Genomic DNA, 144,179 nt, shown 5'->3' with positions numbered 1-144,179 from the left:
AGTTCTTAGCCTCGCCCCTATCTCCTTTCTTATATATTGGAATGATTATAGACTCGCCCCAGGACCGGGGGATGGTGACCATGGCTACTGCATTAAAGACCTTGGTCAAAAAAGGGCTCCATAGCTGTACATCAGCTTTGTAAAGGTTAATTGGAACCCCGTCAGGGCCGGGTGCCTTACCTCCCTTACTACACCGGATGGCATTATCCACCTCAGCGATGGTAATACTAAGGAAAGTATTAGGACTAGAATCAGTAGGCACGGCACTCCCCAGAGCTGACCCCCTGGATTAAAAATACTGGAAAAATAAGAGACCCAGTTTTCCTCGCTAACCTGGGCAGATAATACTGGGTAAACCTCATTCTGGAGAAAGGGACTATTTACAGTATTCCAAAATAACCTAGTATCCTTGAGCACAGCTGCCTTAGACAAGTTTTCCCATGCTTCTTCCCTTAACTCCTGCTTTCTTCGGATCAAGTGCATTTCATTATGGTTTTAATTGTTTGGTATGTTTAAAAAAAACCAGTATGTTACTATTATTTGTTACAAATATTATTCTAATATACATTTGTTCAAGCTGGTGAATTATTGGGGATTTGCTGGTTTTTATTGTTTTTTTGTTACTTATTTAAGTGTTTATATAATTTTATTGATTAATTACATTTTAATTTTAGATAGTTTTTTAAATTACTTACTGTTAATTGATTAATGCATTGATTATGTTATCTATTTTAATTATTAATTGTTTTTTTATTTGTTTAATCCATTTTTAAATTATATATTATCTTAAATTCGGGGTGTGGGGTTTATTGGGGCTTTGGATGGATAGTGTTTTTTCTAAACTACATATTGACAAATATTAATTAATGTATATATAATTTTATTTATATTTTGCTTTTTCAAAGTTTAAATGTAAAATATTTTTTAAATCAAGTTTTTCATTTTAAAATTGGCTTGGAGATTTCATTAGGGGAATGGGTAGGTAGTTTTGGAAGTAAAATATGAATAAATGTAGATTAACTGATTGATATGCAAATTCTGCTAATTTTTAAATTGGTAAATAATTTGTTGCATATTTAATTTTAAATGTTAGCTTTGAATTAATATTTGAATGAAAACCTTGAAAAAGCGTTTGACACGGTGGACTGGGTTACCTTTTGGAAATTCTCAGAAGGGTAGGGATTGGGCCACACTTTTGCAGGTGGGTTAAAATATCATATACAAACCCAGCGGTTAGGGTGCAGCTGGGTTAAACCAGGTCAGTGCAGCGGTTGCCGTGGCGAGGTACACGGTAAGGTTCCCCCCTGTCGCTGCTGCTGTTTGGTCTGGCTACTGAGCCTATGGCGATATGGGCTAGACAAGACATAGGTCGTTGGGGCATACAAATAGGGAATGCTACACACCTCATCTCGTTTAATGCGGATGACGCACTGTTTTACTTTATGTCCCCGTGAGAGGCAATTCCGAAATTGCTGCTGTCGCTGGATCAATTCGCAGCATACTCTGGATTGTGCATTAATATGCGCAAGTCCTTGGCGTTCCCCCTGGCAAGACTCAGAAAGTGTAGGGTTTAGGAGCTGCTTAGTCTTGGTGTGAGATGGTAGACAGACCACTTCAGATACCCAGAGGAGCAGGTGGAGCATGGGGACGCAAAGTTACTTCAGCTGAACATAATCAGGGTAGTTGGGTCCCTGAGGCATTCTATGGACTTCTGGAACCCGCTGCTACTGTCCGTAATGGGTAGAATATCTGTGGCAAAGATGGTGATGCTACCGAGATGTTTGTACGTCTTGCAGAATGCGTTGAGCGCGATCCCTGCAAAGGTGTTTCGACAACTGAACTCGCTATTAATATCCCTGCTCTGGGTGGGGAGATGCTGCAGAGTAGCGCTGCCGGTTCCATTGAAGGGGGGGTTAGGGGTACCTAGGTTCAACATTTATTATTATACGGCGCACCTTCAGCATGCTGTGCAATGGTTGGATGAGGGTGATAATTGGAAAAAGCATTTACTCAGCGACCGGGTGCAACTAGAGAACCTACCTGTCATCTTGATGGAGGGTGCAGGGGTGAGTGTAGAACTACCATATGTGGTTTGGCAAACGGCCCTCTTGTGGCAGAAAGTTGTGGAACGAGTGTTGGGACGGGCTCCGTTTCACCCGGAGTTGCCCATCTGGCAGTTAGTTCCAGTGCAAAGGATGGCAGAGAGCATGTCCTTCCATGCTTGGAGGGAGGGTGGCTGCATGGTTTTGGAAGACTTGTACGTGAATGACACCTTCCTTACCTTTGAGAAGGCGTGCAAAGGATTTTACTTGGGGCAGGGTCAAATCATCAATATGCAGGCTTGGCGGAACTGGCCAAAGTCACATGACCCACTTACCCGAATATGCCCCAGACCACTGAGACCCTAGATATATTGCTAATGTGTGGCGCTGGGCGTAGACAGGTGTCATTGTTGTATAGGGCCATTAGGGTGGACTCGGGTCCCTAACCCTTAAGGCTTGGGATGCTTGGAATGAGGACCTGCAGGTGCCATTGCCGAAGAAGGACTGGGTGGGAGTATGCACACTAACGCGTAAGGTGTCTTGTAATGCTCGGCTGAAGCTACTGCATTATAATTGTTTACAGTGGGTGTATATGATCCCTGCGAGGCTCCACTGCATAGATGCCACCAGGTAGCATAAATGGCCTAGATGTCGCAGGGCCCATTCAGGGTTCCTACAACTGGTGTGGGATTGTCCAGAATTGTAGTATTGGGTTACTGTGGTAGCAAGAATCCGTGAAGGGGTGGGAGTCTTGTTAGAAGCTACACCAGAACAGTGTCTTCAGGGGCCGGTCCCACAACGCAAGAAACGGAAAATGGCCAATAAGTTATTACAGTTAATTTTGGTACTGGCCAAAGGGAGGGTGGTAATATGCTGGATGGGTGAAGGGGCTCAAACGTTCGCAAGTTGGATAAGGAATGTGGGAGAGTGGTCTTTGCTGGAAGAACCACATATGAAGGAATGTCGCAGGGATGAGAAGTTCGAGGAGGACATTGAAATCTGGAGAGAGTTATGTAGGGAATTGGTAAATCCAACGGGGACTGGAAGTGAGCAGGATAATGGGTCTGATAATAGTAGTAGCATGTAAATGTTGGTGCTTGAGTGACCCTAAAAATGTATAACACTGGGTTTACTGCTGTGACATGAATGTATAAAGGTATAACAAATTGTGATGTGTTCAGGACTCAAATGTATATAAAGGAAATAAGTCGAAGGGTATTATCTTGAAGGATTCTATGTATGACCGCTCAGTTATGGGGTGAAAATTTCATAAATAAAGTTCTTTAAAAAAAATATTTGAATTAAAAAATATTTTCAAACTATTTTTAAAGCCCACAAGTTTGTTTTAAATAATATTATTATGTAATAAGTAAATGTTATATATGCAAAAATAAGATTTAACAAATATATGAATGTTCAGTCAATAGTTCTATGCTAAAGAGATTTGTTGTATGTGTGTGTGTGTGTGTTTTATGGGGGAATTTTAGGTATACTGTTTATTTAAAATGTTTTAGCACTATTCTAGTTACATTTAAAATAATTTTGAAATATTGTATTAAAATTGTTTATTATTTTTATGTTTTCATAAGATTTTTGGGTTGTTGTCATTGTTAATTTCATTATATGGGTGTAGTGAATGTTTCCTCCCCCACAAATATGTGTACTTCTCTCAGTGTGTGTTGTGGTGGTATTAGAATAGTACAAATAAACCCCTTCCTAAGGTATGTAAAACTGTAGGTAGAATATTAAATTTGACCCTCTAAAATGCACTTTTGCAAAACATTGTTGGACTGCAGCTACTTTAGACAATTTGAGCCCTCCCCTAATGTATATGCTTTCTTCAATGTTTGTTAGACTCAAGTGAGAATGGAAAATATGAACCCCCCTGCCCTCAACCTTTCAATGTATTCAGTTTCCTCAATGTTTGTTGGGCTGGAGTTTAAATAGTAAATATGACTCCCTCAATACGTACTTTTTTACTATCCTGAATGACTTTTACACTGAAGTTAAAATAGTATCTCTCACACTGCCTTATATACACTTTCCCCACTGTTTGTTACACTGAAGTTAGAATAATATTTCTGAACCCTTGACGTATAAATGTCTTCCAATATTTGTTGGACTTGGGTTCGAATAGTATATTTCACCCTCTGACGCATGCACTTACCCAATATTTGTTAATCAGGAGTTAAATTATTAAATATGACCTCCCACAATGTATGCATTTTCTCCAACTTTTTGTGACTGTATTTAGAGTTGTAAATCAGATCTCTCATGTTTACACTTTTCCTAACGTTTGTTGGACTGGGGCTAGAGTAGTATATTTTACCCCCCCCCCATTGAAGTGTGTACCCTAAAATGTGTTATATTGGACTTAGAATATAAATAATTTCTCCCCCCAACACTAAGGCGGTCATTAGTATAGCGGGCGGTTCGCCACCGCCCGTATGGCAGTGGCGATCCGCCCGCCCGCTAAAAATCACCGCCCGGAAGCAAACACGTACATTAATAGGGCCCACGAAACACACAGTCATCATATGGCATGCAGCACAGGCAATGCTGGGCTGGCAAGGGGTCATAACCCAACTCGCTCCATTATGGGACACTGGGAGACTGGGACGATTCAGGAATAGTAAGGGCTTTGATCAATGGGATGCCATTGGCATATCCACAGTAGGGGACATGTGGCATAAAGGGGGGGTGGCCACCTTCGAGCGCCTCCAGCAACAGTACGATTTAGCGCCCACTGAAATATATCGGTATACACAGATAAAGCATGCCCTCACAGCGGCACTACCGTCCGGTGTTATAGTCCCGGAAGCCTCCCCTCTGGAGGACAGGTTACTGACAGATCATATGCATAAGCGAGCTACGTCATTTACTTACCGCAAGATAGTTAACAACCTACCGGACCCTACGACATCTCTTAGGGACCAATGGATCAAAGACGTGGGTGAGCTAGATGACACAGAATGGCAGGAGGCATTGTCCTCACCAAAGGAAGTGGGTATACCCTCAAGACTCAGATTAGTACAGCTCAAAATTCTGCACCGCACATACTACACCAGATGCACTGTGTTTAGGATGGGCAGAGCCTCACACCCGTATTGTCTTAGGCAGTGTGGGGAGGAGGGTACCTTTTATCATACGATATGGCAATGCCCGAAGATTAGGGTCTATTGGGTGAAAGTGATGAGAACGATTTCACAGGCAGGTGGGGTGTCACTCCTGCCGGAGCCCAAGAGTTGTCTACTAAATGTATGGGACCCAAACGACTTAACAAAGTTGGCGCAAGAGTGGGCAACGCTAGGGATTATGACGGCCAAGCGTAACATAGCACAGAAATGGGGAGCAGGGGAGGTGCCATCGCTTAGCGCATGGTGTGTAGATATGGACAAGGCCATGGTAGCGGAAAAAACAGTATTTATTAACCGCGGCTGCCCCCAAAAATGGAGCAAGATCTGGGGGGCGTGGAATAAATACAGAGGCAACATCTGTGATCCACCCACAGAGCAGGCGGAAGAGAGCATGGATGGGGACTGATAGGGAAGAAGGAGGATGGTTAATATGTGCTGCGGGGTATGTAGTTGACATATTATGATTGAACGCAATGATGAGCCAAAACTGTGATTTACTGCTTAATGCTATGTATGTTTCACAAATGGGAAAATCTCTGCCTTGATGCTGTTATGATTTGTAAACTAAAATAAAAAACAAAGTTTCAAAAGATTAAAAAAGAAAAAAAAAAAAATCACCGCCTGCTCTCAAATTCCCTTCCGCCACATTACCATGGCGGGGGGACCCTGGCGGACGGGAAGACCATCCGCCCGATTGCCTACGGGCGGAAAAGCATTTTATATGGTGGCGGTGTCTGGTAGACACCGCCATCCATATTACAATGCAGGCGGGGACCTGCCTTTCCGTGGCGGCTACGCCGCCACAGAAAGGCAGGTGGTTTTTGACATTGGGGGCCCGTAGCGGGCCCCCGGGGATTCTGGGGGGTGCACCTGCAGTTCCATGCACAACATGGCAGGCACCATGCGGTGCCTGCCATGTTGTGCATGGAAGTGCATGACATGCCTTCTTGGCATTGCGGCAGGCGGTGCTGAGAGCACCACCCGCCGCAATGTCAGGAATGCAGGATCCTAATTTCACCTATGGGACCCCCACACCAATGGCAGGCGGTCCCATTCCACGACAGGATGGCGGGCGGACAAAGTCCGCCTGCAATCCTAATGACCCTCTAAGTATTTTTCCTGATGCTTGTAGGAATATAGTTACAGTAGTGTATTTTACTTGTTTCTGATTTTTGTATATTTTTAGAGTCGAGCGAATTATTATATCTTATTTAATTCTATATTTTTATGTAAATATTTTAAGGGTATTTCATTTCAAGAATATATTTGTAAAATTGTTACATTTCTTTCATTTTTTAATTGTGCCTCGTTTTTCTAAACTGTTTTATATGATTTGTTGTGTTTTGTACTATTTGATAGATAATAGCTCTAGCAACATAAATATATTTTTTGTTAACAGTTAGTTAAATACTATCTATACTAAAAATTTAATTATTATCCATGTTGATTGTGGTGGCTTAGTAGGACGCTCTTGAGGCCTTTGTTCGTTACATGCTTTGAATCTAATCGCATTAGGGATTGCATCCCTCTTTAAAACCAAATAAATTGGATTAATGCCATAATGAATAAGTTGTTTGTCTTGCTACTATGAATTTCTCAACCAAATAAGTTTGCTACCAAGACCAACTCCTTTTTTTGTACTGTATCTATTGACCCAGGTCGAGTAGTATTTATGGGTTGCCCCTTAATACTCAACGATCTTAGCAAGTTAGCAGATAAAATAGATACTCTAAACAAAACTCTAAGTGAAGCACTAACTAAGTTATCAGCCGGGGTGGAAGTAATTGAAGACATACTAAAGAGCCAACATCCTCCCGTAAAGGTTAATGCTGATATTTTCCCAAGTAAGGAATTATGACTCAGCCTGTGGGTCAAAAACATGGAGGACCATTATGCGCTGAGCCCCATGAAAAGACATGTCCAATGTTACCATTGAATTCTGTCTATCCTGATTACCCGGTCATCAGCTCAATTCCCCCTACTATAAATGTCAATACAGTTAATGGCTTCACAGATAACACTTTGAGGGTACCCGCTAAACCAAATGTAAGAGTGAACCAGCAGCCCTTTCCCATACTCCCATTAAATACACAAATAGAAAGTTGCATGCTGGACTTACCACCGGCAGCAACCCGTTACACAATAGTTCTGGCTAATGTCCCAGTCCTTTTGAGTCAGACAAAAAAATCAAGGGACGCCTTGAGAATTAAATCCCTTTTTTTGGTACAAAAACAGGACTAACAGAGGCTTTATTTGCAGAATTTAAAATGGCCAGAAGGGTTAGCTGGATTGGCAGAGACCACAAAACGCTATCTGGCACCTGCGTAGTACTGACAATTACATCCCCACAATTAACACAAGTGACTTTCTCCAGAGCTGGAAATCCATATATAACGGCCATCGGCATTAACATCCTACCTCTGGGGTATTTTTACCAGCCACACCATGTGACTTACACAAGAACACAGAGTAGGGGTGCCCAGGTTATTTCCCCAAATTTTTATAATGTCCCTGTATTAAACCGCTTTGACATTCTACCGACTTTAGAGGATATAAATTGACCTAATGCCTTTGATGAACGCCGTGTCCAAATAAGGAGACTTGAACTCCTGCAAAATCTGTATCTTCTGTAAACAAGACAGTTTCTACGGTCAAAGACTCTAACCTTTCCCGCCTGGCTACTACTTCTGCCTGTGTCCAGGACTCACCAGCACAGACAGAACAACATCATAAAACTGTATGTCACGATAATGATACAGAACACTGTGGAGGTTGTAATAGTAGGTTATCTATTTGCAATATATTATTTTGGAATATGGCGGGCCTGTGAACTAAAGCCAGCGATTCCCTATGGTTAAACTTTGTAGAAGATTTTAACATTTTATGCTTGCAAGAAACCTGGTTGGAGACCCCTTTGCACGTTAATGGCTATAAAAAATTTCATTCACCAGCATTAACATCCGCACATGAGTGAAACAAGGGAGGCCTGTGCACTTATGTGTCCAATAGAGTTAATGTCAAAAAGATCAAACTTGGGGGGGGCGTGGCTTGGACGCCGAGGGAAGATGGCGGATCTCCGTTAGCTCCGCTCGGACGCGGTGCTTTCTAGCTGTGTGGAAGGCTTCCCAGCGAGCTGCGGGTGCTGTCTCCAGAAGAATTCACCAGCGGAACATGGCGTGATTCAGAATTGTCCTTCGCCGGTTGTTTATATCACTCCTATTCCTCGGAGACGTGGCGGTTTGATTTCCTGAGGTAATGCCCGACGGCGGCCATTTTATATCAAGGCGCCTGTATCCCACTCCTGAGGCACCGCGCACGCATTTCCTGGATCATGCTTTGATGCTTTACTGCTTCATTTTTCTCCGAGAGGGAGTCTGTTCCAAGTTCAACAGTTTCCATTAGCCCCCGGCCATGCTTGTTCTATACCGTTTTTCTCTCAGGAGAAGATCTCATAATTTTGTCTTTTCTTCAGAAGAGCCGTGATTAACCCCTATTTCCTGAGCAACAGGTTGGATGCAATACAGCTTCGTGTATCTTTTTCTTTTTGTTTTTTTGTCCTAAGGTGATGCTGTAACGGCTTTATGAGTATTTTTGCCAAACTTTTCAGCGTATGAGAGAACTCCGTATACTTTTTCCCGCCAAGAAAGCGTCTAGTCGAATTGCCAAGATGTCTAATGACTCCCATCCTCCGAGTAAACCATCTTCTTCTGGCGCAAAGCCTAAAAGGCTGAAGAATGACCCGCCCTCGCCGATTCTTTCTTCGCAAAGCCCAGTTCTAGATAATATACTAGAGGAAGTGCGTGGCCTTCAACCATTTATGGCCGCCACAAACGAAAAATTGCAACAAATAGAGGACCGATGGATTGTCATGGAAGGTAGGGTGACTGAGTTAGAACAGCGTGTCAGTGACGTTCAAGATGTCGCCACAAAAATACCGTTATTGGAACAAGAGATTCGCAAACTACAGCTCCATACTGAGGACTTGGAGAATCGTAATCGAAGGAATAACCTCCGTCTTTTTGGCCTGCCAGAGAATATTGAGGGTCCTGATATGTTGCTCTTCCTTCGAAAATTCCTTCATGACCTCCTGGGCCTTCAGTCATCTACACCTTTGAATATACAGAGAGCTCACCGCCTAGGTCGCCTTCAACCGAATTCCACTAAACCTCGTGGCATTATCATGCTTTTTCTGGAGTTCACTGAACTTATGACTGTACTCAAAGCAGCTAAACTTAAGCGTCACCTATCGTGGTCTGGTCACAATATCTTTATCTCACAAGATGTCTCCAATGCGACCAATGCCCGTCGCAAAGAATTCCTTGCGCTGCGTCCACAAATGAGGCATTTGAACGTCCAGTATGGCATACTTCACCCCTCCATTTGCAAGATCACCCACGACGGCCAGACAAGATCCTTTGATGACCCGGGAAAACTGAAACTGTTTCTCAATAACATCTCCTCTCGCAATATGGACACAAATCATTGAGCGTCTCTTCTTTTTTACCGCTTTAGTTTGGTGCTCTTAACAGCTTTTAACAGCTTTTTTCTGGTTACCTTAGATACCTCTTATACATAGTTTTCTATATGCTTTATTGCTTATTGCTTATTGTATGTTTGTTAATCACGTTTCTTCTTCTTTGTTATTGGTTATTCCTGTTCAAACTCTCTTTTCTCCCTCATCTCTTTGCTCCTTTCTTATAACTACCTAGGTTATGTCCTGCTTCCAATTTTATCCTTGTGATTTACACCGCTGTCTTCTCTCTGGTCTCATCACGCTCCAACTTTACTTTTCTATTGCTGTCTTTCAGGTCTGGACTCTTTTCCTTGACCTGTTTTCCTTCTCTACTTTCCTATGCTTTTTACGTCTGCTCACCTCCTTTTCTTCTCCTGCTCTTTCCCGCACTTTCTTTTTTCAGTCTTCTTCCGGTCGGTGCGTCACTCTCTTCCTTTTTCGAGATTTTCCATGTTTTCTCTTCGCTCTTTTCCCTTCATTTTCTCATGATTATGGTGCTTGCGGACCTCCCTTCATTTATTACATTGTCAAAGGTTTGTTGATTCTTCTTAGTAATGTGATTTTTTGTTTTGTTGTTCCCGTTTGTAACCCTTATGCGCATTTTGTCTTCCAGTGTCGTTTTGTCTCTGAAGTATTCCCACACCGTGTGTATCACATTCCCTTGAACCTCGCGTATGTGTAATTTTGTTACGTGGAACGTACGTGGTCTTGGAAATCCTGTTAAAAGACAAAAGGTAATTTCTCATTTATCTAAACTCAATTCCCAAATTTCCTTTCTTCAAGAAACTCATTGTAATGATGTTGAGTCGCTGAAATTAAAAAGGCAATGGGTAGGCCAAGTTGTTTTTTCCCCTGCTGTTGACAAGAAGGGGGGGGTTGCCATATTGTTTCACAAATCTTTATCTGTGCAAATTATTTCCTCTCAAAATGATGACGCAGGTCGATGGGTAATGGCCAAGATTGTTGTTTATAATAAAACGCTAATCTTGTTAAACATTTATGGCCCTGTGAAACCGGATCCAAAATTCTGGAATGATATTAAAATTCTCCTTTCCACCGCTGATTGTCCCAATATTATTGTAGCAGGCGACTTCAATCAATGGTTGGATCCTTTCTCGGATCGCTTATCAAAGTATAAATTTCAGCCGGATAAGACCCATAAATCCTTTCAATCGGCCATTGCCTCTCGCCCACTGTATGATGTTTGAAAAACCTGTAACCCTGATTTGTTGGAATATACGTTCTTTTCTAATGTTCACCAAACCCAATCCAGAATAGATTATATCTTGGCTAGCAAATCCCTTCTTCCATGTATCCAAAAATCTGAAATTGGTTCTATCTTTATTTCAGATCATGCCCCTGTCCATGCTGTTTTTGACCTTTCACTCACCTCCACCAAATATAATCGCTGGAAGTTTAACACTCACCTACTTTCTGATACAGCTTATCTTAAAGAAGCCACTTCCTTCATTAATGAATTTTTCACCTTTAACAACCCATTAGACACTTCCACTTCTAATAACTGGGATGCTTTTAAGGCGGCGCTCCGTGCTTTTACTATTTCCTTTGTGTCCCGGAAGAAAAAGGCCAATGTGAAAAAGTATAAGGACCAATTACAACAGTTGAAAAAATTAGAGCACGACTACTTTTCCTCCAAAAATACTGACTCACTTAGGAATTTAATTACAGCCAAAACCAACCTTAACAAAATTGCTACTGTTGATGCCTGCAATGTTTTACTTAGAATTAAGTCTAAATTTCACGGAGGGCAAAATAAAGCAGGTAAAATGCTAGCGAACTATTTAAAAATTCGCTCTGAACGTAAGACCATTGGTCCTATCATGGATGAATCCACCAATAATCTGGTGTCCTCTGATGAAGAAATTGCAGCGGTCTTTCATGACTATTATCGATCTCTTTATTCAGACGATACATTCCCCTCCTCTCATAATCTTGATAAGTTTTTTTCTGGACTCCCTGCTCCCCCATCTCTGAGTGCTGAGTTTTCCGCTTTAGAGGCGGATATTACCCTTCAAGAGATTCTTACTGCCCTACAAGCTTTAAAGAAATCAAAAGCCCCCGGCCCGGACGGATTACCGGTGGAGTTTTATTGCACTTTCAAATCTTTGTTTGCCCCTAAATTATTGCAGCTGTTTAATTCCTTCATTACTGATGCGAAAGCATCTGGCTCCTTTATGGATGCCTTGATCGTCATCATCCCTAAGCCTGATAAGGACCACTCTTTTTGTAAAAATTTTCGCCCAATCTCCCTAATCAATTACGACTGCAAGATCTTCGCTAAGATTATTGCTTCTCGACTTGATTCTGTCATTCCCCTTCTGATCAAGACGGACCAGGTGGGCTTTGTCAAAGGTAGATTGGCTTCCGATAATGCTAGAATGTTCATGAATATCCTGTCCCATGGTAAAAATTATAAAGATCCCCTGGCTGCTTTGTCTCTGGATGCGGAAAAAGCATTTGATCGTATAAATTGGCAGTTTATGTTTCATACATTACAATGGTTTGGTTTTGGCCCTAATTTTATTTCTTTTATCAAATTGTTATACTCATGTCCGAGGGCTAGTATTTTTGTTAATAACCAATTCTCTCAATTTTTTCCCCTATCTAGAGGCACCAGGCAAGGTTGTCCTCTCTCCCCATTACTTTTTATCCTGTGTTTGGAACCCTTCCTTGAGCGTATTCGAACCAATCCCAAAATTAAAGGTTTTGCCTCTGCTTCTGTTGAAACTAAAATATCTGCCTACGCGGACGATATATTGGTATACATGTCCAATCCCAGTGAATCCCTTCCCCCCTTTTTAGAAGAAGTCCGCCTTTACTCTTCCATTTCTGGGTACAAACTCAACCTATCCAAAACGGAGGTTCTCCCTTTAAATTCGATATGTTATCAATTTATGTTTGCTGATACTGCCTTTGCATGGTGTCCTTCCAAAATTAAATACCTTGGCATTTGGTTTGCCTCCAATATTGCGGACACTATTAAATTCACTTTTAACGCACTAATGAATAAATTGAAATCCCTTCTCCTCGTGTGGTCCCCCTTATTTTTATCATGGTGGGGTAGACTTGACACTATTAAGATGATGGTCTCTCCCCATATCCTTTACACGGTTTCTATGCTCCCTGTCAAAATCCCTAACAGGTTTTTTTCCCAATTAAACTCTTTATGTCTTAAATTTTTGTGGAACAATAAACGCTCCCGCATTGCCTTAAACAAACTTATTCGCCCCAAGGAAGAGGGGGGAGTGCGCTTCCCTAATTTTAAAATATACCACTCGGCTTTTCTGATTAAACAATCTTTCTCATTGGCCTTCGACTTTGAGGATACGCCTATACCTCGTTGGATTATCTTTGAGCGGTCGCTCCTAAAAGAGTTTCAGTTTCAGCATGTCACATTTATGTCTAACTGCACCTTTTTGTCCAAAAGCCCTGTATTAAAATATTCCCGTGAATTGCTGTGCAATACATTTCTTAAGGACCTATCTCCCATCCAATGTTTTTTAATTTCTACCCTATGGTATAACAAATTTCTCAAATACAAAGGTAGATCTTTCTATTACAAATACTGGAAGGAAAAGGAGATCTTTTTTGTCCATCAGTTTTTGAATGGGTTTTCTATCATCCCCTTCCAAGAATTACAAACACGATATCAGCTACCTGACTCCTTTCACAAGGAATATATTATTATCTCTAATGCTATACAAACCCAATTAGCTACCTACTCTCTCCCATCAACTTCACCTTCTTTAACACCCTCTTCACCATTGTATCCTCTATTTCCGGCGCATAAACTTAAAGCTGCCACTGTTTACAAGTTATTGTTATCTAATGCCAATGTTCGTTCTAAAACCACCATTGAAAGTGCATGGGAAATGGACCTATCCACCTCTCTGCCTATTGAATGTTGGGACAAATTATGGTCGAAATTATTTAAAGTTTCGGCTGCAGCCAGGATAACCCAATCTCTGTTTTGTCTGTATCATAGAGCCATTATTACTCCTGTTACTATTTGTAAGTTTTCCCCCACATCCTCTCCCCTTTGCTGGTCCTGCTCTATCGAAACTGGTACATTAATCCATCAGTTATATGAATGTGCATCTGTTCTATCTTTTTGGAATTCAATTTGGAATGTTTGCATGTCAGTTTTCAACTTTAATGTAACCTTATCTTTTGTAAATATCTTTTTAGGTTCTTTAGCTCCTGATATGGAAACTGTTTTACCTAGTGCTAGGTTATTTGATCTTTTTATTGCATTAGCTTTTAAAGTGATCCTGTCTGCATGGAAAGATAATTCTAAACTGTCGTCAATTACTTGGTGGAATTTTATTTGTGACGAACATAGGATTGCTTCCGTTTCCTCCTCTTCTGTCTCCCAAAAAATCAAAGCTGATCTTCTCTGGCTCCCTTTTACTACTTATCTCTCCTCGCACCCTCCCATGTGATAACTCATTTTCTTTTTATTCTCTTCTCTCTTTGGCTTTCTCTCTTATCTTTCCCTCTCACCTCTTTGGTCTTTCCTCTTTTCTTCCCTCCTCCCCCTCCTATCCCATCCACCAGTGCCTTATTCCTCAATTTATCCTATTATTGATTCTTTTTTCTTTTTGTCGACCTAGTCATTGTAAACCAACTTCGTTTATATAATATCTCTTTATGGCGCTATATTGTAATAATTGTTTTATTGTATCACTTGCTTTTTCTTTTTCTTTTACTCTGAAAATTCAATAAAAACTTCTTAAAAAAAAAAAAAAAAAAAAAAAGATCAAACTTGCGATATCGGACATTTACCATCAGATTGTTTTGTTCCATGTGGACAAAAAGCACTGTATTGCCCTGTTAAACTTTATTCCTATAGAACAGGTTGCGGGAGTGCTGAATAAATAACAGAACGTCCTGTTTATCATACAGAATAACTCTAAAGAACAGGTTAACATGGCGAAGGACATGTGTATCATTTGGGGAGGGGACTTCAATTCCGCTTTGTGTCCTTATGACAAGCGGGGTACTTGTGGCTTAGTCTATGAAAAGGGTGCCGAGCCAGCTCATGTTCCACACTCAATACTTGGGGACCACCTAAACTCAATCATGTTTCTACTTGACCTCGGTTTCGCAAATTAATTGTGTTCCCCTATAGTTCCATTAACATGTTCTTTCAATGGTAGAGGGCCTGGTTCCATCATTGACTATATTCTGATTTCAAAACCGACACTCAAGTAGGCTGACTCATTTTGTGACACATACCATCCCAATGAGTTAACACTTCCCTATAAGTATTATTTTCAATTTCCAAACAACGTGCTAAATAAAAAGGGAACTTCAGAGCACCATGTGCAAAACATCTCTCTTAGTAGAAATAATGGATACTCACTGCGTTGGCCTAAAGTGGAGCCAATTGAGTTTACAAAGTCTGTTTTAATTAAACGTAAATCGGATTTTTCGGTCTGTCTTAACGAGTCTGCTTCCCATGTGGAGGTCTTGAATTCCTTTGGTTTAATCTCCTTAGAGATCAAAAGGAGCTTGTTTGTGGAAAAGAAAAATTGCCACACCAAGAAGCAGGGATGGTTCGACTCTAAATGCACACTAGCTCACACAGTATTGAAAAAATCCCTGCACAAACCTGATAGAAACCAGTCGGAAATTAGGATGGCTAGAAGGGCATATAGATGTGCGTTGAAAGAGCATAAGGATGCCCTGAGAGCTGAAACCTGGAGGACCCTGCACGAGACCTCTTCACTTAGAGATAATACAAGTTTTTGGAAGGCTGTCAATGCGCCTTTCTTAGTGACTTACCATCAATTGAGATAACTATCAGTGAGGATCAGTGTGTGGATCATTTTACTACACTGTACAAAGATGAAGAACAGGTAGTATTACTGGCTGTAACTAGCCCCCTCCCAGAGCCAGAACCATCTAATCTCTTCCCACTTGATATCCACTTTACATTAGATGAAGTGATCTGCGCTATAAATGCTAGCGCGGGAGGTAAAGCCTCTGGCCCGGATAGAGTCCCTTTTGACTTGCACAAATCGAACCCTCCTCTCTGGGGCCCATTGTTAACTTTGGTCTTGACAGCATGTTGTCACCATGGCTTTATTCCATCTTGGACTGAATCGATCCTGGTCCCAATTTTTAAAAAGGGTGACCGCAATATCCCTACATGGTATCGACCAATTTCTTTATTAGAGTCCTTCCTCAAAGTGATGAGCCATATTTTATTAAATAGACTGAAGTCATGGGCAGAAGATGCTGGGGTTATCTCAGAGATACAATACGGCTTCCGCCAGGGTTTAGGCACAAAAAAACAGGGTTTAAACCTAAATCTATTGTTAGGTAAATACACTTGAGCTGAGCTGGGGAAGCTATTTATGGCATTTGTGGATCTCAGCTCCGTGTTTGATTGTGTTAGGCACGACAAACTCTGGACTATCCTTGAGGAAATGGGAGTGGAAATGACACTTACAAACTTCATGAGGCAGCTGTACCATGGTGCTTGTGCTGGGGTCCGTTATGGAAATATGGGAGAGTGCACTGCTAAATTCCCAATAAGAAAAGGGGTGAGATAAGGTTGTGTCCTTTATTTTTACCTTATATATTAATGGCCTCGCCAAGATTTAGTTAGTCAATGCCAGGATCTCCCACTCATAGATAAACGTCCAATCCCTGCATTATTGTACGCAGATGACTCTGTCCTAATGTCGCATACCCAATTAGGGTTACAAAGATTAGTGACTAGCTTTTCCACATACATGCAAAATCTGGGTTTGCAAGTGAACACTTCAAAAACATTTATAATGAAATGTGGAATGAATAGTGCTAAATGCAATGACATTTTTATTAATAATACCAAGGTTGAGCGCACTAACAGATTTCCATACCTTAGTATTCACTTTGATTATAGAGGGACATGGCCACATGCGGTTTTAGCTTTTCTAAAGCCACAGCTGCCCTAGCCCACTAGCCTAGTAAATTGGGCAGAAGGCCGGTCGTGGAATTAATGCAAATTTACAAAGCTAAGTGTGTCACAACTGCAATGTACAGCGCGGGCATCTGGGGCTATGCTGACTCTCAGCCCCTGCAATTAGTTGAGAATGCCTTTGTCAGATATTTATTGGCAGTCCCCAACAGCACGGCCACCTACATTTGTCACGCAGAGCTTGGGATCCCATTTATATCTGACCTAAATAAGATTCAACAGATTTTATTATGGCACAAAATATGGGCAACAACACACATCAGTCTCAATCGGGATATTATAACTGATTTTTTAAAGCTTTACAGGAGGTCATGCATTCCTTGGCTAAATTATATCAAAAACTTTATGGCACATATCGGCAACCCTGAATATTTCACCAACACAGGTAGTATTATATTAATCCCAAGAAAAACACTGAAAGCTGAATGCCTAATGCATCTAGAGACAATTAGACTTTCAAAACAAATTGTCAAGCCTACGGTTTTGGAAAATCAGCTGTTAATGTCACGTTATGGCATTCAGCCATATCTTGTGTATGTAACAGGGGGTTGTGATAGGATGTTGCTGACTCATTTTCGCCTGGGGATCTTTCATAGATCTACTAGTTTTCCTGTCATGAATGACTGGTCTAAAACCCTGGGTACATGCCCATGCGACGATTCGTCTTAACAGTCTACAATGCACACTCTTCTATTTTGTACATTTTACTCTGTTCCCAGAAAAAGATGGTTCGTTCCCATTCTCAAGATCCTGGGACTGAGACAATGTCGCCTAGCATTTTTAACCTTACAACTCTTACAATATGATATGTTTACTAGCCCTTTACCAATGTATTTGAAATGTGTGATCAAATCTAGGAAAACAATATGGAATATGAACCTGGCTTTCAATATATGATTTTATATCATTTTTAAACTATGTAATACCAATGTGATTTGTTATTTATAATCATATGTGAAAAAAGAACTGTGCTTTTATGATTTTTATATGCTAAATCGAATAAAGCTTATTTTGATTTGATTTGAGTAAGGAAAACATTGCAATGTGATTGATGTATTGTATTTATTGTTGATGTCTTTTATGGTTTTAGTTTGCTGAAGCCGAATAAAGAATCTGAATTGAATTAATTAATGTTTACATTTCTTATTTATATATTTAAAAACGTATTATGCGTTTTAAACAATTAATCAGACTTTTTAATGAATACAATAATATTAATTACATTTAAATACAGGTACTGATCTTCATACACAATATTCAATAGGGTTAATTTACAACTGTGGTACACATTAGCTGGTCTCAGAGACTGGTTTTGGCTGGTGGGCCACGTGCAGGCTTTGTCACGCTTCTTGTTTTCGGTAAGCTCTTGGTAGGCTAATGGAGCATTTTCCCATGGTCAAGTAAATGTGTTTGGTGTGGGAGTATGCTAGTAGACTCAGAGACACTTCTTGTGTTGTCTGGTTGATTGATTAAATATGCACAATCACAATAGGGCAATGTCAAAGTGTGTTCATGGCTCCATTAAGCCTCAAGCAGTTACAAAGTTTTGCAAGACCTTCGGAACAGGAATGGGCCTTTAACATTAGGATTTAACAAACTTAAACAATTACAGTATTTCTTTGCAATCTCACATCAAAAGATGTGAGATTAAAAACTAGGCAAAATGTCAACGTAGCAGCAAGGGAATATTCTGACAGACTAAAATAGTTTCAATAACTAAAGAATAGAGTCACAGAAAAGCCCTAATATGCATTATGTGGAAAACACCAGTGGAAGCTTAGGGTAAAAGGTTGAATTGTGTGTAAAGAGAGGTCTGAGGGAAGCACCCCTCACAAGCCATAGGCTGATACTCTGGTAAACCAGATGTAGCTCTTGTTGGTCTCTGATGGGTTTAGGGTTGGTGTTAACCTGAAACGGTGGGCCATTTGGTGAGACCTTGATAGTTTTCTTCTCTGTTCTGCTAAATCAGAGAAAGGCGTACCAAGGCTTGCTGGTTATATCTGATGGGTGGTAGTCAAGGCCTGGGAAGGCGTGGATGTGCAGTAATATAGTGCACCATGAGTTGGATTTCGGTCTTGGTGTGATTGACAACACAGAGGAAGTGTTCAATGAGGCTTGCTGCTCTGGTCTAATAGTTATTATGTAGGCTCATTTATAACTTTGCTTTCAAAATGGCGGGGTATTGATGGACTATACAATTTGGTTTTGTAGATTGAAGACAGACGTATTGAAGTGTGTGGCCCAGGTGGATGGTGGGTCTTTTTAGGAATGTGTGTGTTGTAACCTGTTTTGTATTTATCTGGTTACTTACTCCCTAGCTGCTCAGCCAGTGTGAATGCGATGCATGAAATGTTGGTGTGAGAGTCTTGAATGGAATGTTTGGGTGCCTGTATGCTTGACTGTGACAGTTAGAGTATGGGCTGAGCAGCAGGCAGACTGCTCCTGGTGGAGCTGCATCTCTACAACTCAACTACTTGTAACTGTAACTAATAAATCTACATGAAACTACATCCTGGTCACAGACTTCATCACTACAGTGTGTTGCTCTGGTGTGTCTTAGGACCGGACAGCCATCCATGTAAGTTAGTTTAGTGCCCTTGAAGATCCAGTGGTCAGGTGGTATTCCAAGTGTGATTTCATCCCTGTCTTTTAAACCGTGGTTGGGTTCACTTTTGATTGCGACTTTGCTGTGGTCGGTCATGCGTTGGCTTTGATTGATGTGATTCAGTAGAACCAAAATCACATCTTGCAAGGTAGTTGCTGTTTATAAGTTTTATTTTCTGAAAATGGCAGGAGGACTGGACCAAGGTAGTTCTTCAACATGTTTTCAGAATAAGTGGTAAACAACTGTATGAATAGGTGATTAGTATATTGAGCCGATTAACAACATTTGTTTTTTTTCATTATCCACATTGTTATGTATTCAAGCGGAAAACGTCAACAGGATTATTTGAAAGGAGATAGCGATTCACAAGACAAATGGGAGAGTTTACCAAGATAATTATAACCTTCAAAGGAACTCTAAACTAAGGTACGTGAACCTCACGGAGTACATCTAAGTACTTAACAACATATAGAATTACAAGGTAGTTCATGACTACATGTTCTACACAAACACCTGCACTGTACAGTCCTGGTAACTAGTCAATGTGAGCCTTGCAACTTATCAACATCAAAGAAGTAACTCAACCTGGGCATCTCTGTCTACTCTCCTAAGATGTGATTTTATTTTACTTAATTTACTTCCTTTTAGGTAGTACCTTTTTGCTGCATCTTTCTGGGACCCTAACCTACAATCACTTGGGTAGCAAGGATGCAATGGACCCTAATGCAAGCAAGAAAAACAAGCATTACCAAAGCCAATAGTTCTGGCCTATAAGTGACACTCTTCCTATAAGTGACATGGATTGCCTCTGTGTTTGTATGGATCCAGGCTCAATGCTTTGAAAAAGAGATGGTGATATGAATGCATGCCTGGATCAATTAAAGAGTGAAAGAGTGAAAAATGTCTGAGAGAGTAATTGCAAACATGGATGGAAGGATGTGTATTGTTCAAAATATTTTGGTAACATGTGAGCATGGCATGCAAAAGAATATCAAAAAAGGAAGGAGTCTCTGTTCCTCAGCTGCTCAAACATTAATATAAACTCACAGTCACTGCTTTGGTTGCATACTATAACATGACAGGAATTTAATACATAATACCTGGGCAGCCATCATTATGAGATAAGTAAGTGCTTATCATCATACCATTGATAACAGAGTCAGCAGTGTGCCTGAAGTGCCAATGATGCCCACTATATGCCAAGAATTATTGCCATGATTCCAGGACAGGTATCAACCACAATTGAGCGCCATCATGATTTGGATGACCATGGTATGCCAGGATCTACTACCATTACGGCAGATGTGGGCATTATCATGCCATGGTAGATGTTCAACATATGGCACACATTACTACCACTGTGCCAGGGACAGCTTCTTCTAGGGGTTGACACCATCAAGCAAGGCCACATTATGCTTAGAAGGGCCATCATCATTTTAAAGATTACATTATAAAGCACAGGACAACATTATGCCAAAAGTGACTGTCATGCCAATGGAGTTCACAATGTGCAAATAAAAATTATGCCAGCCTGTGAACCATCACGGCATTGTGGCACACATTACACCAGGAGTGAGCTCAGTTATAATCAGGATTTGTCAAGCATACATGCTGCTATCCCTTGAGGATGAAACTCTGGTCTCCAATGTGGCTGTGTGGCTCTATGTTGTGGGGAGCACAGTACTGAACCTCTGAACTGTGTCTCTGCTGTTCAGGCAGCAAAGCACTCTCCTGTTTCAGCCATTTCCACACACAGGGTGAATACATTATGATAAAGGGTTGAGCCCTTGAGCCAACGATGCCTGATTGAGCAAACCCCTTCAACCAGAGTACATAACCCGAATGTACTGGTGGATCTACTGTCTGTGCTAAAAGGGCACATGAGTGAGGGCCTGATTATGAGTATTTGGCGGTGCGGGATTGGGTGGCATGCCACCACCACGCTCCCCAGGGCCTAATCTCACTGCCGCCCACCCGACAGATTATGACCGAAAAGTGGTCTGCTGTGTGGGCGGTGTGATGGTCCCGTGGCAGTGCCTTTAAAAATGGGACCGCCAAACAAGCTTCCTGCATGGCATGGACTCTAACGTCCATAGCTTGCAGGAACAGGGGCGCATGCACAAAGGGGGGGCACAACATGTGGTGGCAGTCCAGCCAAGCATATTGCGCCCTCAAGACCACCGTGCCACCGCCAGAGACCCCTGATACCTGGAAGTTGCAGCGGTGCAATGGCAGTCCGACTGCCCCACTCGTAATGAAGAGGTGAGACCACTGATACGGCACTGGCTGGACCGCCACTGCCACGCCACAGTGAGATACAGACTCATAATCAGGCCCTAAGTCTCCTTCCTGTACCAACTCCATGTTAGTGACTTGAGCACATCCAGTTGGCTGCCTATAGGCAGTAAAAATAAAAATAATATGTAGCCCCTGAGACTCCAAGTGTGTATGGAAAATCTGAGGGTACTGTTTTGCTGCTTAAAGCATGCTCTCAAGTGTGGACATTTCTCAAGTGTACATCACTGGATGCGGAAAACCTGAAAAAGACATTCTGTTACTTAAAATCACACTTTCCTCATCAAAGAGAGAAAAGGTTCAGATTTTCTTTGTCAATATTTAGTTCAAGTCTTTTTGTTCTTCGTTTTCAGAGCAATGAAGCAGGCGCGATCCGTTATTGCATCTGCTGCTATGTGACTTTCAGCCCGGCTAACTCAGCCTTTTATCCTTGCAAGGATAATTAAATAAGGGCCATTGAGTTTGGTATGAGATGCATTTGTTGTGCATATCCAAAGTAGCTACGAGCATATGGCAGTAAACTCTATAAAGAATGAACAGGTTATTAATGAACTGAAAATATAAAAACGACATAAACAACCCTCATCCACAATGCCCATCCTAGTATATACTGCACAAGCCAATGTACACAGCTTTGAATCTAAAGACTGGCTCAGCCTTTTATCCATCTGAGATTATTGTACTGAGAAAGAACGACTTGTTGTAACACATATCATTTACAGTGCTATGAAGTAACATTGGGGCATATTTACATGGGCATTGTGCCACCGGAGCGCCACTTTTTACGATGCTCTGGTGGCGCAATACCCTGCTCCATAGCTACAATGCAGCGTTAAGCCACTTTTGATGGATTAATATCGCCTTGTAAATATGGCCCTCCTTGCTGCAGTTTTCTGCATCAAAGGGGCATGCAATGGGTGTTAGTGTCGGAGTTCCACTGCAACACCCCTTGCTTTTTTACGCTGCCCCAGATTTACAAGGATCTGTAAATCTGAGGCAGTGCCAAAAACTAATGCCATTAAAAAGCAGGTGTTAGAGTGGCACAACGAGGAGAAATACTTTTATTTCGAAGGAGCAAATTGTCTTTAATGATTGTTTATGTGCATTAATGTGTCCCTTCATGCACATAAATAATCATCCCTGCAACATGGGCACTCTTGCACCATGGCGCAAGGGTGTCTACTAGACAGCTTTCTTTAGTGCCAACGCAAGGGAAGACACAGGGGTGTACCATATTCTTGTGAATACGGCGCCTCCCTGCGTTTATGAAATGACACAGACCTGCAAAAATGCTGGCAGCCCGCCATCAATTCTTTGTAAATATGCCCAATAGTTTATTCAAAAAGTTGTGAGGCACTCACTGGTGATACGAGTCAGGATGTATGTCGTTACAACGCACACTTTTACAACGCATGCACTTACAACGCATTTTTTACAACGCAACATCCACTACAACGCATTCCATTACAACGCAGGACACTACAACGCATTTTTAAAAACTAACTTTACAACGCATTCCATTACAACGCATACTACCTTTACAATGCATACTATTACAACGCATAATATTACATTGCATTTAAGGTAAGTATTGGATAGTATAGGGGTAAAAATTACTATTCTAACTCCAGGGGGTGCTACAGTAGGGCAAGTGTTGGATAGTATAGGGGTAAAAATTACTATTCTAACTCCAGGGGGTGCTACAGTAGGGCAAGTGTTGGATAGTATAGGGGTAAAAATTACTATTCTAACTCCAGGGGGTGCAACAGTAGGGCAAGTGTTGGATAGTATAGGGGTAAAAATTACTATTCTAACTCCAGGGGGTGCAACAGTAGGGCAAGTGTTGGATAGTATAGGGGTAAAAATTACTATTCTAACTCCAGGGGGTGCAACAGTAGGGCAAGTGTTGGATAGTATAGGGGTAAAAATTACTATTCTAACTCCAGGGGGTGCAACAGTAGGGCAAGTGTTGGATAGTATAGGGGTAAAAATTACTATTCTAACTCCAGGGGGTGCAACAGTAGGGTAAGTGTTGGATAGTGTAGGGGTTTTAATGTAATATTATGCGTTGTAATGGTATGCGTTGTAAAGGTAGTATGCGTTGTAATGGAATGCGTTGTAAAGGTAGTTTTTAAAAATGCGTTGTAGTGTCCTGCGTTGTAATGGAATGCGTTGTAGTGGATGTTGCGTTGTAAAAAATGCGTTGTAAGTGTAGTGCGTTGTAAAAGTTGCGTTGTAAAGGTTGTATACCTACGAGTCACTCACAGAGCCAGATGCAGCAGGTTGTTATTTTTACATTGATATAAACGAGCGGGAAACAGCCTTTACCACAAATGCTTTTCTACGCGTTACGTTTACAACGGTACACTTACCTCGTAAACGTCTTCACAAAGCGTATTGCTTCCACGACCGTCTTTACCACGCAAGCAACGTCATCACGGAACGTCTTCTTCCTCATCCGAAAAAATGCGTCAGTCCTTTTTTAGTGTCGGCAAAGACGTGAGAAAAAGGCAAAAAAAAGAAGAAAGGGGGGTTGGGGGGGTCTCCCCCCCCCAAAAAGAAAAAGCGGGGTAAAGGAAAAATCGAGGTAAAGGCAATGCGTAGAAAAAACATTCCGTTGTAACGCATGCGTGGTAAAGGCATGCGTTGCAACGGAATGCGTAGTAACGACATATATTCAAACGAGCTCTCAGAAGATAAGGGTCACTCATTTTATTCTTAATACTGTGGTACATTGTTTACAGACAGTGTTTCTCCATGGTTAGATATATGTACAGTGATTGTGGCAGTCTTCAACATTATTGCAGGAACTGTCGATTGTTGCGTTAAGAGTCCTGTGAAACACCAGCACGTATTGCACGTGGACCTGTGTCAGACACACATAATATTATGATCCATCAAATTCATTCACTAAAGTTTTTATCAGTAGTGGAAGCTGTACTAGAGGAGTACTCTTTGATATACTTCAACATGCCTTTGAGACCTAGCAGTGAAAAGTCCTACCTCCACATAGTTCCATGAATATTTCCTTTTTATTTCTCATTTTCAATGTTTTTCGTCCAATTCACAAGGACATCTTGGAGTAAATAAAAGCGTGCAAGAGGACTCCTACTTTATGCAAAGGCACCATGTGTGGTTTTTCATGGCCTTGTAAACATGCCTTACTCTGTGTGGCAGGGGCGTTCCATAGGTGTTGCTGTGGGCGTGCCCATGTAACACCCATACGACACCCATGGTTTTTGATAGTGCCCCTGATTTACAACATAGCATAAATCTGGGGCAGCGCCAACACTAACGCCTTCCCAAAGCAGGCGTAATAAGGAGAAATGTTTACATTGTGTTTTCCTCTTTCCAGTTGTGCTGCATTCTGCAGCACACATAGAATGAGGAATACGCCTCCTTTGATTGTTTTTGTGCAGGAAGGTTACCTTCCTGCACAAAAACAATCATGGCAACAACACAGGCACCCTTGCACCATAGTGCAAGGGTGCCTGCATTGGTGCTTGGCTGCAGTTTGTGCACCGGCGCGGGCAGAAAGGACAGGAATTCACTGCATCTTAAAAATACGGCAAATTTCAGCCCTTTTCTTTTGACATAGGACAGCGCAGCAAGAAGGCTTGAGGTTCTGCCCTATGCCAAAATATTGTAAATATGCCCCTACGCTTCACAATATTTTGTCCACACAAATTAACAGTAAGCATTGAGCGAGTTACTAAAATAATGCATAAAAACACCACACAATGGTTGTACATGTAGAGTATGTCTTCTGCACATGTTTAACATAGCAGTTCTATAATGAATATATTCCAACTTTCATACATTGTGTGCAGCAATTGCTTCAGAGTGGGTCCCAGCATTATGAGTATAGTATCCCTATATAAATAGGTGTAGAATTCGACAGTAATATCCATTATGTGTGAATGTTATTGCCCATTGTGCTCTAGGCTAGAAAGATTAATGTGTAAAGGCCCTAGATAGCCCACAGTCATGATGTGGCATTCTGGAGTGTGGTGTTTTTATGTGTGTATATGTGCAGCAGCTTGTAACTATGGGTGGGCGTAAATGGACCCAAGGAGGAATTTGTGCATTAAGGAATAGCACTAAATGCAACAGAACATGAATTTCGAGCCTGAGCACATACCTGCTATTGCTGCTCGTGGGGAAAAAAATGTCCGCAACTTACTCTCGGCATTTAGTGCTATTTTATTTGCCCAAAATGTACCCTTGAAGTGAAAATTTATTTTATTTTATTTTATGTATTTATTTATTATTCACTTCTCTAGCATGAAGCTCTCCATAATGCACTGCCAGGGTTTTTGTGATTTTTGGGGGATCCTAGTGGGGCCCCTAGAAGGGGAAGGATGCCACTAAGCATTTTGTAATGTTGTGGGGGAGGGGGGGTTGGCAGAGTATGCAGTAGCTCCCCAGCAACATTAAAAAAACAGAACAGTAAATCTTCTGGTTCATTAAATCCATAACCCCAGGAGAGCTTACCATATTTTTTAAGGCACTCTGAGCTGGAGCCCTATGCTCTTCAGCTGAAGTACAGGGCCCTCTTGTGGTTGTTTTTATAGCTGCATCTTGTGGCCTGAAAAATGTTAACAAAAAACTCAAAGACATGTTTTAATTTTAAGAAAATGTTTAAAAAAAGTTTTCCGACAAACCCTTTTATCAAACATTCCAATGTGTGAATTAATGAAATATACATTTGATTAGCATAACTGAAAATTCTTTGACAAAGACAATAGGTTTACTTTATATATGTTGATATTCTGACCCCCGTGAGAAGGCCAATAGGCTCACTTTTTATATTTTAGTGTTCTGACACTTTGACAAAGTCAGCAATTACTTAAAATAACACCCTTTATATTGAAACATCACATAGTCAGCCTGCTGGTGTTGAGTGTAGGGCCTGGCCATGGGCCAAACCCTGCACCAACCCAATGCTGTGCAGGACCAAAGGAGTTGGGTACAGAGCCTGATCGCAGAATTTCCAGAACTATCACTGTACATGGGGAGAAAGCTCTGGTTTTCACACAAGTCTGGAGCATTTGTTTATTTATAGTGCTCAACTTTCGCCTAGGCATTCAGGAGCTGTTTTAGGTACGCATTATTTGATGTTGAGACACAAACATCACCGTTTGCATTCTAGTGACATGGAAGAAGGTCTTGTAGAGCAGACATCAACAAGTGTTGGCAGCAAAAGACAGGGCTGTGCTTGACCGAAAATGCAAGGTACATTCTTATCCATGCTAGGAAGCTGCTACTGCACCTCACCAGACTATGAAGAGACCAATGCTTGATAGAACCTTATATCTGTATGCATCCGCACAGGCTATTTCCCTGGTGCTCTGGGAAGAGAGTCAACTGACTGTGTTGTGGAAAACCCCTTTCCCCACATAGTTCCCTGCAGTAAAGTTCTTGACTTCCCCTATGTGCCATTTCCCATTGTGAGATTGTACGTACACTTGGTGTGAATATAGACCATCTGCTGAAGGAATAGTGCTGTCCTTGAGGGTACATTGTATGTGACACAAGTTGGTGGGTCTCAGCAAATGGGTTGAGTCTATTCGAGCTTTCCTGTCCTTAGATCAGCTCCTAGGCTGCACCTAGGAGACCCCAAAGACCAGGTATCTGCACAGGTCAATGCACAGGCAGAAAATCAGTTGGCTGCACAGGTAGCCCTCACCTCAGATTTACCAAGCTCGAGCTTAACCCTATTTCGAATGGATGCCTGTGACATCTCATTCCACCTCCTACTGACTGCTTCCTTCTCCCTTCAGTGTAGAAACCCTTGACAAAGGCCTGCAAAGCAACTCAGTGCTCTAGGTTTAAGAGTTTTGAAAGTGGCCCCCTTTTTAATGCAACTGGCCGTTCGCCAGTGCCCTTTGATTGACATAATCAGTGGCCTTCTAGAGCAAATATCTTGCAATCATCTTGACATCAGAAGACAGCACTGCAGCATTACCTGGAAAGAGGGCTTGTACCAGGGCCATGACATTGTGTCTCAAACAGTGGCAAAACAAAACTTGAGGGGGCCACTGTACATGGAGGGGGGCCCCCATGCTCTGGACCAAGCCAGGAGCTCTCAGGCCATGGACCCGCCAACCATCCACAGTACCAGAGGAGAGCCCCTGAAGCCCCCCCCCCTGCACCCCAGGGGCTGAGGGGGCCAATGTTACACCACTGGTCTCAAATGATCAGCTAAATCTTGTGAACATTGCTCAAGTGAGGTGTATAAATGCCACAGGTGTTGGATGTGACTTTGTTTCATTTAACAAGGTTTTTTACACTTTGTGTAGACTAAACTATTTGCATTATTTGCCCATCCAATAACTCAGTGTTGGAACCCTTTTGTATGCCATGGAGGGGTCATGGGTTATTAGGATCAGACGAATCGTGTCTATGTAACTACCACATATGTAGTACCATTCTCAAGTACCGACTTCATGATCCTTCAGTTAGAAAGGGCTCCAAATCTCAATGCTTACAATGTTGTCTTTGGTGCTGGAAATCATATTATTGTAAAATAAAGGCTGTATGTTCAAAACTTCTAAGCTACCCATTGCACAAAATATAACTATATAAAAGCAAACTGGAATTTTCAATGTTTTAATGAATTAAAGAGTGCAGTCATAACCACCCACCATTCAGTGTTGTAATAGTTAAGTATGTGGTCTGTTAGAATGAGGGCGTTTCTAGGAGGATGGAATGTGCCTTTATATAAGGGCTGCCCAGCTAAGGTTACCACACTCAGCAGCTGGTCGAGCACACAGTGGATTTCTCTGGTTGTCACCATGACTGTGCTAAACTTTCTTCTGCAAAGCATGAGCACCAGCTCTCTGCTGTGCTTAGTCACTTGTATAGTACTTTTATTTTATTTTTGGAATGACTCTAAAAAGTCAGTGCTCAATATGCCCCCGGGACCCGCCCCGCTGCCTTTCATTGGTAACCTCAACGTGGTGGATCTCAAGAACATCCACAAATCTTTAATGGAGGTAAGAGTCACGTGACTGCGGGCGCAAAAACATGGCGCCTAGAATTTATCATTTATCTTCACCTGCACTAGATATTAGCTAAACTCATGCCTGCAAGGTATATTTCTTTGAACTATCACAACAACAACGTTTTTAAAAAACTTATTTTTAGAGAAATGGTGACCATTTTAGTGTCCACTGCTTCTTTGTACTCATGTATGTTCAAGTTTGGACAGTGTATGAACTGTGTACTTGCTGTCAATTTATAGAAAGACATAGAAGCTTGAATCTGGAAGTGTGTATTTAAGGCACATGTAGTATCTACCTGTTTGTCTGCTATCTAAACCACTGTTTAGTTTAAAAAACCCTCAACACTGAAAATTATTATGTTAAAATGTGGCTATTATTTTCTACTCCTTTCATTTGATCTGGTTGACAGAAAAGCGAATAGGTAAAAACGTGTGAAGTCAACATATGTTAACATGGATTGTTCCAATGGGTGGAGCATTCTTTGTGGATTATAATAATAGCTAGTGGAGTTTAATAAGAAACAACTTTATTTATCAGAGATCACTCATTTGTCTAAATTAGTAAGAGCTTCCTTTTCTTTTTAGTCCCTCATTCCGAGTTACATGGTACTGGGGGAATGGCAAAATCCACATGAGAATTTCCCTACCCTTACCAAGGAGTAAATCAACCCCCAGTACTATGAAATTACAAGTTAAACAAATAGAAATTGCCAGGTAGGAGCCATTTTTTTTTAGTTTGTTACCCACACAGAATTCCCAATTCCGAGAGGTTTAATGGATATATTTACTACCAGTTATGAGTGAGTGGTAAATGCGTGCATGTACCCTGGTTGGGTGGTCAATTTCACTCTGCTTGACTCTCAATGAGGGTCAAAGAGTCTTATGGCTCCCTCTGCCTGTAACACACAAGTGTGGTTGTGTGCTCACTGAGCTATTTTTACAGTTCCTATGAAGGCAACTAATACATGTTTACCATATACTTTTTAGTGCATCTGTACAAGCTGTATACCACAGTAATTTATTGTGCTGCGAGCACCTCTGATGCTAATTTGCAAAATGAATATGAAATAGAGAAATGGAAAATATTTTTTAGCAAGAGAAACATAAATCCAGGAAAATTAATGAGCAAAATATTGTATCGGATACAGCAGCAGCTCCCTTGCTATGGTGGGGGAGCGTCATCACAACCCCTCCCCCCCCCCAGCAACCTCAAATGTTAAAAAATAAAACAATAATAAAACAGGTTTATTATCGTTTTAATTTTTTAAGTTCTAAGGGCTGAGACTTGGTGGCGGGGCCATGGGGATGTCAGTCAGTGTGGTTTGGTCGGCCGTCTTAAGGTTGGCCAAACCGACATGCGCACTGAGCTGTCTCCAACCTGAGCTGTGTTGCTGTGTTGGAGAGAGCAAGCACAGTCTCCCAGTCTCTCTGGGAGCATACACCCAGGCAACTCAGGCCAATCCTGACTCTGCTCTCTTGCTACAAGCAGTATGAGAGCAGCATCAGGGTTGGCCGTAGGGGAGTCTGGGAGCCTGCACCCAGGCAACTCAGGGCAATCCTGACTCTGCTCTCATGCTACAAGCAGTATGAGAGCAGCATCAGGGTTGGCCGTAAGGGCGTCTGGGAGCCTGCACCCAGGCAACTCAGGCCAATCCTGACTCTGCTCTCTTGCTACAAGCAGTATGAGAGCAGCACCAGGATTGGCCGTAGGGGAGTCTGGGAGCCTGTGTTGAGCCAGAGAGAAGCAGAAGAGCGGTGATGTGGTGGACGGCAGGTAAGTTCTTTTTTTCTATTTTTAATGTATTTTCGTAGTTGATTCGCCACTCCACTGCCCCCCCCACCTCACCACTCTGCCATGACACCAGCCGCTACTGCCTGAATGTTCCAAGTCCGGCAGTACCACACATGCACAGTTTTCCATTGAGGTTATTGTGTTCAGAGGCACACTATTTCTTGTTGAAATGTATATCGCTTGCTGGTTATGGTGCAATTTACATGTATTATATGTAGATGGACAGAGTGTAACACTACTAAGTGTCAGGAGAGCACATAATTCACAAGAGATGAAGCCTTGAATGAGACCTAATGCATCCCCTTCCTCAACAGTGGTATAAATAGCATATTATACTTTGCACATCCGCATATATCGCTTATGCCATGGCATTTTTCCATCTTACTTGATTTCACAAAAGATATTTAATAAACACCAGGACACAAAGGGTGAAATGTCTGCACTATGGTGAATTCACACTGTAAAGTCCTTGTGACTATTAGAAGAGAGTTGTTTCCATGTGTAAAGTAATTGCAACATACAATCTGCAAGGCAGTCAAAAGTGTTTTTCTCATGTCAGTTTTGCTGTACTGTGATAATAAACTCACTTTTGACTTTCTCACTGTAGTAATAAATGCATGCGTTTATCATAACCGATGCGCAAAATGATGTGTAGTGGGCCACATATATTTTCACTGCCATGACATACAAAAGTGTAACACTGAGTAGAAAACAAGCGTCCAGCACACAGGTCATAAAAATAAAATGTGCACCTCTTTTATCCTTGGCCTCTAAACTACCTTCTTAAATCTACTTCTGTAGCTCAGTTTCATGGTGATCTTTGATCACAAAATTGTTCTTCTTGTAGCATGCCTTTCCAACCGTAGTCTAGCAAACATACGTTACAAATCTGTTGGGTAAGTGTCTCACCATGAAACTATTTTAGATTAAAGTAGAAGTCCTTTAAAAGAGATGTAAAGCATTTCAAATTCTTGGTATTAGGGTGCCCTCTTCAAGTAATTGCTGATTTGGGAACACAGCTTTGTAACTATGAATTTGCATGACTACGAGAAACAACACATCATCTGGACCAATAGGTAGTCACTTTTCCATCCTGTTAAATTACATAATTCCTTTAATGGTGTTTTTTTATCCAACTGATTCAGTCCACTTTCCATCGATGCCCTGTTATTTTCCTTCTTTACTAGAAACCCTGAGTTTTTTTCAGCCCACCCAAGGAAACAAAATCTTTCATGACCCACCCCTACAAAATATCAAGTATTCACAATATGCAAGCAATTGTCCCAACCGAACCAGCTAACTCCATAGTACTTAACAGACTGGAAAGGTGCAATCATCTATCAGTGGGCCTCCCCAAACATACCTTTCACCTGCTCTACAAGGTACTTAACTTTGCAATAAGAGCCCTGTGCAGTCTTTCTAGGCAAACCCCAACCTCATAATATCACCACAAATCTGGTTGTCTGTCTACCAGAAACAGGGCCATCTACATGCTATTGACTGTACATCTACTCCTCTGACATCCCTTCTACTCTCTGACATGGTACCTAACATCTGATTGACATGATCACTTAGCCGCATCCAAGCTGCTCTGTGACACTTCTAGCTTCTTGATCATTCATCTTCTTGACCCGCTACAGTGGAACTTCCTACCACCAGGTATCCGTGGAAGCCGCTCCCTCTGGGAGGTCAAAACACCATTAATATCCCCTCTCTGGCTCCTAGGACAACATGAGAGACTATTGTCCCACTCACCTTAAACCAAAAATTCAATTGATATTGCTTGTCTCATTTCCTATAGATGTGTACTGTTTTCACAAGTAATATGCCTCCACTTGGTTAATAAATTCCACATTGTTTTGATTCAATGGTAATCACCTTGCTCTATTGTTCTACATACTGCTATAGCTTCTTATGTATAATGTTTCTGTTCTAATTGCTACAACTACTGCATCAATAATCATTAGATAAATACATTATTAAGTAAATAAATAAGTAAATAATATGGAAGCAAAGCAAAGCACTTATTTCCTAATTACATATATTTTAGATGTTTGCTTCAATTGTAAATTTTCTATTTCTACAAATTAAACAAAAACATAATGTTTGCTAATCCAACACTGTTGTCATATGCATGAATTCTGGTGGAGTTCCCATTCACAGACATGTGTTGTTACATAACATGATATTGCATCCTCCTTGTCTAAAAGAGTCTGTAATATGTTATTTTCATAAACTAGTAGGCAACATATATGTATCTCCTAAAGTGGACTATTTCCAAGTGCTGGACATTTGATTCCTTCTTTTGGATCTGAAAGACCAAAGTGAATGGGAAAAATTGAGTTTCTTTTGTAGGTAGCTTATGTAGCGCGATTTAAGCAAAGAAAACTAAAAATATAAATGTCTAAATAAAAACTCTACTTTTAATTTAAGCCAGTGCACATTGCATCTGTCATTGACTTTGTTGTCAGATCTCCCCAGCTTTCCCTACCCATTCCTTTTTAGCCACCTGAAGATGCAGCACTTGTTTCTTGGTGATACCTAAGTGGAGGCTATTGGAATTGTCCAACCTGGAAATAACCAGCGAGTCCACCACTAGCTTTCTAAATTTGCTATGATCTGCTTTACAAAGAAGTCACACCTCTGCACCTGTATATGTACGCTTTCGTATGGGTGTAGATCTAAGATTTTATGCAATTGACCAAAACTTTCCAGTAGTACTTCTGGAAAGCTGCACCAGTTGCAGATGAAGCTTAGCGTGTTCCTTTCTTGAAAAGGAACTTAAACCAGCCCAGGACCCAATATACGACCATTTCCATGTCAGAATGGGTCAGAGTGCCCATTACTGTTTTTCCCTTCCTGTTTAATATCATACATAGTTATTTTGCCATTGGTATTGTATGAGATAAGTTGTTATATGACATGACGTTACTATATAGAATAATCCATTATATGATAATAATATTAGGTTTATTATGTGATACATGTACAGCTATGCAATACATACAGTTTTATTCTTCTTTTTTCTTTCTTCTCTCTTACCTTTTCCTCTCTTCTCTATCTTCTTCTGTTGTCGTCCTTCTTCTTCCTTTTTTTCTCAAAATACAAAAAATGTGATATCATAAGTGCAGAATTATGATATTATCTTAATATGTTTATTGTACAATTTCCTCTTTCGTATTTTAGGTATTATTTATTTTTGCCTTTTCTGTTAGTATTCTATTTCATAACCTGCTTTTTCACTCTAAGCAACAGATAATTCTATACATTTGTATTTCACTTTATTAAAGCTTTTATTAAACTAAAAAAAACAATGGGTCAGAGTGAAGTTGGTGGGTGTTGACAAACTGACACCATTTGAGGACGTTCCACAACTTGAACTACTTAAGCTGTTGCCTATTATAACAACATTTTGGGGTAATATATATTATGGAGGACTAAATCAATTTGGGACTGCTAGGTCATATTTTGTGAATACCTAGTAATCACAAAACCTGCCTTTTCCAATGAGAAAAGTATTTTTACAACCATAAATGGCTTTGTGAATCGGACTGTTAGAATATCTTTGTGTTGATGAGAATTTGCATCTGAGGAAACCCGAAAACACACTTTTAATGCACTGTTTAGACCTCAGCCCAACCATGGGGCATATTATCAACGGCCAGCGATAATTATCGCTGGCCGTGCTTACCGATCATAATATTACCGCAGGCTATCTCTGGAATTTATCGCCCTGGTAGTGCGTTATTAACAACGCGTTTCTCCAGGGCGATAAAAATTCCAGAAATAGCGAGGTTATCGCCTTTTGCAGGGAACATCGCTGGTTTTCCAGCGATGTTCCCTGCAAAACGGCGATAACCTTGCATGATTCGACCCACAGGGTCGTATCAGCATAATCCACCCCCTATGTTAGTGATGGCTAAGTCAGGATTTTAGCAGACGTTAGATTTTTCACCAAAATCTAACGTCTGCTAAATTCATGTGGGCTGCCTTGTAAATATTGCGATGTAAACATCAGCAATATTTGCAAGGTAGTCCATCCGGGGTACGCCCAGTAACGCCCACTTTGCATCTCATTGGAGATGCAAAGGGAGGCGTTGGGAAAAAGGGTGCTAACGTGCGATTATGCATGTTAGCACCCTCTTGTAAATAGGGCTCTGGTTTTATCTCCGCTTTTTTGGCTTTGTAAGCCAAAAAAGCGGAGATAAAGCCCTTGTAAATATGCCCCCCTATCAGTACTTGCTGCTCTCATTCCAGAATGATCCTGCAGCAAGATCTTCCACCAAGCTATCTGTGTATGTGTGTGAGTGCGCCCACACACCCCACCAACATGACACAACCATCACACAGTATGTAAAAGGCCAAGGAGAATTTCTTCAGGCTTGGGCAAAATATTAATCATGCCAGGGCAATATGTGTAATTTCTGGAATTTAACATGCTGCTTGCAACGTGAAATTCCCAAAATTATGCCATTATGCCACGTCACATGTCGCTTCCAGTATGGCAATCAGAATTACCCAATAAACCACGTATTTGTGCACACGTGGGCCTTCAATTTAGTTAGGAAATTCAAGGCTCTACAAATAGAGGGGAGTAACAACTATCTGTTAAGTACAACCCTTAGATTGGACATCGTCCCAAAAAAAACGAAGGTGCTCCCTATAAAGGTTTGGTATCCGAAACAGCTGAGGACAAAAATCTCTGAGAAATACCTACATTTATAGAAGGCTCTCCAACACAAACATAGGGAATTTACTGTTGAAAAGGTACTCTCAGATTTGTTTACTGTGGTATAAGGATATAATTAAAGAGGATGTTGCATGCCTAAAAGTCGGACTTAAGGTTTTTAATAACACTCAAGATAAAAATAAGAACAAGAAGTACTCCAGGACTACCTGGTTTGATGTAGAATGTAAACTTTTAAAATGAAGAATAAGAAAGCTTGAAAGCTATATAAGGTTCTCTAGAAATAAAGTGGGTATATGTCTTCACAATCTAAGGACAGAGTTAAAAAATATAGTAGCAAGTAGTGGAAAGTAATGCTCAACCAATAGAGTTAAAAAATGTAAGGGAATTCTGGAGGCTGGTACAGAATAGGATAGAAAAAGCCCAGGAGAAACTGACGGGTTCAGTGAGAGAGGGCGCTTGAGTGGAATTCCTGGAGGACGTCTACAACAAAGATGCTATAATCACCCAGGGCCCAATAAAATGTCTTGTTAATAAAGGAATAAAGGAGAGGTTCTCAGCACCAATAATTAAGAAAATAATCGAGATGCTAAAACTTACAAGGGCAGCTGGACAAGATAACCTAATGGCAGTAATAATGAAAATAAACATTGCCTGGTGGACCAACTTGCTCCACTTCAGTTTCCAAGAAAATCTTCCTGACAAGATGTTTTCCGGATAGTTGGAAGGGAGCAGTTATTAAACCCATGCATAAAAAAGGCGCTATGCCATCCCTGGAAACTATCAGCAAATAAACCTGCTTGATGTGAGTTGGAAATTTTTCGCACAAATACTTTTGGGGACATTGAGGGACTGGGCAGATGCAAACTCAATCATTCCTCAAGAACAAGGTTTTAAGGGAGCGCACTCGACAACTGACCATTGCTTTAGTCCATGGACCTTAGCCAAGGAATCAATAGAGCAATGTGGAGGGCTGTATTGTTGGTTCGCGGACTGTAGCTCTACATTTGATTCAGCTGACCAGGCCTTATTAGGGGAGGCGCTAAATAGTTATGGAATCCTGGATGGTCGGCTCCTAATCTTACAAGAACTTCACATGGATAAGTGGGCCCAGGTGAAGTCTTCTGAGATTTAGATGTGGGGTAAAACAAGTCTTGATGTCGGATGTTCACGGGACATTGCTAAATAAAGATAAAACCTGGAAATGTTAATTCAATATGAAGGGAAATTTAACACATATTGTGGTAGACTGCTTGTGGTTTTTAAATCAGTAGACAATGTTATTAAAACCAGTTAAAAAAAGTATGATAACAGAGATAGGGAGCAAGCAATTAAATTATTCCTGGAAATAAGATTTCTGGATTCCACTTGTGCCATGGGGCGATTTTTAATGTATGTAGATACATTTTTAGGAGCAAATTGACTTTTTTAAGAAGGATGAATTGGGGCTTTAATTAAGTATTAACTGGGGAGTGATTTTTAACCACCTGTGCAAAAAGTCTTAGGTAAAACCAGACCAGTCTATGATAGGATGAATTGTGATTTTAATCAAGTCTTATTGTGGGCTTCGCCCGATTTTAACCATTGATTCTACATGTTATACATGTGTTTTGTAGTGCGTTGTTTGAAAGACTAAGGTCTAAATAAACATATGTTCGACTGAGTTTAATTACACTGCTGTTCACGGCCAACATATAGACCAGGAGCGCAGGAACAATGCAAACAATCAGCATGCCTGTGGCTGTTGTTTGCTGCACTTGTGTGTTTTTTGTGCTTTTTTATCACAAAATGTTTCCTCCTGTCAAAAATTGGCGCAAAGATGAATTTTGCATTAAAATATAGCACTAAAAGACAGATGTGCCTTTCACATATAAACATGGAGTTTTATGGGAATTTCCCAAAATTTCATGTAATTACATTAAGGCAAATCATGTGAATTTCACACATCATCTACTTTCTATGCCAACCATGTCATGTTTAGCATGCATTTATTTGAGTGTAGTCAAATGCCAAGTAAGGCACCAACCATCAAACTACAAGCTCTGTTCAATCACAGATGTTTCCAGAGTATCCCACAGCAGATGATATTTCTTTCTGTTGTGCAATTCTTTCTAGATTGGCATGCTGGGTAGCACAGACATTAACAGCAAGGAGTAAATGTGTATGTTTTAGGTGTGCATCACCTGCTTTATTGCAATCAGCCATCTAATCATTCCATGGTAAAGGCTCGCTGAGCCCAGAATCCGTCTTACCTCACCTCCCTTCATAATGTTTCCTTTACAATTTGCTTCTACATTAAATGAGATATGCCTGAACTTTCAGAGTAGTATATCTGGAAAGTTGTGCCAGACAAAGATTTCCAGGCGTACAACTGGGAATGTCATGTGACAGTTCTATTTCCACAATACATATCTGTGCACAGTGTACAATTACACCATGTTGAAAGGCAGCTTGCAGTTCTAATGCCCTTTTTTGTTTGTTATTTTGTGAGTCCCAGACTTTGCAACCACAGTACCCTTTTGTAAATCCAGCCTAATGTCACTGAACATGACTTTTCTTTCTGTTTAATATATGTCTGACTTGAGCAGTTCTCATTCTATCCATATTTTTTGTTCCAGCTCTCTGAGACACATGGCAATGTATTCACCGTTCATTTTGGACCCAAAAAAATGGTGGTGCTGACTGGATACGAAACCATAAAGGATGCTCTCGTTAATCAGGCTGACGACTTTGGAGACAGAGCGCAAATACCAATTTTTTCAAAAATAACTCAAGAGTATGGTAAAGCAACAGTTCGTAAATAATTTCTTTGCAGAACTCCCTAATTTCCTAGCAGGCTCCCTTGACTTTACTTGATCTTTGTTTCCTCACACAAGTGTTCATTTTCACATGTTGGATAGGTCCAAAAGGATCAAGGTGTATTCAGTGAAAGATGATGGTTAGATGTCTTTAGAAGAAACTTTTAGATTAAAGATGTTTGAAAATGTAACCCTTACATCACTGAGTACATTTGATCAATAAATGCCAATTTTCAGGATAGCCACATAAAGTAAATTTGCAAACAGTAGGGCCTATTTACAAAGGGAAATTTACATCTGTAGATTTACGCATGTGTAAACTTACTACTGCACTTAATAGTAACTTTACACTGTTTTTCCATTCAGTGTTCACCTTTCGTGCGGAGATCACCCTATGATAAAGTGTAGGTGAAAATAATAAAGTTTAATTGTGAAATAAAAATGTAAGTCAAGTCAAAAGTAATGTTTATTTAGAACATAGTCTTTAAACAACAATAAAACCCCATTGTGAATATTAAACAATACAGATACAGACTCTTCTCCATTTTCTTTAAAATTAATAGTCTATAAGCGGAATGGTAACGGCACGGATATCCCACACATGTGACACAATAACATAATTAATCAATATAACCAGTTCAATTCAATCCCCTGAAAATTAATAACATTTAATTCAATTTTATATTAATTATAACAGGGCAAAGTGCATTTTAATAAAACTCAATCTTAAAATCGTTATAACATTCTCAGTTTCTTCTTAAAGAGACCTTTTATGGCTTTCATATAGTTTCCAATTGCAATAGCGATCTCAAGATTAGGCATCTCTGTAAGTAGGGCTACTGCCTGTTCTCGTGACTTTGTTTCATATTTTAAAAAGATTGGACATAGAATTAATTTCCGCTGAGCTAAAACTGAATTATAATCTTCTAAAATATGCAAAATATCACATTTTGTTCCCAGCATACAGTTGCAATTTGCATCTGGCTGAATCCTTTCTGCTTTAATTTTCTCATTTGTCAGCCAGGGGTCAATGCCAATTCTTAATCCTAAAATTTCACATCTGAGCCAATAGTTGGGTAATGTATCCAGGTAAGAATACCAGGCTTCATTCAACCAAGGAGTTCTCATACATTGCACTGATGTTTTCGTTCTCAGATACTCCATATCTACATTTCTGGACAATGTGATCTGAGTGTGCTCTTAGTAAATTCTGCATGCAGTGTTTGTTGACAGATTCTCATTTTTAGGTTCTTACCTACAGTAAGCAATTTATTTCTAGTTGCCTTAGCCCATTTTAGGTTACTAGACTGAATCTCATCTCTGCACCATTGTGAGACCTTCTGCACTACTCCGGGGTCCTGGCGTTTCCAAAACCTCACTAAAACCACTTGAGTCTGTATGCTTCATGCTATTGTTCCTAACTCAATTCTAATGGCCTGGATCATTGCTGAGCTCGGTTGTGACAACAAGGTTTTTAAACACTTCCCTTCTTCTAGGTTCCAACCGCTTTTACCACTTAGGTAGAGGACTTCGCCATATAGTACTTGCGGGAGTATCATTGCACAATATGCCTTTAATAACGGTCTGTGGGACATATCTCCATATTCTCGATAACATTTTTTCAGCCCACAGATTGATGTAAAGGCTTTTGCTTTCTGCGCTTCTAAGTGCGTATGTCACTTTAATGCACTATCGAGCGAGATCCCAAGATGTCTATACTCACTTACAATCTCTAATTTCATGGGGCCTAAAAAACAACTGAAGCTCGTATCTCTTTTCCCAAAACATACATTTTTAGTTTTTTCATATTTACATCTAAAAACTTTGCCTCACAGTACTCTCTAAAAGCTTTCAGTTTTCTGTGGAGGCCTAACTCAGTTTGGTCGAGAATCACCAAATCGTCTGCATACAATAAGCATGACACTTTGTTCCCCTTCATTCTGGGACTGGCTCTTCTATCAACCTCTAGTATTGCTGGTAAGCCTGCTAGGAATATGGCAAAAAGCAAGAGGGCCAAGACGCAGCCCTGTCTTAGGCCGTTTTCAATTGCTTTTTTCGGCATCAAGGACCCCCCCTTATCCTTAATAACCTGTGCCCAGTTTCCTCTATGTAGCTCTTTTTCTATAGCCAGTAAGCCTTTCGTAATATTATAATTTTCCAAAGACTCCCAAAGGCATTTACGGTCAACAGAATCAAATGCGGCCCGAAAGTCCACAAAGCAACAGTATATCTTCCCTTTTTGCTCTATTGACTTTCGCGCCACTGCCTATAGGGCAAAACAGTGGTTGACAGTGGAGTGACCTTCCTTGAAGCCCTACTGTTCTACCCGCACAATTGAAAATTGCTCCACCCAATCCTTAAGTATACTCAATATTATTTTTGCGAAGACTTTTTCCCCAATATCCAACAAATTAATTAGTCTATAGTTTTTCGGAGCTTTCATGTCACCCTTCTTGTGCACCGGTCTAATTACTGCTCCCTTCCAATTTTTAGGGATTTTTCGTGTATCCAAGATAACTAAAAACATGTGGGACAAAAATTCTGCCCACCAGATCAATTGGGACTTTATTATGGAAGCTGGGAGGTTATCGGGTCCAGCTGCCCTGGTTAGCTTTAATTTGATTATCGTATTTTTCACATTCAATACTGAGAAATCTGGTTTTTAGACCTTCTACTAATCCACTCCAGTTTTGCATCACTCCTTCTTCTGATGTCCTACGAGAGCCATACAATTCCTGCAGATATTCTTCCCATGCGGCCTCTTCTACCACACAATTTATAGCTCCCACCGGGGGTTCTGCAGCTGCCTGTATCAGCTTCCAAAAGTGGCGTATATTCTTTGTTTCGATAGTTTCTAACAGCCTTCCTCAGCATTTTTCTTTATAGACTCTTTTTGAGCTACTAATTAGCATTTTGTATTCTCTTCTCAATTTTTTAAGATATATAACTCTGTTCAAATCATAATTAACACCAAGCCTACGTGCTTCTCTCCTTATCTCCCGCTTCATTTTTAAGCAGTCCACAGAGAACCATTTTACTTGCCTTACTGGGATTTATCTGGATTTGTTGCATGTATTTTCTCATTTTTTAGTTCAATATAGAGGCATTGCACAACCTGTTCTATTTTTTCCTCATACCATTCTAGGTTCAGCCCATTTTCACTTCCCAAATTTGGCTTCTATTGTAGTATTGACAGCTTTGCTATATATTCATCTGTTAGCCTAGTTGTCACTCGCCTAGGATACTCCACTTGTTGTAAGATTACTTTATTTTGTGGGCTCGGGTATACATCAAAAATTTCAAACTGCAGGGGGTTATGATCACTACCTTCCCTATGGCAGACCCAAAACTCCTTAATTAAGGCAAAGCTCCAGGCAGACGTGAACACGTGGTCTATAGGGTAATTTTGTGTGCCTATTGTAAAGGTTTTCTTGATTTGATTTGATTGATTGATTTGATTTAGGATTTCTAGAGCGCGTAGCTACCCTCGGGCGTCCCAGCGCTAACGTAAAAGCTTGACAGTACTCCTGGGGGTGGATTATTGGGGGAACAACCAGGTTTTCAGCAGTCTGCGGAATGAGAGAAGATTATTTTATTTTCGGATGTTAAGGGGAGGCTGTTCCAGAGCTTAGAAGCGTTATAAGAAAAGCGGCGACCGCCAGCACGAGCTTTCCTTATTCTGGGAACGCTTGCTAGGACCAGGGTGTCCGATCTGAGCTGTTGGGATGATTTGTGTGGCTTGAATAGGGGTCTCAGTATTGGTGGGCCCTTGCCTTGTAGGATTTTGTGGGAGATGCACAAGGCTTTGAAGGAAATGCGTTCTTGGATGGGAAGCCAGTGAAGAGCTTTGAGGGAGGGTCTAGCTGAGCATCTAGATTTTGTTCCAGTCAGAAGTCTTGCTGCAACGTTCTGGGTATGCTGCAGTTTTTTTATGGCAGCTATAGGTGCACCCAGGTATAGGGCGTTTCCGTAGTCCAGTCTTGATATAATGAGGCCCTGAATCAAAATTTTCCTGGACTGGGGGGGAATGAGCGGAAGGATCTTACGGGCTGCTCGCATGAGCCCAAAGCAAGTCCCGGTTGTCTTTCTTGCTTGGGCTCTGAAGCTGAGATCCTGGTCTAGCCAGAAGCCAAGGCTTTTGATTTCTTGTTTTGGTATGGGGGGGGAGCCCATGCTAGCTGGCCAGGCAAGGGTTTTGGGGAGTTTGTTTGAGTTGCCCAGAAGCATGATTTTGGATTTCTCTCCGTTGAGTTTGAGCCTGGAGTCGCCCATCCATACAGATATGTTGTGCAAGCAGGAGACTAGATTATCCATTGATTGATCGTCCTGGTTGATGGAGACGTCTAGTTGTGTGTCGTCAGCGTACATGACCACCTTTATGCCGAATGGAGAGACGATGTCATCCAGAGGGGCCATGTAAACATTAAAAAGTGTGGGACTCAGGGAGGAGCCCTGAGGGACTCCACAGTTCAGGGGGAGAGATTTAGAGTGGCCGTGGCTATCGGCTACTTGGAAGGACCTGTGTTCCAAGTAAGATTTTAACCATGCCAAAGCGGTCTCTGAAATGCCCGTTTTTTGGAGGCGGTGTAGAAGAATGGTGTGATCCACCGTGTCGAAGGCAGCACTCAAGTCCAGGAGGATCACTGCCACTGATCCTCCCGCGTCTAGAATGGACCTTGTCTCCTCAGTCACTGCCAGAAGGGCGGTATCAGTCCCCTGTCCAGGTCTGAACCCTGTCTGTGAGTGGCGAAGGAGGTTGTTAGACTCTAAAAAAGTTGAGAGTTGTTCATTTACGATTCTCTCTGCCACTTTGCTAATGCCTGGTAGGAGGGAGATGGGTCTGAAATTAGAGGGGTCCAATGGGTCTAGGTGAGGTTTTTTTATGAGTGCGCGAACTACCGCATTTTTCCAGCTGGCGGGGACTGTGCCGCAGGAGAAAGAGGCATTTATCAGCCTCGTGAGATGGGGAGCTATCGTGGGGGCTACTAATTTAAGTTTGCTCATGGGGACTGGGTCATCTGGGGATCCACTCTTCACACGGTTGAGAGTGTCCAGCAGCCTCTCGGTGGAGACGGGAAGGAAGGCTCTTAGTATTGGTGCGTCTGGGTCGATGGGCCCAGCTGGGAGGTCGGTTGAGGGATCGGTGTTGGGGAAAGTCATTGTGATTTTTAAGATTTTAGCAGAGAAAAACTCAGCGAGTTGGGTACACCTGGCACCGGTGGGATCGGCGGCTGGTTGAGGTTCAGGGACTTTCAAGAGACTTTTTACTACGCGATAGGTCTCCCTGGAGGAGTTAGAGGCAGCCATTATTTTCTCTTCGTAATAGGAGGCTTGTGTCTTTTTGATAAGAAGTTTGTATTGTTTCATAGCCGATTTATAGGTTTCTTTGTTGTTAGGGGTCCAATCTTTTCTCCAGATACGTTCCAGTTTTTTGCATTTTTTGCGGAGATCTCGTAGTTCCGAGGTGAACCAGGGGGATTTGTATGAGTTCCTCTTACTAGGGAGCAGTTTAGCGGGGAGAACTGCGTCCAGAGAAGATTCTATCCAGTCTCGGAATTGGATGTCTGCTAGCGAGGGATCTTGGCTCAAGGTAGGGGTGGAATCTATGAGCTGGTGAGTCCAGGCATCCGTAATTAGTTTATTCCACGGGCGCGACGGCGCTTGGGGTGGACGGCTGGGGCTGGTCTGACTGGTGGTAGGGATATTGAGGAAGATAATGTGGTGATCAGCCCAGGGAATAGGAAGGGGAGAGGAGGTGAAAAGTTCTTGAATATTTGAAAAAATGGGGTCCAAAAGGTGGCCCTTTTTATGAGTGGGCAGGAGGTTTTTCAAGGAAAGGCTGATTGCTGAGAGATCTTCCTTGAGGTCTTCCGCTATTTTGTTCCCAGGATCGTCAAAGTGGATGTTGAGATCTCCAAGCACTGTGAAGTTGGACGATAGACGGGCTAGGGAGGTGGCGGTCTCTACCAGAGAGTTAGGGAACTGTTCAAGAGGTCCCGGGGGTCTGTATATAAGTATACCCGACAGAGTTTTTTCCAGTGAAAGATGTAGGGAAAATTGCACATTTTCACAATTGAGGATTGGACTGTCCTTAAGCTGGCAGGTAAGGTGGGCTTTTGTAATTATTGCAAGTCCGCCTCCTGATCCTTGCGGTCTATCCAGATGTTTAATTGTATAGCCTGGAGGGAGGACTTGGATTATATCTGGGTCAGATGCGGAATTAATCCATGTTTCCGTGAGGAACAGTACTTCAAGATCGAAGTTCTGAATTAGTAAGTTTATTTCGGTACTGTGTTTGGGGAGTGATCTACAGTTGAGTAGAGCCATTTTGATTGTCTGTACTTTAGGGGTTGACTGCGAGGTGAGTTTTTATGCACAGTGTTTACATTTGTTGTGCTGCTCTTCTGGAGAAATTGAGTGGAGACAGAGATCAGGGGAGCTTGTTGCTAGTTTCCTAATAGTGTCTGATGAGTAGGTAATGGGGGCTACAACGAGAGGAACAGGGGTGCTGGGCTCTGGGCACGAACTGGCGCGGACGGGCGCAGACGGGCTTGCCTTTGGCGCGCCTTAGGCGCGTTGGCGGCGCGCCCGCAGCGCGCGTCCGCTGCGCGTCCGGTGGAGGCACATCCTTATGAGGATAGTAGAAGGGGCATGTCCTAAGGGCGGATGGCGTGGCCTCACTTCCCTGCAATATGGCGGCAATTAGTTGACAGGTCCGCGGCAGCATTTAGATCGGCTGCGCGGTATGAGAGCAGCTCTAAGGAGAGGCGAGTGCTCAAGAAAAATGTGCAACACCAGGTGAATATTTTTAAAAAACAGCTATTCAATTCAGTGCTTTTTAAAAGAAACGGTGATCGTACCTCCTGGCTTCCGCCTCAGGAGTGTTTGTGTCAGGCTAATGCGGCTTGTTTACTCAGCGCGTCTTATATAGTCTCCAGGGGGGCGTGGCCTAAGGGCGGTGGGCGTGGCCTCACTTCCCTGCAATATGGCGGCAATTAGTTGATAGGTCCGCGGCAGCGTTTAGATCGGCTGCGCGGTATGAGAGCAGCTCTAAGGAGAGGCGAGTGCTCAAGAAAAATGTGCAACAGCAGGTGAATATTTTTTAAAAACAGCTATTCAATTCAGTGCTTTTTAAAAGAAGCTGGACAGTTGAATTCGGACCTACCATTTAGGCAAAATAGGCTCTTTGTCCCCAAATAATTTTCCAAGTTTATATCTTGGTTTGAGGAAACACATATTGGGAAGGTCGCTAATCTTATATCAAAAGCCTCCAGGATTTCCCTATACCAACGGTCTACCTTCTTTGCGTTTAATTTATGATTGAAATCACCCATCATTAAAATTATATCTGTGCCGTATTTTTCACATAAGGTATCTATATCATCTTTAAAATATCCCAACTCAGCAACATATTCCTCTGGGCATTTACACGTCTATGAGGGTCACGTTTTCGTGCTTTTTGTCTGTAACCAACAAAGATAACCTGCATGCAAGGAGCCATTTACATTTTACGAAAAGTGATGTCACATTCTTCACTACTTTTGTAGACAGCAGGGTCATAATCCCACCTGCCGGGCGCCCAAACCTTTTTTTCTTTGCTGGGCGATGGAGTTGGATAAAGCCGTCAATTATTGGGGTTTTGTCGCACAGCCAAGTTTCCTGTAAGCATATGAACTCGGTAAGTATTCTTGTTTTGTCAATTCTCCGAGACCATTTATATTCCAGGATACAAACTTGAGGCTGTGCGACACCCCATTATCCTATTCCACATCATCTAAATATCCTTCTTCCCCAAGCTCCACATTATACCACTGGGAGGCTGCTTCTTTCGCTCCAATCCCCCCAGAATTTACCAATATCAGAGTTGTTCAGTATTATATTGAGGTTTCCAGCACCTTCTCCATCTATTTCCAATAACCTAACCTGTCTCTTCCCAAGTCCTGCATGGCACTTTAAGAAGCCTCCGCCTAGTTGGCCGGTCCCCTCTACTTCTTCCTCGGGGTTCATCCGTATTCCTTCCTTAGATACCTCTCACTCCGCTTTCCCAATTGCCATCTTTACCAGGCCTGATTAAACTAACACCCTGGTAATTTCCTTCCCTTCACAGTTAGTTTTAAAACCCACCTGTCGTAGGTCTTTAGTGCCAATTCCTATCAAACTCGGGCATTTTGAGAATGAGTGTAAAAGTTAGGGGTGAAATCTTCCTTGCTCTTTTCTCCCCCTTCTCTACTTGTACAGGTTCAAAATATAACCACTTGTTCCCAACTGCCTCTTTTCCCAACTTAGGAGTTGATATATGTGGCTGCCCGTTGTTCTTCCTAGTTGCTGCCATGAATTTGTTGCTTACTTTTTTCCTATCTCTTTGTTGGGGGTCTTTATCAAAGTTTTTTTTCGAAGTAAGTGATATATGGCTTGCTCTATTCAAATGCAGGGGTGGTTTCAATTGCACCTTTTTTAATACCACTCCGATCCCCTTCTTCATTTCTTTTTTTGGTCCCTTGATCCCTCCTATTTCCCTAGGGGTCCTGGTGGGCACCGACTCTTGAGTAGCAATTTCTGGGATGACTTCATCATCCGTCCCCCTTTTCACAGCCTTGCCTTCCCTCTTTTTTTGTACCTTCCTTCCTATTAGGCTCCTAAAAATAGAAGACCTATATCTAGAAAATTCGCCCCTTCTTTTTATCAACATTGGACATCTTGAAATGTAAACATTATGTGAGTCTTTTGGTAGATTTAAGACCTCGGCAGAGGCTGGGGGCTGCGGGTCTGGGACTGGTCTTATCATAGTTGGCATTTGGCCCCTGATTCCTTGCAGCTCCCCCTCAATCTTATGTAGACGCATTTTGTATGTTTTTAGAATGTCATTATTTAACATTGTAACTTCCAATAACCCTTGTATGGTTCTTTGCAGCATCAACATTGTGTCCAACATTGAAAAGGAAGGGGTTGCTGAAATGTCTAGGTCTAGTGTAGAATTTCGCCCAGCATGTTCTTTTGGCTCAGTTCTCTGGGTACCAGGCTGCTCTTGGCTCACATTTAGTTTTAGCCTTGTTACTGTGCCCGAAGCATCCCTCCAGTTGGTACTTGAACCCTCGCTGTTAATCTCCAATGGGTCTAGGACCATTAGTTCCTGATCCTGCAGAGAGAAGACGCACGGGGATGAGGACAGCGGAGGTGCCATTACCAAGTCGTTTTGGCTTAGGGGCGATTGATTTGCGAGAAACGATGACTCCAGTATTTGCTCACAAAGATCTACTGAGCCATTCACATTCGCTTTCAGCTGTTCAGCCTCTATATCCTGGGACTTCGTTGGTAAAGTCACCTTTTTAAAATGTTTTCCCACAAAGTCATTTATTGACTTTGAGGCTTGCATGCCCCCTTTGTTCCCCTGATCAACTTCCTTATTTGCTCTCTTCTTCGGTGCTCTTTTAGCCCTTTCTCTGGGGCTCTCCAGACTCTCTCCAGAAGCCCTCTGCTCCATGGAGAGCTCTCTCGATTCAAGTTTTTGCTCCGTGCGGGTTTTATTCTTCCTAGGGGAAGCACACTTCTTATGGAAGCTATTTAGTTTGTTTTTTCTTTTTACAAGCCAAGACCAGTATAAATTCGAGCCAGTGGGGACCAGCTATGTGAGCAATGGCAATGGCAAAGCGCACAACAGAGGATTCACTAACTTGGCTGGTAGGCAGTACACTACAAGGCTGCCTGGGTCATTCTCAGCTAGAGGTGCCCAAGCCCTTTTCTAGCCACCCCACAGTTTTAGACTTTCTGCTTCAGCTCTGATCGGCTCTTATCAGACTTATCAGATTGCCCCTGCTCCAGGCCCCTGCTCCAGCCCCCGGGCTCACCTCTCAATGCTGGCACCGGTGGACAGCGTGCAGCGTCTGCCACTGCCTGACTTCACTGCCTTGTTTCAGCCTTTTCACAGCAACTCACAGCGCAACGTTTCTCCACTGATCCAGAAACCCGGGGGCACTCCCTGCTGTCACAAACTCGTCAGCAGACTGTTGTTGCAGGATTGTGCCGCAATCAGAAATAGGTCACCCTCAGCATAGTCGCGGTCGTGGTTGGTCCCGGGTCTGATCCTGGGGCGTGTTGGGCTGCTGCGGCTCGGTTTTCGGCCCATTTTTTGGCTGATATTTGACTCGTTTTCGGTCGTTTTTGGCCGATACTCAAATTTTCAACGTCTCCTGTAGTTCGCGGCTCCCGCAGCTCCCGTGGCCCCTCCTCCTTGCGTCAGGCATCAGGCATGGTGCAGTTCACCTAACAGCCACCTCACGATGTGAATGCGTCAATGTAAAGTCTGTACAGCCCGGTAAATTAACCTAAAATAATCATAATAACTTAGAAACAAAAAAGTTACATTAGCTTGTTACATTACATGTTTTATAAAAGATTCAAATATATATATATATATATATATATATATATATATATATATATATATATATATATATATATATATATATATATATATATATATATATACACACATATTGACATAATAATACAATATATTACTTTAATTTAGAATTGTTATTTAAAAATTGTAAAAATCCCATTTTCACTATCATTATTAGATTTAATTAACATTCAGTAAATGTTATTAAAACTTATTTGTTTAAATAATTTTAATTAATTTTAATTTTTAAATTAAAAGTTGTATTTAATTATTCAAGAAAAATCAAATATTTATTATTTAATAAAATGTTTGTAAACAGAATATATACACATTAACTCATGCCCTAAATTAACTATAACTGACACTCCCAGCACGCACAGTCTTGTCATCAATCATGTCATTTCAAATGTTGCAATGATGTTATGAATGATGTTATAGTTAGCTTGGAGCACAAGTTATAGTTATAGTTACTAGAGATAACTATAACTTGTGAATTTCGTTTTTTTAATGTAAAATGTAATGTTGTCATTTAAATTTTCACCTAACTATAATGTTACTTTAACCTTTTCTTTTTTCAGGGGATTGCTCGGATTTTTTAACTAAAAGAAACATTTTATTACCATATGCAAACCCGACACCCCGCGGTGCATGGTCTTCGGCTGTGCGTGGCGCAGTGTTGGTCACCGGGCATGGCCTGTGGCCAGGCCCTGTGTATAGTTCCGCCCACACCCAGCCAACCCCCCCATGCATGGCCTTTGGCCATGCACATCATGGGGTTGTCCGCATGGCCTGGCTTGCGGCCTACTCCCGCAGCCAACAAACACTCCACATGAATTAGGGTTGGCCCCAGGGTCTAGCCACACTGTTATGTTATGTTATTTATCGCTTGCGTACCTGAGGGTGTTTTGGCACTGCCTGCAGAGAAGGACAGTTTAGAATTAGAATCGTATGCTGAGTAAAAAAAAATTCAGAGCAAAACAAAGTGGATTGTTGACTAAAAATCCATATTTTAGGGGCTTTCCTAAAGTGTAAAATATTGGTCGATTCCTTCAGTTTAAGAGGAAGAGAGTTCCACAGTTTAGCTGTGCAAACTACAAAACGTTTATCTCCTCAAAGGTGTTTTTCTAAATTTCGGAACTACAACATTTTTTCCAGCCACAGAACGTAGTAGCCTGGTGGGAATGTACCAATCAATAGTTCAGTTTAGACAGGACTTGTGCTCTAACGACTTGTTTGAAGATTGGTAGGAATGAAGGGGAGAATTTTCCTGATTAGTTTTAGGATGTAAGAGGGAGAAGATTCAATTTGTTTGATCAGGCTGCTGAACATCAGCCTATTGTCGAAGATGATGCCAGGGTTCCTTACTTTTTCAACCGGCTTTGGCAAAGCACCCTTATCCCAGGGCCACCAGCTGGGGGACCAGAAAAAGTTATTATTTCCTGAATTAAGTTTCAAACAGTTTTGATTCATCCAGTCACCAATGCTTTCCATGCAGTTATGGAATTTGACAGCCGTGTGGTCTGGGTTGTCTGAGACCGAGACCATAATTTGGTGATCGTCATCTTCGGAAATAACTGAGAACCCAAACGATTTTATAAGTATGGTCCATAGTGTGATGTATAAATTAAAAAGAGTGGGACTGGGTGATGCCCCTTGTGGGACACCACATGGAAGGGTGAAGAAATTAGATGCATATTCATGCATTTCTACACAAGGCTCACATTGTGGCAAGAAAGATGTAAAGAGGGCGAGGGAAGATTCTCTGTTCCCAGCGAATGAAGATGGTCAATCAAAATGGTATGATTGACAGTGTCAAATGTTGCTGAGAGGTCTAACAATATTAGAGCAGAATTTGTTCCTCTATCTATAGGGGCCCCTATGTTCTCGGATGCAACAATGAGTTCTGTCCCTGTGCTGTGTTGGCTTCTAAAGCCTAATTGCGTATCATCTAGAAGGCAATTTGCATCAATAAAGGCTGGCCAAATCCTCTAGAAAACCATATCCGCCTGTGCTTATTTTCCAAAGAAAAGGGGAGGGGTGCACAGGGCCCCTATTCCAGAGCCTTTGTAGACCCAGAGGACCCCATTCCCAAGGATGGCATTATTTTTTTAGGTGGGGGGGCGTGCAAAGAGACAGACAGAATGTACATAAAGGTGGGGAGATGGAGAGATAAACAGATAGGCAGGTACACACATCTCCAATGAGAAGTCAATGATTCCAAACGTTCCTCTCCTGTTTGTGGTATGGATTAGTCGTGCTCCTGTCTGTCGGACGTGAGAGGCAGCTGTGATGTTTGTGGCATGGGAGGGACAGCTATGGTGCTCATCCTAACCTATAGAGGAGTCATCTTAGGAAGGGTTTGTTTTGATATTTGTCATGAGTGAGGGATAGCTCTGCTGCCTGGGGCACTTGAAAGGCAGCTCTGCTGTCTGCATTGCTTATAGACCAGATTACAACTTTTGGCCAAGGTATGATATTGTGTATCCTTGTTCTTTGCAGAACTGGCTCAGTGCCTTCAGAGGGCCATCTCTTGGCTACTATGTCACATTTAACGAAACAAAATAATCACCAACAGAACACAGTGGAGCTGCGCATCCCATAACCAGGGTTCTCTCCCATAAGGAAGAGTTTTCATTATTTCACATTGCTGTCATACAGCAGGGCTGCATTTGAACATTTATTTTGACTTGGATGTGTTACCAACCAGTGCTTAATTTGTAACAGAATAGGTGCTAGGGCCCAAAGATTTGCTCAGAAGCCTTAGTCCGTTGCGGTTGACACACAGGGTGACAAATACCAAGGCTGCATAGCTTTGATACCGCATTATGTCTGTTTTCCAACCAAACACACTTCCTGTCTCTGTATCTCATTCTTTTTCATCCCTGCTTTTTTCATTAGTCACTGTTTTTCCAAGTTTCTCTTCCTACTTCTTTCTCCCTTTTGTGTTTTTCTCTCACTTACTTTGGATCAAAGTTTTTTGAGGAAAAATAAGTGCTGGTCTGTAAAAATTACTTCCAGTGGACCGCGCCTGCAATCACAGCCTCAAATTAAGCACTACCACTTTTAGTTTTTTGATGCTCTCACTTAAAAGTACTTAAATATCCTACAGGGACCGGTCCCCACAGTGCAGTGATCCTCAAAGAGTGCCTGTGAAGACTGATCTTCACAGGGTTTACCAACACTATGAAGATCAGTCTGGTCCTCAAAGTGTTTGTTAAAACACAAGCATGTCCCTACTTGCTAACACAAACTCCCAGCAACACTTGCTTCTTTCCTCACACTGTGTATCACTATTAATCATCAACTTAATGAAGAATTTTCCTTGATGTGCTTCAAGTTGTCTAAACCTGTTTTATGTGGACTTGATTCAGCATGCGTGGCAGGCATTTTTACTGATTTGTTTTCTCCTAACATTGAATTATCACTGTCACCTGGTATGGTGCTACCAGGATTTATTTCTGTAAGTGTCATTGGAGAAATGTTCTTTTTTCATTATTTGTTTAGGCAATTTTCTCCAGGAAAATAGCTTTGTTCATTTTCTCCCTGATATTCTTTTTGTGACAAATTTAATTTGGCACTATATTTTCTCATGTATATTTTGAGAGAAGTGAGTTTCTAGTATGCCTGGGAGAAATTTTAATTTTGTGGGTATGATTTGCTTAGTTTAAGGAATTTCATATTATGCTTGTACTGCGAAATTCCCAAAATTATGCTATTATGCCACACAGCTTAATTGTAAAACTGTAGCCATTCACAGCAAAATTATAGTACAGAATTACTGGAAAAGCACATACAACCAGAATCCTGTGACTGTTGTTCGCTGCAATTGTGGTTTTTGTGCTATTGTTTTAGCCTGAAATGCATCCTTGTGTCAAAAATTGATGGGACTTCGAAATAAAATATACGACAAAATTACAAATTTATATTTCACATAATTAAAATGTATTTTTGGTCGAAATTTCGCATAAATACACAAAAGCAAATTACACAAATTTTTCCCAGGCAACGTTCATCTTTGCTTTTCATTTTGAAGCAAGGATCGTCCTGGCAGTGAGCTGAGGGTGTTATTTGCCCCTGCAATCGACACAGGTGTGGTATATGTACTGTTCTGCTGCCTTGTACATGAGCACATGGGGCCCGATTCACAGAACTAACTTAAGACAAAATCCTAAACTTACTACCATTTTGGTATTCACAGAAGGCACTTACTCATTTCGGTATTCACAGAAGTTAGTAGTCCTAACTTTAGGACTCCTAAATGCCTTCTGTGAATACTGAAAGTCTTAAAGTTAGGATTTTTCTCAGTTTAGGAGTAGTAAAGTTAGGACTCCTAACTTTAGGACTCCTAAATGCCTTCTGTGAATGCCAAAAGTCTTCAAGTTTGGATTTTTCTCAGTTTAGGAGTAGTAAAGTTAGGACTCCTTTATCTTTAACCCCTTCGCTGCTAGGCCTTTTCCCCTCCTGTGCTAAGCCCTTTTTGGGCTATTTGAGGTAGTGCGCGCTTAGGCCCCTGTAACTTTTTGACCACATTAGGTATCCACGCCAAATTTGCGTCCTTTTCTTCCAACATCTTGGGGATTCTAAAGGTACCCAGGGTTTGTGGATTCTCCTAGAGGGTTCCCAGAAATTAGTCAAAATACAGCAATTTTTTTTTTTTTTTGTGAAAAATGTGAAAAACGGGCTGCAAATGAAAGCTTCTGGGTTTTTCTCTGCAAATGGTATCAAAAAAGGGTTTGTGGGGCTGAAATCACAATTTCTCCAGCTTTTAGGGAATGACAGAATTTTGTTAGAAAACCAACATTTTTTACACAGTTTTGGCATTTTTCTGGGACATACCCTATTTTTGCTATTTTTTGTGCTTTCAACCTCCTTCCAGTTAACGGTAGAAAAGGGTAACAAAACAATAATGGATCCTGGAAAGCTATACATTTTTGAAAAGCAGACAAAATTCTGAATTCAGCAAGGGGTCATTTGTGTAGATCCATCAAGGTTTCTTTATAGAAATTTACAGGCAAATATAGGAAAAATTAAAAATTTGTTGAAAAAAGCAGCCTTTTGAGTCAACGTTTTTACCTGTAACTTCTTCGAATTATGACATCTCTTTGAAAGCAATGTACCGTTACATCCGGTAGACCTTCCTGGTTGTGGGGACATATAGGACTTGTAGGTTCACCAAGAGCCCAACGAACCCAGAGTAGAAAAATGAGCAGCATTTTGTAATGTTTTTTTTTTTTGGTCCGGGTATATAGCAATTATTGTGGGAAAATGTATACATGGAAAAATCGGTATGAAAGTCACCTATGTATTTCTGAAATGGGAACAAATTACAGAGTTCAGAAACAGTGCATATTTGCACATTTTCGAAATTGGGAATACTCATATTTGCATGACAATTATTGGTCATTTTTCAAAATGACTTTTTTTTTACACAATGTCTTTCATTTGGAAGGGAGAAATGCATCAAAAATCAATAGGTAATAACAGTTGCTTTACAAATTTGAACTACCCTAAGTCTCCCGAGAAAAATGGTACCTCACTTGTGTGGGTAGGCATAGTGCCCACGACAGGAAGTGGCTCAAAACCTAAGGTGAACACACCACATTTTCACACTGAAAATTTACACTTTTTTTGCAAAGAGTCTAGCTGTAGTTTTTGAACCCTAGCCCTGCCGGCACCTAGGGAAACCTAGCAAACCTATACATTTTTGAAAACTAGACACCCAGGGGAATCCAGGATGGGGTGACTTGACTGCCTCCCACCATGGTCTGTTACCCAGAATCCCTTGCAAACGTAAAAAATTGACAAAAAAAACACATTTTCCCCACATTTCTGTGATGGAAAGTTCTGGAATCTGCGTGGATCCACAAATTTCCACCCACCCCGCGTTCCCCAAAGTCCTACGAGAAAAATGGTACCTCACTTGTGCGGATCGGCCTAGTGCCCGCGACAGGAAACGGCGCAAAACGCAACGTGTTTTTGCAGTGAAAAATGACCCTTTTTTTGGCAAAGTGACTAGCTGTAGATTTTGTACCCTAGCCCTGCCGGCACCTAGGGAAACCTAGCAAACCTATACATTTCTGAAAACTAGACACCCAGGGGAATCCAGGATGGGGTGACTTGACTGCCTCCCACCATGGTCTGTTACCCAGAATCCCTTGCAAACGTAAAAAATTGACAAAAAAAACACATTTTCCCCACATTTCTGTGATGGAAAGTTCTGGAACCTGCGTGGATCCACAAATTTCCACCCACCCCGCGTTCCCCAAAGTCCTACGAGAAAAATGGTACCTCACTTGTGCGGGTCGGCCTAGTGCCCGCGACAGGAAACGGCGCAAAACGCAACGTGGTTTTGGAGTGAAAAATGACCCTTTTTTTGGCAAAGTGACTAGCTGTAGATTTTGTACCCTAGCCCTGCCGGCACCTAGGGAAACCTAGCAAACCTATACATTTTTGAAAACTAGACACCCAGGGGAATCCAGGATGGGGTGACTTGACTGCCTCCCACCATGGTCTGTTACCCAGAATCCCTTGCAAACGTAAAAAATTGACAAAAAAACACATTTTCCCCACATTTCTGTGAAGGAAAGTTCTGGAATCTGCGTGGATCCACAAATTTCCACCCACCCCGCGTTCCCCAAAGTCCTACGAGAAAAATGGTACCTCACTTGTGCGGGTCGGCCTAGTGCCCGCGACAGGAAACTGCGCAAAACGCAACGTGGTTTTGCAGTGAAAAATGACCCTTTTTTTGGCAAAGTGACTAGCTGTAGATTTTGTACCCTAGCCCTGCCGGCACCTAGGGAAACCTAGCAAACCTATACATTTCTGAAAACTAGACACCCAGGGGAATCCAGGATGGGGTGACTTGACTGCCTCCCACCATGGTCTGTTACCCAGAATCCCTTGCAAACGTAAAAAATTGACAAAAAAAACACATTTTCCCCACATTTCTGTGATGGAAAGTTCTGGAATCTGCGTGGATCCACAAATTTCCACCCACCCCGCGTTCCCCAAAGTCCTACGAGAAAAATGGTACCTCACTTGTGCGGGTCGGCCTAGTGCCCGCGACAGGAAACGGCGCAAAACGCAACGTGGTTTTGCAGTGAAAAATGACCCTTTTTTTGGCAAAGTGACTAGCTGTAGATTTTGTACCCTAGCCCTGCCGGCACCTAGGGAAACCTAGCAAACCTATACATTTCTGAAAACTAGACACCCAGGGGAATCCAGGATGGGGTGACTTGACTGCCTCCCACCATGGTCTGTTACCCAGAATCCCTTGCAAACGTAAAAAATTGACAAAAAAAACACATTTTCCCCACATTTCTGTGATGGAAAGTTCTGGAATCTGCGTGGATCCACAAATTTCCACCCACCCCGCGTTCCCCAAAGTCCTACGAGAAAAATGGTACCTCACTTGTGCGGGTCGGCCTAGTGCCCGCGACAGGAAACGGCGCAAAACGCAATGTGGTTTTGGAGTGAAAAATGACCCTTTTTTTGGCAAAGTGACTAGCTGTAGATTTTGTACCCTAGCCCTGCCGGCACCTAGGGAAACCTAGCAAACCTATACATTTCTGAAAACTAGACACCCAGGGGAATCCAGGATGGGGTGACTTGACTGCCTCCCACCATGGTCTGTTACCCAGAATCCCTTGCAAACGTAAAAAATTGACAAAAAAAACACATTTTCCCCACATTTCTGTGATGGAAAGTTCTGGAATCTGCGTGGATCCACAAATTTCCACCCACCCCGCATTCCCCAAAGTCCTACGAGAAAAATGGTACCTCACTTGTGCGGGTCGGCCTAGTGCCCGCGACAGGAAACGGCGCAAAACGCAACGTGGTTTTGCAGTGAAAAATGACCCTTTTTTTGGCAAAGTGACTAGCTGTAGATTTTGTACCCTAGCCCTGCCGGCACCTAGGGAAACCTAGCAAACCTATACATTTCTGAAAACTAGACACCCAGGGGAATCCAGGATGGGGTGACTTGACTGCCTCCCACCATGGTCTGTTACCCAGAATCCCTTGCAAACGTAAAAAATTGACAAAAAAAACACATTTTCCCCACATTTCTGTGATGGAAAGTTCTGGAATCTGCGTGGATCCACAAATTTCCACCCACCCCGCGTTCCCCAAAGTCCTACGACAAAAATGGTACCTCACTTGTGCGGGTCGGCCTAGTGCCCGCGACAGGAAACGGCACAAAACGCAACGTGGTTTTGGAGTGAAAAATGACCCTTTTTTTGGCAAAGTGACTAGCTGTAGATTTTGTACCCTAGCCCTGCCGGCACCTAGGGAAACCTAGCAAACCTATACATTTTTGAAAACTAGACACCCAGGGGAATCCAGGATGGGGTGACTTGACTGCCTCCCACCATGGTCTGTTACCCAGAATCCCTTGCAAACGTAAAAAATTGAAAACAAAAACACATTTTCCCCACATTTCTGTGATGGAAAGTTCTGGAACCTGCGTGGATCCACAAATTTCCACCCACCCTGCGTTCCCCAAAGTCCTACGAGAAAAATGGTACCTCACTTGTGCGGGTCGGCCTAGTGCCCGCGACAGGAAACGGCGCAAAACGCAACGTGGTTTTGCAGTGAAAAATGTCCCTTTTTTTGGCAAAGTGACTAGCTGTAGATTTTGTACCCTAGCCCTGCCGGCACCTAGGGAAACCTAGCAAACCTATACATTTTTGAAAACTAGACACCCAGGGGAATCCAGGATGGGGTGACTTGACTGCCTCCCACCATGGTCTGTTACCCAGAATCCCTTGCAAACGTAAAAAATTGGAAAAACAAACACATTTTCCCCACATTTCTGTGATGGAAAGTTCTGGAACCTGCGTGGATCCACAAATTTCCACCCACCCTGCGTTCCCCAAAGTCCTACGAGAAAAATGGTACCTCACTTGTGCGGGTCGGCCTAGTGCCCGCGACAGGAAACGGCGCAAAACGCAACGTGGTTTTGCAGTGAAAAATGACCCTTTTTTTGGCAAAGTGACTAGCTGTAGATTTTGTACCCTAGCCCTGCCGGCACCTAGGGAAACCTAGCAAACCTATACATTTCTGAAAACTAGACACCCAGGGGAATCCAGGATGGGGTGACTTGACTGCCTCCCACCATGGTCTGTTACCCAGAATCCCTTGCAAACGTAAAAAATTGACAAAAAAAACACATTTTCCCCACATTTCTGTGATGCAAAGTTCTGGAATCTGCGTGGATCCACAAATTTCCACCCACCCCGCGTTCCCCAAAGTCCTACGACAAAAATGGTACCTCACTTGTGCGGGTCGGCCTAGTGCCCGCGACAGGAAACGGCGCAAAACGCAACGTGGTTTTGGAGTGAAAAATGACCCTTTTTTTGGCAAAGTGACTAGCTGTAGATTTTGTACCCTAGCCCTGCCGGCACCTAGGGAAACCTAGCAAACCTATACATTTTTGAAAACTAGACACCCAGGGGAATCCAGGATGGGGTGACTTGACTGCCTCCCACCATGGTCTGTTACCCAGAATCCCTTGCAAACGTAAAAAATTGAAAAAAAAAACACATTTTCCCCACATTTCTGTGATGGAAAGTTCTGGAACCTGCGTGGATCCACAAATTTCCACCCACCCTGCGTTCCCCAAAGTCCTACGAGAAAAATGGTACCTCACTTGTGCGGGTCGGCCTAGTGCCCGCGACAGGAAACGGCGCAAAACGCAACGTGGTTTTGCAGTGAAAAATGTCCCTTTTTTTGGCAAAGTGACTAGCTGTAGATTTTGTACCCTAGCCCTGCCGGCACCTAGGGAAACCTAGCAAACCTATACATTTTTGAAAACTAGACACCCAGGGGAATCCAGGATGGGGTGACTTGACTGCCTCCCACCATGGTCTGTTACCCAGAATCCCTTGCAAACGTAAAAAATTGAAAAAAAAAACACATTTTCCCCACATTTCTGTGATGGAAAGTTCTGGAACCTGCGTGGATCCACAAATTTCCACCCACCCTGCGTTCCCCAAAGTCCTACGAGAAAAATGGTACCTCACTTGTGCGGGTCGGCCTAGTGCCCGCGACAGGAAACGGCGCAAAACGCAACGTGGTTTTGCAGTGAAAAATGTCCCTTTTTTTGGCAAAGTGACTAGCTGTAGATTTTGTACCCTAGCCCTGCCGGCACCTAGGGAAACCTAGCAAACCTATACATTTTTGAAAACTAGACACCCAGGGGAATCCAGGATGGGGTGACTTGACTGCCTCCCACCATGGTCTGTTACCCAGAATCCCTTGCAAACGTAAAAAATTGACAAAAAAAACACATTTTCCCCACATTTCTGTGATGGAAAGTTCTGGAACCTGCGTGGATCCACAAATTTCCACCCACCCCGCGTTCCCCAAAGTCCTACGAGAAAAATGGTACCTCACTTGTGCGGGTCGGCCTAGTGCCCGCGACAGGAAACGGCGCAAAACGCAACGTGGTTTTGCAGTGAAAAATGACCCTTTTTTGGCAAAGTGACTAGCTGTAGATTTTGTACCCTAGCCCTGCCGGCACCTAGGGAAACCTAGCAAACCTATACATTTCTGAAAACTAGACACCCAGGGGAATCCAGGATGGGGTGACTTGACTGCCTCCCACCATGGTCTGTTACCCAGAATCCCTTGCAAACGTAAAAAATTGACAAAAAAAACACATTTTCCCCACATTTCTGTGATGGAAAGTTCTGGAATCTGCGTGGATCCACAAATTTCCACCCACCCTGCGTTCCCCAAAGTCCTACGAGAAAAATGGTACCTCACTTGTGCGGGTCGGCCTAGTGCCCGCGACAGGAAACGGCGCAAAACGCAACGGGGTTTTGCAGCGAAAAATGACCCTTTTTTTGGCAAAGTGACTAGCTGTAGATTTTGTACCCTAGCCCTGCCGGCACCTAGGGAAACCTAGCAAACCCACGCATTTCTGAAAACTAGACACCCGGCGGCTTCCATGGAGGTATGGCTTGCGTGGATCCCCCAACGTTTCCTTACCCAGAATCCCCTGCAAACCTCATTTTTTGCTCAAAAAATCACTTTTTTCACACATTTTGGGGTGGGAAAGTAGTGGCATCACCGGGCTCACACAAATTTACCACCACCCAGCGTTCCTCCAGGTCTCCCGGTAAAAATGGTGCCTCACTTGTGTGGGAGGCCCAAGTACCCGCGGCAGGCAAGGGCCCCAAACGTAGTGAGGCGACATCAAGATGGCCTATCGCCAAACCACCTGGTTTTGCAAGGGGGGTCACTTTGGTTTTTGGCCCGGTGCGCGGCGGCCATCTAGGGAAACCTACCAAACCCAGGCATTTTTGAAAACTAGACACTCGGCGGCTTCCAGGGAGGTATGGCTTGCGTGGATCCCCCAACGTTTCCTTACCCTGAATCCCCTGCAAACCTCAATTTTTGCTCAAAAAATCACTTTTTTCACACATTTTGGCGTGGGAAAGTAGTGGCATCACCGGGCTCACACAAATTTACCACCACCCAGCGTTCCCCCAGGTCTCCCGGTAAAAATGGTGCCTCACTTGTGTGGGAGGGCCAAGTACCCGCGGCAGGCAAGGGCCTCAAACGTAGTGAGGCGACATCAAAATGGCCTATCGCCAAACCACCTGGTTTTGCAAGGGGGGTCACTTTGGTTTTTGGCCCGGTGCGCGGCGGCCATTTAGGGAAACCTACCAAACCCAGGCATTTTTGAAAACTAGACACCCGGCGGCTTCCAGGGAGGTATGGCTTGCGTGGATCCCCCAACGTTTCCTTACCCAGAATCCCCTGCAAACCTCATTTTTTGCTCAAAAAATCACTTTTTTCACACATTTTGGGGTGGGAAAGTAGTGGCATCACCGGGCTCACACAAATTTACCACCACCCAGCGTTCCCCCAGGTCTCCCGGTAAAAATGGTGCCTCACTTGTGTGGGAGGCCCAAGTACCCGCGGCAGGCAAGGGCCCCAAACGTAGTGAGGCAACATCAAAATGGCCTATCGGCAAACCACCTGGTTTTGCAAGGGGGGTCACTTTGGTTTTTGGCCCGGTGCGCGGCGGCCATCTAGGGAAACCTACCAAACCCAGGCATTTTTGAAAACTAGACACCCGGCGTGTGGTAAATAATTTAATTACCGGGACTTAATTTGATGCGGAAAATCTATAATAATAGCTCAGTAAAATAAGAGGCAGAATCCGTGGTATTAGAGGTTCGGAACGAGCTTTATTCCAAAATCAATTCGAATTGAGGAGCTCCACATTCCATCACCACGAAGGTTCAGGAAGTGAAGAACCCCCAATTTATTGACAAGTAATCATTTTTATACAATATGCATTATAGTGAAACATATGGAGGAGGCGTAACAATTGATAGCAAAGATAAAACATACATGCGTAGCGAAAGTGGGTGTAACTGGGTGTAACTAAAGAACGTCATCAGGTATGATGTCATAATAGGGTGGTTCCATGAAAGAATTTCGCAATGTCAGCAGAAATACTTGGCAGAGATGCGCGCGTAGCAGCATGACGTGTGATTGACGTGTAACTAGGGGATGAAGGGGACTTGACATTTAGCTCTACATGTGGAGACAGAAGTCTGGGGTTATGTCAACCTAATCCCAAATCATATCTAATATCCTATGTTTAAAGAACTGTGTTATCCAGAAAGAAAGGTCTCTTAGGATAGAATCTTATTCTATACTGACTATACTGTCCGTTAGTGCGTGTACAAGCGTCTAAGTGTCTACACTAGATGCGAGGGCAGAAATCTTCCATAGTAATAGGGCTATTAATTACTTGCATGAAGACAGAGAAGCCGGGCCCCTTGCTCGGTAGCTGGAAGAATGTTTACTTAAACTACTAGACAGGAATGCATTGGATAGGGAGCGGAGCAAAGCAGATAATCTTGAAGGTGAAATACAGTTTTTGGCAGGCAACAGGCTGGAGTCAGGCACCGTTAGCCGCGCAGGGAATAGGACAAAGTTCATGGATACAGATGCGAGCTCAGACTGGAGCGTTCAGAGGCAGAAGGCAGGAAAAGCTTGATGGCAGAATCAGGGCCTACTCGCCTGGACTGTAAAATGGCATGAATGAACCATATAAAGCCGGTGGCCTTTCATACTTAGGAATAGAATATCCGGTCCATTCATGGCGGATCTGAAAGAGGACATGTTGACGGTGGACGCACATGTGTTTGCGTCTTCATAACTGGAACTGGAGGGAACATACATGTACTTGTGATTTATACATGAAACCGTTGGGGTCCAAGATAGGGGACATAACCGATCATAAAAATCCATATTTCCACATTCCCTCCTTGTCCCCTACTTGCCCGTTAAGAGATATCAATCTTCATCAATCCGTTGATCTGTTCATATAGCATCATTTGCTCTTCTTTCTTCTTCCATGATGAATGAAATCTTGGTGGTGGAATACACGATGTGGCACACAGACCACAAATCGCTGGTCCACATTGTAGGCATAAGCAGCAACTGAATAGTATGAGAAAGCCAATACCTAGGAAGGATAGGACCCTCCATCCAAAGGTAGATAATACACTCCAAAACCAACTGGACCAAGTCCAGGTGCCTGGATTCTGGTGTATCTGGCTTACAATCTTATGAAGGCGAGTTATGGCTTTATATACAGATGGCGAATTTTCTGGTATGAAAATGCAACAGCTTGATCCGATGACCCTACAAGCTCCGCCCCTATCGGCCAGGATGACGTCAAGGACAAGACGATTTTGAAGCACAACAATCCGCATAGCAGACTGCTCTTCTGTTAAATTGCCTAAGGCGGAAATAGTTTCGTTCACTACTGCTTCAAGGGTTCTGGTTAATCTACGTATCAGCTTACTATTGGTAACTGTACCTATATAGGGAAAGAGACCTTTATTGAAATCTGTGTATTTTTCCCATGCTGTCTCAGTGTAATCGACTATTGGGAGATCTCTCCTTTCTCTATTGTGTACTAAATGAGTATTTCTGTGATAATCAGGAGGAGCTAGGAAAACAGGTGGCAAAAGGAATCCAATGTAGCAGGTACCATCCCAATCTAGAGGCAAACGTATATATGCAGTCTGACCACATACAAAGTAGGAATGGCGAGAAGCTCTAAATGTAGACTTGCCTTGATCACTGAATTCTATTACAGTGGTGCATTTACTGTGGCCCATGTGTATAGAGCCATTCTTTCTTATACATAATTCACCTTTAACTGGAAATACTGACATAGCGGGCAAAATTGGTGCAGGTTCGGATTCGACATTCAGGATCATGAGATTAAGCGTGAAATTACCTAATCCATATACTTCATTTTCTAGATCAGTTCCTGTTCTTCTGGGGAGTCCCTTTTTGTCAGGGTAGCAGACTTTAAGTAAAACTAAGTGCAGGTTTCCCCATACCCAGTTGTCTTGATAAACTGCGGAATTCGAATCTTGGGAATTAATTAGACTAAACCATGCTCCACAGGAGCCATTGTGTGTGAACGGGTATGGGAAGAGAGGCAGAATTCCTTTATAGTTCTGATAGGGAGGGAGTCGGCCACATATCCAACAATTTGTAGCATTGCTAACCTGATGGGAATGATGTAACATACTAATAAAAGTGTTGTTGCGCAGCGCAAATCTATATGACAACTCATGCGGGGGAAGTTCACTAAAAGAATGTTCAGCAGTAACATTATAAACATGTCTAGAAATAGGATAATACATGTGCAACAATATACTTGCAGTAATTATTAAAAGACTTAAGAAAAACAAAATCAATAACGTCACTATGCAATGACTACGCAGTGATTTACAGTACGCATGTTGTTTCAACTTCATCCTTCTGTTTCTTTCTCTATACAGGTCTAAGGGATACATGTCAGAGACAAATTCGACCGATTCACCTTGGAGAGGACTTAAACAATCAAATTGCCTGACTTGTTAGACCGAAGTTTTAGTTTATATTGTTCATTGTTATTCAGTTCAACCAAAGGAAGCTTTGAGTCAATCGGTGAAGACACGCAAGGTGTGTCATTTACGTCGGACGGTAGTCCATGAAATTTCTTGATATGACTTGAATGTATCCAGCCCTTTCGACCTTCGATCTTCACGGCTGTCCTCGTCGTTAACAGTACGATTTGAGGCGACTTCCACCTAGGATCCAGCTGAGACTTCCGGTCAAAATTCCTCACTAACACCAAATCCCCTGGAATTACGTCATGGGGTTTCACCTCGGTGTTGTCGGGAAAGGCTGCAGCTACCTGTGAACGACAAGATTGTAGTGCAGACATCAAGGAAGCCAGGTAATCTGTCAGCATATTACAGTCAATATCAGTTATTTTTCGTGGTATAGGCGTCCCCCACATATTTGGTGGTCTACCGAAGATCACTTCATAAGGGGATAGCCCTGTTCGAGAGTGCGCTACCATTCTCATGTAAAAGAGTGCGACTGGTAAGGCTACTACCCAGTCGACACCTTTCTCTCTACATATTTTGGACAATCTAATTTTCAGGGTCTGATTATGTCTTTCCACGAGACCTGCTGCCTCGGGGTGTCGGACACAGTGGAATTTCCACTGATAGCCTAACAAAAGTGAAACGTGTTTCATTAGTTCGGATGAGAACGGCTGGCCGTTATCTGAGTAGACAACACGTGGTAAACCGTACCGTGGGAAGAATTCTCGAACCAACTGTTTGGCAGTAGTCGGGGCAGTGTAATCTGAAACCGGGTATGCCTCTGTCCAACGGGAAAGAGCACAGACAACTACGAGAACATATTTGAATCCTCGACATCGTTCCATCTGGATATAATCCATCTGGAGGACTTCAAAAGGGTGATCAGGAGGCTGAAATCCACCCTGTTCTACAGGAATGCTTTTACCTGGGTTAAACTGACAACAGATCATACAGGTACGGACTTTTTGTTTAGCTGCTGTTCGTAAATGTTTGTTGAACCAAATGTGTTGAATGCTGTCTAGCATAGCTTTTTCTCCTAGGTGCGCTGGACTATGTACAGTGTTAATGATAACTTGGACCATTGAATCAGGAAGGAACCACACAGATTTTTCCTTCGTCATCCATCCTTGATCCGTTTGGATCCCTCCTAATTCAGTCCATTTCTTTATTTCATCTGGTGTAGCATGTGTCTGTATGTCAATTACGTCAAGAGCGGGATCCTTAACCGTCATGCAATGTGTTGGTGTCGGAACTATTGTCTTTGTCATGTCAGACGTGTGGGTTTGAGCAGTCTGTTTAGCTGTTCTGTCAGCTAAATCATTGCCTTGGGAAATGATATCAGTAACTTTCGTATGAGCTTTACATTTCATAATTGATATTGCAGTGGGTAGATGTATTGCATCTAGTAAGGCATGAATAAGGGGTCCGTGCTGAATGTGGGTACCGTGAGAAGTTAAATAACCTCTCTCTCGCCACAGCACGCCGAAGTCATGTACAACTCCGAATGCATAACGTGAATCAGTATATATGTTGACTTTTTTATTCGTAGCTTGAATACAGGCTTGTGTCAGAGCGACGAGCTCTGCTACTTGAGCGGACAAGGTATTTATGCGATTTGTTTCAATAACTTCAGTATCTGTTGTGACTGCATACGCGGCCACTAACTCTCCTGTACTTGTTCTCATACATGACCCATCTACATACAACGTCAGGTCTGGATCTGACAATGGGACGTCTGTCAAGTCTTGTCTAGGTTTCGTCGTGATAGTGATAACTTCAATACAATCATGTGCAAGTGGGTCTGTTCCGTTTACTGGTAACAGTGTGGCAGGATTCAATGTACTACAACGTCTGATTTCTATATGTGGCTGAAACAATGTTAATTCGTAACCAGTGAGTCGTGCTATAGTCAAGTGTTGTGTCTGTGTGCGGTTCAAGAGAACCTCTACTGCATGTGGTACTTGTACTGTCAATTGGTGTCCTAACACTATGGCATCGCTTTGTCTAATTGCTAAAGCTGTTGCTGCCACTGATTTCAGGCACGCAGGCAGAGCCTGAGCTACGGGATCTAATGTACTAGAAAAATAAGCACACGGTTTGTGTGATCCTGCTTGTTCCTGTGTGAGTACTGATAAAGCAGTACCTTCGCGTTCTGTAACAAAGAGTGTAAAATGTTTATAGTAACATGGTGTTGCTAAAACGGGTGCTTGACATAAAGCTTTCTTTAGGCTTTCAAAAGCTTGTGTATGTTCCTGTGTCCAAGGGAGGACAGTCGATGTGGCTGCCTCCTGTGTTGTCAATTGAATGAGTGGTTTTGCTAGAAATGCATACTGAGGGATCCACTGCCTACAATATGAAGTGAGGCCTATAAAAGCCCGCACCTCCTTTTGTGTCTTGGGTATTGGCATGTTAGCAATTAACTGGATGCGATCTGGTGTAAGCTGCCTTCCCTCCTTGGACAGCGAGTGACCAAGGTAAACAACTCGCTGGACACAGAATTGCAGCTTAGAAGGGGACACCTTGTGCCCCTTTTCGGCCAAAAAATGTAAAACCGTCAGTGAGGCTTTTTCACATTCAGGTTCGCTTCTAGCGGTGATCAGCAGATCATCGACATATTGAAGCAGGGCAGTGTTGACTGGCATGTGTATACTGTCAAGTTCTCGTTTCAGTGCTTGGCTATAGATGCTGGGGCTTTCTGTGAATCCTTGGGGTGCGCGTGTGAATTTAAAGCTTCGTCCATTTAAACTAAATCCGAACAAGTATTGGCTTTCCGGATCTATTGGGACGCTGAAAAAGGCATTCTTGAGATCAATTACAGTAAAGAATGTTGCTTCGGAATCAATAGCTGTCAATAATGAAGAAATGTCTGGAACTACGGGGTATTGTGGTACAATACATTTATTTAATTCGCGCAGATCAATGACCAATCGATATACTGGCGGAGCCTTTGGATCAGTTCGTTTAAGAATCGGAATTATCGGTGAATTACATACATTGGAGTCTGTTTCCACAACCACTCCTTGGGTAATAAGTTCGTCAATGATTTGCAGTAAAGCCACTACAGCATCTGGTGGTAACTTGTATTGTCGCATTCGTGGTAGTACCACTCCTGCCTTTAGTGTGACTCGATATGGTGTAATGTTCATGCAACCAACATCTGTAGGGCCTTGTGCCCATAAATGTGTCGGTAAAGTCTGCAGTCGGTGATCCATGTCTCGGGACACATAGTGCCCTTTGAAATCACGTAAAAACAATCTTACTCCTTCCGGAGAACAACATATTATAGCTCCTAGAGCTTTCAAAGTTTTTATACCTAACAAGTTTTCTGGGCATGATTTAGTGAGCAATAAATCTGTAGTTCGTGTCAAAGGACCAATCGTAAGGGGAAGAGGCTGTGATACTTCGTTAATGATAGGTTTTCCTGAAAAGCCAAGGGAAATATTCTGTGAGCCTGAGAGGGGTGCCCCTGGAACTTCACTACGTTTTATTGTTGTTCGGCTTGCCCCTGTATCAAGTAAAAATTTTCTATCTTGGCCTAATAGTTCACTGTGTACATAAGGTCCTTCTTGATCTACAGGGACCTCAATAAGGGGTAAGCCAACTTCCCTCTCTAGGCTGTTTCATGAGTATCGTTGATAATCAGGGTAGTCATATTGTGCGGTCTGATACATCTGTCGGGTCGTTGTTTGTGTGGCAGCAATAGGCTGCGGTGGTGGAGCTGGCATAGACTGTTGCGGAGCTGGCATGGACTGTGCATGCTGCGGGGCTCCTTGTTGGTTCTGATCCTGTTTGAGTGGCCGTGGTCTTTCTTTTGTGTTACCTATAGCGATATTATGTTTTAAAACTGGACAATCATGTACATAATGACCTGGCTGTTTACAATAGTTGCATGTCCCTTTTACAGGACCTGTTGAAACACTGGACTGTGTCATACCCTTTTTATGACCGTCAGCTGGAACTGTCTGGGAAACTAGCATTTTCATTTTCGTGTCTTTCATGCGTCTTTGTTCATGTTCTTGTTCCTCTCTAATTCTATTGTGATGGTACTGTAGCATTTGTAACATTTGTGACGGAGTGTTACCTTGCCAGGTACTCTCGAATTTCAATACTCTATTCTTAACTTGGGGTAAGGAATTTTCAACTAACTTTGTCACAAACAGATGTGGATACGACTCGCTACTTGCTTTTATTCCACTATTTATACCAAAACATTTTTCGAATCGGGCGTAGAAATCACTAGTGTCCTCGTCTGGTTTTTGTTTACAGGCTGAGATTGCACCCCAGTCTTCCTTTTTCGTAGTTAATAAACGTGGCAGTACCTGTACTAGTAAACCTGGTAGTGTTTTGGTCTTCTCCCCAAGCCCTGCACCTGGACCTCGAGCTTTTTCTTCGTTTTCTAATGCTGTCCAATCTATCTTTTGGTCTCCCACCTCCCAATCCTTTTCCTTGAGTTTTTCATAAATGCCCGCAGGCATTAATACCTTCAATATTGTCATAATGTCGGGATAGGTATATTCTCCCATGAGCAACATGTCTTTAATTTCTCGGTGGAAACCCGCTGGGTCTTTGTCATGACTGGGTACCACCTTCTTCATTTCCAATAGTTCTATTTTAGATATGGGTGTGTATACAAACACACGTTTAAACTGATTGTCCTCACCTTTTATCGGGTGCACTTCGCGTAAGGGATTCTGTCTATCCATATAGTACGTCGTTCTTTCCTTGATGGGCAGTGAAACATGTTCGGGACATACAAAAAGAATGTACTGCTTTCTGGATTCTAGTATTTCTCTAATTAGCTCAGTACCTGAACCTCTCCATTTATTCGTGAGTAATTTAGTCAATATATCAGGTAAGGGACCAGGGTCGGAGTGTTGGCTTTTATATAATATAAGGAGTTGTTGAATCATATAGATACCAGCTAAACGCTGTTCATCTGGGGCGAGGTTCAAAAACGTGTGTGCTAATGTATCATCACTATATTTTCCGGGACTATCAACCCAATGAACGGCTGACCTGGCTAATTCTTGTTCGTCCATAGAATCGAGTATATGATAACCCCTTCGTTCTCGGAGTAGGTTGTCAGCGGCTTGGAACGAATGTTCGGGGGACCTTATATTTATTATAGGAGTTTGGAAATTTCTGCTATTATCTGGACGTACCGGACGTATCGGATCAGTGAAGCATCTAGTATTATTGCAAGATCTTCCTCTACCTACATAGGCCATGGTTTCTAACTGTCCTGTGGGCAGTTCTAATTCTTCCTCGTCTTCGGTTTGTTCAGGTTCGTCTACTGCTAATCTTTCTTCGTGTATTCGTTCTATTTCTTTGCGGATCTTTCGGCACATAGCTACTATACATGATCGTTTATCATGTCTCCCCTCTGATATATTCTGACTCCATGTTGTAAGAATTTGCATTTCTTTCGGATTTACCCCTGGTTGGTCTTGATTTCTGATCACACAATTTATGAGGAAACGTAACAGTTCCCCCTGTATTTCCACTTTTTGGTACTCCATGGCTCTGTTAATACTCTCAGAATCTCGCCCTGACTGAACAAAGTGATATATATTTTCTAAGTGTGTAGTCATTCCTGGTAGCTTCCCTAAATATATAGCAGCTCGTCGGATACGTAATGATGCTAGCATCATTTCGTCCCCTTTTCCGGGCACAGGGTCATATCTACAATCTATTAGAAGTTCCTTGAGCGTGTTGGGAGTTATTAGTTTGGGCGTACGTTGGTGGGCTAATTCTTGAAAGGAAAGTTTATTTACTCTGGGTGGCGTGGAAAAAATGTTTGATGTACCTCCGGTAGCCCCACCTGGGGTGCTGGATGTGAAAGGATTCGTCGAACGTGATATAGCAACTATAGGTGTGGATACAGATGTCGAAGCAGATGTGCTTGCCTGAACTTGTGTCGGAGTTTGCTGTTGCGGAGGTACAGACGGAAGAGGGTCTTGGCGTTGAACCCCCTCTGCAGGCGGTCTATGTGGCGCAGCATTAGCATACTCGGGAGCTGCGTCGTCTAAATAAGAGGAAAGAAAAACATCTTCTGCGGTTCTAGGATGCTCTTTGGGATGTACTTTTATCGGAAACAATGGGGGTGGTAAGTCTTTTGGTATCTCCGGAGTAGCCTTAGGTAATCCTTCGGCCAGGAGAGGATACATACCATTCATAAGGGCATTTCGTTGTCTGTCTACTTGTTCTGATTTTACTCGAGTACCTTCTTCAATTAATATATTTTCTCGAACTTTATTTAAATTCTCCTTACTCTTCTCTTCCTGTCTACGTGCTTTTTCTGTACGTCTATATGATTCTTTACGCCATAATTCAATGGCGTCTTTCTGTGATTGTCTAGCTTTCTTTTTCCATAATTCTTCCTCTACTTTCACGATGCAATCTGCATCCCAGGTCCCAGCTGCGGGCCACCTCTGACTTTCTGGTAATTCCTTGGTGTAGTCTACCCAAAAATCAAGAAATAATATGGCGTCTAGGCCATGTTTATGATACATAAAGTACCCTGGAGTGTCCCTAGGAGGAATGGGAACAGCTTCTTCGAGTACCCCTTTTCTAGTTTTGATCTGTCTTAATTTCGAAAAGAGCGGCATTTTGAGAACTGATCTGATCTGATACCTAATTTTGAACACGTTTAATACAACGAAACACAATAATGAACAGTCATTCACACCACAATATGCAGAACGTATTTAAAAACATTTAACATTTAACATTTAATGAACAACAATGATGGCCGTTCACTAAGCATAATACTCGATACTAACTAGATAATTCTGACTTCATATACTAGACATACTTGATATACTGCTAAACAGTACAGATACACTGCTGAAACAGTGCAGACCGGATTTGTGTACCCAAACCCGTCTTGACCGGCACAACCTATGTGCACGTCAGAACGCCTCCCCGACAATGGTACTCACCGGGTAGCTCGGAACGGAAGGCCTCGGAACTGAACTGAACTGGACTCGGACCGGACTGGACTCGACTCGATACTTCGGAACTTCGGAACTGGTGGGCCTCTGTATACCTCGGATCTTGCTCTCTCAGCTAGGCTCTGGTCGGGATACTTCGCACTTCTCACCGCCTCGTCTGGGTGTTGATCGCAGCCTCAGTTACCCCCGCTCGGCAGGAGGGAGATACAGGAAATCCTGTGGGTACGCGTTGTTGTCCGTCCAGCTGTGACAGGAGACCGGGCCTGCAACGCACCTCCGGCGCGTGAGATGAGAAAGTGTCCCTGTTCGGGCGCCATATATGTGGTAAATAATTTAATTACCGGGACTTAATTTGATGCGGAAAATCTATAATAATAGCTCAGTAAAATAAGAGGCAGAATCCGTGGTATTAGAGGTTCGGAACAAGCTTTATTCCAAAATCAATTCGAATTGAGGAGCTCCACATTCCATCACCACGAAGGTTCAGGAAGTGAAGAACCCCCAATTTATTGACAAGTAATCATTTTTATACAATATGCATTATAGTGAAACATATGGAGGAGGCGTAACAATTGATAGCAAAGATAAAACATACATGCGTAGCGAAAGTGGGTGTAACTGGGTGTAACTAAAGAACGTCATCAGGTATGATGTCATAATAGGGTGGTTCCATGAAAGAATTTCGCAATGTCAGCAGAAATACTTGGCAGAGATGCGCGCGTAGCAGCATGACGTGTGATTGACGTGTAACTAGGGGATGAAGGGGACTTGACATTTAGCTCTACATGTGGAGACAGAAGTCTGGGGTTATGTCAACCTAATCCCAAATCATATCTAATATCCTATGTTTAAAGAACTGTGTTATCCAGAAAGAAAGGTCTCTTAGGATAGAATCTTATTCTATACTGACTATACTGTCCGTTAGTGCGTGTACAAGCGTCTAAGTGTCTACACTAGATGCGAGGGCAGAAATCTTCCATAGTAATAGGGCTATTAATTACTTGCATAAAGACAGAGAAGCCGGGCCCCTTGCTCGGTAGCTGGAAGAATGTTTACTTAAACTACTAGACAGGAATGCATTGGATAGGGAGCGGAGCAAAGCAGATAATCTTGAAGGTGAAATACAGTTTTTGGCAGGCAACAGGCTGGAGTCAGGCACCGTTAGCCGCGCAGGGAATAGGACAAAGTTCATGGATACAGATGCGAGCTCAGACTGGAGCGTTCAGAGGCAGAAGGCAGGAAAAGCTTGATGGCAGAATCAGGGCCTACTCGCCTGGACTGTAAAATGGCATGAATGAACCATATAAAGCCGGTGGCCTTTCATACTTAGGAATAGAATATCCGGTCCATTCATGGCGGATCTGAAAGAGGACATGTTGACGGTGGACGCACATGTGTTTGCGTCTTCATAACTGGAACTGGAGGGAACATACATGTACTTGTGATTTATACATGAAACCGTTGGGGTCCAAGATAGGGGACATAACCGATCATAAAAATCCATATTTCCACAGGCGGCTTCCAGGGAGGTATGGCTTGCATGGATCCCCCAACGTTTCCTTACCCAGAATCCCCTGCAAACCTCATTTTTTGCTCAAAAAATCACTTTTTTCACACATTTTGGGGTGGGAAAGTAGTGGCATCACCGGGCTCACACAAATTTACCACCACCCAGCGTTCCCCCAGGTCTCCCGGTAAAAATGGTGCCTCACTTGTGTGGGAGGCCCAAGTACCCGCGGCAGGCAAGGGCCCCAAACGTAGTGAGGCGACATCAAGATGGCCTATCGCCAAACCACCTGGTTTTGCAAGGGGGGTCACTTTGGTTTTTGGCCCGGTGCGCGGCGGCCATCTAGGGAAACCTACCAAACCCAGGCATTTTTGAAAACTAGACACCCGGCGGCTTCCAGGGAGGTATGGCTTGCGTGGATCCCCCAACGTTTCCTTACCCAGAATCCCCTGCAAACCTCAATTTTTGCTCAAAAAATCACTTTTTTCACACATTTTGGGGTGGGAAAGTAGTGGCATCACCGGGCTCACAAAAATTTACCACCACCCAGCGTTCCCCCAGGTCTCCCGGTAAAAATGGTGCCTCACTTGTGTGGGAGGCCCAAGTACCCGCGGCAGGCAAGGGCCCCAAACGTAGTGAGGTGACATCAAGATGGCCTATCGCCAAACCACCTGGTTTTGCAAGGGGGGTCACTTTGGTTTTTGGCCCGGTGCGCGGCGGCCATCTAGGGAAACCTACCAAACCCAGGCATTTTTGAAAACTAGACACCCGGCGGCTTCCAGGGAGGTATGGCTTGCGTGGATCCCCTAACGTTTCCTTACCCAGAATCCCCTGCAAACCTCATTTTTTGCTCAAAAAATCACTTTTTTCACACATTTTGGGGTGGGGAAGTAGTGGCATCACCGGGCTCACACAAATTTACCACCACCCAGCGTTCCCCCAGGTCTCCCGGTAAAAATGGTGCCTCACTTGTGTGGGAGGCCCAAGTACCCGCGGCAGGCAAGGGCCCCAAACGTAGTGAGGCGACATCAAGATGGCCTATCGCCAAACCACCTGGTTTTGCAAGGGGGGTCACTTTGGTTTTTGGCCCGGTGCGCGGCGGCCATCTAGGGAAACCTACCAAACCCAGGCATTTTTGAAAACTAGACACCCGGCGGCTTCCAGGGAGGTATGGCTTGCGTGGATCCCCCAACGTTTCCTTACCCAGAATCCCCTGCAAACCTCAATTTTTGCTCAAAAAATCACTTTTTTCACACATTTTGGGGTGGGAAAGTAGTGGCATCACCGGGCTCACACAAATTTAACAGCACCCAGCGTTCCCCCAGGTCTCCCGGTAAAAATGGTGCCTCACTTGTGTGGGAGGCCCAAGTACCCGCGGCAGGCAAGGACAACAAACGTAGTGAGGCGACATTTGGGATAGGCAATGTTGATGTTGCCTCACTACGTTTGTTGTCCTTGCCTGCCGCGGGTACTTGGGCCTCCCACACAAGTGAGGCACCATTTTTACCGGGAGACCTGGGGGAATGCTGGGTGGTGGTAAATTTGTGTGAGCCCGGTGATGCCACTACTTTCCCACCCCAAAATGTGTGAAAAAAGTGATTTTTTGAGCAAAAAATGAGGTTTGCAGGGGATTCTGGGTAAGGAAACATTGGGGGATCCACGCAAGCCATACCTCCCTGGAAGCCGCCGGGTGTCTAGTTTTCAAAAATGCCTGGGTTTGGTAGGTTTCCCTAGATGGCCGCCGCGCACCGGGCCAAAAACCAAAGTGACCCCCTTGCAAAACCAGGTGGTTTGGCGATAGGCCATCTTGATCTCGCCTCACTACGTTTGGGGCCCTTGCCTGCCGCGGGTACTTGGGCCTCCCACACAAGTGAGGCACCATTTTTACCGGGAGACCTGGGGGAACGCTGGGTGGTGGTAAATTTGTGTGAGCCCGGTGATGCCACTACTTTCCCACCCCAAAATGTGTGAAAAAAGTGATTTTTTGAGCAAAAAATGAGGTTTGCAGGGGATTCTGGGTAAGGAAACGTTGGGGGATCCACGCAAGCCATACCTCCCTGGAAGCCGCCGGGTGTCTAGTTTTCAGAAATGCCTGGGTTTGGTAGGTTTCCCTAGATGGCCGCCGCGCACCGGGCCAAAAACCAAAGTGACCCCCCTTGCAAAACCAGGTGGTTTGGCGATAGGCCATCTTGATGTCGCCTCACTACGTTTGGGGCCCTTGCCTGCCGCGGGTACTTGGCCCTCCCACACAAGTGAGGCACCATTTTTACCGGGAGACCTGGGGGAACGATGGGTGGTGGTAAATTTGTGTGAGCCCGGTGATGCCACTACTTTCCCACCCCAAAATGTGTGAAAAAAGTGATTTTTTGAGCAAAAATTGAGGTTTGCAGGGGATTCTGGGTAAGGAAACGTTGGGGGATCCACGCAAGCCATACCTCCCTGGAAGCCGCCGGGTGTCTAGTTTTCAAAAATGCCTGGGTTTGGTAGGTTTCCCTAGATGGCCGCCGCGCACCGGGCCAAAAACCAAAGTGACCCCCCTTGCAAAACCAGGTGGTTTGGCGATAGGCCATCTTGATGTCGCCTCACTACGTTTGGGGCCCTTGCCTGCCGCGGGTACTTGGGCCTCCCACACAAGTGAGGCACCATTTTTACCAGGAGACCTGGGGGAACGCTGGGTGGTGGTAAATTTGTGTGAGCCCGGTGATGCCACTACTTTCCCACCCCAAAATGTGTGAAAAAAGTGATTTTTTGAGCAAAAATTGAGGTTTGCAGGGGATTCTGGGTAAGGAAACGTTGGGGGATCCACGCAAGCCATACCTCCCTGGAAGCCGCCGGGTATCTAGTTTTCAAAAATGCCTGGGTTTGGTAGGTTTCCCTAGATGGCCGCCGCGCACCGGGCCAAAAACCAAAGTGACCCCCCTTGCAAAACCAGGTGGTTTGGCGATAGGCCATCTTGATGTCGCCTCACTACGTTTGGGGCCCTTGCCTGCCGCGGGTACTTGGGCCTCCCACACAAGTGAGGCACCATTTTTACCGGGAGACCTGGGGGAACGCTGGGTGGTGGTAAATTTGTGTGAGCCCGGTGATGCCACTACTTTCCCACCCCAAAATGTGTGAAAAAAGTGATTTTTTGAGCAAAAATTGAGGTTTGCAGGGGATTCTGGGTAAGGAAACGTTGGGGGATCCACGCAAGCCATACCTCCCTGGAAGCCGCCGGGTGTCTAGTTTTCAAAAATGCCTGGGTTTGGTAGGTTTCCCTAGATGGCCGCCGCGCACCGGGCCAAAAACCAAAGTGACCCCCCTTGCAAAACCAGGTGGTTTGGCGATAGGCCATTTTGATGTTGCCTCACTACGTTTGGGGCCCTTGCCTGCTGCGGGTACTTGGGCCTCCCACACAAGTGAGGCACCATTTTTACCGGGAGACCTGGGGGAACGCTGGGTGGTGGTAAATTTGTGTGAGCCCGGTGATGCCACTACTTTCCCACCCCAAAATGTGTGAAAAAAGTGATTTTTTGAGCAAAAAATGAGGTTTGCAGGGGATTCTGGGTAAGGAAACGTTGGGGGATCCACGCAAGCCATACCTCCCTGGAAGCCGCCGGGTGTCTAGTTTTCAAAAATGCCTGGGTTTGGTAGGTTTCCCTAGATGGCCACCGCGCACCGGGCCAAAAACCAAAGTGACCCCCCTTGCAAAACCAGGTGGTTTGGCGATAGGCCATCTTGATGTCGCCTCACTACGTTTGGGGCCCTTGCCTGCCGCGGGTACTTGGGCCTCCCACACAAGTGAGGCACCATTTTTACCGGGAGACCTGGGGGAACGCTGGGTGGTGGTAAATTTGTGTGAGCCCGGTGATGCCACTACTTTCCCACCCCAAAATGTGTGAAAAAAGTGATTTTTTGAGCAAAAAATGAGGTTTGCAGGGGATTCTGGGTAAGGAAACGTTGGGGGATCCACGCAAGCCATACCTCCCTGGAAGCCGCCGGGTGTCTAGTTTTCAAAAATGCCTGGGTTTGGTAGGTTTCCCTAGATGGCCGCCGCGCACCGGGCCAAAAACCAAAGTGACCCCCCTTGCAAAACCAGGTGGTTTGGCGATAGGCCATCTTGATGTCGCCTCACTACGTTTGGGGCCCTTGCCTGCCGCGGGTACTTGGGCCTCCCACACAAGTGAGGCACCATTTTTACCGGGAGACCTGGGGGATCGCTGGGTGGTGGTAAATTTGTGTGAGCCCGGTGATGCCACTACTTTCCCACCCCAAAATGTGTGAAAAAAGTGATTTTTTGAGCAAAAATTGAGGATTGCAGGGGATTCTGGGTAAGGAAACGTTGGGGGATCCACGCAAGCCATACCTCCCTGGAAGCCGCCGGGTGTCTAGTTTTCAAAAATGCCTGGGTTTGGTAGGTTTCCCTAGATGGCCGCCGCGCACCGGGCCAAAAACCAAAGTGACCCCCCTTGCAAAACCAGGTGGTTTGGCGATAGGCCATCTTGATGTCGCCTCACTACGTTTGGGGCCCTTGCCTGCCGCGGGTACTTGGGCCTCCCACACAAGTGAGGCACCATTTTTACCGGGAGACCTGGGGGAACGCTGGGTGGTGGTAAATTTGTGTGAGCCCGGTGATGCCACTACTTTCCCACCCCAAAATGTGTGAAAAAAGTGATTTTTTGGGCAAAAAATGAGGATTGCAGGGGATTCTGGGTAAGGAAACGTTGGGGGATCCACGCAAGCCATACCTCCCTGGAAGCCGCCGGGTGTCTAGTTTTCAGAAATGCGTGGGTTTGAAAGGTTTCCCTAGATGGCCGCCGAGCCCTGGGCAAAAAACCAAAGTAACCCCCCTTGCAAAACCAGATTACCTATTGTTACTACAGCGTGAGAATTTAGGAATAATACTGCAAAGAAAATGTGGCAGACAATTTGAGGTTTACAGGACAATGGGGATAAAAAATATTTTTCAAATCACTAGAGAGACATCACCATGAACTCCCAAGGGTTTTCGACAATATCTACAGTTGGTGGGTTATTCTTACATGGAAAGTGTACCTTGGCAGAGAAACAAAAGACAAAGATTCCTGCACAACCATCTATTCCTCAAACACACACACATACTGGTTGGATTTGGCACGAGGGCAAGTCATGGTTCAGTGTATTAAATTTTATTAACAAGAGATTTCACAAAAATGAAATGCACTGTCAATAATTAAATTCACAAAAAACCAAACCAATGACTTGCAGCTCGTGAGCTGTAAAGCCACGTCAAGGCACCAACCACTTTACAGGCCATTCACACACCTTTCATACGTGATACAAACAAGACCATTCGCACCACCAGGTACAAAAGCAACACAGTACAAAAATCACCAAAAAGGGACAAGGTACACCCTGCTTCAGAAAGACAAATATTACTGCACAGTCATCTAACCCGCAAGCACACACACATACTGGTTGGATTTGGCACGAGGGTGAGTGATGGTTCAGTAGATAAAATTGTATTACCAAGTGATTTCACAAAACATGAAATGCACTGGTAATAATTGAAAGGGCAAGAAACTGAACCATTGACTCACAGCTCGTGAGCTGTAAAGCCACGACAAGGCACCAACCTCTTTACAGGCCATTCATACACCTTTCATACGTGTGAGACATACAAAACCATTCACACCGCCAGCCGCGGGCCCATCACATAACAAAACTCACACCAGCACACAGCGCCATTCAAGGGCCCATCACTTTCACACGCCCACAATCCAGACACAGCAACTACACAGGCTGAAGGATTGCGTGGAGTGGCACTCAGCTAGCAGTGTGTGTAGTGACCAGCAGAAAGTCACTACTCACACACAGCCAGCCAAGCACCAGTCGACACACACCGCTAGCCAAACGCCAGTCCACGCACACCGCTAGCCAAGCGCCAGTCCAGGCACACCGCCATCCAATCGCCAGTCCAGGCACACCGGCAGCCAATCGCCAATCCACCTACACCGCCAGCCAAGCTCCAGTCCACGGACACCACCAGACAAGCACCATTCCACGCACACCGCCAGCCAAGCTCCAGTCCACACACACCACCAGACAAGCTCCAGTCCACGGACACCACCAGCCAAGCTCCAGTCCACGGACACCACCAGCCAAACACCAGTCCGCACACACCACCAGTCCACACACACCGACAGCCAAGTACCAGTCCACGCACACCGCCAGCCAAGCACCATTCCACGCACACCACCAGCCAAGCACCATTCCACGCACACCGCCAGCCAAGCACCATTCCACGCACACCACCAGCCACGCACCAGTCCACGCACACCGCCAGTCCATGCACACCGCCAGTCCACGCACACCGTCAGCCAAGCACCATTCCACGCACACCACCAACCAAGTGCCAGTCCACACACACCAACAGCCAAGCGCAAGCCTACACACACCGCCATCACATTTTGGATTTTTTTAGAAAAAAATAAAAACACAAACAAATTGCAAATAGATACAAATCTTCTAACAGAAAATCAGCAACTAAATACATTGCACTAACACCAACCTTGAAACAGAATCATATTTTCCAAAGAATACAGACCAGGCAGTTCACTTTACCACTCATGAATCTTCCCAGAAGTTTTTACGCGTGTGGTACGCTCGGAAACAAGCAGAGAGACACAGTGCAGGATGAGAGGGACAATCGGGGCAGTACATACGACTCTCCTTCCGCAAACCTCTTCGCCAACAGACTCTACATCTCCTACTGGGAAAATCTTTTGCGGGTGTGGGAGGAATGTGATCTGGAAAGTGGCGTTCTTTCAATCTAGCAACATCCTCCACCAGTCCAACTCTAGGAACACTTGCCTGTTCCACTACAACAAGGCTGCCTATTACAGACTCCTGAAACTTATCAAAAGTCATCTTTGACTCAGGGCAAGAATCCTGGAACACAACAAAAGCATTAAACATTGCCAAGTGGAAAAGATGGATAGCCAACTTCTTGTACCAAACGTAAGCCTTACGAAGAGCAGTGTAAGGTTCCAACCTCTGATCTACTCTGTCAACACCACCCATGTGCCTATTATAGTCTAAAACACATACAGGTTTGCGCGCTTCAGCGACCTGACCCCAAACAGTCACAGGTGCAGTGCTTTCATCATGGATGGAAGTCAGCATGTAGACATCTCTCCTGTCTGTAAACTTCACAGCAAGAAGCTCCTGGCAACGCAACGCACTGCACTGTCCCCGCACAAGCTTTTGACAAACAAGTTCTTTCGGAAAACCTTTACGGTTACAGCGGACTGTGCCACAAGCAAAAGTGTCCACTTTGGCCAATTCCCTGAACAACCGCACACCAGTGTAGAAGTTATCTACATATAAATGGTGGCCTTTGTTAAAAAATCCTCTACCAAGTTCCCAAACAATTTTCTCAGTCACTCCAAAAGTGGACGGACAACCAGGGAGGTTAAACCTAGATTCCTTACCGGTGTACACCCTGAAATTAGAGACATATCCAGTCCTACTGTCACACAGCATATACAGCTTTATTCCATAGCGTGCCCTCTTACTAGGAATGTATTGCCTAAAAACCAAGCGGCCCTTGAACAACACCAAAGACTCATCCACTGCAATTTCTCTACCAGGGGCATAAATCTCAGAAAATCGATCAACAAAGTGATCAAGGACAGGCCTAATCTTAAAAAGACGGTCACAATCAGGGTGATCTCGTGGCAACGCTAAACCATTATCAACAAAGTGCATCATCCGAAGCAGAAGCAAATACCTGTCACGAGTCATGACTGCCGGAAAAATAGACGTTGCCATCAAGGGACTGCTAGACCAATATGAAGCCAATGATGGCTTCCTTAGCAAGCCCATCAAAAAAGTTAAACCCAAGAACTTCTTCATCTCTTCAACATTTGTGGGAGTCCACCGGGTAGCTCTAGAGTGTGGCTTAAGACTGGCACTGTTGTCCCTCAAAAACTGTTCGGCATACAAATTAGTCTGCTCAACAATCTCTGCCAAAAACACATCGTCCATAAACAACTGAAAAAAATTTACAGGCAAAAAGTTCTCAGTATTCACTCTAGACCCTGGAACACCAGTAAACTCTGGAAATTCCGGCTGCACCATGCCAGGGGCAACCCAGAGGTCATCACTTTCAACGGGAAGACTTGCAGCCCCAGCCTGCAGCCCAGATGTCTCTTGCCGCACTACACCAACGGAAAGGCTTGCAGCCCCAGCCTGCAGCCCAGATGCCTCTTGCCGCACTACACCAACGGGAAGCCTTGCAGTCCCAGCCTGCAGCCCAGATGTCTCTTGCCGCACTACACCAACGGGAAGCCTTGCAGCCGCAGGCTGCAGCCCAGATGCCTCTTGCCGCACTATCGGCACATCAGTCTCCTCCTCTAACACAGGCACTTCATCCGCACTAAGAGTATCTTCATCATCCGATGACCCCATACGGAGAGAAAACTCACTGCCAGAATCGTCCCCTGCCCCCTCTCCCTCAGAAGCAGAGTCAGTCTCTGACCCAATATCAGAGGAAGACTCAAACAGCAAACCAACAACCTGCTGAGCAGTCATCCTGCGGCTAGCCATTATACCTACTAAGATAGAAGACTGCACAAACAAGTCAACAACAACCAACAATGTGCAAACCAAGTAAGTAAAGAAATGTGTACCTTATATCAATAAGATCAATGTACTCAAAAACTATACAATCCAAAATCAAAAGAGACAGCTGCACTCACCAGAAACAAACTCTGCAGTGACACAGCAAAGACCAACGATATCAAACTAGAAAGAAGAAAAAAAAACAAATTACTCACAAGACAACAAAATACACATCGAGCACCAATGCAAAAAGTTTTTGAAACTCAAAAACCAAACATACTGCTATTATTACACCATTTGCAAAAAAAAACAGGCAGAGAAATCAAACACATTTGCATTGTACAAAAAAACAGTCTCTTACCAAACTACACAAACAGCAAAACCACCAGAACCAAAACGTCAACGTGAACAGAAGAAAAGCCTTCACCTAGAACAAAAAAGTAAACAAAAAAAACATTACAATTGGAAATCACAAAAAATATAACAATAAACATTATAACATGCCATGTCACTACCCAAATGGTCAATCGGTTTGTGTGCCAGGTCAGGCAGAAAACAGCAGGAAAAAAAAGGCTATTCAGTCCCGGGGCAGGTGAGCCAAATACATATAACAAATTGCACCCTGGAAGCGAAGGGTCACTTCTATTTCTAATTGAACTAATTCCCTGGTGTCTAGTGGGCTTTTCTGCCCCCAATGGGAGCAGAAACGGCAAAAAAATAAAACCGATCTGCCCACAGAGGGGGCAGAAAAGTCTTCAAAACATTTAGGGGCCCAAGGAAGCGACCCTTGCCCAAGGGGTCGCTTCCTACAATAATATTTATATCCCTGGTGTCTAGTGGGCTTTTCTGCCCCCCCCCTAGGAGCAGAAACGGACAGAAAGACGACCAATCTGCCCCCAGGGGGGGCAGAAAAGTATTCTAAATAATTAGGCCGCAAAGGAAGCGACCCTTGCCCAAGGGGTCGCTTCCTACATAAAGAAAAAGACATCCCTGGTGTCTAGTGGGCTTTTCTGCCCCCCCTGGGGGCAGAAACGGGCAGAAAGACGACCGATCTGCCCCCGGGGGGGCAGAAAAGTCTTCTAATCACTTTACCACCCTAGGAAGTGACCCTTGCCCAAGGGGTCGCTTCCTACATAACGAAATAGACATCCCTGGTGTCTAGTGGGCTTTTCTGCCCCCCCTGGGGGCAGAAACGGGCAGAAAGAAGACCGATCTGCCCCCAGGGGGGGCAGAAAAGTCTTCAAATTATTGGGCCCCCCAAGGAAGCGACCCTTGCCTAAGGGGTCGCTTCCTACATAGCATAAACGACATCCCTGGTGTCTAGTGGGCTTTTCTGCCCCCCCTGGGGGCAGAAACGCGCAGAAAGCGGACCGATCTGCCCCCAGGGGGGGCAGAAAAGACTTCCAAAAATTTTGCCCCCAAGGAAGCGACCCTTGCCTAAGGGGTCGCTTCCTACATAGTAAAAACGACATCCCTGGTGTCTAGTGGGCTTTTCTGCCCCCCCCCCTGGGGGCAGAAACGCGCAGAAAGCGGACCGATCTGCCCCCAGGGGGGGCAGAAAAGACTTCGCCAAATTTTTACCCCCAAGGAAGCGACCCTTGCCTAAGGGGTCGCTTCCCAAATTCGAAATAACAAATCCCTGGTGTCTAGTGGGGCATCCCTACTCCACGATCGCGACGCTGTGCGCGATCGTGGAGCAGGAATGCCCTGTATTGAGACATCGGGGGAGAGGAAATACTCTTTCCTCTCCCCCGATGCCTCAATACTACAATCTTCACCGCCGCGGCCCCCACCGGACTACAAAAACCTACCTCTGCTCCCTTGGACGCGCTGGAAGAAATGGATTCCAGCGCGTCCAACGCTTCCTGATGACGCCGGCGCGCGCTGTGCGCGCTGACGTCATCAGAAAGCGTGGGGGGGCTCGGGGGGGCTCGGGGGTGGCAGCGGAAGCTCTTCCGCTGCCACCCCCGTAAAGGGGGTGAAGATCGCTGCACAAGGGGGGGAGCGCCAGCGCTTCCCCCGGGGGCTGTCCTCATGACGGAACGGTTCCGTCATGAGCACAGCCCAACCGATGCTCATGACGGAACCGTTCCGTCATGAGCATCGAAGGGGTTAAGACTTTCGGTATTCACAGAAGGCATTTAGGAGTCCTAAAGTTAGGACTCCTAACTTCTGTGAATACCGAAATGAGTAAGTGCCTTCTGTGAATACCAAAATGGTAGTAAGATTAGGATTTTGTCTTAAGTTAGTTCTGTGAATCGGGCCCATAGACTCTTACCCTCTGACAGTGATGTTTGGAAAATGTGAAATTGCTTTCAATCTTTTCATAAAGATATATGATTCATTGAGCTGTGATGTTACAGTGAAAAATGCATTCCCTTGTTTGAAATTTGACCTATGAAGGATGTTACTTTTTATTGTAAATACTCTATAGTATTTTATACTGTTTTTAACCATCTTACATACACTAGCAGGATGGGGTCGAGATTGTAACATTGTAATGAATACCACACTCTCTCCCCATCATGGACTTTGTACTGAGACCGAGGATAGTTTTATCGTGATACTGTGTATATGGTTCAACTGATCTTAGATACTATTGATTTGAAATTGTCCACTTTTACTGACCGGATAATATGGCTTTTTAAGGACTCATTGATAAATTCAAGGAGTGACACTTCCTTCGCTGGTTCGGCACTTAGTGCTGAAACCTAAACAGCATTTCCACGCATGTTTATAATATAGTTGATTGTGGACTATTTGAAAATCTTGTTTTATTGTGACTACTTTTATGGCCTATGGCAGAAATAAAGTAGTTAAGTGAAAATGATTAATGTAGTTGCCCAGGCCCAGTGCTAGAACTGCTTCATTTGCACATGTGCAAACCTCGTGCGAATTCTACTATGTACAATTGGAATGGAAATCTGATGACCCCATTGACTTACGTAGTACAGTGTTTTACTGCAGTGCTAGTCAGTGCTTTGCAGGGCCAGACAGTGCATTGTAAACAACGGAGCCAATTCACCATGGTATATTTGTTCATAGGTATAGGTCCATGACAAATTTACCTTTCTTATGCTGGACAGTAATTCGCAAAGGGATTCCTGGCAGGTGTAAACCCACTTATGATTGTGGAGACTTCCAAAACAGTGCAGAGAATTATTTACCCATTAGTACCACTCTTGGTGTAGAAATGTGGGTATTCTTGGGCATCCCAAGGTATGGTTATTCCTGAACCCCTGTGGGCGCCAAAAAACACTTATGTTTGTGGGCATTCACAAACTTCTAACATTCTCCTTTCAAGCCTGGCAGGGTGGATTTTTACTCCAGCACAGTGATGGCATAAACACTGTTATCCTAGTGGAAAAGAGAATGAAACACCCTCAGACTTGAATAGGAAATGGGGGGAAGAGGTTGCCCCAGGGAAACAAATGTGCATCTACAAATATGATTGAATTTCCCCTGTGTGTGGACAATCACATGACATTCTAGGAATCCAGATGGTATGTTGTGCTGGGCACAGCATTCTGTGCAGACTCATCAAATGTTTGTGCATTCAAGAAAGTAGTAAATTTAGACTCAGAAGTCTATTTAAATCTATAAACATAGATGTACTTCATTTTTTGTGAATCAGCCCCAGTGTGTGTGCTCTGGAAGGCTTGAACCAAGCGTGGGCCTAGCACAACACACTTGTAGAGTTGTACATTGGGCCTTTGGTGTTTGATCAATGTGTGTGCTGGAGATGACCTGGACAATAATGTAGTATTTAATCCACCTCTATAGAGAAATATTTAAATCCATTAATTATTTTTAGGAATTGGCTTCAGTCATGGGGAGTCATGGAAAGCTATGCGAAGGTTTACTTTATCAACGCTGCGTGATTTTGGAATGGGGAAGAAAACTATAGAAGACAAAATTCTGGATGAGTTACAGCCCCTTATTAATCATTTTGAATCTCATAAGGGTAAGTAAGGAGTACTTTTATTTTTATCATAATATGGTTATTGTGAGATATACTAGACCCACTCAGTGATGTACTCTGGTCCCTAGTTCTTTCAGTGGATGAGAGTGTACAAAGGTACACTTTTAGGGGAACATGCATATAGCAGTGTTGCCCTGTGATATATTCTTGGAATGTGTATCTGATGCTCGTTTTCATATAAAGAAATGAATAACATTTTCATGAACATAGCGCTTCATAACACACTTCTGCCATTTCTAGATGATGTAAATATCAAGCTGGAAGTCTGCGTTTGCATACCCAGAATGTGACCTCTTGAAGTTCAGATACTGACAAACGTTAACTCACTCTTGCTGGCTTGTTAGGTGGAAGTGACATATACCTGTTTACATTGCCCAGACCATTAAAAACTCTGCCCGTACTTGTAAAGTTATGTAGACCCTTCTTTGTTATAGTATTATCTAAAACATAAAAACTATTTTTCCATCTTTGTAGGGTTATGTGATATGTCCCTGTTTTACCAAAGAAATGCCTGAAACAGGGACACCTCTTCTTCATACATCTGTAAAGTTTCAAGGTTCAAAAGGGTGCATAAGAAAAAAGTTCCTAGAATGATCTTGTTGTTACCTTTTCTAGCGAAAGTGATGGAGGCTCATGTTGCAAGTCACCTCTGATCCTTTATAGAGGAATCTAATTTCCGTGACCCACAACAGCCAGGATTTCGGCCTGCTCATTCAACCGAAGCAATCATTCTTTCAGTCAGAGATTTTATGCGGCAAGAAGCTCACAGAAGCGTTACCCAGGTGTTGGTCCTTCTCGATCGGTCTACTACCTTCTACATGGTTGACCATGATTTATTGGTTGGCCACGTCATAGCTGTGGGACTACAAGACTCAGCCTTAGGCTAGGTTGTTCTCTTTTTAACAGACTGCTCTCAATCTGTCCGGCTATCCCCCTAAAATTCCCCCAAGGGCCACTTAACCTGTGGAGTACCTCAAGGATCTTCATTATCCCCCCATCTTTTTAATCTGTATATTCGACGAATGGTGCACTCCTTAAAAGAGATGCCAAATATGCAGATGATCTGTGGCTGTTGGTTACCATTGACCAGTCTCCACAATCCATGGAAATCTTCCAAAATATTATGCTAAATATCTGATAATTGATGAATAGTAATTAAATTGAATTGAAAGGAGATTTGTATAGCGTGAACTGTCACCCTACGGGTATCCTGGGGCGTCGGTTGAAGGAATACTCACTATAACAGTAAAGGCCAGTTGTCAAATGAAGGGATTTGTCACTCACCCCTAGGAAATAGCCAGGTTTTCAGCTCCTTCCTAAAACAGGTCAAAGAACTAACCTGTCTAAGGTTCTGTGGTAGGTCATTCCAAAGACGCGCAGTGGCCATGCTGAACGCTCTGCACCCCATCATAGATTTTTTAAATTTGGTGGTTGTGATCAGATTTGTATTTGAGGAACGAAGATGCCTCCCAGGAGTATTCCAGGTGAACATCTTCTGTAAGGAAGATGGGCCCAGGTCGTGTACTGCTTTGTGTACAATGCAGAGAGATTTGAAACAAATTCTCTCCTTAATAGGCAGCCAATGCAGGTCCCTCAGAGCCAAAGTCGTAGAGGACCTACGCTGTCTATTTAGTACCAGCTTGGCTGCTGTAGACTGGACTCTCTGCAGTAGTCACTTAAAACACAGCTCTAAGAAGACAGAGATTGTCATTACGTACAATAACGTCAATCTGTGGAATTGTTCTTTTTGGCCCTCCACAATAAGTAACCCCCCACAACCTAAGAACTCAGTAAAGGGTCTTGGAGTCCTCATCAACAAGAACCTACCCATGAAACCCCAACTTGGACTGGTCACGTCCCCCTGTTTTGCACAACTGTGAAAAATGAAGATTGGCAAATTTCTGACATTGGATGCCTTGGCCCAGGTTATTTTGGCATTAGTCATTTCTAGATTAGACTATGCCAGCTCCATCTTTCTTGGCGTCCCTAAAGGCCTGAACCAAAGACTTCTACTGGTTCAAAACAAGGCTGCCAGGCTTATTTTTCAACAGCTTAGGCATTGCCATATCAGCTCCTAGTTGAAAAAGCTTCACTGGCTTCCGGTGGAACAGAGTTCTAATTTTGAAACAGGCTGCATAATTTTTAAATCGCTTCATGACAAAAGTCCTCCTTTATTATCTTATCATCAAGAATAAAAAAATACACCCCTAATCACAACCTTAGGTCCTCTTATATGAACCTCCTCACAACCCCCTCATTTAAGAAGAAGAGAATGGGAGGTTCCGGATTTTCTGTTCATATGGAATTCTCAAACTTCCTGTCTTAAGGTTGTCCATTCAGTGATGCATAATACTTTTCTGCCGCTCCACTCTTTTGTACAGTAACTAAATGGAAATCCTCAATGAGAACATTAGATCAATGAGATTGTTTTGAGCTTAATAAGATTTAGAGACTTTTTGCAGGGGTGACCCAGAAATCTCCATAAGCGGTGCTTAATTTGAGCAGGTAGTGCCAGGTGGGGGCCACCGGCACTAATGATTGCAATGAATTGCATTATGACAATACTTGCCAAAGCACATATGTTTCTATATCAAATTGTAATGCCGTCAACTGTTATGTTATCTGAGAAGGTAGTTAAATTGCATCATATTTGTTTCAACCTAATCATCAATCTGTCATCTCCCATGGTTGATGACCCTTGTATTGCTTAGTGCTGTCTGAACACTGCAAGACATGTAATAATGGAGTAAAGATCTGCATTAAGGATTTCCTTATTCAATGAGAACATCAAGGGATATTTATAAAGACAAAATGCCAGTGGAAAAAGCATACCCCTATTTTTGAAAATGAATAGTTGTCATACAGATTTCAGGATTAAAATGTTGAAAGTGTTAACGTACTTTAAGAATCTGGTATTTATTCATTGGAATCTAGGAAAACCTTTTGATACCAGGATTATATTGAACAGCGCTGTATCCAACGTCATCTGCTCCATAATATTTGGAAAGAGGTTCGAGTATGAAGATCCAACATTTCTGACTTTGATCCATCTCCTTGGCGAAAATTTCCGATTGTTGGGTGCTCCTCAGGTGCAGGTAATTCTTGGCCTCATCATATAATATAACTTTTTGTTGAGAGATTCTTGTATATTAATATGTCATCTCTGTGGTTGCAAAACAGTATTGAATTTTTCTTACCTTTTCAGTAATTTTCAAAGACACAAATGGTCTAGAACAAAAGTATCTTTGTTGATAAATGTTTGGGAGGGATGACTGATATTTTCTTTGAATGCTCTAATCTGTCCACCATGTACAGTTTTTCGTCATCATGCCCTGGGCTCAAACGTATGTAGTTTTGTTATAGCTTAAATAATTGTCATTAGTTTCGTTAAATAGACCTTAGTGCAATAGTGACAGGCATATAATACAGATCATAAATGATGTGCACTACATATACAGTCATTTGCTTTAAAAAGGTACACAGATGATTATAATAAATAGATTCAAATATAGGTTAAAAAGGAGAAATGCCTAGATAACTATAATTTACAGATTAAAAGTGATAATCAATATATCTCATATGACATGCATCCACAAGCATTCAAGCATATTCCAACTACTTTAAATGTCATGCATATCTTAGGTCCACTAAAATTAGTACAAACTATAACATATGTAAACAAACGTATCTAGTTCAATTTACTTTCTCAGTCTCCTAGAAAAGGTCCAGCTCCTCTTTTCACCCAGCCGTTCACTTGAATGCTGTCCGAATTACCTGTCTTCACATAACTTTCACTTCCCCACACTTCACCACGTACTCAATGGACCCATTTCACAAGAGAGTATTGTACATTTGCACCCACAGATCTACATCTTTGTTTAGGAATTTCTGTGATTTACAAAATATTTCCAGATGCGGATAGAATGCTTGAATCAATCTCAGCCACTGGCAGTCACTCAGGCCACATCCCAATCCTTGTTTTTCACCCACCATGCCACCTCAGTTGAGGCACAGCCATATGCAAATTTGTCTTGACCCTGCTTCAATGGGAACAGTACAGTCCGAACTGCTAAGTCAGGTCTTCCTTGAATTGGAACACAAGCGGCCCAGTATCAGTTTCACTCCTATTAGGGCTCATCAGCCAGGTATAGCTTGGATTCTGTAGCACAGTGAGCACAGGACCCATGTCTGAGCATACCCATCACACTTAGGGCATCAAAAACATGGTGATGGATGGAATGCTTGAATTAATCTCAGTCACTGGCAATTACTCGGGCTGCATACTAATTCATCGCTTTTCGCCCAACAAGTCACTCCAGCACAAACCTGGCTGATGTCATTGTACATAATGTGCAATTGTGCCTGCTGATGTGTGATTGCTTTAGTGCAAAGGCATTTTTTTTAAATCCCTTTAAGGAAAATATTCTCCCTGTAGAGAAACTTCTGCCCTTACACCCTTAATTAATTTGAGGAGTTTGTTGTTCCCACCTTGGAGAACTGACTCTTCACTAATATAGCATTGTAGCCCCCTGCATAGGGTGATACTAGCTGTTAAGAGTCTTATCCCTGATTTAAAGGCCTGTTCCACAGTCGAGGGTCGATGACAAAGGAGATGGTCTCAGTGATGGCCAGTGCAGGTAAGAGTGGTAGGGCGGGGGGTCGACAGATGACGACGAGGGACAATAAAATAAAAAATAAAAAACACTTACCTTGCGCTCGCCACATTGCAGAGTCGCAAGGTGAGTGGTTTTCTTGCTTTTTTTTCCCCTCATCGTCTGTCGACTCCCACCCGCCCTGCTTACCACTCTTACAGCACCGGCCGTCACTGCAACAACTGGTATAGCCCAAGGCAGACGGCTTTAAGCACTATTGGAACATTCAACACATTGAGAATAGAATGTTCTAAATTTAACATGGAGAAACAGAAAGACAAACATTGAAATGTTGGAGCACATCTTCTATACCAGGCATTATTGGCCCTCTCCAATTCTGTTATTTTAATGGAGCTTCCAACACGGCAGTGTTCTAATCAGTCTTAAAACATAGAAAATAAACATATTTGTTACAGAGAGCCCTTCCTGTTCTTATAAAGATTCTGCATTTTTACCAACCCACAGAAAAGGAAAATAAAGACATTCAGGTTCACTGACATTAGATAATGCCAAAGGCACTAATACCTGACTCACCAAAGAAGTGGCAGTCAAGAATTACTCTTGTAGGCTGCAATTGTCTAAACACATGCACATGCACAACTTGCCTTTGTAATCCCCATGCCCTTCATTTGTAAAACTTGCTGGTGCTAACCATATAACGTAAATAAAGTATTAATAGATATATGTTGTGCCTGGAACTCTCTGGAATCCATCATCTAGAGAATGTCGGGAGAGTTCCAAGCAATGGAAGTGGATACCGGGGTGAAGGGTTGCGACTCTGTGACTCACCTTAAATAAAGGAATACGCTTCCAACTACTGCGTTCACCTCCTTCTTTTCAAAATATCACTCATCATTGGTCTCTAACACTCCAATAAAAATCATTAACTCACCATTAATTAAAAGTCCTAATTTTAACAATGAGTAGGAAAGCTGTTTCAATGTCATCGGTTTGGCAATCTCACTTTAGGACCAGAAAACACAGTTTTCAACAGTATGATTTTACTGCATCCTGAGATACTCTTGAGTCTAGTCTACAAGATTGTTTTAAACAAGTTAACCATTTGTATCTTTGTATTTAACTGTAAATGCAAATTGTAATTTTTGCAAAGGAGTAAAGATTGGATTTAATTAATACAATAATTTTTGACATTTCACGAATCTATATAAATATCAGAATAGTGTTCAACATTACTTAGGGAATATTAGTGTCATGCTTTCTGTCCTGACCCTGGACAGTAAGTAGCTGAATCTACTAGGAAAATTAGAAGCTGCTTAAAGGACAGTGTCATCCAGGCAACAAGTGCCTGGAATTCTTTATTAGTTTTATAGGAATACCGAATAGCCAGTTTTATTTTATAATTATCAATTCTTTATTACAGCTCTATAATTTTTATCCCTACCTTGGATTCTTACTTGGGGCTCACAAGACGTTAGAAAGAAACGTGGATCAGCAAATCGCATTCTTTAAGGGTTTCTTTAAAGAGCACAAAATGGAATTTGATGCAAACAACATCACTGGATTTATCGATGCATACTTACTGAAGCAGGAGCAGGTATGTACATTCATGTGTAATCGGGGCCACAGTTGACCTAGGGCTGTTTACAATTCTTGCTCTGTCACCAACAAATGCAGAGAGCCAATCTCCTTAGAGCTTCTACAAGGTCTTCCTTATGAAAGGAATTTTAGAAGGGTTATGCACTTGTAGTTAGTTGCTTTGGCATCTATTGAGAGATTTGTCTAGGGTCATAGAAGCCTCCTTCGTAAGTAACGTGAAAAAAAAAGAATTTTGTTGCGCGCGCTACATCGCCAAATGCGATGCAGCACGCGCAACGAAATTCATGTTATTTTTTTTTCGTTACTTGCCTGAAATCGGCCGTATGCCGCATTTTACAACCCCCCCACCCTGCCCCTCCCCCGCTCCACGTCACCGCCCCGGTAGTATGCCCTATACAGGCCGTGGCTGGTGCAGACCCTCAGCTGCTGCTTATTTTCTGTGTCCCTCTGAGGCTATTCTTTTTGCGATACCCTTGTCATTCACATCGAACTGTGGGGAAAACTGACTACTTCATGTCACTGTGTGCATTTCCTGCTTGAACGTCAAGAGGTTTTCTCCAATCCAATAGGTTATGTCTCAAAGTGAGAATACCTTCAGTGTACTCTCCAATAGCTCCTTTCCCAATGAGTGCCAACTTCAGTGGTAAGTCTACAGCCAGGCGCGCAACACCCATTGGGCTCAGCAGGCTACAGCCCCCCCCCGTCGTGTGTGACAGCCCGGCCGAGACAGCCTCGCGGGCTGGCGTCCGTCTAATTGCAGCCGCACCAGAGTACTTCACAGGTCTTTAAAAGACCATTTACTCGTTAATGAGGCTTTTGTTGTGTCTTCACCCCTTCTTACAGCCATTCTGCCTATGGCTGGAAGACTTAGCCCCCCCCAAATCTTTTTCAGCCCCCCCCGAAATTTGGCTCTAGTTGCCTGCCTGTCTACAGCTAACTGCAATTCCATCACTCACACCGTCACATAAGCAGCATTAATTGTGCAAATAAAACCACTATGACTTGGCCCCTGAATATCCAATGAAAGATAAATTCCTAGGCAATATTTTTATATAATATTCCTCATTTTGTGTGTGTGTTAAAATAAAAAAATAATAAAGTAAAAATAGTGTAACGACAAACCAGTAAAAAAATGCAAAATATATTCTCGTAGCCAATATTCAATGTCACAGTGCTAAATATACAATAAGGTGGCAGAACAATAAATCTGGCACCTTATTGTATATTTTTTATATTGTATTTTATTGTAATGAAATTTTAGACTTGTAACCAAAAATTGTATGTTGAAGAATAAAATGGTGTTTTTAAATTTAGTACTGTAACATTGAAAATTGGCTACGAGAATACATTTTGCATTTTTGTACTGGTTTGTCGTTACGCTATTTTTAGTTTATTATTTTATAATTTTAACATACACAAACTGAGGAATATTATATTAAAACATTGCCTAGGAATTTATCTTTCATTGTGTATTACCCTGTCCTAGGAATTGTATTTTAAATTTATCAGGGGGTCCTTGTTACTCACACGAGTTGGCCCCTGAGTATTCCATAGGAGTACAACATCACTTCCTACTAGTCTTTTCCCTTATCCAAGAAACCCTTGAAGCTCGGCAGAGCACAGACCAGTCCCATCTGCATAGGTTTATTGCTTATTTCTCCAGCTCAGAGGTATAATTAGTACTTACTCCATCTCAGCTAAGCAAAATTGTAAGAATGTAGAGAATGTTGTCATCTGTAAGTGGAATTGTGCAAACATTGGGAATACTGGACAACTTTGCCGGTAGGCAGGACTTCCCAAAGTATGTCTTACTAGGAGAATTTGCCCCTGTATTTCACTCCCAGAAAATGTAATTCTATTAGATATTCTCAAATGCTACAACCAAGACAACATGACCACAACACCGTTACCACAAATTCGTTTTTTGTGTCTACCGATTTGCACTGTTCCACCAACAATAAAAGTGTGATCATGGTTTGCTTCGTTAAATATTTGTGCTACTGACATAAGATCAAAAGGCAGGATTTCTCCGTTCATTGTAATTGTAATTGCATTTATATAGCACTTTCTACCCCTGGCGAGGCGTCGAAGCGCTTATTTATGCATGCAGGATAGGAAGCAGTCACCATCAACAATAGAATGACCACAAACTTTCTGCAATTTGGGAAGGAAATGACAACCTAAGGCTTCAGAAAGCAACACTACCCACAGAACAGGAATCACCATAGCACCCGCCCTTTGTATATCATCCTGAAACATTTCCCAGGTTCAAACCACTAGTTCAGAGCTTCTTTGCTCCCCAGCTAGGGCTGCCCTGTACATACACAAATCCCAACAATTAGTGCTGGAGAATACTCCCCAAAATGTTGGTTTTTACTTGAATTTTGTCCATAAAAGCTACTTTTGCAGGAAGTTTCACCCAGATTTTTTAAACTTAATAAAGCTGATGAAGTTAGAGAATTTAAACAAAAAAACGTTTTGATGTGAGTGAAGATACCGTTGCCCAACTATGCCCATGGAGCCATTAAATATTACATATCACAAAGCTTTATTTACATTTAAAATCAATTTTTTTGCTTTGGAGTTTGACACAAATTACATAAATCTTCAAAATATGAGCACTGTAACTTGTAACTGGCGTCAGACATAAGAAATTAATTTTAGGCTTAATGTATACTCTAGGAAACCGGTTATCCTTCAATGAAGCACATAGGTGTAGCAGAATTACCTATGGAATTCCTCTCTGCCTGGTCATGACTGACCCATTGTTCCCACACCCAGTTTTCCTTGGTTCAGGAACATTGGATCCGATTGTACCACCCAGTAATTCCAGCAGGTAAAATGACATCAGTCTTTGTCTGCACCATCAGCCAGGACTCGTTCCACAGTCCCTGACAAAGTTTTTCTTCAGCAAGGGAGATCACACAATGCTCCCCCGCCGAAACCTTTCTTCCGTTTTCTACCCCAAAACCCCTCTACCTTCAACTGTGCCCTGCGTGTAAGTCACTGCTCAGAGCGGGTGTTAAATGTGTTTTTTGAACCCCTTGGGATAGGGAATACCTTGCAGAATTCCACACAGTAGTTCCATGTCTGTGTAACTATTCCCCATTTCGAGGGTTCTATTTCATGGGCAACATTTCTTCAAAAGCAGTCTTGTAGATAGATTCCATCAAGCCCACATCCAACTTCCTCTACCCATCTCTTGGAAATCCAAAGGAAATACTGCATTTAAGAATGAGGTAAGTGAGCAGGTCTGGAATCAATTGCCAGTGTCTAGTAGACGTGGGTCGAAACATGTCAAACTTAGAACAAATGTTGAAGACGTGGTTGTTCACCTGCCCAATTAGTTGAGATTGCTATTTTTCTTCTGCTGTAGTTTCTCTTAATTGATATCTTAGTTTAGCACTGGAATGCTGTGTAGTCTGTAAACCTCACACCAAATATTCCTTCTTGGTCTTGATTTTGGCTCATGGATGAAACAAGGACACTTTCTTAAAGAGATCCTTGGTTTGTGTGTAAAGGATGACCAGGTGGTTGTGGGAGTTTAGCATGACACCTCAAACGTCTTTTGCCAATTCATCCCTTTATTAGAGATAATGTTCATAAAGTGTATGGTAATGCAGATGGGACTTCAGCCAGGGAAGAAGCTGGAGAGGGGGACAAGTGAGGAGGCTTGCAGGAAGTTTTTGTGGGGCCGCGTCAAGAAAATTAAGAAGGGCCTCTCATAGGAGATGGACCTGTTTCATAGTTTAAAAAATGTTTGCCAGGAAAGAAAGACACAGCAGATTCAGCATCTTGCACCTTATAGTGGTATTAGCCATATTAACTGTCTAGTTTTTATTAAATAGGGCCACTTTGCTTTAAAATCTATATATGCTTGATCGAGGTGGGGTCCTAAAAAAGTGTGTCTTGTGCAATAATGACCCCTCTGTTCCCGGCTTCTGTTGGAGGTCAGTCTAGAATGTCAGAGTGAAGTATAAACAGCAGGGCAGGAAGTTGAGACAGAGAGCTCCTGGGGGCAGAATGATCCAGAGCAGAGAAGCAAATAGGTACAGGCATTTCCCCAGTTATAGTGGTGCAGCGAAGGACATTTGCAGAAGTAATATGCACTATAAAGTACTCATGCAAACTCATTTTTTCTCTCTGAAGTTTTAAAATCCCCTGATAAGAATTTTAACATTTTACACATTATACAGAAATTCATTGAATCACTTGTTCACTTGAGCATTAAGCGTTGTGTTTTTTTTCAGGAATCCAAAAATTCTAGCACCCATTTTCATGATAAGAACTTACTGTATTCCACACTGGACCTATTTGCAGCAGGCACAGAAACAACGTCCACAACTCTTCGATGGGGTCTTCTATTAATGATGAAATATCCAGAGATACAAAGTAAGAACTAAATGTTAAAAGTCTGTACAATGCTTTTAAGCAGTACTGATTCTGAAAACACCAGCCTGGCTGCTATTTTCTTTTAATGTTTTCTCTACTAACAAAATTCTGCACATATGTGAAGCAAAAATGAGCTCAGATTTTGGCAACTGCTTAACAAATTGCCATCAATTTTTGTGGAAGTCAGTCATAATTGTAGTTGCTTTCAATGTGCAGTTAATGTCTGCCAGGATTTGAATGTACATATATAGAATGAGTTCCTATAATGTCCCAAAATCAATGTCTTAAGTTTAATCTGTATTCCAAAAACATTACTTTTGTCACGGCACATCCAAAGCGGTTTTCAGTCCTTTAGTCCACAAGTTCAATCCCACTGCTAGGAACAAATGTATGGAATCCAGGCAACAGGCGGAGTCAGAGATGTGATGTAATAAGCCATAACCAGTTTCCAACACTACTCACAACCGGTTTTATCTGAGAGCACTTTGTTTTACCTATGGGATCCTGGCCTGAGTCCCCAGGCAACCTTCAGAAAAATGTTTAACAATCCAACCCAAAAATAATGCTATTCGAGAAATTTAAAACATAAAATTTAAAAAATGAAGTAGAAATACAAGAATATAAATTTAACAAGCACAATGCTACTAAATGAGAATATGTTTTCTTTGTGTGTAGTGTTTGCGTGTGTTTGTGTTGGGTCATAATTCTTTTTCATTCGTTTTGTAAATCATGTTTCTTTTGTGGTATTCATTTTCAACAATGTTCTATTTTTATATAAAGTCTTCCTCTTTCACACAGAGGCAAGTGTTGTTTACTTATTCCATGATCTGCATGTGATCAAATAGTGTGCCGCCTCTATCAGTTGGTACTTATTAAGTTATGTCAGATAATGCAGCTGCCTAAAACGTTGTACATATTGTCTTAAAAGATAATGATTAACTGTGTTGCTTTACATTAGCAGCTGATCCGCAAAAGTCTTATCTGTAAATTTTATGCAATCATTTTTTAAAATTTTTATATTTTTATGGTTTATTGCAAATGATTTTTCTCTGCACTGGCTCAGGGATTTAATAGTAATGATTCGGAAATGTTAAACCTTCCACAATGAATGAAACTTATTTTAGTTAGGATTATCTCCCCGGCGCAGCTTCTAATCTATATTATAACTCTTATTTCTTTAACTAATATCTCCAAGTATACCAGAAATGGATTTAATCAATAAGTCTTAGTAATTTTTTATTTCAATGCGTTTATTTTCTTCATATCGTTATAAATCCATATCTGTGCAAAGTGTGAAGTTTTGTGATGGCCCAATGCATTCTGGGGCAAATCCAAATAAACTTATTTTCATATAAATTGCCAAGACATATTGATTAAATCCCCTTCTGGTATACTTGAAATATGAACTGATGAAATAAGTGTACTGGTGTAGATTAGCCGCTGCCCGGGGGATAATCCAAAATAAAATGTTTGGTTAATTGTGGAGGATTTATGTTACCCTGGCCAAGGAGATGATTCCCCCACCAAGCTAAAATAGTAAATTATGGACTAAATTGATATAAGCATAGATTACGAGATATTGGATTTTGATGTTTCTTGAAAAATTAAACCATCCCCTTTTGGTTTATGCATATTTTCTCAAATTCAGGTTTAATAGCAATTATTAACACAATACTTTAAAAGTTATATTCTTTCTTTGAAGACCAAGTAATTGAGAGTAAAATTGCTTTCCAGGCCTCTTTATTCCATAACCCTCATTCAAGGAGAAGACGAGACAATGTTCATATAGTCTGAATTGATAAAATTGCCTAATTTCAGATATGGTGACTACTAATGAGCAAATAGGTATAACATAGTGCCCGCTAATCACCTATCACATGTTTACACTGGACAAACCCTGGCAGAGATCAGAATAAAGCCCATGGTCTTTGAAAAAGCTTCATAAACCAAAACCAATTTGTATTCACCCACTGATGTTCTCCAATCATTATTAATTTCTTAACTGCTCCTTGAATAGTTAATTTGTTCTCATGTTATTCTTTATGGCAGCATTAAAATAAAGACCTTGCTTACCTGAAAAATAAAATTAGACAATTAGCTAAGTATTTCAATAAGTTTGTAATTCAAGACTAAATCAGAATGTAAGCATACTTTGTTATGGCACAAAAGCAAACAAAATGGATGCTTTCTTTTGAAGGAAAGGTTCATGAAGAAATTACTCGTGTTATTAAACCAGGACAAGTGCCCAGGGTAGAAGATCGGAAAAACATGCCCTACACAGATGCAGTGGCACATGAAATACAGAGATTTGCAAATATTCTTCCATTGAATGTATCCCGTGCCACCATTACTGATGTGCACTTCAGAGGATACTGCATACCTAAGGTAAGTTTAGATAGGACGACCTGAATAATCTTAGATAATAATAATAACAACAACACAAATAATAGTAATAATAATAATGATAATATAATCCTCATCACTTGCTTTTATATAGTGCTTCATACCATGTCTATTGTTTCATATCACTGTAAATAACAGATATTGCTATTACTCAATTTGACGTTACAAAATTTACCAACAATATCAGTGTCAAGGTTAATGAAGGTGCAAAGCCCTCACTGTTAATAGCTTAGTGTGTCATATAGTGTTATGGAGAGGGTTCCTGCTAACCACCATTTATTTTTTGCTTACTGTGTCTTTTGTGGGGATACTGATAGCAGCAGCTTTAGATGACTCAAGAGTGGGGGTCTCCAACCTGTTCTCTAGTGAGAGCTACTTCAGATCAGTGAAAATCATCATGGGCTACTGAAGGGTGAGCAACTCACGCATTGTTACCAGACACCACCATGCCCAGCAGCATTGACTTTAAGCCTAATTTCCATAGGCCAGATTCTATGTTTGAAGAAAATAGTTTGAGGCACTATAAAAGGAATGTCATGTGTGTCAGTGAGAGTGTGTTCTTTGGGGATGTGTCAGCATATGTATCTATGAATGGGATATATGTCTATGGGTGACTGAGAGCCTGTGTCTTATGCACTTGTGGCACAGGACATACCTTTCATCATATGTGGCACCGTTATATGTATAACACAAACATACAACTATTCTTTAAATGGGACAAATTTAAAGTGCAGAAAAATGTTCTGAACAAATGTTCATAATATGAAACATTTTTCTGCACTTTACATTTTTCATTTATAAATACGGCACCCTGTCAATCAGCCACTGGGAGCAAGGTGCATGCTGAGTGTAAAGACAGCACTTGAAAAGGGAATAAATTAAACTGAAGAGTTAACATGATGTTTATATAGATTCCCTAAAACTCATCAGTTAAATTTTCTCCCAATTCTAAGTGTTACATTTACAAACACCAGGCATCTTGCTCCCAGTGGCTTGTAGACAAGGAGCCATATTTATAACAGAAAATTATAGCCATTTGTTTGAATGGAAGGAATTTAAACATGCATCATAAAATATTAAAACATAATTAGCTTAATTGCAAGTGGAGAAAGAGATTAAGTCTTAGGGGCCGATTATAATCTCGTTAGGTAAACCCTCCAGACAACTCGGTTCCGGAAGGCTTTCCATACGAATCGCGTTCCAGGAAACCAACTGAACGAGTACAATGCATCTATATGCTGACGGACTCGGTTCCCTCGGACTCCCATTGACTTCAATTGGAGCCTGTATACTGCATGCGAACACAGGCTCGCATTGCAAAATGGGATGAGTGGGGAAAAGCGTGGTACCCCCACGGGACCAAATCGGTGGGCCCAGGGTGAAGGGGGGTCTGCCACAGCCCCCTGAAGTCAAATTCCCACAGCTGTTTTGTCCCGGCAAAACCGAGTCGGCACAGCTGTCAGAATCATGCATCGTCTCGCTTGTTCATAAACCGGCCCCCTTGAGCTGCACGATTCGTCTCCGGACGACTCGGACTGACTGTTTCGGGTTCAAAACCGATTCGGTTGGATTTGCTTTTGGCGAATCTGGTTCGGAACCCTTTTGAACGAGATCGTAATCGGCCCCTTAATGATTCACAGAAATATTTTTCTTCACTTTAAATTTGGCCCATTTAAAAATAAAATCACTGTATTTTTCAGTTATAAACATGGCACAGTGACCACAGGGAACAAGAGACTTTCTGTTTGTAAATGCAGCACTTAAAATGAAGTGTTAACTTAATCATTAAGGTGATCTTTCATTTTAATTTTCTTCTATTTAAAAAGCATTCACAATTCTTTTTTTCTCTGCTCCAATATTGAGTTGACAAGGACTTTTCTTTAAGAATGAAATACCTCAGAATTCAATTCTTCACCACTGCTCCTTATCAGGCCCTGCTATCTGCAGCCTGGTAATAATAATATAAAATAAACACAGCCTTCCCTTAACATAACATTTAAAGGAAAATTTGACTCTGTGCTTATTTAAAAATGAACTCAAAGCTGTGAGCTACTCTGAAGATGTCTGAGAGCCATTGATAGCTCCTGATTTACTGGTTGGAGACACCTGCTCTATAAAAAAAAAACAGGTATACTGTGTGCTGTTTGTTATTATCCCACTTACGTGTGCCAACCCCTCCCTATAAGATATTGGTTTCTGTAATTCAGTCTTAACAAAGCCCTACATGCCACACGCCATACAATGCAGACCCTAAAGCCTTATCTATTTCTATTGAAGACAATGCTACTGCAAACAATGTGTGGCCCTAAAGTGAAGATAGTCTGTACTTTGCAAGTTAAGCTCAAATATTTAATCTAAAAAGAGAGTCTTAGGTGACATCCTGAGCCAGCAGTTGTCTCTGTCAGAGGAAGTTGTATTGGAGATCCAAAAGGTACTAGGGGCTTGGCTTGCCACCTTCTCTTTTGAAGGTTGACAAGCTAAAGATGGTGCTTGATGGGAGGTAAAATGTCTTCATGTGAGTTGTTTGGCACATGACTGTGTTAAGTAGTATTTTTCATTTCTTTCAAACATCGATATTTGCATTTTCCACTGACTCTTGCTATCAGAATATACAACTGAACTCAGTGGTCGTGACTTGTTGTGACATGAAATCAAGGGTCCTTGTGCGTGGGTATCATAATATGATTGTTGTAGGATGACATTGGCTGCTGTCTCTCAGATGTCTTTCAATCCTCATGCCTTCCGCAGCTTTTTCTCATTCCCCTTCTAACCTTGCCTGAGGTCTTTTTGTATGGTGTAGTGTATGGTTGATATTTGAATTCGTTTTATATTGAGGAGTTTTCCTAGTGTGTTGTATTTAATAGGCAACTCACAGATATTACCCTATATGGGTCTAATCCATCACCTTGATAGTACATTTGGTCTAGTTGTTACCTGAAGTGCACCAATTTGACTAAACTAGTGGATTAATTTGTGGCAACTTTAAAGGGAGGCTGACTAATGCACTCATTCTGGGTTAAATTTGTTGAGTATATGGGGCGATTTGTTGGAGACATGAGATCGGATTTAAATCAGCAAGCCTCTTTCGGTATATAAATTGTTTTTTTTTTTAATAAAAGAAAGGTTGGTGCAATAAGCTTTCTAAAAAATATGCCCTTTGAATTCTATCAAACCCTCCTTATAGGCTGTTTAAGATATTTTTCTCCTCCATAGAATTAATTTAAGATTATTGCTTTGTGTATAATAATGTTTAAGCCACATATAGGACGCACATGACAACTGACTTGCCTTTTAGTGCACTAAGTTTGTGTTTAGAAACTACCACTTTTAATAAATGCAGCTCAATGCAGTGATATAATATGCTGCATGAAGGTGAAATGCCTAGAAAAGAAGCACACTTTTTTGAAGTTTTAAATAACTTTTCTGCACGATTTACACACCAAACATTATTATGGCTCGGCACATAAACTGGCTCTGAGAGCTAAGCCATACCATTGACTGGGGTCTGGCATGGCTCTCTGTTAGTTTGTTGGCTTGTCCACCTCTAGGGTTCTAGTTGGAATGTTTGTGAATTCTAAAAAGTGTTATAATGAATGGCAACCAAACCGATGTTAAAAATCGATATTTGAATCTTGTATAACGTTGTTGAAGACAGTCAAGAAAAGACTGCGATGTGCGTCTCCTAGGGAAGAAAAGGTCTAGGATCCATAGCACAAGAAAATGGACTTGATTCTTACCTCAGGTAGATTCTTCATGATCATGAGCAGTTAATATTGTATTCTTTTGTCAGGGAACAGAAGTGATGCCCCTGCTGATCTCTGTGCTCTACGATAAGACCCAGTGGGCGACCCCCTATGAGTTCAACCCCCAACACTTCCTTGATGCAAATGGCCGATTTGTGAAGAAGGATGCCTTTATGCCATTTTCCATAGGTAAGGACAGTGCGAGTGCGAAGCTGCACATTTTTTTCACTTTACCTATGCATATTTTTTTTCAAAAAGTACAAAGATGACGTGAAGGTCTGAAAGGACTACAAGAAAGTGCATTTGCAAAAATATGCGTCTTTTGTAGTGCTTTTAACATTAAATGATTTCTATTTTACCCAAAAAGCATTTCTGTTTTTGAGAAATGTTGCTGTGAATCCTTTGGCACAGCTGTATACATACTTTATATTTTTCTATGCCATTGCGATTTGCTGTACCTTTTTCTCGCAAGTGTCGGAGCAACTGGTGAAGAAAAGGTTCGCAAGTTTTCACTCACCTGCAAAGCACATGCAAAACAAAACTTGTGAGAAATATACTGGTATAGACAGGAGATGAAGGGTCTGTTTCATTAAGGTAAACTTACACGTTTGTGTAAATTTGCATTTGTTTTGGTAGTCACAAACATGGAGTTAATAGTTTACGACTGTGGAGACTCCGCAGTTGGGGCGGAGAACTCCACACACAAAAAGATAGGATATGCCTATCTTTTTATGCGCACAGTTGTAAACTTACTATTAACACAAAAGTGTAAGTTTATCTTTGTGACTCAAGCTCGAAGTTTGCAAACATCATTAATCAAGCACTTTGCTAAATTTTGTTCACATAAAAAACATTAGAAAGTCCTAAATAATAGAGTTTTTTGGTAAGGATATATGGGGTTGTTCTAAAGGGAACCATGTCTAGGCAGATGTCTAGACCAATACAGGCAGAGGTATGCAGGATTGTTTCTAGATTAACCATTAAGAAGTTCCTCTTACAAATTATTTTACTTTTAACTATCCCGTCCTGAGGTCTGAGCAGTTTAGGATCAGTCTAGAATCCTACCAAGTGGACAGGTAAAACTTAGCCCAAGGGCAATAGACTGCTTTACATTAGATCCAGACTACATTATACATTGTGTAGTCTTCTTTTAAAGTTTAATCTATTTACTAAAGGAAGATGCAAAGCCTACAACAGATGAACAAGAATACTGGGCCACTAATGCAATGTTAAACAATCTAAAAATGAATAACTGATCTACGTTATTAAACTTTAAATTGAAAGTTAGTTGCAATAAGCATGAAAATGGAGTGAGACATATGAAAACATATCAATGAAAAAACCTGTATGGGAGAATAATAATATAAATAAATAATAAAAACCATTAGAAGAAATAGGAAAGGAGAGATCAAAAAAAGAGAGAGGTGAGGGTGTGGAAGGAGAATGTCTAACAATGAAAACTGCATATATGCTTTATCAATAATAAAACAATATATAAAATTTCATTGAAACACACAGTTGTGTAAAATGTATGTGAAAACACTAACTATATATGAATAACATGCTAGACATTAGGGGCCGGCATAGCATGTGTACTAGCTGACAGAGACAAATATGTAGTGAGGGGTGACCATAGTGCATCACGTATGACTAATAGGGAATAAGAATGTTGATTTTATTACATTTTGCATTCTTGAAATTTGTTTATTGTTTTCCAAGTTTTGTCATTCATACACAGACTACAGGATATAAGATAACTTTGGTGATTACTGTAGTTGCGTTAGACAGCGGTGCTTTGTCTAGGTCACCATAATGCATCGTAGAGGGTTTATGTGCATATGCTGCAAAGCATAAGTGTAACATGCAGATCACAGATTTATATTTTATGTACCTAGCTGGATGGGTCATACTGCTTTGGTCACAGAGATCCTTTTGTAACTTGCAGCTCATCAGTTACAACCCTTCTAACACTGCACACATGTAGTTCTGAACCAACATCAAAGAGCTGCAAGCAAACTGCAAGGCACAGGGTAGATCCTAATACAATTGTTTAAAGGGTTTCTTTGGGTAGTAATACATTCTTACTAGTACGGCCACAGGGTTGGATTTAAAATCCTGACCTTATGCCCAATTCACAAAGGTAAACGAAAGTCTAACTTTACAACATTCGATATTCACAAATGGCATTTACGAGTAGTAAAGTTAGACTTTTGTCTAACTTTAACTTAAGTTATGCTCTTGAGTTTAACTGAGACTAGACTTTCAGTCTCAGTTAAACTTAAGACCAAAACTTAAGTTAAACTGAGACAAAAGTCTAACTTTACTACTCATAAATGCCCTTGTGAATACTGAAAGTCGTAAAGTTAGACTTTCGTCTCAGTTTACCTTTCTGAATGGGACCCATAGTGTTTCTCCAGACCAAGTACCCTTAACAAAATCCCAGATAGTATGGATGCTATGTGACCCCTACACCTTGTAGCACCTTTGTCTTATGTAACATTTACTTTACATTGATGTATTCACTTCTATGATTCATTGTCTCTGTAGAATACCTGTTTATGATGTAAAGCGCACTGACAATTTACAATGGAATTAAAAGTGCTATAAAAGAAATTATGTAATTGTGAGAGAGAGGCTATGAAGAGTTGAGGATCACCTATGGAGGGCTGTATGGAGGGAATCTGTGAAGAGGTGATCATGGGAGCAGGATGCCAACAAAGATTGTCACACAAGACGCCACTAGCGTTATTGTTCACCTTCTAAGAGAACAATTTATGAAGGTGAAACCCTTATTTTTTAATGATGTTCTTGCCAGGTCCTTTGGGATGTAGGGTTATCCTATATGTGTACTGACATTTTAAGTAGATGTAGCAGAAACTGCATTAGCTTTAAGTTTGGAAAGAAGAAGAGAAGTGAAATCTGCAAAATACCTGTGACATCAAAAAATCTCAATCGTTGCTGATAAGGGAGAAAGATGGTGGAACACATCTTAAACCAATCATTATTAAAATACTTACATTGAGCATTTCTTTTCAATCCGTACTTTACTTCACTGTCCAAAAACTGCTGTTGTTTCATTTTGCAGGGCGCAGAGCTTGTGTGGGTGAAAGCCTGGCCAAGATGGAGCTGTTTCTCTTCTTTGCGGGTTTACTTCAGAAGTTCACGTTCCGCCCACCACCTGGAGTGACAGAGGCGGACCTTGACCTAACTGAGGAGGTCGGCTTTACTCTGACCCCAAAGCCTCACGGAGTCTGTGCTGTGCTTCGAGATCGAACAGTCTAGACAAGAGTGACTGCAGCAGACCCACAGTCTCTGGATGAACATTGCTTTTAGTGGGGTCTCTTCTAGGTTCTGTGAATGTGAAAAACATACATCTGAGGCTTTAATTAGGAGTTATTGTGGAATACAGCACAGTTATTATTGAACTTGTGAGTGGCGATCACACTGATAAAAGCTTGTACTTGAGAACTGGGGAATAACATGCAAAATCAGCCTTTCTCCATCAATTCCTTTATATTTTTTCCAATTTACCGCTGTGTCTCTCTCCTGCACATTTCACCTTTTGAAAAAAACTGTTACTAGCTGCATATGAATAACAATTACATTTGTGATGGGACTTTTAACCAGTGGTACCATATGTTTAAAGAGAAAGTCGCTTGTTTACCTCTTTTGGACCTATTTCCTTTGACAATGCTGTTTGTCAATGATGTGCACCATCAGCAAAAAGTTTTTTTATTGACGATGCTGTGCAGCATTGGCTAACTTTTTTTTTAGGGCGATTTAATATGACTGAGGACAATGGAGGAACAAGTTGGGATTGTGAATGAAGGAGAAGGACAAAGGTAGCACAAGAAATACAGAGCAACATGAGGCACATGGGGTATTTGGCAGGGTATAGGCAAATGAGATCAGACTTCATAGAACAAAAAGAGAGAAAACCCTTCATGCACAAAGGCAACTGGGTTCAAGTACCTAGTAACAAGGAAATGTTCCTTATGTTCTTCTTTCTTCATTCACTGCCTCTTCCATAAGCATGTCCATTCATACACTACATACAATCGATAGGCCCCATTTTAGGGAAAAGTATCTCCTCATTTATTGAAAATTTATTTTTTTATTTTTACTTATACGCCTTTAAAACCCGAGTCAATACATCAGATATCGTTGGAAGAGAAAGAAAAATTCAGTTCTTATAAGCTCTATCTCATGTGTATCTTATGCATTTATCTATGTAACATTTTTCAGTAAACATACGTCTTTAAAATTCAAGTCAAACTGTTCTATATTGTTTCCTATTCCACACATTTCAATTACCAGTCATGTACAAATGAAACATATACTTTTGGGCCCCTTGTTTAGACATGCATACAAAATATACAAGATAAAAAAACATTAAATAAAAACACTACTATATGAACTACTGTTATCTTGAGTCTATTAAATAGACATACATATAAAATGTACAGTTTATGAAAGGATTTTATAAAACCAATACTATATGAAAAACAGTTGTCGACGCGGCGTTTCGGTGGGTTGAAATTGGTTAACTCCACCTTCTTCAGGGCAGACTCATAAATAAAAAACAGTATTGTTGACTCTAAAAAATGGAAAATACAAATAGAAAACAATGCATGTATAAATATTCAATGAAGGAGGAATTATAAAATCACTAAAAACAGGCTCAGAATGTAATGCTGTACAACGCATGGGCCATTCATACCACTAAGTACCAATTGTGCGAGCGATGTATACATCAACCACTATGTTGCGTACCAAAAGTCCCAAAAACATATTTCTAGGAGTCGCTACTTATTATGAGCCAATTATACAATTCGATCCAAATGTGGTCGGGGGTTCTCCTCCTATGGTGCTGACAATCTGCAATATTATATATTTAATTAATAAACCTCTTGAATAGAAGGCCTTAGAATGCTACAATTAATTAGTGACAACTTTATTATGCTCACCCTTAGGTTCAGGATAGTATGGCTTATTCCTAGAATCCACAAGGTATTGTGAGGCTATAACCTTCTTTATAATTTAGGGTTCTGGCATGACCTCATTGGTTTCTCCACCCACTGACCTATCTTTCCTGTATAGGTTCTCAGTCACAGTGGCTGTTAAATCCACAAGAGAATAAAAGGACCGTATTTTTATTTATTCTAGCTTTCTCGAGGGAAGTTGAAAAATAAGTAAATCAGACTACAACTTGTAACATAATCTTATAAACCCTCTCATAAACTTAATATCATTTTAATTAACAATCTCCGCCAATTCTTAAGTTAAATTAGACACTCCTAGCTTAGTATTTATACATAACTCTCCATCTTCGCAAAAACAATATTGTGCATGATAAAGAGTAAAAACTATTCACCATTATTCCAAATCCAAAAGTGGGTTTCCCTAGGGCAACTCTCCGCTCACGGTTGAATACGTGTAGTTCGTTTAAAGATCCCCCGCCTAGTAATGTTTGGCGGTAGGTTTAAAGCCGTATATATAGGCTGAGTATGCCTAATACAATTTCAACATTGACACAGCCAGTGATTAATTTAAAAAAGGATGAGCGCAGGTGCCCAAAAGCTCTGCTCAGAATCCCGTGGCTGGTGCTATTAAATGTCAGCATGCTGAATTCCAGCAGTCATGGGCGTCAACAGAATTTTTTTCAGGGGAGGCATTTAAAAAAAAAAAAAATTGCGCTGTCGGTATTATAATAAATTTGTTCCCAAAGGTCAAGTAAAAAAATCAAGGATCCGGGGGGAGGAGGGGAAGGGGGGAGGAGGAGTGGTGCAAGCACCCCCCCCTCCCCCCTTTGCTGGACATAGAAACATATATACAGAGTGGCTGCCCATTCCATACAGGTTTTGTGGATTCTTTTCAGGTTCCATCTTGGTGACAAATGTCCCTATTTCCTTCAGGGCCGGACTGGGAACCCAAAGCAGCTCTGGGAATTTTGTCAGACCAGAGGAGGGTGGAGGTGGAAGAGTGTAAAGGACTGCTGCTTTTGTTACTGGGGGACGACACATGGTGAGCGACTGTACTACACAAGGAATTTCTGTGAAGAACAGAAGTACCACTTACTTAATACAACCTGAATGATAGCAATCACAGTTCATTCTTTTCTCACCAGCCACCTCTGTTTACAAAGACACACATGCAAAAGAGTGATATAGAAAGGGCAAGTGGAGAAAAAAAGAAAAAGGGAAAGAGAGAAATAAATAATTTGAAAAAATACACAGACACCAAAATAGGAGCATTCTGAACAGGTTTCTTCTGTGCAGAACATTTCAACAATTTAGGCGTCACATGACAGTAAGAAGACTATTGGTAGATATATTGCATAGCAGCATTTTGCAAGCATTTTGCAAGCAGAAAAGCAGCTCAACCTATGCTCCAGTGAGAAGGCAGCCTACTTTTAGAAGTGAGAGTAAAATGTTTCAAATCAGGCTGCCATATTCAATCCTGTCTTCTGTTGTGGCACAATAGAGGGAAACTAATCCCACTTCAAACCACGGAAATAAAAATAATATAATTATTTTTCTACTGATTCTGCCTTTAGTTTTTGCTGCCATGTGGAAGGTCCTGCAATGTAAGCAGCCAAATATAATGGGAACATAAAAATCTATTCAACATAAAGTTCACACCTCCTGCACACACATAGACAATACTCTTAGACACACCTGCATGCACAATACTTTTACTTACACACTCTCACACACACACACACACACACACACCTTACCTGTGCAAGTAGCCAGTTTAGTTTAGAGCAGTGATACTCATAGTACGTCCCAGGAGCCACATGCGGCCCTCCTGACCTCTACATGCGGCCCCGTGGGCAGCAGCAGCACTGGGCTGCTGTTTACTCGACTCAGCACTAACATGGAAATCTTTTTAAAATATTGAGAAAGTACTTAGTTAAAGGTTAATTGCAGTTAGGGAAAGAAGTAACTAGACCCTTAACTTTAGGAACACCGTAATTTTTAAAGACAGCCACTAGATATACATGCTTTGCTTCCCCTACACCCACTTTACACCCCCGCTGGCATCAGTGCGGCCCTCGGTCACACCATAGATAAAACTTTGCGGCCCCCCGGGAAAATGTTTGTGAGTACCCATGGTTTACAGAATATTAACCAGCCACGTCTAGATTGGACTCTTTACTCATGAATGAGCAGATGCTGACAATTGACTCATACGCTCATTGAGCAGTTTAATACACGTTTTATTTAGCTGTAAAGAAAAAAGAACAAGCATTTGCCATGCAATAGGTCTCACATTTAGGAGAGTTTGAGCTATTGGCAATGTAATATCTTAACTCTCGCAAATGCGAGACCTATTGCATTGTAAGTATTTTTTGTTTACTAGCTCCCATGCGGCGCTTTCACATTTATGGAGGTCGCGCCCCTTTCTTTAGACAAGCTGTGTTTAAAGAAAGGGGCGTGGCCGACATTAAAGTGAAACTGCAGCATGTGGCGCTTTGACAAAAACAAACATCTGTTTGTCAAGTTGATAAATGTTTTTTTTGTAAAAGTGCCAATGCCACACTTTTACTTTAATAGCGGCCGCTCACCCTTCTTTAGACACAGCTTGTCTAAAGAGAGGGGCGCGACCTCAATTAATGGGAAAGTAATGCTAGGGCGCTAGTAAACAAAAAAAAAATAGGTAAGCACGATCGCTATACTTAAAGCAGACTGCGCTGCTAAAATAAAGAAAGAAAGAAACGCTGCTGCTGTAGTTAAAGTGGACTGCCATAAGTAAGTAACATAAAAGCAGGCGGTGTGCAGTGACCTAGTGGCTGGAATAAGGGCAAATCATTAAACAAAATAGCGCTCACAGCCAAAATAAAGTAGACTGTGTAACAAGACAAGTAAAAGGCAGACTTGGCAGTACCAGGGAGGGACTAACAAGCCTAATAACGACTCAGAAGCCAGTGTTTACGAAGGACAATGACACAAGCCAATTAAAAATATGGGCGGCGAGTGGGTGGGGCTTCAAAGCCATACTCCAATACTGCATGCCTCACAGCAGCGCATGCACTGCCCAGGCTCGACCTAAAAACAAGTGAGGCAGGAGAGTGATGTTGGGAATACACATTTCAGATGTATCAATACTAGATTACACAAAGAATAACAAGAAATGGAAAAAAAACTGAAAAGCAGACATAGGAAGAAACAAAGAGTCAGTTTAAAAAAAAGGAGCAAAGAAACAAAGTGTGAGGCAAAACCCAGGAAACCAAGTCAAAACCATAATGTGTCAAATAAAGATTGCAATAAAAAGACCAGAAGAAAGAAAACATAAAACCAATACAGATTACACAGGACATGTGGTAGGCGTGAGAAATAAACAGAAAACAATGGCTGAATGAGGCTTACTCAAAACCATCTGTTATTTTGATGAAAAGCATGTGTTATTTTTCTGGTGATTCATTATTTGCCTTTATTACAAAAGGCAGACAGCAAGTCTCATTAACGTGGTATGTGAGGTCATCAATTTAATTTCACAGAAGGGCTAACTTAGTGGCTTATCTTTCCAAGAGGGAGAAACCATTAAATAGGGTGCTATCACCTATACGAATGCTAAAGCACTTTACAATCTGCCATTTACAATGCTTAGAAAAGGCATTATGTGTGGCATGAGGTGCTACATAAATACAATTCCTTATTATTAAGTTTTCGTCTCTTCTTCTAAGCTTAAATCTACCAACGCACAGTAAAAAGAGCAACAAGACACTAAGGGGCATATTTGCAAGAAAATGTCGGAGTGCGATGTTGCTCCAAAGTAACGCTGCGCTCCAACAGTTTCAAAAAGCAGGGATGCGCTATATTCACAAGAATGTGGCGCACCCCTATGTTACACCTAGCGCTGGCGCTTAAAAAGCTGCCTAGCGCCAGTTCAGGCACCCTAGCACCATTTATCTATCTATTTGTGCTGCAGAATGCAGCACACATGGAAAGAACAAAATACGAGGTGAAATAAAACATTTCTCCTCGTATCCCCTGCTTAAGTCCAAGTATTCCCTGGTGGTATTTTTGGCGCTGCCCAATACCTTGCAAATATGGGTTAGTGTCAAAAAGCAATAGGTGTTGTGGCGGAATGCCCACTGCAACACCCATTGCACACCCCTTTCACTCTAAGTGCGGCATGAATAGGGGCATTATTTACAAGGCGGCGTTAAGTAACGTTAAGTGGCTGAACGCCGCCTTGTAAATAAGGCTAAGGAGTTAATGTCACAAGAATGTCAGAAAAAGTGACGTCCTGGTGGCTTTAATTCCTTGCAAATATGCCCCAAAATGTGACCACGTTCCCCACCAGAGTTTCCAAACATGCTGTACCAGAAATCAATTCGTATTAGAATCCGTTAATCCCTGAATAAAATTGCACATTGAAATCCCTTATCCCAGACTGCTTCTAAAGGAAAGAAAGATGAAAATGTAGTTATTATACAACAAACTGAATAAAGAGCACAAGGCAATTACAAGACCCTGTAATTATCAATGCAGTTTAAAGATAATTTATTCAGAGCTGGCTGTTGATAGAGAGTGATATTTAAATGCATTTCTCGATTGATTGAAGACTTTGGTCACTGGGCCTTAGTAACTGAGGGCAGCTTTTAAAGTAACCGAAAAGGTACTGATTGTAACAGACTCACATTAACACATCTTATAAATGTGTAACAAACTCGTAGGAGTAGACATTTACAAAGCAGAGAGGCGACCCACCCCTGCTGTACCAAAGAGACCTAAACGCTCTAAGCATATAAACCAGGTTTCTCTGAAGTCGTTCCTGTAGGGCAGGATCCATGCCAGATTTTTAACATTACTACATTTATCTGAATGGGGATATGCTAAAAGTCTGGCATGGATCCGGCCCTCCAGGACCGCATTTGGAGAACCCTGATGTAAACAATATTTGAACATTGGAATGTGGAGCACTCCATTGAATACAATGGAGTGCTCCGTGCTTCTTCGAGCCGGTAAAGGCCTGCAGAGCAACATTCCAATATTGTTTGAACAAAGGCCTCTCGGAGCCCGAGGGGATTTCAGTCCCCTCGGGCTCCGAGAGGCCTTTGTTTTATTTGTTAGCACACTCTGCCCTCTAGTGGCGGAATGTTCTAATAGCCTTATAGCCCTGTTAGCTGGGCTATACCGGCTATTAAAGTCCCACTCCCTTGTTAACGGCCCTCATCTTCGGCTCAGGCCTTTAACGCTGGAGCGGGCCTTTAATAGCTGGTATAGCCCGCTACGGCGGGTTATAAGGCTATAGTACAGTTAACATCAGTACAACCCCGAGGCTCCGACAAGCAGAAAAGAAGGAAAGCCCCCAGAGCAGACTCATTCTGTCTTCAACTTCCTGAACCCCTTCAGAAAGCACTTCAGATGCTGTGGTGCCATTCAATATAAAGGTAAATATTCAAATATTTCTCTGTTTTCATTCTTACCTATTGAAATGTAGACTAGAAAGAAAAAGCCAGACCAAAGTGCACTACAAATGCTGCCTACAGGCCAAGATGTCACCCAGAGGAGGCATTTACTGAATAAATAATAAGGAAAAAAGGGGAAGGGCACGGCACATGGCACAGACATGCCACATATGTGCTGCAAACAAATGAAGTGAATAAATGAAAGCACGCATTTACATCAAAAGAGAGATTGTCCATGAGTTCTGCAACTGAACTGCTCTTTTCCTTAGGCAGATGGACACGTGGACAGGCAAATTGCAGTCACTCACAGTGAAGAGTGCCACTGATTGAAGTGGGCTGACCTCTTGCCCCATGCGAAATGCTGTGCCCTTTGAGAATGGAAAACAACTTTTTTCAAAAGCAGGCACTGCCTACTCTTAAAAAATGAAATTGCAAAGTTTTCTTTTTTTTTTTTTTTTTATAAATGCATCCCATTTTCCTTTAAGGAAACGGGCTGTATTTTTTTTTTTAAAAGCAATCACAGACATGGTGGTCTGCTGACCTCAGCACGCCACCATCCTTGTGATGGCTGCAATTCCTTATGGGTTGCAAATTGAAACCTACCTCTTTAATATGCATGAGGTAAGTCTATTTGCGACCCGCTGGAAATCGCTAATAAAAATCAAACGAGTTTCATACATTAGGAATATCGATTTCCTAATTGCGATTTGGAGAGAATAACACTTAGGAAATCAGTATTTCAAATAATAGTACATCTGGCCACATGTTTGGTGGTGGGTACAAACTGTATGCTGAAGATGGAGGGCCTGATTCAAAAAGGTAACTTACACTTTTGAGTAAGTTTACACCTCGGAGTAAGTTTACCACTTTCTGTATTAACAAACTTCGAGTGTAAACTTACAACAAAATGTAAATTACATCTCGACTCCAGAATAAAGAAACTGTTTTACTATTGTGTGGGGGGGATGACATCCCTCCCTAAACCCCTTCCTGATTCTTGCTAAACCCATCTTACTCCTCCCTAATACCATCCACTTTAAGGGTAAACCTGCCCCTTTTCCTGCCCACTCCCCTGTGTCCCTCCCACATTTACTACTACAACCTATACTCATCTGTGTAGAGACTCCTCAGCCAAGGCGGAGAACTCAGCTCACATAAGTATAGGTAAAACATATGTTTTATTGTACGTTTTGAAGTACTACAAAACGTCCTACAAATTACAGCTTGTGAATCAGCCACTGAGTGTTCAAGTGCTGTGGATGGCTTTATATGCAACGCACATTTCTTTAAAGGTTATTTGTCTAACTGTGAGAAGTTGGCCTGGCATATGCTGGTCACTAGTTATAGTGGCCACCTTGCACCAGTCCAATTCGACTCTTATGGTAGATAGGTTTAAGACAACCTTTTAAAGAAAGCTAGTCTAGTGGTAGCTGTGGAGAGCAGCCTTCAGGCTAAGTCTCAGAGGAATGTAAAGCAGCTTGTTTTACCTTATAATCTCTTGAATTACCAAATGAAAGGACACCACACAGGTATATATATCAAATATATATGTATTTATTTCTAGACACACTCTACTAATGTCTTTATGAGATTAGAAGCCAGGAACACATTCAAATATCAACGTTTCACAATAAATTAAGCACAAACATGGCTGTGGCCCTTGGGGCGTACCAGACCATATACTAAAAAAGAGGGTTAAGAAAGTCGACTTGCAAAATGACAAGGCCTAGGGCCTGTAGAATCGCTGGGCTTCACCACTGCAGTGAAAGCAGGTAATTAATCGACGGGAGACGCATGCAGTGTGTGAACACAGCCGCAGGTTCCCTATTGATTATAATGAAGCAAGTCGCGGTTTGATTTTTAAAGTTTTAGGGTACTTCGAGGAAGTCTACAAGCAAGCCACTTACAAGGTAAGTAATTCGAGGGCAAACACACACAAGGGCACCGGAGTGCACGAGTTACCTCACCCAGGGAAGTCGGGTGCATAGGTGTCTTTTGGTGTCGGGTCACGTCGCTATTTTCTATGGAGACCAAAGAAGATTTGCTGCTTGCGTCGACTGAAGAAGTGTCCGGTGGAATCCAAGGGTTGATTCGAGATGCAGATGACCTGAAAATTGAAGGGACAGTGTTCAAAGTCACTTGCCAGTGACCGGTGGCCAGGAAGATGGCTGACCACGGATGTCGGTTGATTTCAGGTCATTGATGGTGTTTTTACTCTTCGGTCACGAGGTCCAGGAGAGATTGACGATGACCAGCAGCGGGATTTGGAGTGTCACACAATGTCTGCAGCTGACTGAGGTGTCGGCAACCGGATTGGAGCCAACAAGCCTTGGAAACAGCAAGTCTCGTGGAAATCAAAGAAGGTCAGCGTTGCAGACCAGCAAGGTCTGAGGGACTCACCCAGCAAGGGTGAGTGAGGGCAGGCCTGGAGCAACCAGGGGAACCCTTTGAGTTGATAAGAAAGGCTTCAGGGGACCCACAAGCCAATGGGCAATGGATCACAAAGACGGCTCTTGAGGAAATGCTTCACAACAGCCCACGGTCACTCAGGACAGGGTAGGCCTCTGATTTTCACTGAAAAACCTGCTGGAGGCTTGGGCCACAAATGGTCTAATGCATAAGTTCGTAGAATGTCGTGAGGGAGTTGCACTTGACAATAGTGCATGGTACCCGGGTATTGCTGTTTCTCGTCACTCGTGGGGTCCACTTGCCACAGCTCTGCTGGGGACTCACAATGGCTGTCGAGAAGTCAGGAAATCCACTTCTGGGGCTGCATGGACTTCGAACTCTGGCGGGAGCGGGAAAGTTTGCAACTGTTGATTAGAGTTTCTGGTGCCTGCCAAGCAGGGGAGCCACTCCTTGACTCCAAGAGAGATTCTTCTGTCTTCCAAAGGTAGTGGAACATCGAAGGGCCAGGATTCTTCTTTGTAGAGGGTCGTCCAGGGTTATCTACTTTGCAATGGCAAAGTTTGCTATCTTATACTGAAGATAGGGGAGGGACTAGCTCTATGACCACTCCTCTAGGAGGGTCAGGGTAGGGGGTGGTTACACCCACTTCCCTTTGTCCAGTTTCGTGCCAGAGCAGGGACAGGTAGCCCCTGAACCGGTTTGAGCTGGCATATGCACAGAGGAGCCTACTGCTCCCCCAGTGCAGGACTTCAAAGCACTCTAGAAGTGCACCAACCCAGCTCCAATACACTAACTCCTGTCTGGAAGGTGGTGACACCTCCCTATGACAGGATGTCTTTTGTTGGGCTTCCTCCACTGCGAGTTTCAGTCAGCAGCAGGAGGGCAGCCCAGTGTCTGTGCTGGTGGCATCCATTTTCTGATGCCAGGGCTCTTTCAGATTTCTGTCGTTTTACTACAGTGGGTACATGTCGTCCCCTCTAGAAGGGTGGGATCATGCTCCCACATCATGGACTGATGTGGGGGTATGATTCCAAGTTGTTTGACGCCAAACACGACATGTTTTGATGCAGTCATTCCAGAGTTAGCATTTTATTGCACTTAAGAGTATATGGTTTAACCGCATCCACAAACAGCCATAGAGAATAGACTCTGCCAGCTGTAGAGGGGCCCTGCTCATGCAGAGGCACCAACTTACATTGTAAACCAAGCACCCTGCCCTCAGGATTGATAGGGCCTGCCATAGGGGTGGCTGATAGGTTTATATGTGTGTTTATGGTGAGATATAGAAACCTATACCTCTGTGAGGAGTGCTAACACTACCTCACCCAGGCTGCAGTAGCAGGCCTATGGTGTCAGATTTAGTCTGCTTCCCAGGGGTGGCATAATACATGCTTCAGCCCCTGGTAGGCCTGTGAAGTGCCTATGCCCTAGGTACCTAAGGTACCCTGTACTAGGGGCTCATAAGGTACCACAGTATCCAATCACTAGTGCATCTAGTATGCACTCAAAGTCGTTTAGAGAGGACAGAGAGACTGGGGCCCTGATTAGTAGGGATCCAGCAAGACTATAGCCAGAAACCAGTGTATGCATCAGAAAAAAAGTGGGGGTAACATAAGTGCAGATCCTACTCTCCTACACTAACCAAAAGGAGCTAATGTAATCCTGCAAGGGCTGGTAAAATGCTTGTCAAGATATGTAGAATAAAGAGTTGTCTTGCATGAACTATGGGCCTAATTACGATGTCGGTTGGACTACCACCGACAGGTCATCGGTAGCCGTCCCACCGACATCCAGGCCATCGGTCCGACCGCCGCATGACGATGCAGACGGTCGGACTGTAGCGGTCGGGGTAAAGACAGCCACATCCGAAAGGAACAAGTATTCTGTCGGGCGGCGGTCAGGATCGTATCTCTAACATCACGGCGGTGCCTGCGCAGGCAACGCCATAGGGATTACAATGTCCTTTTCCTACTGTCTTTTCATGGTGTCTGACCCCCATGGAAAGGCAGATGGAAACAGAGAGTGATAGCGGCCCTACCCCCAAGGAAATTCAGATGGAAACGGACATTGGGGCCCCATACAGGGCCCCTGTCCTCCCTGGGCCACTGCTAAGTGGCCTGGGGGGCACATGTAGTGCCCCCACACATCCATGCACCATGTGCAAGGCACCAAATGTTGCCTGGCACACAATGCATGGATGTGTGCTGATTGCCCTTTTACACTGCACCTGTTACTACAGCCCTCTTCCTGGGCGGCAGCACAAGTTGCAGAACAAGTTGCGGTGTAAAAGAGCACTTTTCCACCAGCCTGGTTGGCACATCATAATCATAATTGGTTGGTCGGACCACAGCCTGCCTGTCAGTCGGTCTCCTAACTGACATGATAGCGGGCGAAAGTCTGAATGCCCATTATCATAATCAGCCCCTAAGTTCTAGACTCTCTGTAGGTTGCTAACCTGGTAGAGGTGTGTGTATCAAATAGGGGGCAACCCGGTAATCCTGGGGATCTGCTTTATGAATCAATTATGCAACATAGGGATCCTCTTGACCAATGAGAACCATACAATTTTTAATATCGGAACAGTAGGGGAATACAATGTATTAATCATATGATTAAAAGTGACATATGTAAAGCAAAGTGCACAAGTGCTGATTTATAAATTATAATATGTACAGTCTAGAAACTGATGTTAAGAAAGGTTGCAACTACAATTCTCAAAAATAGAGTTAATTGCGTGAAAATGCGTATTATCAACGTCAGTCCACTAGTAAAAGTCGATGTTTCCACCCCACACATAATTTATAACAGGGTCATCATCAGGACCTAGATTGTAGCAGCACGTAACTAAATGAGACCAATTGGTTTGAAAAAGTGGGACTCAATCCTCCTTAATTGCATTGATGACATTTCAAAGAAGTGGCCAAAGCAATTAGAAAGGATTTGCGTTTAAATTCCTTTTCTCCGGAAATCCCAAAGCCCGCCCAACTTATACGCCTCGCAGGTGACATGTACAACCCTTAATGTTTGGGACCGGACCAATACGTGTCATGATTTAATGACCTTCCCTTACCCCCTCACATCACTCTTTGATAATCCGGATTTTAGTCATGGGATGGGTCCGCAGTCCTTTCTGTTGTAGAGAGAGGTTGGCTGCCGAGCCTTGGGCCTTTTATTTGACAAGGGCGATATTATCCTCTTCTCGCATCTCAACGCTGAATACGGCCTTCCCAAATCCGAACGGTTGCACTATCTACAGGTGCGACACGGGGCTATGCACCCTGGTAACCGAACGCAGGCGACTAGGCTTCTCACCCCTTATAAGCGGTGGCTCATCCCATGGTCTTCGGACAAGAAGTTGATTTTGGATTTGTATAAGATGCTCTTGTCCAGATATACCCACACCTGCCACGCGAGGCGTGCGCGCTGGGAGAGAGATCTGGGGTGGAGTCTTAGTCTCAAGGAGTGGGAGGGGGCGTGTTACAGGGCGCACCACACAGCAACACATGTCGGCCTAACCGAAACATTCACCAAACTTGCTTACTACTGGTACCAGCGGTTATGGCATGTGCTGGGCATGGAAAAGATCTCACTCACCCTGGCTGGGAAAGGTGCCTCCTTCAGTGACCTCTGGCAGCCATTCCTCGCTTTGCTGGCTCAAGGTTTCCAGGAGTTGTCTTGTCTTGCCCTAGATACTTACACCTTCTGCGCCTCACCGCACCGGACCCCTCCACATAGATTGACCTAGCTTAACGTATGTCACACAGTTCCACACAGCGCTGTATCAAAGTACTGGACCGAGGGGGGTGGGGTGGTTCTCCTTGCTTTTTCTTCCTCTTCTTCATTCTCTTTCTCTTTGGGTGGTGGGTGGAAATGTATCTGTTATTTGTTGCTCCTTGCAATATCAATGCACTTATTAGTAACGGCGATGGGCTTTGTATGGCCCGTTTACTGCACGCTTGTTTCCGGCATTGTTCAATAAAAAGATTTAAGCCATAAAGTGCAAATCCTTTCTGATGGCTTTGACCACATCTTTGAAATTAGTTGGGCCCGTACCACGGATTTGTGCACGGTGTTACTGTACCAATATTAATTGCTGTACAGTTCTCATTGGCCTAGGAATGATAAACCTTCTCCTCTCTTCAAGGGGATTATTGTGTTGCACAACTAATCAGGTGGTGGAGGGCACAAAGGTGCATACAGTTGGCATAGTCTAGACAGGCAAGTACTCGGTCAATACTCTCTGTGGAAAGTCCAGATAAGGCAACATTCGACACAGGCATTGCATTATGTAGAAAGATTCCTTGCCAACTTGTTTAATGTGTACCACAAGCAAGAGAGTAGAGTCCATAACCCCTTGTTTTATTTTCAGTACATTGTTTAATGGGTTTGAAGGTCAGCCACTCTCTTTTTAGAGTCCATAATCCCTCTTGTTTTCCTTTCATGGTTTGATGTGTTTGGAGGTCAGTCAATCTCCTTTTGCATAAATTGTAATTTGACCATTTCCCACAGACTAGCATCTTAGTTTTGACATGTTTAGCTTGAGGTTGTTAGTTAGCATCTGGCATCCAGTCTTCCACTCTTGGAAGCATTGGGTGTGGCACAGGAATCAAGATATTATGAGTATAAAGTAGGGTGAGGAGTCTGAAAGAAGTCTGAGGAGGAGACATGCTAGAGCCTTGGGGTCTCTGTGTGAGGGAAAAGGAACAGAAGAGGCTGAGTGTAGGGATAGTTGGAGGATCGGTTAGTTAGCATCTACGTCAATTCACCAAAATGTCAGGGGTATCGGAAGTGACATCACACACCCTTTGATCTTCACATTTTCACTCACACACACTTTTACACATAAACACACATGGAGTGTTGTTGTGATTGTCTTGCTACTACAGATGAAAGGTTCAAACTGATGATTATCATACAGGCAAACCATGCTCCTCCTCCCTTTTGCTCCATAAGAATATCCCTCATGAGTGAACAAGTGACCCGGAAGTAGGGTGACCAACCGTTTGTAAATTTCACGAACCGTCCATAATTTGCACCTCACGTCCGCTGACCCTGAGGAAACCTTTTACGGATGCTATTTGTCCATAATTTTGGGTCTCGCAGGGCGCAGAGCTGTCCCCCTGTGAGAGGCTTCAGCTCCCTGATGGGGCCACCTCGCACTCATCCTCGGAGCACAAGAGCAGCCACACCCCGCCCATTGTCATTCTGTTTGCGGCTGATTGTCACATACAGAATGACAGTGGGCCACTTTGGGCTCTTACAGCATGTGGTGGCATCCTCCTGCTGCGGTCCAGGGCAGAGCATTCTGTTAAGGTTAGATGGAAGAAATGTAGAAAACAAATGTACAAAAACGCCAATGCTACTATGTGCCAGTTCATGAAAAGAAGCTGGCGAAAGAAGTAAAAAAGAAGAGGTTATAGTTCTTACCCAGTCTCATCATTTCAGAACGGAAGCATTTTTAATATTTTATATAAGGAAGTCAGAGTTGCTGCTTTTTAATTTATTTTAGGCAACTAACATCCATTGATAAAGCCAATAGCCATGGCTTGTTGTGGGTCTAATGTTACTGGATGCAATGATAGAAATAGAAAAATACCAGTCTGGCTGCACATTATGTCCAGCACATATTTTTAGACTAGGTGTTTTAAGACACGCCCTAAATTACATCAGACACGCCCCTTGGAGAGATCCCCAGTTTTTTCATACCACTTAAAGCCTTGGAAACAACACCATGTCACAGTCACCTCACGTCCCGGCGCTGTGCATCATGCATGACTCATGACTTCCAAGTTTTCAGATTGCCTATGTGCAGGGGCATAGTGAACCCTCCCCCAACCCACCCCACCCCTTGAGTTAGGAACAACTGCGATGGTGAAGTTCTTTATGGGCCTATTCTCTCTGCAACTCAGTAGACAAAGGCTCAGCTCATAATTAATGTGAAAAGGTTGGTGAGTGAATAAGTGAAGGAATGAGTAAATGGCTGGATGGATTAGTGAAAGGATGAATGGAGGAGTGAAAGGGTGAAAGGGTGAATGGATGGATAATGAAAGAAAGGATGGATGGATGCGTGAGTGGAAGGATGGATGAGGGTAAATAGATGGACGTATAGGGTGGAAGGGTAGATGGATGGGTAAAAGGGTGGATGGACCAGTAAAAGGGTGGATGGATGAGTGAAAAGGTGGATGATGGGCGATTAATTGATAAGTGAGAAGAAGAATGAACGGATGGATGGATGGATGAGTGAAAGGGTTGAGGTAAGGATGAACGAGTGAATGAAAGGGAGGGTAGATGGACAAAAGGATGGATAGATGAGTGAAAGGGTGGATGGATGAGAGAAAGGATGGATGGATGAGTGAAAGGATGGATGAGTGATAGGGTCAATGGATGGATTCCTGAGTAAATGGATGAGTGGGTGGATTGGTGAAGGGTGGATAGAAGGATGGGTAGCTAAGTGAAAGGGTAAGGGAGACAGAAAGGGAGGATGGATGGATGGATGGATGGATGGATGGATGGATGGATGGATGATTGAAAGCATGGATCAATGCTTGGCAGAATAAATGGGTGAATGGGTGCCTGGATGAGTGAAAAGAAGTTTGTAAAGATGGATGAGTGAAAGAATGCATACATGAGTGAAAGGGAGGGTAGAGAGTGGTAAGAAAAGATGAATGGATGGATGAGTGAAAAGTTGAATGGGTGGACAGATGAGTGACTGGGTGGGTGGACGAGTAAGCGAATGGATGTTGGATGAGTAAAAGGGTAAATGGTTGGATGGATGAGTGAAAGGATGGCTTGGGGAAAGGGTAAATGGTTGGATGGATGAGTGAATGGATGTATGGGTGGAAGAGCGGATGGATGAGTGAAAGGATGGATTGGGTGAAAGGGTGGATGGTTGGATGGATGAGTGAATGGTTGGATGGATGAGTGAGTGGATGGATGAGTGAAAGGATGGATTGGGTGAATAGGTGGATAGATGATGGATGGATGAGTGAAAGGGTGGATGGAGGGATGGATGAGTGAAATGATGGACGGAAGGATAGATGAAGGATAGGTTTGCAAATGCTTGAAAAGTTTGTATATGGATGGGCACACAGATAGAAGGACAGAATGAATGGTGAAAGACTGAATGATGGATGAAAGAATTAATAGATGACAGAATGCAAATTTGAAATGGTGGATATCAGGGGTTTGATGGAAGGATGAAGGGCTAGATTCTTGGACAAGAGAGCTCTTCTGGGGAGGGTTGTAATGACTTAATTTGCTTTCTTGGTGCCATAATAGCTTCAGTTCAAAGTGGGAGGTATTTAAATGTTCTGCCTACTCCCTTGCCTATGTGTTACTATTCTCTATTTGCTGTGTGTTTATGTGTGGGATCTATACGTCATGTATATGACATTTTGAGTGACACTCGACTGCTACTTGAATGTTAAACTAGTAATTGTAAATGTTTGCATGTTTTGCTTTAGGTGTAAGGTTTTAGGGAGAGCCTCATAGTGCCATGAGCTGTGCTTCAGATGCATATTGTGTTTGTAGCAATAGGCTAGGCGTGAAAAATAAACTATGTAATAGTGTATCGACAGTGGCTTCTTTAAGAAAGCTGCAGGGAAAAGCACCTTTGCGACTTGCGTCAGCTAGTGCAACTCTCTGCGAAGACCCCATAAGCAAAGTCAGATTCCATATTTTAAGTTCCACTTGCTTAAACACCCATAATGCGTTCCATAAAGTGGGTTCATCACAGCAATCCTCCCTTTAGTTCACCTATGCGTGCCGCTTTACATCTCACAATGGCACTCAGACATGAGATGTTAGTTACAAAATCTATCCGAGCAGATCTTCCTCAGCACTTCTCTCACCATACATGTCTGCTCAGGACCATGAGTTGTAAACAAAATATTAGACTGGACAACCCAGTGCAGTAACCATATAAATAGATTATTATCATGTGAAATACCACAAAAAGACCTGCACAGTTGCTCACAGCTGCGCACATACCGAAAAACCGATTCTCTCAACCTCATATAAACTTATTTTGACTTGTACCTAAGTGGTTGTCTATTTACTTACTTTTATACTATCGCACCACCTCCTCTGATGTGTCTGTAAAACTTACCTTTTGTGCAGAACCTTTGTCCTGAATTTTTACACTTACCGTCCTGAATTTGCACCTATGCCAGTTGGTCACCCTACCCGGAAGTGACGTCCTCCTTGGTGAATGCACAGCATCACTGATAGCGACTAATATGCCGACTGATAGATTTAAATTAAAATATGTTTTTACATATCAAAAGTGAAAAGCAAATGGATTTTGAAATATTGCAACTCACACATGTAACAGGCAAGAGTAGTAATCTCTTAGGATAGGTTGAATACCAGGAGAGGATACATGAAACACCGATAAATAAGGTGCAGTTTGTATTCATTTTGGGGCATATTATCAAGCACGGCGTTAAAATTATCGCCGCTTTAGCGGCAGAAAACTGCCGCTAAAGCGGCGACAATGGGCTTGAGAATATGCCGCAGAGGATTCCAATAGAAGCCCATGTTGACACCAGAACATGGGCTTCTATGGGAATTCTCTGTGACATATTATCAAGCCCATTATCGCCGCTTTAGCGGCAGTTTTCTGCCTCTAAAGCGGCGATAATTTTAACGCCGTTTCTTGATAATATGCCCCTTTATTCGGCTGTATTAATATGCGTAAGGATTGTTTAATATTAGAGACAAGGGAGTAAGTAGAAAGAAGAGACTCCTAACACTATAATATCCAGGCGAATGTTCAAAAAAAGTCATCGCCATGTTCATGTCCTGTGATGCACTCTGACCCCTTAACTAGCCTGTCGAAGCCATTCTCGGCATGCAAAGAAATGCAAACACTCTTTCTTACCAGTGTTCAATAAGCTGGAAGAGTTCTTCTCCCTTTGAGCCTCCATGAATATTTTTCAGTAGAAAAGGCACATCAGACAATATACAGAGACATACCAGATGATGGCGGTAGTGTACTACAAATCACATTTTGAGGCCTAAACTAACGATTGTTTCGATAAACTTCAATTTGAGAAAACAAGATGGAATGGAAAGAATTTGCCAAGAGGTGGCCAATAACCTTATAAATATTGGTGCACTTGTAATTGTAAATGTAAATTGTTTTCATATAGGGCTTACTACCCCTGGGGAAGTGCTTTGGCTATGGCTTTTTGGAGAGTATCCTGCTACACCGGAACCCAAGGTTAGGGGTAAATAGGTCAGTAATGTGTGCTTCCTTTTATGAGGGGAATTCGTTGTGATGTGATTTTTCAGTTTCTGCCCTTGAGATCTTATTCATTTACTCTAGTGTTTGGAATAGGGAAAGATTCATTTAAGTTGATTAATAAACAGAAGACAGAAGATGTGAGATGTTCTTGGGAGTGGAGGGCGTGTGTGGGTGGGATATATATATATATATATATATATATATATAGAGAGAGAGAGAGAGAGAGAGAGAAATATATATATTATATGATAAGCGCAATATCATTTCAATCTACATTTATTCAAATGAAGGCCACACTCACGGCAAATTGTTTAGAAACACCACGGTTTGCTTTATCTAAAATTGTTTCCCGTTCTGCCCACAGAAACATTTTACCTATGGCCCTTCCATTACAGGATTGTCGGTCAATGTACGTCTGAACATCCACCCTATTTAGGGCAATTGTTTCACCATACACTTTTCCAGTAGAGGACCACCAGGGAATGCCTGACCGCCCAAAAAGGAAACAAAGGAGTTAGCCCCACGTGCATAGAGAACAATCCCACTTTGTGAGGGCTATCAAGTCTTTGTTTTCAGCAATAAATTCCCAGTTGGGAATTTGCTACTGAACACAAAAAGGTTTTCTGAGTAAGTATATCAGTCATGGTGCCAACTGAACAAGGCTGCAGTGCCTTTAATCCCTTAATTACTGGGCCTCCCCCTCCACCATCCCACCATTGCTGAGACCTTTTTCTGCATTTTAGAGGTAGTTTGTGCTTAGGGCTCCATATCTTTTTTTCCACATAAGGTATCCACACCAAAATTGTGTCCATTTTCCCAACATCCTGGTGATTCTAAATGTACCCAGTGTTTGGGGATCCCCCAGGAGGGGACAGAGAAAATAGGCAAAATATAGCTACATGTTGAGTTTTGGGGGGAAAATACGAAGAAGTGCTCCAGATAAAAGTGTCTTTTTTCCCTAAAAATGGCATTAATGAATTGTTTGCTGGGTTAAAATCACCATCTTCCCAGCTTTCAGGAACATGCAGAGCTAAATAGAAAAACATAGGGGCATATTATCAAGACACAGCGTTAAAATTATCGCCGCTTTAGCGGCAGAAAACTGCCGCTAAAGCGGCGATAATGGGCTTGATAATATGCCCTTGAACATTCCCATAGAAGCCCATGTTCTGGTGTCAACATGGGCTTCTATTGGAATTCTCTGCGGCATATTATCAAGCCCATTATCGCCGCTTTAGCGGCAGTTTTCTGCCGCTGAAGCGGCGATAATTTTAACGCCGTGCATGATAATATGCCCCATAATTTTTTAACACAGTGTTGGCATTTTTGAGAGATGTAGCCCATTTTTCTATTTTCGTGCTCTCAACTTACTTCCAGTTTGTGGTGGAAACCAGTATGAAACACATGTTTGACACGGAAAAGCTATACATTACTGAAAAGGTGGCACCATTTCGAATTCAGCAAGGGGTCATATGTGCCGAACCCTCATGATTTTCCCAACCAAACCACCTGTATGATGGTTTTTCATTGTGGAGTATAGACCAATTCATAGGGTGAAATATGTAGAGAGAAAAATGGGTATCAAGGAAACCTATGTATTTCTGCAATGGACACAAGATATGGATTTTAGGAGCAGTGGTTATCTGTACATTTCTGCATTTGTGGGTACCCGTACTAGCATATGATTTAGATGGTATTTTCCAAAATGTCTTCTTTCTTATATACTTGCTTACATTTCAAAGGCACAAATGCTGTAAACTACAATTGGTAATAACAAATGTTCTACTATTCTATGCTCCCACATGTCTTCCAATACAAATGGTACCTCACCTGTGTGGGTAGGCCTGGAGCCCTTGACAGAAAACACCTCTGAACGCACCATGAATACATCACATTTTTCCACTGAAAACTGACACAATTTTCCAATGTGGATAGCTGTGGATTTTGGGGCCTTGCCAAGCCGTGACCTAGAGAAACCTAGCAAACCTGCACATTTTTGACAACTAGACATCAGGGGGAATCCAAGGTGGGGTTACTTGCATGGCTGTCACCAGGTTATGTTTACCCAGAACCCTTGCGGACCTCAAACCTTAACTAAAAAATATATCTTTCTCACATTTCTGTGATGGAAAGGTCTGGAATCTGCAGGGAGCCACAAACGTCCTTCCATCCTCCATTACCCAAGTGTCCCGATAAAAATGATACCTCACTTGTGTGGATAGGTCTACTGCCCGTGAGAAGACAGGGCCCAAAACGCAACACGGATACATCACATTTTTTTCCCTCAACTCTGCCCCTTTTTTTGCAAAGAGGGTAGCTGTGGATTTTGGGCCCTTGATAAACCTAGCAAACCTGCACATTTTTTAAAACTAGACAAATAGGAGAGTCCAGTTGTGAATGATTTTCATGGCTTTTACTAGGTAATTTTACCTAGAAGCCTTTAAAACCGTCAAAGTTTGGTAAAATACACACATTTTCCTTATATTTCTGTGACAGAAAGGTCTGGAATTTGTGGTAAGCCACACATTTCCTACCACCCTGTGCCCACATGTCCTCCAATAAGAACCATCCTCCACTTGTGTGGGTGGCCCACAGCACAAAAAGACCAACAGTGCTACATTGCTAGGTAACAATAGGGGTAGCTGCGGTATTTGGGGTCGAGTTGTGGTGCCACCCATGCAAATCTACGAACCACATAACATGTTAGAAAAATAGACAACTCGGGGATTCTAGGGTAGTCTGTCTTGCGTGGATCGAGTGAGATTTTCTTACCCACAATGCCCTGCAAACCTCAAACTTTGCCTGACATCACACATTTTCCTAACATTTTTGTGATGCAAACTTACGGAATCTGCAGGAATCCACAAAATTCCTACCACCTAGCGTAGTCCCACTTGAGCAGATGAAAACGCTATGCCACTTTTGTGGTTAGACCTAGTGCCCATGACATGAACAGATCAAACCTAGGTCAATGCCAGCCCTTGCAAAAGGACTTTTATTGACCCCAGGTTCATCCCCAGTTGGGACAAGCCTCTTTTCTGCCCCCATTGGGGTAGACAGACGCTATTGATCCCCCTGGGGAAGGGATATGACTCAATGCCAATGAAAGGCTTTTGTTTGCTTTGGAGCCATTTTGAAATCCCTGATGCCTAGTTGGGATTCTGCCACCCCCAACCTCAGGTGTAGATTGGGGGTGAATACTCTGTCCACAGAGGGGGGGTAAAAAGTTATTGGGCCATGGGGTTGGGAGAGCATGGACCCATGGGCAGAAAGACTATCTGCTCTATTCTTGGGCTGGGGGCAGGGCCATGCCAATGGTGAGCAGACCCACACCTATATTGTTTTTAGAAAAAAACATTCCCTGGTGTCTAGGGGGCTTTCTGCCCCTTCGGGGTTGGGGGTGTATATTGGGGGTAATCACCCTCATCCATCCCCGGGGGGGGGGGGTGACAAAAAGAGTGATGATACATTTAGTTGGTGTGGGGGCATGACCATGCCCATGGTGGGCAGCCCCCACCCCTATGCTTTAAAAAATAAAAAAAAAGCTTCTCCTGGTCTTTCTGCCCCCTTGGGCATTTTGGGGGTAATTACCTCCATCTGTCCCCTGGGAGGGCAGAAATACTGCTGTCCCATTTAAATGAGGTGGGGGCATGGCTATGCCTATGGTGGGCAGATCTCACGCCTATATTAAAAAAACAGTTTTCCCTGGCATCTTGTGGGCTTTATGCCCCCTGGGGGTGCAGAATGGGGCAATTATTCCCATCTGCCCCCCAGGGTGAGCAGAAAGACTGGGGTGACTGAATGTGCTGGGGGTAGTACAAGCCCTTGCCCTGGTGATAAGTGGGTGGATCCCTGCTTGGGGATCGCTCTCCTGTGGCGATCCCCAAGCAGGTATCCTCTCGGCACAGGTAGCATTGGAAAAGGAGAGAATCCCCTTTCCAACGATACCCCTCCCATGAGTATCAGTGCTCAGGGGGCGAGAGATACTCATATACCTATGAAAGTAATACAAGCCCATCAGCTCGTTTTACTTTCACTTTATTGCAATGACGTCAGCGTGCTCAGTGCACTGATCGTCATTGAAGGAACAAAAAAGAAACAATTGGGCTGCTGGTAAGCTCTTCGGAAGCAGCATGATGTTTAGCACTTATTACCCTTATGTTTGGCACTGAAGTGCTTACTTACATGGGCAGCAAGCCATGCCAGTATAGGGTAATGTGTGGTTGGAAGGGTGTTGTCTTTGTTTTGGGATCCTATGTGGGAAGTATTCCCATGGTTGATGTGGTTGGAAGGATGTTGTTTTTGTTTTGGGATCCAATGTGGGAAGTATTCCCATGTTGTGCATGATGACCACCGATATGCGGCTATCGTGTTACGCGATGCATTGTGTAGCAGCGTGGTCGATGATGAGCTATGGGAGACTCAGATGCGTAGTTTATGGGTTTTTACTATGCCTGCAGCTTTGACCAGCTCTGCAGATGCCTTCATGGTATTTCTAATGATGTACTCCGCCTTTCTGGTTACTGCACTGCGTTTTCCAATCAGAAATTTTCAGTAAAGGCATGTGGCAGAGGTGGCATTGCTAGAGGGAGAGAGAAGTGGAGAGCTCTGCTGGGATGTGCATTGTTACTATATTCTCATATCTGAATGTTATTGTGAGATGTTAAGTAGTGGCCATAGTGTATAGGTATTTGGCACCTGCAGTCATGGACTAGATTAAAGCCTTCCGATTGACCAGCAGTGTTGACAGAGCTCTTCAGTTATTCCATGCCTGTTCAGTTGGTGATGGCTGGTTTATTAGCTGCACAGTACTTGTGATGGATAACCCTCGTGGCAGATGTGTCTTATGTGAATGTAAGAGATGTAAGTTACAGTTGGCTGGCGACCTCTGAGTACAATGATATTATTATTTGTGTGGGCCAGAAATGCTGTTTGTGAACCTACATACTACAGAACACCCCAGCGAAGCATACGTCAGCCCTCCTTAACTTACCAGCCTATCGAAAGTAGTTTCCTGGTTGGGTTGTTTTCAATCTGTGGATTGTAAGCTAAAGATTGAGCTTAAGGGTCTGACTGTCTTACCAGTTTCTGTTGCCAGGGTGTGTGGTGCTTTAGTTGTCTTGGAAATATCCATGTTTTCAACTGTCTTTTGAAGTTGAAATGCTCCTGGATGCTTTGAATGGTGGCTGGTGGGGAATTCCAGAGCTTGGTGTCTTGTACTGAGAAAGCAGTGCCTCCTACGGATTTCGTATGGCAAGGTGGTATGTTGATAAGTGGTGCAAGCCTGGAGTGGAGTGTCCTGAATTGTTTGTATTGCTTGAATTTAGCTGGTAAGAATAGTAGTCATATTCTATAGGCTCTGTGAACAATGCAAAGTGTCTTGAACATTGTTTTTCTGGCCATAGGTAGCCTGTGGAGTGATTGCAAGACTGGAGTCATGTGTTCTCTTGGGCAAGAGGCAGAGAAGGAGTCTTGCAGCAGCATTTTGGATGAGTTGTATTTTATGTATGATGAATGTGGGTGCACCAAGGTATAGGCTGTTGGCATTGTCAAGCTTGGAGATTATCCAAGGTATGTGAGGATGCAATGTAGTGTGTTCATTGTGTAGATAGTGCTCTGTTTTACTTTGTTAACATATGTTATCGAATATAGGTCTGAATTCATGGTTACCCCTATGTTTGTAACTTCTCCTGATATTTTTGGAGGGGCCTCATGTTGGGGGTAGGCTGGTATTGTTGTCATTTTCCACAGGTCATAGATCTATCTTTGTGATATTTAGCGGCAGATTGTTATTCATCATCCATGTGTTTATGGCCCGAACGCAGTCAAGTTGTAAATTTTATAGGTCTTCAAGATCATCTATAAAAAAACAATTTGGGTGTCATCTGCTTAGTTGTAACAGGTGGGGTGGAATGATGTAATCAGGTTTGGCAAGGGGGTTAGGTAGATGTTGAATAATAGAGGGGCTATGATGGACCCCTGTGGGATGCTACAGTGTTGTGTGTGAGAAGCTGATATGAAAAGTGGCACCAGCACTACTTCACTGTCACAGCTGAAAGCCCAAGAATTCAGTGGGCATTAGTTGAACTTCCTTTACACCTTTTGTTGGAAAATGGGTTACTGGTTGATGGGGATGAGACCCTACTCAAGCAGTAAACCCCAAATTAACCTGGGCTTAATCCTCTGGGAGCTTGGCACAATGCAGTCAAGCTTAACTTAGAGGCAATGTATAAAGTATTTATGCAGTACTTCAAAAAGTAATAACACAAAGCATGGAAAATCTCACACTAATTTAGAAAAATAGAGTAAAATGTAATAAATTATTTGAAACCAAAACAACAAAAATCCAATCAGTAGTACTGGAGATATGCAATTTTAAAGATTTAAGTAAAACCAGTGCCTAAAAACACAAAGAGCAACCGTGGTTAACTGGTTGCGCTGGACCCGGACAAAGTCACAAGCTCAGGCTGACCAAAGATACAGAGACCGAGTTAGGCCCGTTGAACAAACTACCTTAAATCCTGGTTTGCGGAGCATTGCGAGATCCCACATCAAGGATGCATTGGGCAACAGCTGTTCTGATGTAGATGCTGAGCTGTGATGCGAAGTCCTGCATTGTTGTCAAGGATGCTGTCGATGAGGTGCTTGTATTTCGAAGGCCTGCATTGAGGGTCGTCGCACAGTGGCTGTTCCGAGGAGACTGCGCTCTGCAATGTGGAGTCTGGCGACGGGTGCCAATGTGGCCGCGAGGCGATGTGTCGCGCTGCATCGGTTCTGCTCACAGGACCACAGCTGGGCAGGCAGAGCACCTTCAGGCCCACTTCCAATGGTCCAGGAGTGGGGTGGCACCTCTTTGGAGGCAAGAGTCACAACAAGTAGAGTTTAGGTGCTGCCAGACAATTAGACCCTGGAGTCACTCTGGTGGTCCTGGGATCAAGATGCAGGTCCAGTCCTTTTCCCAGGCAGCAGGGCAGAGGGTATTAGGGCATCTGAGTGGCAGTCCTTCTGGCAGAGCAGCACAGAGCAGAGGTCCTTCTGAGTCTTCTACAGGTCCAGAGGTCTACTGAAGAGTTGGGTCTGAGGGTTATTATATTTATATTATATTATTTATAACTGGTGACTGCTTTCTAGTAGGAGAAGATTCTGGAAGTTTCCACCTCCAGAGGTGTTTGGAATTTTCTGCATTCCTACCTTGGCCCCAGCTTATCTGGGGTCAAAAAGAATAGTGTCAAACCCTTTGTGGGTGTGCCCAGGCAGAGCCTTTGTGATATGAAAGTGTGGTAGGTGACAGATCCTTTCCCTCATCAAGTCAGAGGTGGCCTATCTGGCCAGATCGAAAAGGCGGTTTTAAACTGCGCGCACAGGCCTTAATGGCAGGCCTGAGACATGTTTAGGAGGATACTTAAGTGGGTGACACAATCAGTGCTGCAGGCCCACTACTAGCAATCAACGTACAGGTCGTAGGTGCATGCAGTACCACTTTACCAGGGACTTACAAATAAATGAATTGTGCCAACTGGGTGAAAGTCAATTTCACCATGTTTAAAAGACAGAGCAAAAGCACTTTAACATTGATTAGCAGTGGTAAAGTGCACAGAGTCCTGCAAGGCAACACAATGGGCTCAGAAGACAGAATGGTGAGGCCAAAATGTTTAGGGATGGCCCTGCAGAAAGGACCAAGACCAACATCTTTCGTATATGGTATGTCAAACACAAAGTTGCTGTGTGAAAAGATTGTACAACTGTGCAGGTCATTGAGTCATGTTTTTCTTAAGCCAGCAACTTTTATGACCTTTCCTATTCACAATACATATGTGGTTGCCACTACCTAAACTTACCCGTCATTCAGAGGCAATGTCTAATCATGAAACCCCAGATTCCAATATGGCATAGTGCGTTGATTAGCCTATTATGCTGGGGCAGAGTCATCACAAGTCAGGTACAACTTACATTTGATTGACGTTGCTTCAGCTTACACTGGCCTGCTGTGAAATATAGGCTGGTGAGATAGCTGCTGCTCTAGAGATCTATATTTTGTTTGCGAGAGACAGATATTTTGTTAGGTTAATCTGATGGCTACAGAGGGCTGCAAATACCCCCAACCCGCAGTACTGTGAATCTGAAAGGATCCAATATAATCTGCCACGTCACAGAGGGCTGCTACAACAGAATATTCATCTTTCAAAAATGGTTTAATATCTAGATAACCCTGCCAGGGTCAACACGATGAGAATCCTTCCCCTCGGACAAAATATTGTGAAAACCATAGTCAGGGCATTTAGTTTCTGTCCTTACAGCAGCCGTACAATGTTTAAATCACACAGTTTGCCACTAATTTCCCAAAATGTTTCTGATGGATATGCTCAAAGCTCTTTCTGAAGAAGGGTTGAGGGCCCGCCTGCACTGCAGGAGCTGCAGGGGCCTGTGCTACACACCTGAGATTTATGGTTAACAGAAGCAAATATCATAGTTCTAAAGCAAAGCATTAACCACAGTTTAAACTTAAGTGAAGGCTTACCTATTTGTCAAGAATATTTCAAACACCAACCTAATCTTCAGCAAATACTTTACAATATGCTTTTCAAAATACATTGTGATCAGGCCTTCCTGTTCATATACCCTGCATGAAAAATGTGTAATGTATGCCCCACAGAGAACCCAGTGATGGGAGATGTATTGCACAGAGTTGTATTTTATAACCAATAATACAGTGGTAAATGTTTCTGGGTTGTAAGCCACATTCTCTCATTACAGTGGTTGCTAGAGGGAACAGCTGATACCACTGACTTGCACTTTGCTACACCTGACACCGCCCTTTCTACCTAGTCTTAGTAGTCTTGACGGAACAGCGAAGAACAGAGGATTCACTAGACTCTACGGATCCTATAACAACCTGTCCCCGCACAAAACTGGGTTACTGGTGTAGGGAGGGTTAGACCCTTCTCAAGCAGCAACCACAATTCTTCTCAGGGTGAAGTCACAAGTGTACCCTAAAATAACCTGTGCTCAACCCTCGGGAAGCTTGGCACAGAGCAGTCAGGCTTATCTCAGAGGTAATGTGTAAAGTATTTGTGCAACACTTCAAACAGTATCTTAGTGAAAACACACCACAAATGTATCCCACAACAGATTTAAATTAATAAAACAAGACCAAAATGAAAAAAATCCAATCAGTAGAACCAGGAGATATGCAATTTTAAAGGTTTCAGTGAAAATAGCGATAAAAAGCACAAAGCACCAACTGTGGACATCTGGTAGCACCGTACTGGGATGTCACATGTTTTTTCCAACCGCGATGGAGCTCGGGGAAGTTACAGGGACCGACTTAGGCCCACTGACCAAAGTCCCTTAAATCCTGGTTTGTGGAGCGTTGCGAGGGTCCGCATCGAAGATGCCTTGCGCTGATGAAACGATGCGTTGGTTCCGAGAGGGTTACGGCGAGGGTGTGGTGCAAGGTTCTGCATAGCCATCGAGGATCCTGTTGATGAGGGCTTACGATGTGAAGTCTAGCGTTGAGGATGCATCACACAGTCAGGGCGATGAGTAGGTTTAGAGGAGCTGAGATGCTGCGATGTGGAGTCTTGTGCCATTGTTGAACCTGCCATTGATGAGGGATGCAAGGGCCTGTGGCGACGATGTGCCACGCAGGGGATGTCCCAATGGGGCAACGGGCTGTGATGTGATGCCGGTCTATGTGACAGAACCAATTTATGCAGCAGTGGCGATGCGTCAGTTCTGCTCAGGGCTACACCACTCAGCAGAGGAGATGTGTTGGTTCTTCTGGATCCGCAGACGCTGGCATTGCAGCTAACGTCCACTTCCAAGGATCCAGGACTGGGGTGGCACCAGTTGGCAGGGTGGACTCTCAGATGGTGCTGGCTTCAAGGTTGTTGGTGCTGGCTTCAAGGTTGTTGGAGCCTTCTGAGACATCTTTAAAGTGCTACTTACGTGGGTGGCACGATCAGTGCTGCACGCCCATAGTAGCATTTAATTTACAGGCCCTGGACACATTTAGTACCACTTTACTAGAGGCTTATAAGTAAATTAAAAATGTCAGTTGGGGATAAGCCAATGTTACCATGTTTTTTCAGGAGTGAGCACATGCACTTTTGCACTGGTTAGCAGTGGTAAAGTGCACAGAGTCCTAGGGCCAGCAGAAACGAGATCAGTTAAAAAAAAAGGCAAAACGTTTAGGGGAAGATCACCCTAAGGCTGATGTGTAGAACAGTCCATAATTATAACTGGTAATGCCACAACCATTATTTTCAAAACAGGGGGGTACTGTATTACTGCAGGTTTCTGAATTTTATACCTCAGCATAGAAAATAATGAAGTAGTACTTTGAACCCCATTCACAAAGGTACATTTTATCATAATCATAATTTTATGACTGAATTTACCATTAGACAGAGGTATCTCTGCCATCAGTGTCGAGTTCTCCGCACCCGTAAATCAACTCAAGGGAAAGTTAAGCGGGCATTTCAAGACCTGGTTAGCCTTAGAAGTTTATGAATTGCCGCAAACTTGGGGGCATATGCACAATGAACTGAGGAAGTGCAGTATAGCTCCAAAATTGTTAACGCCGTGCTCCGTCAGTTAAAAAGCGCCAGGATGCGCCGTATTTACAATGACACTGCGCACACCTGCGTTTTCCCTAGCGCTAAATTAAGCTGACTGGTGCCAACGCAGGCACCCTTGCACCATAGTGAAAGGGTGCCTGTGTTGAGGGAATGATTGCTTATGTGCAGGAAGGGGTCTTTTCCTGAATGGCTATTTGTAACTCCTATGTGTGCTGCATTGTGCAGCTCACATAGAAGTTGCAAATTGTCATTTTTGCAATGATTGTTTATGTGCAGGAAGGCACACCTTCCTGCACATAAACATAGATTCATGGTGCGTTGCTGTTTCTATGTTTGCTGCACAATAGAGCACACATAGAAACAGCAAAAACTAGGAGAAATTAAACATTTCTCCTCGTTTCGCCATGTTAAAACCAGGTTTTTTTTAATCTTAATTTTGGCACTGCACCATATTTATGCAACCCTTGTAAATTAGGGGCAGTGTCAAAATCAAAGGATGTTACGGCATAACACCCACCGCAACCCACATAGCCCGCCCCTTTCACCCTGAGTGTAGCATGAAAGGGGGCCTTATTTACAAGGCGGCGTTAAGCGACATTAAGTGGCTTAACGCCTCCTTGTAAATAAGGTGATGGAATTAACACCACGTCTTAAAAAGAGACGTTCTGGTGGCATTAAGTCCTTGTACATATGCCCCTTGGACTTTTCTCTGGATTCGCAAACTCCTCCCAACCTCCTTACCACCCTGGAAAGGGTCTTACTTTTCCTCCAGCCACGGTAAGGCATACATCCATTTCCAGGCTGAGAAGGGGAGTGGATTACATCCGTATTTGGTGGAAGTGTAAAGGAAGAAGTTTCTACACGTGGAAAAAAGGATTTCCATGTGGAGAAAAATAAATGCGCATTGGCACAGGGGATCAAATTGCCCCTCCACGAAGTTCTCCGTATGGAGTACTCCGCAAGCGGGAATAGGATCCCTTTGGGAATGTCACATGACCTTGCAAGATGTATGCCTGTAAACCTTCACCTAGCGCCACTTTCCAGGTATACTCATGGAAATTTGTGAATCCCAGAATGTAGGAAAAGTATGTGCAGGAAGTGGTAATCCTGCTGGCACTTTTCCTATGTTCTTTGTGAATCAGGACCTCGTGTTCTTGCCCCACTTCGATGAGCAGATGTCTTTGCACTCTGCTAACAGAACATAAGGAACCAGCTTCTGAAATCAAACATTTTTTTTTTTTAATTTTTTTTTTTAAATGAAGGACTCAATGGGTGGCCAGGCTGTCCCTTCCCCATAATCTCTTTAGCTGGAGGATGGTAAAATAAAATGTGTAAACTATCCAAGCAATACCACAACGGGACATATCATTCATGTAAGATGTTAATTTCCATCTGCACTCTGCACGCCAAAGTCATGCACATCTGTAATAATACCACATAATTCAACTTAGGGGAACTCCAGCCCGATCTGTTTCAAATAAATAAAAGTTCATCTCCGCCACCTATGTGGGAGGTCTTCTTTCCTTTTATTTGTAGCACTAGTGCCGCCCCAGGATGTTTTAGGGCTGGTTTGCACTTCCAGGGATGCTGAGGTGGTCAGGAGACCGTGCAGCCTCACAGGAAGTGACATGGCCGGGTGCACAGCCTAGGCTGGGGCAGTGTAAAGGAGAACTGCTGAGGCATAAAAAAGGTAATACTCCAGTGACGTCCTACTTAAGGGATTTAAGTGGGCCACAGTGGGCTTTCAGATCACATTTTGTGGCTGTGTTCTTTTTTTTTTACTGTTTAACACTGCTGTTCCTATCACACAAAAGATACAGGGCAAACTATGAAAAAGGTAAAACAGAGATTTTTGTAGGAAAACACAAGAGCTGTATCGCTATTCTTGTTCTTTCCTTCCTTTCCTGCTTAACGTTTGAATCTGTAACTTTTCATGCACTCATATAAAGTTTTTGGCCAATGGCGAGTTCCAACTGAAAGGTTCTCGGCCAGAAATTAGAAATATTTTTCACAGACCATTTGGGAAGACTGATGTAAAGTAACAATAACTGCGGTGATACCCCGACATGTTTATAAACTCACATTTTAATTTTGGCAGAAAGAAAGACACTGTTCTGTTTTTTGCAGTTTTACACAGCGGAACCGGCACAAAAGCATTGGAGCACTAGGGGCCAGATGTACATAGACTTCGGTTTGCGATTTCCTAAAACTGCATTTTTTCGATTCGCTATTGAGAAATCGCAAATAGCTATGTACCACAATGTGTTTTATACTGTTTGCGATTCCCAATGGGTTGCAAGGGACCTGCCTCATTAATTTTCATGTGGCAGGTCACAATTTGCGACCAATTGGGAACGGCCAGAACTCACAGCGATGCTGGCTTGCTGGGGTCAGCAGACCACCATGTCTGTCACTGCTTTTTCAATAAAGCAGTTTAATGTTTTTTTAAATGCAACTGTTTTCCTTAAACGAAATGGGATGCACTTAAAAAAGGAATATTAAAAGTTTGGGACCACTGCCTGCTCTTAAAAAATGAAAAGGAAACTTTTCCTTTTCCTTTCTTGTCCCTTGGGGACCCCTTGCCATATGCGAATAGTGTTACCACCTCCTTCACGGAGTTGGTAAAGTATGAATGCTTTGAGACCGCATTCCGGTCGCAAAACATTCAGAGATGTCCTTGCGACTCTCTATTAGGAAGGGACGCCCTTAAGTTGAACTCCCACTCCTAAGATAGTAACTTGCAAACTCAATTTACTATTCGGTAATAGCTTCCTGTACCAAAAATAGGGGTTTGTACATTTTTCAGTGCGCATTGTACCATTTGTGAGCTGAAAAAGCATCATACATCTGGCCCTAGGTTATTTATTTTATTTATTTTAGGCATGAGGTAATTCAGTGATTTGATCAGAGGCAGACCTGGGTACAGTCAGTGATAGGGTAAAACACATGTAGACTACAACTGCGCTGGTACACTGCAAGGGGACCCCACTCAAGCAGGAAGTGATGAGCCTGCATGGAAAGTCAAGAATACTGGCCTGGCAGCCTGAGGATAGGCAGCTTAGAACTCATCTGTAGGACAGACTAATGGAGGTCCAAATGGAAAAGGCTCAGGACTGGAGCATGGAACTGTCTGTGTTAGAATGGAGAATGAAAACCAGAAACAAAGAAGCCTCTATTCTTTGTGGAGGGAGAGCTCGTAGCCTCAACACCCACCACCGCCCCACCCCCAACGCCCACGCTCACCTGGGCACCACTTCAGCCGTGATCTTCCACCTGCTCAACTACAGCAATAAAGACGCTGTCCATTAGGTGGCTTCATCCAATTTGAAAATGCTGACAGATTTGGAGTGCACGTTACTGGTGCAACATCAGAGCTGCAGCTTTCATTCGGTGAAGAAGAAACATAGGCATATGGGGGTTAAATATATGTTGGCATTCGTGGTAAGACTCAAGGTGGTGGACTGTAGTCAGATTACTCTTCCTCGACATCCAGGAGCAAGCAGGGTCCCTGGGGCAGAGCAAGGAGCAGCACAGGCAAAACAGGGAAGAACCAAACTTCTATAAGCGGTACTTCCTAACTAGCATCCCAGATGGGCTTTGATGGTGGTTCACAGGCAGAACTAAGGTGCTGGAAGGTAGGTCTCTGGGCAGAGTCTCAGTCTGAATCTTCAAACATAGGCTAAAAAAACATACTGGAATTATGGCTGTAACATTGGTAACCTTCGCTTATCGAAGTAGGGTAGTGAAAGGAAGTCCAGATTTTGAGAGTTAGCAAGAATTTGGCTCATAATATTTTAATATTTACGGGTGCCTGTTAAAGTTCTTGTCGCTTGTAACTGGAAAGGCTGGGCCTGCGATATGGTTTGCAGGTCTCATTCTTGGCATTGGGCTTGCACCTGGATACCCTCTTTGGTGATTAGTGCGTTATGCAAATCAACATAACATAGCATAACATAACACCATGTGACCAACTGGCATGGGCCCCAGACAGGAAGAACCTGACTACATTTTGCTGTGAAGTATTTTGTAGAGTGAACTGCAGTTGATGTTCACACTTTCGGTTTAAAGTTGCTGTGTTTTTGACTTTATTAGTTCATTGAAAGGGATGTTGGGTTGGATGGAGTAGTTCTGCTATTGGAGGGCTTGAACAACCAGAACAGGACCTTGGCAGGATCTGGGTGTAAATAAACCTGTGATACAGTGTTTTCTGGTCCCATTTGCTTATCTTTGGTCCTCCGATGGACCTTTTTAACCGGACTGAGAGGTGATGGGAGTTGTACATAGTATTCAATCAATTTTCAATTAACAGTGCAACCCACTTGGCTACACAATGAGGACCAGGAATCAGTAGCCAAGTTCAAAAGGTGTATTACAAATTAATAATCAAGTTCAAATAAACAACTCACAATACCATGCTGTAAAGATACAAAATAACGACTGGGATCCCCTGATGCCTGAAGAAATTGAGGCAAACAAGTATTAAACAAACAAGCAATTCGGTCGCGGCAATACAGAAGAGTAGCATCAGAATCTGGTGCTCAGAAAATACTCTGAAACTCTCTTTCCCATACATTAGTAATCTCGAATTCCAAAGTCTAGAGGACAGTTAGATACTAAGTGAACTCAAAATCAGGAAATTTTTGTGAAGGAATTCAGTATGAAACAAAGAGAAATCAAGTAGGGAAGCGTTAGCATCTCAGAAACTCTGTCAAGAGTCTTGTATAGGTCAGAAATAAGACACACTTAGGAAGTGAGTACGCCAACTTGTATTCCCTGTTTTCTCTGCTAAAGCTGGGACTGATGGTCTTTTATTTGCTTGCTAAAAGTGGTGAGGGGAGTAAAACAATTCAAGGTTATACTGTCAATTTAGTCATACTCTAAAGGACCACAGACTCTGAATTTCAATTTTGTGGGTTTATTATAAGGCCAAAAATAATTGAATATAAACACACCTCAATATCAGAGTATATAGATACATGAAAATCAATACTGAGCCGAGTCTACGAATATAACTCATTCGGCATAAAAGGCATAAAGTGATGAACTCCAAAATAAGAATACAGCATAGAATAGAAGCTGAGTCCAATTCTCTTTTCATCTGGGAGGAAAACAAAAACAAAAATATCTTTCCCTACACTACTCTAAATGAGGATCCTACCAATCTCTCTTTTTTGTCATATCCCAAAGGTGTCAGCACATGTGACTTCCTAAGAAGTACTCATGTCAAATAGGTCTAATAGCTTAAAGCTATGAAGCTCGCTCTAAGATGCTCCTTCTCCTCTGAAAGTTAGCAGAAGTCTCTCGAATCTGTCCCTATTCATCATACAAAAAGACCAAGTTAAGCCCTAATACGTCATGTGATAAAACTTTCCATTACAATGTTTTGGGTAGCTTTCCACTGAAGCTTTAATTAATTTTTCTTCGTCTTCCAGTGGCCTTGTGTTTCAGATAGGCCAGGCACGAAGGGAGTCCTCCCTTCTCGCCTTCCAGACTTCTTCAAAGACATTCCGGGTAGCTCCTTAAATCTAAGAATAACGAGGCCAAATTCCTGCACCTGCAGTAGGATGAGAACACACTGTCTTCGAGCACAAAAAGGATTCATTTAAATATTTCTTGAGCAACCAAGGAGAAAAGAAACTAACAACAACAGGAATTATAAATGTCTCTAATACATGTAAAATCCTACTTGAATGTGCGCACTACAATTTCAATTCTACTAGAACGTAAATAAATGCATCTTAATAATTATAAAGCACTGCAAACGACAAAATACATGTGAGTGCGTTTCAATCATGAGTATAGTGCACCCATACAATTTAGAGTGCTGTAAGCGCTCTATCAGTTGCGCTCTATCAGAGGAATCAAAAGGGGAAGCGTTGAGGTCTAAACCTCTCATAGTCCATTCGGGAAATAAGGATTTAGGAAGGTGTCTGCAAGAAATCCTCAAGAGAGATATTCATAGAGTCTATAGAAAGGGAGTTTGGCAGGGCAGTCTGGCAAGACTCTCAAAGGGGCCCAGGAAAGGTCTGAAAGAAGCCGGCAAAGCATCTGTGTGTAAGGCCTGGGGAAACAGCATATTATAACCTGTAAAGTCCACTTAGGCAATACCCCCTTGATCACACCATCCGGGGTCAATTGTCATCGTCAAATCCCAAAGTTTCAGACTGCAACATAGCTGGATTGTCCTACACTGGACATGGGAACGGCATCTCTTTCTCAGGCCAATGTAGGTTGTAACATTTGTAAAATGAGTCCATTCAGTTAGCGCTCTGGCTCTCTATGAACCTTCATCAAGGTCTTTTTCTCAGGCTCTTTTCCCTTATCTGTAGTACAGTAATGTATCTGTTCTAAATTAACAATGCATGTGAATACCTGCCAGAAATGTCTTGTTAGCAAAAAATGGAAACAGTATTTAATGAAATGAAGCATGGTGAAACACAGGCCTAAACTGTTAAGTCAAGCTAAACATTAGTTCAATGGTGCACATTTGTTATGCATGTGGACATTTAAATATAAATAAATAGTACATGTTATTTAATTCAGAATATGGGCCTGATTTCGATGGCGGTGAACCCGCCACTGACAGGCTGTCGGTGGCGGGTTCACCGCCATCGTGAGGCCAATTACTGCCCACCAGATTATGATGGGGGTGGTGTGCTGGCGGGAGGAAAGCCCGACCGCCACGGGTCTGATAGAAGCAATCGTTATGATTGCCTGTCGGACTGCCCCGCATCCTCAAAATGGTGGCGGTGCCTAACAGGCATCGTCCGTCAGATTAAGATGCTGGTTCCCCGCCAGCCTTTCCATGGCGGTTCATCCGCCATGGAAAAGCTGGCAAGGATTGACTTTGGGGGCCCATTGCACCCCCCCCCCCCCCCCTGTGCAGAGTCGGTTCTTTTTTGCATTTGGGGCATTTCCCTGCACCAGGTGGCAGGCACTGCGTGGTGCCTGCCACGTAGTGCAGGGAAAAGGTAAACCTGCCTCGTTTCCATTGTGGCGGGTGCTGCAGCCAGCAGTGTAATAAATGCCTTTTGCGGCTACTGTGGTGGCGGCCGCGTTGTAATTTGATATGTGGTACCGCCGCCTTATAGGCGGGTGGTCCCCATCACCGGGACGATGGCGGACTCATTGTAATGACCCCCAATATGTGGCATACAGTAGGTCTTTTGATTTGATCAGGTGTTATTAGGACTGAGAGCTATATTTAAATGCAGATAGTTATAACATTAGTGTAAACATTGCATACAATTTATAGTTTCTATTGAAATCACATTCCACATATATGAGGATGGTTTTAATTCAAATTACAAATCATTAAATGTTAGTCATACGTTATAGTACATGTTTAGGAAAGTCAAGTCTCCTCTTCAGAGAAACGATTAATTAATCAAAATGCCATTGAAACATCTAAAGTGGCATGGTTAAACACATACTTATGAGTAGATTCTCAATTTCTTCAATAAAGGCACTCATTAATAATAATATTGAGTGAAATATTTTCATTAATCATTGAATCAAGAAAGAAACATGTGCTAAGTGCGCGTTCGTTCATGTCCTGCATCTGTTAGCATTTTCTGTTGTATTTTGTGATTTGGGCAACTCTGTGCTGCACCACCTGACACAATGTACTTCAAAATATCGCAATTGGAAGCCTGTAGTAATGCTCAGGGCACGGGAATAGATTCCGGAATGGAAATGAAAAGCAGTAGAGAGTGACTGTGAGTGGTAGTGGTGTGGTGCACTCAACAGGGCCCCTCCTTAATGGGGAAACCTCTGGAGTACACCAAAGAAATAAATAAAGATGCAAACATGTTGACCTGAACATAGGAGGTCCAGATAATTATGAAGTGTAGACGGAGCTCTTCTCTCAGAAGGCACAAAATTCTATGGAAAATGAATAGAGGTGGGGAATTACACTCCTGACACAATGCTAAACGTCAAATTACTTTTCACACTGCAGACAGACATCTACACTATATAGTAAAATGTCAACAAAACAGATGCAGATACATAGACAAATATATGAATATTCAAGCGAATGAAAAAATACATGACACATCTCACAACTGTGCAGAAACTTAGAGACACATCATGACACACCGCATGACCTAAAACACCCACACTCTCTCTTTTTCTCACACACACACACACATACACACACGTACATAAACAATGTTGCGCAACATAACTAACAAATAAAAACAGTATGTTCTTCCTCCAATACCATGTGCAAAAAATTCAACAATCACACCCTTAATAATCACATAAGAAGCATTTTCTGTCCACATACACAACATTGCCCCCATTTAGTTGTGTTCAGAGAAATACACTTCACACGTGTAAATATACACCCACATGCCTTAGGAAGATAAGATACAACAGGGTAACATAAGAATTTCTGACCTTATCTGTACATGTGTGAAGGAAGACAACTGTTTGGCACTGCATGTGTGAGATATATGCTGTTTGTGACATGAGATGGAAATCAGGTGAAATGCACAGTCTGTTGATCCTACCTGGCCTTACGCTGGGGTTCCCTGGCACAGGAAGGGCATACAGCAGCTCAGGGTTCATGATGGAGAGGATGCGCATGCCAATGGGGGAAGAGACAAATGCAATACCTGGGTTCACCGCAAAGAACAGACTTTGCCACCATTAACTTGGCAATATATCCACCACTCACCTCCTCACATGTTCCGGGGGCTGTGCACCTCCACCCTAATACATGCATTTTATCTGTGACCTTCTGCCACATGGCTCCACTAAGGGAGTGTGGAAGCAGACTAAATAGTGGTCAACATCAATGTTCACTACAGTGTCCTTCTCCTCAGTGAAGCTCTGGTTTCCTCTTGAGCAGGATGATCTGCATTCCAGAGGCTATTGCAGATGTTTTGCTACACAACATCACACAAAACAAGGGGTAGAGGGCAGAGCCTAAGGAGTGCTGTCTATTGTTGTGCTTCACACTCTCATTCTTGCCTGGTGTGCTCAGGCTTTGTCTAAACATCTAATCTGAGGCATTCCCAGCTCTACAAAAATTTGGCCCCAGACTATCATAGTCACACGATAGCTACATTATAGTGTGACATAAATATTGTGTCCTAAATATTGTTTACAAAAATATTGTCCGGTTCGAGTTAATAATAGAAAATCTACAACCAATGTGATTTTTTTTGGTAAACGATACTTGGAACATGATTGTTATGGGAAATTTGCAAAAGCTCCATAAATGGAATTACTGTTAGAATACGAGCATAATGTTACTACGAGTAAGTGTATAGTTGTATCCTGAGTATGGCTGGTTGAACTTATGGAGTTTCACTCTGCTGAATTCTGTGAAGTTACATAAAAACTAACCAAGATACGGCGGCGTTACGCAGGTAGGAGAAATTTGGCACATTGCACTGATCTTTAGTGCAGAGAGTTTGTCAGGGGCTGGAAAATCAGGGTGAATGTCACCATGTAGCGCGCCAGAGGACACTACTTCTTTCTGCAATTCAAGTAGATTTTCTATTCGAATGGTAGCTTTCTCAATGAGAATTGTCGTGACCTGCTGCGACCCCCCGCACTGAGAAAATCTTGCAGGGTTGCATTCTAGTGCACAAAAATCACACTGGGAGATTCAAATTCTCGCTCATGTGTGAGACAAATATCCCCCATGTTTCAGCTGGTGGAGTTTTGCTGGTTACAAGCATAATCTGGAGGGGGCAAAACTCTGCCGGCGAAGCAGAGTTTATCACCCACCCCTAATTTTGAGACATTTTGTTTTCTTTTATTGTTTAGGGGTTTGGCAGTAGGTCAGTTGCATTGTGAAACATTTTTGTTGATTTCAAAAGTTTAATATTCAGAGAATAGGATGCCGAGGTGGCATCTGTGCTGACCCCAACTAGATATATCTCAAAAAGGTGCAGAATATTTGGATGTTTACGAAAGGTGTACAGTTGGTGTAAATTGTTCCTGATACTACTGCAATACACCCCACATCTATCTTAAACAAATGACATTGTTTAAAGAAATCTTATTATCTTACATGTTTTTACATTCATTGATTTTTAAGTTCTATGTTTGGATGAATTGTAGTTCACATGAGTTCATGAATTTTACAAATTTTTTATTTATACTCCTTGTTAAATGTAAATTGTTCAAATAGGGGTCCACAAAATATGTTTTTGCCCATGGCCCCAATAATTCTTAAGATGGCACTACTTGTGAACTGTCCAAAAAGGGTGTGAGCGAGCTGAAAATGAATGATAAATTCAGGGTTTTTCTGAGCAGGGTCCCCAAAATACATTTGGACCACACCCCCAAAGTCCTTAAGCTGTCCCAGGCTTTGCTAATGCTTGTTTCTACATCTAATGGTTTCTGGAATGATAAACATGTATAGCATCGGTTTCAAGGTTTTGTAGAATAAAATTTGCATCAGATGAATGGGCACCTGACCGTACACTCTTGAAACAGTGGTGGTGAAAAGGAAACCCCGCACAGGTTAGATCGTGCTTGCCGTTTTAAGAAATGATTATCTCCTACTTTCCTTCTCACCTAATATCAGGGCTATAAGTAGGATG

At 42.7% G+C, this 144,179-nt stretch overlaps 1 protein-coding gene across 1 annotated transcript; it reads left to right on the top strand.

Moving 5' to 3' along the window:
• The first annotated feature begins 28,380 nt into the window (after positions 1-28,380).
• On the top strand, positions 28,381-104,573 carry LOC146796630 (cytochrome P450 2K1-like). The gene is made up of 9 exons (XM_085629299.1): positions 28,381-28,581; positions 37,687-37,849; positions 84,044-84,193; positions 87,146-87,306; positions 90,245-90,418; positions 94,671-94,812; positions 97,010-97,197; positions 101,006-101,147; positions 104,044-104,573. Exons 1-9 carry the CDS (start codon positions 28,381-28,383, stop codon positions 104,238-104,240), a joined length of 1,518 nt encoding a protein of 505 aa, XP_085485425.1. The 3' UTR covers positions 104,241-104,573.
• Positions 104,574-144,179: the final 39,606 nt, after the last annotated feature.

This window comes from Triturus cristatus, chromosome 10 (assembly GCF_964204655.1).
Source record: "Triturus cristatus chromosome 10, aTriCri1.1, whole genome shotgun sequence".
NCBI lineage: Eukaryota > Metazoa > Chordata > Amphibia > Caudata > Salamandridae > Triturus > Triturus cristatus.
The sequence above is the reverse complement of the archived record's forward strand: the minus strand, read 5'-3'. Positions and strand labels throughout refer to the sequence as shown.

Excerpts from the sequence above, each read along its gene's own strand:
- LOC146796630 (XM_085629299.1), top strand. The coding sequence starts at position 28,381 with ATGACTGTGCTAAACTTTCTTCTGCAAAGCATGAGCACCAGCTCTCTG. Across the intron at positions 28,582-37,686 it reads TCCACAAATCTTTAATGGAG|CTCTCTGAGACACATGGCAA; the intron begins GTAAGAGTCACG and ends TTTTTGTTCCAG. Across the intron at positions 37,850-84,043 it reads AAAAATAACTCAAGAGTATG|GAATTGGCTTCAGTCATGGG; the intron begins GTAAAGCAACAG and ends AATTATTTTTAG.